The sequence below is a fragment of the Myotis yumanensis genome, unplaced genomic scaffold, assembly GCF_028538775.1.
Source record: "Myotis yumanensis isolate MYYU_CA2020_CCGP unplaced genomic scaffold, mMyoYum1.0.hap1 SCAF_18, whole genome shotgun sequence".
In the NCBI taxonomy this organism is placed as follows: Eukaryota; Metazoa; Chordata; class Mammalia; order Chiroptera; family Vespertilionidae; genus Myotis; species Myotis yumanensis.
In genome coordinates, this window is record NW_027223769.1 from 14,834,496 (window position 1) to 14,948,237 (window position 113,742).

Below are 113,742 nucleotides of genomic sequence, written 5' to 3' on the forward strand. Positions count from 1 at the left end.
TAGCAACTGAGGCCTGGAGAAGAGAGTCCCATAGCTAGGGGGCAGCAGCACTGGTTCAAACTCTGCTCTTACTACTGTAACAAAACCATTTGGAGCCAAGAAGGAATAGCCTTTGAAGCATGTAAGCCCAAGGAGAATAAACAAGGCTGGAGAAGCTGAAGGGCTCCCTCTCTGTGCTCCCCACTCAGTCACATAGTGTGGCCCTACTGTGTGCCAGCACACAGGAGGAGCCTGTCCCCCTGCTGCATGAAGACATTGGAACCAGCTCATTCATCACTCATACCTTTGCCACTCCCATTGAATCACTCGCACCAGCCCCTGTACTATGCAGTGGTGAGCAGGCTCAGATAAGACCCCTCTGGGATCTCAGGGCCTGGGGTGCCCGGATGGGTCAGAGCTTACAGGGGAATACAGATGGGGAACGACTAGGGCAGGGATGAGGGACGGAGATGCCTCGGTGACTGGTGGGGCGTGTGTCACATGGATTCAGAAAGCTGGAAACTCTTGCCTAAGATTTTGGTGCAGCTCAAATGCAGATAAAGAACAATGTAGACATCCTCTGTTACCTTTTTTCATTTCTTCTACTTTTCTTCTCTCAGTTTTTGAAACATCATTCTCAGCTTGACATTCAATCATTCAATACTTGTTAAGCACCTATGTACTGGGCTCTGTTCCAAGCCATCGATGTATCCAGGGGTGAACCAACTTGTTCGAGAACCACAGTCCTCACTTTGACAAAGGGCAAACCTTGGACTATTAACAGATGCCTCTCAGGTACCCAGCCTCATATGCAGCATCCTGTCCCCCACAACAATCCTCTGAGGCTGCAATCATCAGGAAACTGGGCACAGAGGGTGTAAGTAACTTTCCCCAGGCCACACAGCTCCCAAGTGGAGGAACCGGGATTTGAACTCACACTCCTGCCCACTGAACTGCCACCACCTTGTGTACCATTAAGCTTCGGGTACAGCCCGGCCCGTGTGGCTCAATGGTTGAGCATCAATCAGGAGGTCATTGTTCGATATGCCTGGGATTTGGGCTCAATCCCCAGTAGGGGGCATGCAGGAGGCAGCTGATCACTCATCATTGATATTTCTATCTCTCCCTCTCCTTTCCTCTCTGAAATTAATAAAAATCTATTTTTAAAAAATTAAAGCAATTCTTTATAAAACAAGCAAACACATGTCTTGGGTACAGGGGAATGGAATAAACTGGGTCTCCGGGCCAGCAGAGGGGAAGGAAAGCTTCACAGGATCTAATTTCTCATGGGCACACCATTGGCAGGGTGGGGGTGGGGGTGGGGTGGGGTTAATACTGAAATATTCACACTCTAACTCGGACCTCCACCTCCTTAATGATGCTTTTTATGGCAACTCTGCCGGCTCCTTGCTGACCCAGGATAGTTCTGCAGACACTCTTCCCACTGGCAGAGCTGCAAGCTGAGGGCACTAAACAATGTCGTTCCCCAACCAGGCTCCCAACTCCCCTCTGGCCTGGCAGCCACTGCTCCAGCACCCTGCGCACCACAGAACCTTCCAGACCCCCACCCTCTTCTCTCCCTCCGTTTCTTCTTGCCTCTCCCTCTGTGGTCTTCTCCTCAGCTGCCTCGCTGCTTCTGTCTACCCCACTGAGCCTCCCTGGCCTGGCATCTGGCTATGCCCACCCCTGCCTGCTGACTTCAGCAAGCACATACTGTGCCAGGCGCTGTCCTGGGGGCTTCACCGGCAGCGGCCTGTGAACCTCTCACCACCCAGTGAGGGAAGTGGCTATTGTTGGCCTTGTTTTATACATGGGGAAACTGGGGCTCAGGCAGATGAAGATACTTGCCCAGCGTCACTTGGCTACTGAGAGATGGGGTTGGGACTCCACCGCAGGCAGTCCAAGCCCAGTGCCCATGACCTTGACCTCTAGACCAGGTGGCCTGAAGGGATTAGGGAGTCTGGGTTTGCTGTAGTGTGAACCCATTGGGCATTTCTGAGATATTTCGTATCTCTCTTTAATAGCCCAGTTGGGCTAGCATTTCTCAAATGGGATGTTATGGTTATTACTGCTGTGTAACAAATTATTCCTAAACATAGTGGCTTCAAACAACCGCTCTACTTTGCTGATAATTTTGTAGGTCAGGAATTTGGGACAGTTGGATGGTTCTTCCTTGGGGGTCTCTCTCGAGGTTGGAGTCAGATGTTGGCTGGGCTGCAGACATCCGAAGGCTGGACTGAGCTGGGCCTCCGAGCTGGTTCACCCATGTGGTGGGGTGCGTGGCCTTTTATGACCTGTCATTGGAAATCATCAAGTGTCACTCTGCCATAACCTTGGTCAAAGCACAGAGTCAGCCTCGGGTCAAAGGAGAGAGGACATAAAGCACACCCCTCAACAGGTAGAGATCAAAGAATTTGTAGACAAGATACGTAAAAACACACAGCTCAGTGCCTGGCACGGAGCACTCAATAAAAGACAATTCACCCTTCATAGGGGGCCAAGTTAGTCCAGTGGAAGGAGCACTGTGTTTGCGTCTAGACAGATGAGTTTGAATCCTAACTCCACCAGCCACCAGCTGTTCAAGTGACCTGACCTCTCTGAGTGACAATTGCCTCCCAGACGGGATCACCCTCGGGGCAGACTGAGTCCGTAGCTTGCTGGTTGCTGCCATTGTCTGGAACCAGTCGGGCTGGGTTCCGATCCTGGCTTCTCCACTTCCAAGCTGTTGGCCTTGTGTTCGGCTCCCCATCAGTAAAAGGGCAATGGCCTCTTTCTCCCCTGGGGCTGTTATTAAAATATTAAATGGTTTATATACAGAACATAATTAGAAAAATTAGGATAATACCTGCACATAGCAAGTATTAGTTAATATCGTTGTTAATAGAGCTAACAGAATAAAGAGACAGAAAAGTTTAACTTTAATCAACTTTTCCATCACTGTGTAACCTTAGCTTTCCAAAAATCCACAGTTGACTTGGAATAAGATGGTGTGTCATGGGCAACATCGGCTCCTGGGAGGTCCTGGATGGGAAGGGACCAAGATGCACCCAAGGATCTTCATGGGAAGGGACTGGCCACTGACATCCTTGGAAATCCCAGCAAAGGGATCTCCCTGTTTGCTTCCCAGGCAGGAATGAAGTCATGGAGAGTTTGAGACGAAGGAAAAGGTCCTTCTGAAAACCGTAACGAAGCCCAACCTGAATAAAGGAACATGTGGGCCTGGTCATGACCTCCTAGAGAGGTTCCACCCCTCTGCCAACGGCTCTCTCGAAACCAAGGTGGACTGACGGCAGGACCACACAGGTCGAGAGTGCAGAATGGGGCGGGGGGGGGGGGGGGGGGCGGGGCTGCACAGGTGCTCTGAAGGTTTAATCATTTGAAGCAAAGATCAAGGTCTTTCTTTCCAATTTCACTGTGGGTGTCACGGGGCTGGTGTCACTTTCATACCCTTGATCAAATCACAGGGTCTGCCTGGGGGCAGCGGGGAAGATGGCACCAACCTCTTCCTCGCCACTTGTTTTCCCCGGAGGCTCTTGAGCTGGACATCGAGAGCCGTGGCCGGGGAGTGCCAGCTTCTTGTTTGTTCCTGACCCGCCCATTCAGCAGCTGCAGCCTCGATTCGGCTTCAAAGACCGTGAAGACTCTGAGCCAAGGAGACATGGGGCATCGTTCTGTGATGAGCATGGCTTAGGAAGAGGAACCACAAGGAAAAGAAAGATGGTGGCACCTCTGCACGGACCGACGCCCGTCGTGTGATCCTCTGGGGTCTCAGGGGGAAGGGTTTGCCTGACTTGTTGGAAGGTACCGATGGGCTAAAGTTGTGAGTAACAAAAACACGCTCAGGTTAGTGCAAGCAGAGGAGGGAGCTTCTGGGTAGGATGCTGGGTTATTGTGGAATCCAAGGGCAATCAAGACCCTCAAAGAACTAAAATTACAAGAATAAAATAAAATAAAACAGAAAAGAACTCGCGTTAGTCCTGGAAGGGAGCCGGGCATCCTGGCAGGACCATGTATTTCCCCCTCAGTATAGGGGTCCCTTCCTTCTCCCCCCGCAGCCAGGCCTCACCTATTCCCCGTGGACATGACCCTCCCACCAGCATGGGGGTTCACGGGGGCCAGCGCAGGCTGCGCCCAGCCATATCCCGGTTCTAACTTCCTAACAAGAGACGCTAATTGGCCCCGTGAGGAGAGATGTCTACCCCTGGTCAGTCAAATGAGACCAAGAGGACACAGCCAGGCGACAGGAATGTGATGGCGAGGCGCTGCACATTGCAGACACACCCAAAGGCCAGATGGATGGGGATGATCCACCGCAAAGAATCTGTAGGAACAGCCGGCAAAAGGCCCAGGAGTCGGGGGGACAGTAGCTTACGGTAAAGCTGACGCAGACTTCATCGTGTCCCATGCATGTCCCTAGGAGCCCCACCCATGTCCATGCACAAACCTGACTTCCACACCTACATCTGTGGAGGCTGCCCCTCAGCTGTCAGAACCTACCTAGCCCACAAGCTTGGCGTCCCCAAAGTGCCTAGGGCATCAGCTAACAATGGCTAACAGAGTTGAGGATCTAAATATCTCAGCTGAGAAGCTTCAGAAAAATTCTCCAATCTGCCACATGGTAGCTGCCTTACTGATGCTCTGTTTATCAGCTTCCTTCTCTCCCTGTCTCACTAACCCACCTCTTTCCTCTATTTCTTGCACCTCTCAGATACACCGCCTGCCCTCAAAACCTCAGGATAGCGCCTGCTTCTGGAAACCAAAACTGAGACAAGGACCCTAAAGTTTGGGGATCGGGTCCCAGGCATCACTCTATCCTCCTGGGATACCTGTGCATTCATTCATTCATCTATCCATAGAATATGTATTGAGCATATACTTCATGCCATGGCACATGTGGACAAGTATAGGAGAAAAACAGTAAAGAACTGACAAGGCCTAAACAGCCATATAAAGCAAGGAAGGCTTTTTACAAGAAGAGTTTGGTAAGCTCGGGCTTAGCTGTGGAATTATTTAACTATATAAAAAATATGACTCATGTAGGAAAAGTGGACACCAAATCCCAGAATATGATGGGCACCCTCTTAAAGTTTGAGAGAGGTGGTTTGGGACAAGTTAAAGAAACTCTTCATCCAACAGTGAATAGTAAATGTGCCCAACTCGAGTTATCCCATAAGAAATAATACAAGCAGAAAATGTCAATAGGTTTTTAAAAATAAATGAATGCTGGAGTTCACTTTTGATTCTACTTGATGACATTTACTGAGGCCGTTCTTTGGACCAGGCTTTCTGGAAAAAAAAGAGATGAATAAGGCAGACATGAGACAAGCCTTTTAATGGCGGGACCCTGAGTGAACGATCAATGCAGCCCTCTGTGCTGAGTGCAATAGCAGAGGCATCAGATGGTTCCAAGGAGCCCAGGAGAGGGGCGGTGTCAGCACCGAGGGGTGCACTGCGGCGTCACAGACGTGAGCAGGGCCAGTGCATTAACCGGGACTCCTTTGTTGCTTGTTACAGAAACATAACTAGGACAGACTACAGAAGAAAGAGGCAATGTGTCGGCTTCTATAAGTGGGAAGTCAGGAGAGGAACTTCGGCACACCTGGGTCCAGGACCTCAAGGAGATGGCCACACCTTCTTCTGGCCCCTCCCCTGACTTCCTGGCTCCTCTCTGGGTTCTGCCTGGCTCCCTCCTGGTACTCCTCCAACAGAGGAGGTTGCCAATGATAGCCACAATTCAACCCTGCCCAGCTCTGTGACTCAGCAGGCTGGCACCTCCCAGCTGGCTACATATCCTATATAATAAAAGCCTAACGTGCAAATCAACCAAACGGGTGGAGCGACTGGTGGAACGACCGGTCGCTATGATGCACACTGACCACCAGGGGGCAGACGCTCAATGCAGGAGCTGCCCCCAGCCCGCAGGTGAGAGCCCCCCGATTGCCCCACTGGTCATCCCACAGAGGGAGGCAACTGGTAGCGGCGGTAGGGGGCAGGGCCAGCAAGGGTGGCAACAAGCTGGCTAAGGTGGGTGCCAGCCGGGGCCCCCTAATTGCCCTGCTGGTTGCCCCATAGATTGGCCCTGATCTCCAGCCAGGCCTAGGGACCCTACCCATTCATGAATTTCATGCACTGGGCCTCTAGTTGAGAAATAAAACCCCAGAGAAAGACCTGATTGGCCTGGCCCAGGCCACATGCCCACTCTGGCAGATGCCTTCATGCCCGTCCTGGTCCTCTAACCATGATGGCTGGGTACACAGCAGCCTGACTCCCAGCTGCCAGCATATGTGTTCCTTGGCCTCAGAGCTTATTCTAAGCACAGGACTTTGGGGCAGGCCAAAAGCAACATGGAATTACACCCCGCAGAGCAGCACCCACAGATAACAAGAACTGCAGTACAGATACCCCAACCTCCTCACCTCTCAGGCGAGACAACACTGGCTCCCAGAGCCCCAGGGGATTACACTGCAGGGATCACAGTGGTAGCTGGGCAACAGCCATACATTATTAAGTTCTTCCTGTCCCGTCTCACTTACCCTCCTCCTGGTATTTCTGGGGTCATCCTGTCTCAGAGTCTGTTTGGGGGGAACCCAAAGCAAGACCCCCAGCCATGCCAGCTGCCTGTGGCGGGGAAGGGACCTCAGCGTGGGCTAACCTGGCGCACCCACCAGGCAGGGCACCAAGAGTCTGTGACAGGAGTGGGTGGAAAGGGGGCCGGGCAGAGAGACAGCCATGACAGATGGGTCTAGATGGGCGATCAGGAGACATGTCGGGGCTCTCTCGGCGGAGGGCAGCGAATGCAAAGACCGGAAGCCGGCGTGAGCAGGCAGGGACCGTCATGGGCAGGTGAGAGCCTTAAGCAATGCAGACTTCAACCTGGAGGGAGAGAGTTGGGAGCCCTCAAAAGGCAAGCCTCCCGAATTGTGGGCATCCATGGGGGTGGCGGGGGCAGCCTGAGTGGGGAGCTGGAATGTTTCGGGAAGAGCTCCTGGCACCAAAGAGGACGGTCAGCCACAGCCCCCAGAACAGCTCCCTTCCTCTCGGCACCGGTGAGCCCTGAGCACACAGGCGGGAACTAGGAACCCCAAGTTCACCGTCTATTGAGCGACAGGAATCTTGCATTACAGCCTCATGCCAATGCTGTGAGGTGGGACCTACTGCATCCCCATCACACCAGGAAGTCAGGCTCACACGCATGTTACCCAGGATCGCTCCGTGTGAGCCCCGGAGGCTCCAAACCCTGTGATTGAAACAACATTGTGATTTGTTTATTAAATGTTAATAGGTCCGATGCAGGTCTGTCCCCCCCCCCCCTCTCTCTGAACCAATCCGAGTCCTGAATTCCAACTGTGAGCTTTCCTCTTGTGAGGGATACCTGCCGAGGCGAAGGGGTGGCCAGGAGGGCCTCCTGTTGAATTCTTCGGTTAGCAAGTACTGGAACATCCAGGGAGCCTGTTGTCACAGGACTTGGGATGGAAATGCTTTTATGGCTTTGAAGTATAAACACTTATCCTGGAACGCTGGCAAATCCTTCCTCCTCAGCCAAGGGAAAGTTTATAAAAAGCGATGCCAATCATCAACACCTGGTGTGACACAGTTGTGCCCGCCCTGGGACAATAATGCCTGCTTCCCAAGTCTCCATCTCAGTGCTGGGTCCCTTTTGCCACGAAAATCCCCAGCAGTGGCACCGATTGCTCAATGATCTCCTTTCCTAAAACAGAAAGATTCTTACATTCTAATAGTTGTCACTCAGCTACAAGGCTATACTTCCCAGCCTGCTTGTAGCTTCTCCTGTCCATTGAGGAACATTTCAGCTTAAGAGTTGTGTCTGACTTCAAGGAAGTCTCCCTATAGGATGGGGGAGATTCACCTTTCATTGTTCTCCTTCTTCCTTCCGACCTGGAATATGGGTCTGATGGCTGGAGAGCAGCAGCCATCTTGACCATGAGGTACCTTGGGAGCAGAAACCATAAATGTTGACCCCTCAGTCCATGACAGAGTAGGTCTCTACATCAGTCCCACTACCTAGATCAGACTTCTAATGCATAAAAGAGAAATGAAGTTCTATTCCTGTTTCAGTGGGAAGGAGGGGTAGGGTCTTTGTTCTTCATAGTAGCTAATCCTGACAACATCTTCAGCTTAAAAGTGAAAAGAGATCTGATGTTAGATTTTAAATGTTTTGTTATTGCCCAGCCAGCGTGGCTCAATGGTTGAGTGTTGACCTATGAACCAGGAGGTCACAGTTCAATTGTCAGTCATAGCACATGACCAGGTTGCGGGCTCTATCCCCAGTGTGGGGCATGCAGGAGACAGCCAATTATGATTCTCTCTCATGACTGATATTTCTCTCTCTCCTTCATTTCTCTCTGAAATCCATAAAAATATTTAAAAATAAAAAAATTTTAATTAAAATAAATAAATAAATAAATAATAAAATGTTTGTTATTGTTTCTTAGTTTTTTTTGTTTTGTTTTTTTCTCCTTTGAATCATCCATCTGGCACCTCTTCCTTTGGGGAGAAAGTGATAAAATGGAAGTGTGATCATATCTTTAAAAACTTGGGAGACTCCGCCCTGGCCAGTGTGGCTCAGTTGGTTGAACATCATCTCATGCACCAAAAGCTCACCAGTTCGATTCCCGATCAGGGCACATGCCTGGGTTGCAGGCTTGATCCCAGTAGGGGGTGTGCAAGAGGCAGCTGATAGATGTTTCTCTCTCCCTCTCCCTTTCTCTCTGAAAAAATCAATTTTAAAAAATGGGGAGATTCCATTTAAGTTTCACAAGAAATTCCTTGCTCACACTGGGGATTCCTTAGAAAATTCAGCTCTTTTGGCAAATGCTTTCTCCCTGGGTGACAATCGGCCTTTTCCAGGGAGGCCAGGCCCTGGGTTTCACGCCCAGGGTGTGGTGTTTCCAGGAGATTCTAAACCTTTCTGTCAGCCTGGGGGAGGAGAGGACTGGCAGAATGGAAACTGGTCTCCCCAGCGAGGGTGTCACAGCACCCCACCCCTCCTGCTGGAGAGAGGCCCTCACACAGCTCCTCATGGCACTGAGCTCCCAGATCCCCTGTTGGGCCTTGAATGCAAGCCCCATCACTACTTGGCCTGAGGCCTTGGACAAATGCCTTGACTCTGCCCCTCGGTCTCTTCCTCTGTAAAATGGGAATAATAACACTTTTAGTGCTATTGTAGTAGACGAGTTCACTGTTGAGAATTCTTAGCATCATCCCTACCATCTTTGTTCTCCAACTTCTCACCCCTCCTGTTTCTATCAATACTGTCCCTGACAAGCATTACACCCAGGAACACTCTCCCCAGTCACTCCCACCCCAGAAAGCAATCAAACAGGTACAGCTTGTGCTCATAGTTTGAAAAGCAGGGTAAATGCGAGCATTAGTGTCCTGGGACTGCTGGAACCAATGACCACAAACTGGGGGCCGAACATAACAGAAATGTGTTCTCTCCAGGACCCTCTGGAGTCTGTAGGAGAGGATCCTTGCTGCCTCTTCCAGCTTCTTATCTGCTCCTGTAAGTTACATTATGTTTTGTTACATTACGTTACGCTATGTTACGTTATGTGGCATAACTTACATAACTGTATTCTCTAGTGACAGGGACACAGTCATATTGGATTAGTATGACCTCATCTTAACTTATTCCACCCACAGTCCCTATTTCTAAGTAAGGACACATGCAGAGGTTCCAGGTGGACGTGAATTTTGGGAAGATACTATTCTCTTGACTTTGAACTGCATGGCCAAGAATATGGTGGAAGTGACTCTGGGCTAGTCCTTAAGAAACTGGCAGCTTCCACTTCTTCCTCTTGGGACACTTGCTCTTGGAAGCCCACCACCATGCTGTGAGGAAGCCCAAGCTGCCATGTGGAGAGAGCCAACAGCCAGCACTAACTTGCAGTGATGAGAGTACGCCATCCGGAATGGGTCCTCCAGACCCCCTGCTAATGTGAGCGGAAATCATTGCTGTTTTGCTAAGCCACTAAATTTGGGGGTGGGGGGGGGTTCTTGTGTAGCAACAGGTAACAGGAATAGGAACGATCTATCGGTTCCTTGTTTTTGCGTCAGTGCTGGGCACACAGCAGGCGCTCACCAAGAGTTTGCTGACTGCCACAGAGTCACTTCTGACTCCCAAGAAACTGCTCAACAATGGCAACAACAAACGTCCCGAACACCCAAAGATCTGTAAACAGAACATGCCAGGACTCTGCCTTCCCTGTTGAGTAACCAAGATAAACCGAGATGTTTGTTTTCAAACAATAGGGTGGCCTCCGTGTTCCTGCGAAATAGGCAATATTGGTGCCTGAGGGAAGACAGGCCTCTCAGAGTCATCGGCAGGCTCTGGCTGGGTGAGTAAGTGCATTCGTGAGACCTGTCCCTGTGCAAGTCCTAGTGGGTGCTTTGACCCGGGGACAACTGCGAGAATGATCTCATCTGGTGTGCACATCCTCCTGATTGTTGTCTTCACTGCATGACTGCGGTCTGTTGCTCACTGGGTCCTGCTTTCAACTCGAGCCAAAGCTGAACATGTCTCTTCAGAGGAGAACTGACAACGTGATAGATCATGACGCTGATGGCTCCCTGCGACTCCTGCCTCCGTGTCCCGGCCCTTTTGCAAGTGACTTTGCCCTCGTCTTGTCAAGAGGTAGAGACTATTCCTCCGCCCCCTGGTGCCTGGGTTGGCATGTGAGTTGCTTTGGCCAATAGACTGTGGCGGAAGTGATGGGGTGTCTGTTCCAAGCTTGGGACTCAAGAGGTTGGCAGTTTCTGCTCTCGCTCTCAGACCCCGAGAGGAGATGCCATGGAGAAGCTGAGTCTAGCCCAGTGGAGGAGGAGAGGACCCATGGAGGCAAACCATGGCGTCTGAGCGGACAGCCACACCAACAGCCGGCGTGAGCGGGCAGCCCAGCACCCTCGGCCCCAGTGAAGCTGTCAGCCACCCGCATGCAGCTCATGGGTGAGCCCTGGCGAGACCACGGAGGGCCAGCCGGACTGCCGCCCCAGAGACCAAGATAATAAGACTGTCACTGTTTGAAGCCCCTACAACTTGGGATGTTTGTTACACAGCAAAGGCTAATGAACAGATCTTGTCATGTAACGATAAACTTTGTCAGGGAGAGAAAGCCATACATTTCCCTCCAAACAGCTAACTGTCCAGTGAAAAACCCTGAGAACACTCTGTACTCCTGTCATGGACTGAATGGTGTCCCCCAAACTCCTGTGTTGAAGTTCTAACCCCCAGCACCTCAGAATATGACCATGTTTGGGGATAGGTCTTTAAAAAGGTGATTAAGGCCCATGGGTTCATGAGTTTTCGTTCTAATCCAATAGACTTACAGATGAGGACACAGACATGCACGGAGGGGAGACCCTGTGAGAACAGAGGGACAAGACGGATACCCACAGGCCGAGGGGAGAGGCCCCAGAGGCCCAGCCCTGCGGACATTTGACCTTGGACTTGTCATCTCTAGAACAGTAAGGAAAACCTCCTGATTGAGCCCGGCAGCCTGTGAACTTTATGGCAGCTTCCTAGAGGCTCTGCCTGAGGCTGCCTCCACCTTCTCACACCTGTGAGTGGAGCTCTGCACTGACCTTAGCTCAAGCCCTGCTCTGTCACCTCAGGAGGAACCGTTTCCTTCCCCCAAGGGCCAAGGTGGGCCTCCAGCCGTGAGCCCACCTGAGCTCCTGGCGCGCACTCAGCATCTTTAAAGACCTTACAATATGCCGAGCCCATGGAGTCTTCCCGCCAATCCTCACGCTTTCTGCGGGGGTATGTGTTATTATTGTCCCCCTCTCACTGGTGGGGAAACTGAGGCCCAGAGAGGCTGCCCAACCTCCCCATGGGCACACAGCTAGGCCCCCTCCCACGTCGCAGCCTCCCGCAGCTCAGGTCCTCCCGGCTGACTAATTCCTGGAACTTGGCTTGGACGGGAGTTTCCTAGGGCTGCGGTAAGAAAGGACCACAAACGGGGAGGCTTCGCACAGCGGAAAGATGTGCTCTCACAGCCTGGAGGCCGGAAGTCCAAGATCAGGGGTCAGCAGGGCCTTGCTCCACCCCTACCCCCCCACCCCCCACCCCCCGAAGGTCCTAGAAAAGAACTGGCCCCGTGCTGGTCTCTCAGTTTCCGGTGGTTGCGGCATCGATGGCATTGGGTCATGTCACTTCAATCCCTGCCTATCTTTACTTGACTAGCTTCCTGTGTGTGTGTGAGCAAATTTCCCTCTTCTTACAGAGATACCGGTGGCTAGATTAGGACCCACCCCAGGCCAGTATGATATCAACTGGATTACATCTACCAAGACCCTATTTCCAAATAAGGTCACATCCCGAGGGTCCAGGCGGACATGGATTTGGGGGTGGGAGGGGCACTACTCCGCCCTCTATACACTGTAAAAAGGGACTTTGCTAGTGTGATTAGGGTACGGATCCTGAAATGAGATCACCCTGAACTATCCCGTGGGTCCATGTGATCACAAGGGTTCTTATAACAGGGAGGCAGGGAGGCCGAGCCAGGGAGCGGTGATGACAGAGCGGAGGCTGGAGTGATGCACGTTGAAGGTGCAGGAAGGGCCATGCGCCAACCAATGGAGGCGGCCTCCAGAAGCTGACAAAAGCCGAGAATACATTCTCTCCTGGAGCCTATAAGGTTGTGGTCACTTGTTACAGCAGCCACAGGACACGAACACGGATGCATGATCAGTTGTCTCTGCAGAAGGGTGGGGGTCTGAGGGGCTGCAGAGCTGGGCTGCAGGCTCCTGCGCTGCCCTCCAAGGGGAAACCGCTGTGAATCAGCCAGAATGCACGGACGCTTCCAGGCAGCGCTGCTCGCAGACCACACAGCATCGGCAGGGCCCTGACTCATCTGGCTCCGCGAGGCGTTCCTTACAGCCGTTTTACCAGAAGCCCCGGTTCATCCTGATTAATTTTCGAGCAATCAAGCAACATGTTCCAGATGCACAAACTGGACAGTAGCCAGTCTCACCCTCTGCGTGGTCTGGGGTCCACACGTGGCCCTCGGTGGGTACTTCAGCCCGAGCGGCCGCACGGCATCGCCAATGCTCTCAGAGCCTCAGTGTCCTGGTGGGCAGCGCTGTCCTGCCGCCATCGGGGCAGCCCAGGGACGCTGCAGGAGCTCTGACAGGCTACACTTGAAAGTGGCCAAGGCCCACGCATCCTGTGTCTCCCCAAGCTGTCCTCCTGCGGGCGTTTCTCATTTCCCTGGACAGCAGTTACCTTTACACCCACAGCGACTCAGGGATGTGTATCTGTTTTCTGTAACAGGGCGGTTGGGAGATGTGTGGGGAGCAGTACGTCATCTAAACTTGACAAGAAGCAGTGTCTCCGTTTCTCACTTGACATCATCTCTGTTCATTTGAAAAGCTTCAGGTCACTAGTCCACCGATGTGCCATCTGGAGCCTCTCACAGCTGTGTCCCCTCCACTGTCCCCCTCCTCAGATGCCACATGGTGGGAAGGAAAGTGTAGGGTCTCTGTGGTTTTGCTGGGAGCGGGGAGCGCACCCCACCCCCAGATCCCTTTACAAGACACAGGAGCCTAACTTGGTTTCCTGGGGCTGCCGTAACAAATGACCACAAACTGGGGTCTTAGGACAACAGGAATTGATCTTCTCCCAGTTGTAGAGACCTGAAGTCCAAAGTCAAGGTGTCAGCAGGGCCACACTCCCTCCCAAGGGTCTCGGGGGAATCCTCCTGCCCCTTCTAGGTCCTGGTGGCCTCCGTCCTCAATGGCCTTCTCCTCTTCCTACAAGGACACTTTTCATTGCACTTAGAACTCACCCAGGGAAACCAAGAGCGTTCGTCCTGAGATCTGCTACTGAGTCACATGTGCCGAATGTCACAGTCACAGGTTCTGGGGTCAGGACTTGGAAAGATCATTGTAGTGGCCCCATCCACCCTATATCGACTTGGGCTCACTCCGGTCACTCTCTCCCATCCAGGCCACACCAGCGCCTGGGCTTCCGTGCCATCCACGTTGGAGCTGGGCCACCATGCATGGGGTCCCCTCCACATCACACTGCGGGGTGGCTCTCAGCCCTTCTGCCTTCAGCCTTCTGCTCCCTCCCTCAACTCCAGGATTCAGATGCAGGGGGCAGCTCAGGATGTGTTGCACCCTCCGCTCTCCCCACACACACCGACGCACCCCCCTCCGCCCCCCCGCCGCGCGCGTGCGCACACACACACACACACACACACACACACCTCTTTAATCTCCATCTCTCGCCTCACCTGTCTGGGTGGAAGGATTTCCCGCCTTCTTGTGCTGCGAGGGTGCCCCGTTCATGAAGCACGGACTTTTATGTCCCCTCTGGCTGATAATCAGCCTGAAGGTCAAGTACCACAGGCCTGACTCTTGATGCATAAGTAAGAGCTAACGGAGTCTAGAGAGCCCTTTTGAGTCTGGACTGTCATCTCAATAAGAACTCTGAAAGCTAAACTCCAACTCCTTTTTTGCTTAGCTCTTGCCAAGCATTCCTAGTCCCCCAAGGCAGATAAAGGAAAAGGTCACATACACCAAAGTGCAAGAGGAAAGCACATACATGTGTTGTAAAAACTCAGTCCTCTTCCATTGACTAACTGCCCACACTGACCCAGCCTCGCCAGCAGGAGGCTTCAGAGGGGCTCATATTTATTTACTTATTTATTTATTTTTAATTCTCACCCAAGGATATTTTTGCCACCAACCTCTAGAGAGAGTGGAAAGGAGAAGAGGGGAGGAGAGGGAAAACATCTACATTAGAGAGAAACATTGATTGGTTGCCTCTTGCACATGCTGGGGAACCTGCAACTGAGGTACATGCCCTTGACTGGGAATCGAACCCACGATCCTTTGGTGCACAGAACACTGCTCCAACCTCCGAGCCAAACCAATCAGGGCTTGAGACATTTTTAAATCAACCTTTAAATCACTTGGTGAACTTTATTTATTTAATTTATTTTTTTAATGTTTTTATTGATTTTTAGAAAGAGAGGGAGACGGATAGAGAGATAGAAACATCAATGAGAGAGAAACACCAGCGATTGGCTGCCTCCTGCATGTCTCCGACTAGGATCAAGCTCACCACCCAGGCATGTGCCCTGACAGGGAATCAAACTGGTGACCTCTTGGTTCATGGGTCGATGCTTAACCACTGAGCCACACTGCTGGGGTCCAATCCCAGCGGGTCCAGGGGTCCCCAAAGGTGTGGATGGAGTCGGCGAAGAAGGAATGACACGAAGACAGCCTTTAGTTGATCAGCAGCCTAGCCAGGATCTCTAGCCAGGATCTGGTCAGGACCTCCAGCTAAGTTCTGGTTAGGATCTCCAGCCAGGTTCTGTGTACAGGTTCTCTTGCTAGGTTCTCCAGCCAGGTTCGGTCACCAGGTTCTCTAGCCAAGTTCTCCAGCCAGGTTCTATCCAGGTTCTCCTGCCATGTTCTGTCTAGGTTCTCTAGCCAAGTTCTGTAACCAGGTTCTGTCTCTAGGTTCTTCAGCCAGGTTCTGTGTCTAGATTCTAGCCAGGATCTCCAGTCAGGTTCTGTCGCCAGGTTCTAGTCAGGTTCTCTTGCCATGTTTTCTTGCTAGGTTCTGTCTCTAGGTTCTTCAGCCAGGTTCTCTCACTAGGTTCTGATTCTAGGTTCTGTCTCTGGGTTCTTCTTCTGTCTCTAGGTTCTGTATAGGATCTCCAGCCAAGTCCTGTCTCTAGGTTCTGTCTGTAGGTTCTGTGTCTAGGTTCTGTCTAGGATCTCCAGCCAAGTCCTATCTCTAGGTTCTGAGTCCTGTTGTCTTGTTACATCTGTATTTATACTAGCTGATTCCAATCCTATCAATCTCTATTCCAAAGGTTAGGGCGTTTCTTATCTCCATTCCAGGGAGTAAAGATTATGTAGCTTAAGCGTGATTAACTACCCACCTGGCACTTAGTTAAGGGGTTTTATCTCCTCCCTAACTTCAGGGAAAAATCCCCACCTGGGGAAACAACCTTTCTCGGAGAGGTGACCTTGGCCAAAACATATAGCGCTAAGGGGAGCAAACACATTAAGAACAGTATGCTATATATGCCACGTCGCTTGAAACACATGCTGTGCAGATGTTTCTTCCCTGCAGCGACTGTGTCAAGCAGCAAGGATGGACTAGCTCCCGGCACCACACTGGCCAGGCAATCTACGATAAAGTACACCAGCCTCATAAGCTGCGACAAACATCTACACCAACTCAACCACAATCACTTTATAGAATGTTTCTACCACCTCATACCCCGCCCCGGTCTACCCCCACTCCTCCCTCCCTTCCCATACACCACCACCCCTGCTTTGCCTTGCCAGTTCTAGAATGTCCCCTTAATGGAATCATACGGCATGCTAAGAGTTGCTCTTGACCCGTCCCTTCCCCCACAGGAGAGCACATTCAAGCCTCCAACTCATCAAGCTTCACCAATGAGGAAATACTTCAAAAGAAATAAAAATGCTTTGACTTGTATGTTAAAATAATACCTATTTCAATAGGTTGTTGTGAGATTCATATGTAATTAGGTGTCTTAAGTGCATACTTACTTTAAAACCTATAAATGATAGTCACTATTGTGCCTACTCTCTGTTCTCCACTTTGCAGCCAGATGCTCACCTAAAAATGCAAGCCTGACCAAGACACCTCATCAGCTTCATTACTGACTGCTTCCTGAGATCAGCACCCTCTACTGCCCCCAACTCCCTGCTGCCACCCACCTTATGTGTCAGCCTCACTGCCCTCTGAGCTCACAAGGGCCTTTTGTGCCCCTGGGCCTTTGCATATGCACTACCCACCTCTATATGGAAAACTCCACCCTCCTTTCAAGATCCAGCACAAATGCTGCCTCCTCCAAGAAGGTGTGGTTGGCAGGTCACAATTGCTTATATCTCCGTCTTCCTTAACAGCATCTTTTGCTTTTTTGCATTTATCATGCAAATTACACATAGTTTCTCGAGGCCTTTTGGCCAAGATCAAGTGTATCATGCAAATTACTTTATTCACTTGTCCAAATGGAAGAGGTAAATTGAATTATTGGCCCACAATTCTTCAATGTGCTAGAAGAACGTTCTACGAGGCTTCCCATGGCCTCAAAGAGTACTTCCTACCTCTTGACTTTGGTCATGTGACTGGCTTTGACCAATGGGCCTCTGCCATGGCCAACTCACCCTTAGAGGACTGGGCACAGAATGAAGATGTGGGGAGAAGAATTGAATCCAACCTGCAGCTTGGAGGCCAGCCCAGCTGAACCTGGCATAGAACAGATAACACCACCCCTCTCACCTCCAGCTGATTTGCAGACACAGGAGCCAGTTATCTGTGGTTTGTTACTCAGCATCACTGTGGCAATAGCTAACTGTTACAATGGCTTCATCACCTCATCTTATGACAAGCATCTATAAGCAGGAACCATGTCTCACTTCCTCTGTCTCCCCAGGGCTGATAGCTGAAGGGAAAGATGTTTCAGAACATCTTGTGCAATAACGTACTGTTCGCTTCAGCCATGGGGAAGAGAAGAGAGAAATAGAAGTCCAAGCATGATGGGCTTCTTTGGGACAGCTTAGGGGTTCAGAGCATGGGTTCTGACCGCTGGACAGCCCCGCCTGAATTCCAGAAGCTTCCTTGAAGGCCTGAGCCTCAGTTTCATCACCTGTAAAGTGGGGCTAATAATAATGTGAACCTCACAGAGTTGTTGGGAGGAGTGAATGAACTAATGGAGGTAAAGCTCTGGGTATAGTGCCTTGCACATTGCTAGCCTTCCCCATCCCTACCCACCCACCCCCCACCCCCGAAAAAAAAATACTACCTAAAATTGATCTATTGGAGAGATGCAAGCTAACCCAAGAACTGTACTTAACACAGATAAGAACTGAAAATACTAGTTAAAGGGAGGTGTCCTTTGGCTCGGGAAGTTTTAGAGCATGAAATATGCAGCTCCAGAGAGAAAGGCTTAGCATGAGGGAGGGAAGGAGAGCCATAGGAAAGGGGAGTGGAGGTGACCCTGTCATTCCAGATGGCTGGGCTTTCAGCCATTACCTCACTTCTCCCACATTTCTAGAACTCTCCACGTCACTGCTGTGATGATTCGAGTCATGGACAACACAACTGTGAACTTAGGGGATTAAATGCACTGGGCTTCCGGTGTGGGTCTCCTCTGTTGCCTTCTGGTAAACAGAGGCAGAGTCATATGCATTGTTATCCTCGACCTTTTCCTCAACCAGTCATCTTGTGATTGCTCTCATTACTTTACGAAAAAACCTCTACTTTCTATACATCCCCAAGGAAATTTTCACTTTTTAAATACCTGCAAGCAAATAAAAAAGATAAATTGGAATCAGAATAAGGCAGGAATCAGCATAAGAAGCTGGGAAAACTCCTTGACAAGTGGAATGAGGAAAACTGAGACAGATAGTTAAACAGCTGAGCAATTTACAGCCAGAGAAATCGCAAGGTCTTATCTTCCCTAAGTAACCAAGGACACTTAGGAGAATAGCTTACACATTCCAGTCCATGCTGGGGCAGACCCGTCTCAGTTCCGGTCCCTCTTTGGTGACACTCTCTGGAGTCTCCCTAGAGCTGCATATTTCATGCTCTAAAACGTTCCTTACTACAAATACATATATTATGTAGCCCTGGATTACAGTCTAAACTGACCAGAGAATGGCCCTGACCCTATATGCTCATTTTGATGAATCAGCACATCATCTGGAAAGGACACATCTGAAAAGCTGATGAATATTCTAGAGATCCTCCCCTGAGACTCCTCTAGAATTCCTGCCTTTAGAAACAGATAAAAACCCTAGAGACTAAGGCACGGCACCTCCCCCTCCCACCCACCCCCCCTTCTTTCCTCAGGCATGTATCTTTGCTTTCTTTCTCCTAAATTCTAAAGGTTCCCAGGGGACTTGTAATCAGGGGAGCAGCAGGCAGCAGCAGGTTGTCCCAAGTTTACCCCCTGAACCTGTCTCCAAAGGCCCTCCTTTTGCCGCTGTAACTTGTTTCCTGAGTCCACACAGCCCAGCTGGCACTTCTGCCTCTGTGACTTTCCTTCTTAAAGGGCCAATGCAGCCTCACCTAGGCTCACTCCTGTTGCTACGATCTTGCCTCTTCGATCTTAATCCACCCCTTGGTTTCACTGCCCCAGCTTTAATAAACGTACTCTCAAAATCACCTGGACTTTTATCGTGAAATCTTTCCTGCACAAAGTCAAGAACACACACATTCCAGACCATACCAGGCCAGACCTGCCTCAATCCCAGTCCCTTCCCACTGACAATACAAGCTGTTCGTTAACCTAAAAGGGGACAACAAAGAAGAGATAAGAAAAATTAAAAACAAACAGCAAAGATTCTAGGTTTTAACCCAGCTATATTGATATTGATATTAAACATAAATGGCCTAAACATGCCTATTCAAATGCAGAGATTGTCAGATAGCATAAAAAAGCAAGGCTCAACTATCTTAGATGTAAAGATATAAATAAGTTAAAAGTAAAGGGATGAAAAAATGTATACCATTCAACACATACTAATCAAAAGAAAGCTGTAGTGGTGACATTAGTACCAGACAAAGTAAACTTCAGAACAAGAACTATTTCCAGGGATAAAGAGGAACTTATCCTAATGATAAAAAGACTAAGCTTAAAACATATTGCTGTGTTGGGGGAGGAAAAAGGATAGGGGCATATCCACAATGGACACAGTAACAATTTTAGAGACTTATGACCAAAGCTGTAATGATATGAAAAACAAAATTATATAGCATTAGATTATAATCCAAAAAGTATAGTGGAACTCTCTGCACTATCTTTGAATTTTTCTATAAAATCTAAAATCATTCCAAGTTAAAGACTTATTAAAATCAATCAATATAATTCATAGCCACTGACTAAAGAAGAAAAGCCAGATGATCACTTCAATAGATTGAGCATTTGACAAAATTCAACATTCAAGCATGATTAAAAAAACTCGCAGTAAACCAGAAATAGAAGGAAACTGCCTCAACATAATAAAGGGCAGACTTACGAAAGTCTACATTTAACATCACAATTAACAGTAAAAGTCTCAATGTTTCCACTTAATATCTGGAAACAGATTAGGATGTCCACTTTGCCACTACTATGCAACATTGTAATGGAGATGCTAGCTAGTGTAATAAGGCAAGAAAAAGAAGTAAAAGCCATCCAAATTGGAAAAGGAAAAATAGGACTCTATTTGCAGACAACATGAGCGCCTATGTAAAAAATTCTATGGAAGCTACAAAAAGGCCATAGAACTAATAAGTAAGTGTAGCAAGATTGCAAGATACAAGATCAAATACAAAAATCAATTGTGTTTCTATACATTAAAAAATAAAAATTTTAAATACCATTTACAATAGTATACAAAATATGAAATACATTGGCTTTAATCTGACAGGAGATGAGCAAAACCTATACATTAAAAACTACAAATGTTGCCGAAACCGGTTTGGCTCAGTGGATAGAGCGTCGGCCTGCGGACTGAAAGGTCCCGGGTTCGATTCCGGTCAAGGGCATGTACCTGGGTTGCGGGCACATTCCCAGTAGGAGATGTGCAGGAGGCAGCTGGTCGATGTTTCTCTCTCATCGATGTTTCTAACTTTCTATCTCTCTCCCTTCCTCTCTGTAAAAAATCAATAAAATATATTAAAAAAAAAAAAAAAACTACAAATGTTGCTGAAAGAAATTGCAGACCTAAATAAATGGAGAAATACATTGTATTCATGAACCATAATTTGAGTATTTCTTCAAATTAAGTGCAGTCTCAATCAAAATCCCAGCAATCTTTTTGTTTGTTAGAAATTAACAAGCAGGTCCTAAAATACATATGAAAATACAAAGAATATAAAACAGACAAAACAACTTTGAAAAAGAACAAAGTTAGATTTACATTCCTGTTCAAGATTGTTATTAGAAAACAAAGCAAAATCATGTGTTACTGGTATCAAGAGAGACAAATATGTCAATAAAACAGAATAGAGAGTCTAGAAATAAACCCACACATATATGGCCAATTGTTCCTGCAAAGGTGCAAAGGCAAATTCGATGGGAAAAGACAGTATCTTTAACAAAAGGTGGTAGAAAATTGTATATTCTTATGCAAAAAATTACCTTTGTTCTATACTTTGCACCATGTACAAAAATTAACTCAATCACACCATAGACCTAAATGTAAAACTGAAAACTATAAAACTTCTATAAGAAAGCATAGGAGAAACTCTTTGTGACCTCGGGTTAGGCAAGGATTTCTTAGATATAATGTCAAAAGCACAACCCATAAAAGAACAAAATGATAAACTGGATTGTTTAAAGCAAATATTATAACACTGAGTTACTGGGTTTACAATGTGTCTAGAAATGATATATGTGACTACAACAACATTTAGTGTGGGGGGGGAGTAAATGGAAATATATTGTTGCTAGAGTCCTTTATTTTCCTGAAGTAATTTAATATTAACTCTCAGTAGGTTGTGATCAGTTAAAGATGCACATTGCAATCCCTAGAACCACCACTGAAAGGGATGGTGTCTGCCACGGCCCAGGGAAATGCTGAGTAAAAACAGAAGAAAACAGCATCGCATCAGGGTCCAGTCCTGAATCTATAAAAAAAGAGGGAGCCCTGGCCAGTGTGCTCAGTGTGTTCCTCTCACATCGATGTTTCTCTTTCTCTCTCCCTCTCCCTTCCTTTCCTTCTAAAATTCAATTAAAATATTTTTTTAAAAAAAAGAAAGAAGGGAATATAAGAAGAACAAAAAATAAATATGCACAAATGTGAATGATGAGTTGATGGGTTGTTGTTTTTTTCCCCCTACTGTTCTCCGCCCAACAAAAATGTTTAGAATGAGCATGCATTACTTAGGGCAGTGGTTCTCAACCTTCCTAATGCCGCAACCCTTTAATACAGTTCCTCATGTTGTGGTGACCCCCAACCATAAAATTTCGTTGCTACTTCATAACTGTAATGTTGCTACTGTTATGAATCGTAATGTAAATATCTGATATGCAGGATGGTCTTAGGCGACCCCTGTGAAAGGGTTGTTCGACCCCCAAAGGGGTCGCGACCCACAGGTTGGGGACTGCTGCTTAAGGGGGAAATGTGCACAACAAGAACATGGAAGAAATATGAGAGGGAAGAGGAAGGGAAAAGGGGAGGAAGGAAACGCATCTGACGGAGAATCTGTAGAGCAGAGAGAGGAGGCACTGCCCGGCATCTGTAAGCCCCAGCTGTCCCAGCCCCTCGGGCTCTGTCAGAGGTAGGACAGTGGCTGCCAGATGATGTGAAAGAACAGGGCATCCTGTGAACTTGGAGAAGGAACGTACCTGTGAAACAGGGCACACCTATGGCCGAACGGTCTGCCTCATTATGAACTGAGGGTAGACGAGCTATTGCTATCTGCTTATTCACTTCAAACCGCCACCAAACCTACCTCTTGCAGCCATGCGAGCGTGCCAGCAACGACGGGATGACGTGTTTTGGGTGTACACCCACGGCCTGAATGGGGTCCCAGGGGCAGCCCCCTTGTGGCCTGTTTCTGAGATTAATCAAAATGATGGGGAACTGGGGAGATTCCACCTCCTCATAAGCGCTAAGGAAGGGGCAGGAATTCGGACCTCTGAGTCAGCTTTGCTGACCGAGACTGGAACAGGTCAGCGGAAGAGAAGGTCACAAAGTCCCCACGAGTGACGTGTTCTTGCTCCGTCTGTAGAAGGAGCCAATGTTGGCAGGGAAATGGCAGCTCTCTTCACAGAAAGCCGTCTCCGGCTTCCCAGAATTCTTAATCAAAACAGAACACCATAAACGCACAAACCTTTCGAGGGTAACTGCTCTTTGCTAACATTTCCCACCAATAAATTAAAGTCATCTGAGCGAGCGCTGGCTCCTTGGCCACTTGATGAGGTCTCTGTGAGGAGCGCTGGCTGACACTGGCTGACGGGCTGGTTCTCCCTTAGGAAGCTGTGATTGGCAGAAGACTGAGATCCTGACAGCACATCATGGAAAGACAAGCCAGCCTCCTGTGCGTACCTGGAAGGCGTGTCCTGGTTAAAACACACCATGAAATGGGCCTGGGTTCGAATCCTTGTCATAGTACTTCCGTGCTGTGTGGCCTTGGGAAAGTCGCCTCCCTTCTCTGGGCCTCCCTCCTCTCATCTATAAATGAGGATGGTCAGCATGGTCTACCTCTTAGGGCCAAGTAGAGATAAAGGGGGGGATTATGAAGTGCTTAGTAACTGGTGTTTAACGGTCAGTATTTAAGAAACGGCAGCTCTTCTTTTTCATATTCAAATATAGATTCTCAGCTGTGTGTACTTGACCCAAGCACATTTGCTCCCTAGATGAATCACAGTCTTGGCCGGGAGCCAAGACCCTGAGCACCGCACACAGCGCCCTCAGGTCAGCGGGGTTCGTGCACACCCCTGCCCAGTGACATCACAGCAGGGCCTGGGAGGCAGGGGACTCCCAGCTCTGCCACCTTCCCTCCCTGCACCTTGGTTTCTCCATTTGTGACAGGACAGGACTTGACAAGCTCCCTCAGAACCTCTCCACTCTGTCTCCGCTCTCCCAGTGAAGAGCAGAACATTCAGCTCAACGTGTGAAACGTGCGAAACGTGCGAAACGTGGAGTCAGGCTGAGGAACACGTGTGCCCAGAGAAGCTGAAGTCTGGGTGGAGACGTGCATTTTGTGAAGGAAAATGGCTTTCGCAGTTTAAATGTGACTGACTTCCTGGGTCCCTGCAAGCAGGCTGCGCTGGGATCCACACGTCCGCAGCTTCCGGGCTCCCACAGGCTGCCTTATTCAAAATGAACCTGCGCAGGGGTGGGTCCTCACGATGGATAAGCAGGGTCCTTCCTGGCTCTTCCAAGGAAGCAGCTGTGACCCCTGAGGCATGCAGGGCGCACTCTCGGGAACTCTGAGAAGTACAGGGAGGCAGACAGACAGGAAGGAACCAGACTCAAAGTGCCCGCCCCCGGGGCCGTGGTGCTGAGCCCACCATCACCTCCACGTGAACCGCGCACCAAGTGAGGCCAAGCGAGCTCCAACAGAACCCTCTGTCTCTGGGCCAAGCAACACCAAAGGGAGATTCTGATGAGTCAGAGAGGGGATGCCCTCGGTTATTTTTCCTTCCTGCTGTTGTTCCCACTTGCTCCGGGCTGGCCGCAGGTGGAATGCAGGAGGGAGATAGTGAACTTGGCCTTGGGCAGGCACCTGAAACTTCAAAGAGTGGAAGGCTCTTTCTAATCACAAATCTGTGGTCCCAAGATCATGCAGGTCCTAGCTTTTCCCACACTCCGTGCTCTACCACTTGGCCCCGGAGGCAGACAGTGGCAGGAAGAACATGGCAGGGCAGGGCACCAGGGCCCTACCCTCTGTCCACCGAAGGGGGAAGGAGGACATCTGTTAGGGGAGATGGAGAGGGAGAGGCACTCAAGAAAGCGACCCCAAGGAAGTGGTACCCAGACTCCCAGGCTCACACCCCTGAGCTGCACATGCATGAAAGTTTCAAGCGATATTAGAAAATAGTTTTGAACTGAACATGAAAATACCAAGTATCAAAATTGGTGAGATGCAGCTAAAGCCGTGCTTATAGGGACATTTACAGCACTTGAAAAAAAATTGAGAAAAAAATAGGTATTCCCCAATTAAATCTTAACCCACAATCCCACTTTGAGAACCCAGAAAAATAAGAGTAAAATAAATCCAAAGCAAACAGAAGGAAATAATAAAGATGAAGGCAAAAATCAATGACATTGAAAACAGAAAAAAAGAGAAAAATCAATGAAACCAGAATCTGACACTTTGAAAAGAGCAATCCTATTTGACAAACCTCTAGCAAGACTGACAGAGAGAGGACACATCGACCAGTATCCAGAATAAAAAGGTGCTACCCCCAGAGAAGCCCACACAGACATTAAAAAGAGAATGAGCGGACACATTGAACATCTCCGTGAACATAAACTCACAACATAGATGAATTAGAACTATTCCTGAAAAGCCAGATGACCAAAACGCTTCCAAGATGAAAGAGATTATCCGACAGCCCTTTATCTACGAAGGAAATTAAACACATAGTTAAAAACCACCACTCCCCACAAGAAATCCTCAGGCCCAGATGACTTTGCTGGTGAATTCTACCAAACATATAAAGAAGAAATAACACCAATCCTACACAGTGTCTCTCAGAAAATAAAAGAGGAGGGAATACTTACCAATTCATTTTCTGAGGCCAGTATTATTCTGAGACCTAAGCGATGTAAAGATAGTACGAGAAATGTGTACGGACCAGAGCACAGCATAAACCTAGACCGAAAAATCTTCAATGAGTGCTAGCAAATTGAATCCAGCTCTATATAAAAAATATATTACAGCAGGCCTAAATGGAGTTTATCCCAGGAATGCAAGGTTGATGGAGTAGTAAAGAAATCAATCAACGCCACCCACCATTTTAATAGACTGAAGAAAAAAAACAAACACATGATCATATTAATTGGTACAGAAAAACATTTGACAAAAGTTAACATCCATTCATGATAAAAACTCTCAAAAAACTGAGAGTAGAAGCGCCCCGGCCAGGTGGATCAGTTGGTTGGAGCATCTCCCATACACCAAAAGGTTGTGGGTTTGATCCCTGATTGGGGCGTGTGCAGGAGGCAACTGATCCATGCTTCCCTCTCACATCGATGTTTCTCTCAAGACAATAAAAACAGTGAGGATAAAAAACAGTGAGAGAAAAAAAAAAGAGTAGAAGGGAACTTCCTTAATCTGCTGAAGGATATCTATAAAAATTCCATAGCTAGCATTCTACTCAATGGTGCGAGATCAGACACAAGGCAAGTATATACATTCTTACCATTCCAATAACACACTTTATTGAAAGCCAGTGAAACGTTACAAGAAAAGGAATTGAAAGGCCTTAGGACTGAAAAGGAAGAAACAATACTATCCTTCTTTGCAATACATCATTGTCTATGTAGAAAAGCTTAAGGAGCCTATAAAAGAAGCTTATAGAAATAATGAATTTAGCAAGGTCTCGGGATGCAAAAATCAATCATATGTCTTTATACGGGCAATAAACAACTGATAACTGAAAATTTAAAAATAATACTGGTTACAATAGCTCCCCCGAAATGAAATACTACAGGAATAAATCTAACAGAAGGTGCACATGATCTGTGTGTTTTACTTTGCATGCTCAGTAACTAAGCACTCGCCACAGTATTGCTGTACCTGGGCCCTGCTCTCTCCCACTGACCATGAGCTCCACTGGACTTGTCAAAATTCTCACCTCGTCTCGTTTTTTATCTCCCTGCAACTACAAGAAAAACCTGGCCCCGAGTCAATGCTCAAGAACGGTCTAACAAATGAATAAATGCACTTGAAATGGACCCAAGATCTGATTCTGGTAAAGATTAATAGCAGACTTGGGGCAAGTACTTCTGCGAAGCAGGGAGAGGGAGACAAGGCTGTTTTGTGATGGTGGAGACAGACTGGCCAGAGCAGCGTGATTGGTGATAAATCCTCAGCACAGAGAGGTCTCTTTCGCTATTTACAGCAGTAAGAGCAGGCTGAGAAGGTCCTATGGACATGCTTATTAAGTATCAATTAGGATTCAGGCTGGAACCACTCAGGGTTTGGAAAAATGTTTTCAGATTATTTTCCAAGTGTTTGATGAAACCCCAAAGACATTTTTCCCAGGCATACTTTCCCAGAAGTTGGAAACCGTACATATTTAAAAGAGAATTTAATCCTTAGGTTTAGGATCTGAGTGATGAACTCATTGCGATGGAATGGCGCACGGTGCCACGGCGGCCTGCGCTCTCTGTATTTTAAAAGCGGAATTAGATACTTGCATTTCGGGTGCATGCAACTGAATCTCACATTCTCAAACCAGTACTTGAATTCCAAGAGGGAGCAGACTTGGCAGGCGTGTCCCTCAATTATTGGAATCAAGATAAGCCCTTCCTTGACTTGCAACAGGACCAAACTGCGGGCCTTGGAGACCCCAGGACCCTTGGTGGGGGTGGGAGGGGCTCCAGCAGCTCCCTGGGCTGGCGATACCAAGCAGGGGAGACTAAAGGGAGAAAATATTTCTAAATGTAGAAGATTAAAAAAATGCCCGTTGTAGAAAAATTGGAATATACAAATGGGAAGATTGGAAAGAAAGAGAAAAAACAAGCTACAGAGACAACCCCTGGTGATGCTTTGGCTGAGGGTATCTGCTCTCAGTTCTTCTGTCCTGGGCTTTGGGAATTGGCTTCAGGGTGGCAAATGTGTGACTGACATGAAAGGGGGAGCTGCGAAATGAATCGGCAGTTGGCCCCTCAGGTAAAGCTTCAGGCCCTGGGTAACCCTCCTGTTGGGCAGCAGGTGAGGAGTAGCAAGCCAGGGGCGGGACTTGGAGACCAGGATCAGGATTCCTGCCAGATGCACCTGTCACTCACACATACTTCCTTCAGAAAATGTGGGCGCCAATTTCTGCACATCTCACAGAGGTTGTAAAAATGGGGGCAAATTAGGGGAGAGAGGGTGTTGGATAAAACGTGGTGACTGCAAACTACTAGCTAAGCTTCTGTTTCCTGATCTATAAATGGGACCAACCCCGCCCCACTCCTAAGATTCTGGCGAGGATTAGGAAGATATTGTTGTGCAAAGACACAATGTTACCTGCCTGGCAGTTAGTAAATGGTCATCATCGTTCCAAACTATGAAAGGTGGAGCTGTGAGATTAATCAGCTGTTGAGATTTATCATTTTGAAAATAATTTATTAGTGGATACACTGCTATTAACACTGGCAAACTCTGGCTATATCTCTGTGAACTTGAATCCCCTTTTTGTGAATTTCAATACCAAGTGACTTGGAGGACATCAAAAGGACTGCATTCATCCTGACCAGGCCCCGTGGCTGGTATCCCCTCCCTGGCTGGGGGGAGTGGAAACCGGTACAGCTACTTTGGAAAACTGTGTGACAGAGTCTACTGATGTGCACCCAAGAGACACGGGGCACACGTGCGCCGAAGACAAGCGGGAGAACCTTCATAGCTTTACTCATCGCAGCCCCAACTGGGAACGACAGGGCCCATCAACAATATGATGCATCCATACACTGCAGTCTATCAATATAATGGAGTGTGCTCGGCAATGAAAAAGAACCAACTACTGGGACAAATCGCCGCGTGGGTGGGCTTCAGAGAAATAACTCTGCATGAGAGATATAAAGAGCGCATACTGGATGGTGCCATTTACACGAAGTTCCAAATAGTCAAAACGATCTATGGCAGCGGATCTCAACCAGCTGTGATTTTGTCTCCCAGGAGACATCGGGCAATGCATGGAGTCATTTTTGATGGTCACACCTGGGCAGGGAATGATACCAGCGTCCAGTGGGTCGAGGTCAGGGATGCTGCTGACATCCTACAATTCAGGGAACAGCCCCCCACACATGGAACGATTGGCCCCAGATGTCCACAGTGCCAAGAGTGAGAAACTGATGCATAATAGACGCCAAGTACTGGCCACCCTTAGGGACGGGGGTAGTGACAGGGAGGGAGCTCGGGGGCCGGGGTGCTGGAAATGCTTTATACATTTAGATGGATAAATATGCAAAACCCATGGAGCTAATCTGTACGATCTGTGCACTTCCCGTATGTAAGTTATACCTACACCCCTGGACCCAAACCCAGCCCGGCGCTCCAGCACAGTCAGGACTCCTGGGTAAGTGTTTTACATCATCGTCCTCGCCGCGGCTCCCACTTAAGTAGGACGAGACATTTTAGTCAATGTATCACTTTTACTCAAGGGAAATTAAAGGGTTTGGTTTTCGGGTATTCCAAGTCAAATATGAACCATATGAAGGTGCAGACTCATGGTAGCCGCTTCGTTTTTTTCACAGTATTTTCCAAACCACGGCTGTCGCAGCGAAAGCGAGAGCACACAGCATCTGGAGATCACGGCCCCGCCCACCCCAGGTTTTATTGCTCTGGCACCTCAACTCCGAGAACTCATCATTTCCATGAAAAGGAGGCAGGACCTGGCCCACTCCTTCTTGCTCAATCAACCGCAAACTTGTTGGGGGGGGAGGGGGTGCCAGCATTGCTGGGTGTCCAAAGACCAGTGGGTACCCTGCTCAGTGGGCCAGGAGGTCAGCTGGCTTGTGCTCAAGTTCTGAGCCACAACTTAATTCCATCCAGGACTGCGTCGAAGTGATGCTCTGGCCAGACCCTGCCACTACCTTGCTGTGGCTCTGGCTCCAGGAAGGGTGAGCTCTGAGGCTTTGAGTCAAGCCATGAAGACTGTCCGCCTATTTATTCTATTTTTTACAGTGATTCTTATTTTCCCTTTGAGTCGAATTATATACTGTCGCCATTAGGACTAGCAGGACCGAAACACTGAAATAGATTTGGTTTCAGAAGAACAAGGCTCACAAGTCAGCGTGCATGTGGGTTCACAGTGCAAGCGTCAAGCACTGGGGACTTACCCCGAGAAGTAAGCGCCCCGCAGCCTGTGAGCGTCGCGCAGGCCGAGCAGACGGACAACTCCAAATTCCCAAAACGAATTTCTAAAACGCAAACCATACAGAAGTAACAGACCTTCAGAACTGCAGGGTCAACACTGTTTCAGGAGAGATAGAACTCCCGGAGAGATTAGGGCAGCGGTTCTCAACCTGTGGGTCGCGACCCCTTTGGGGGTCGAACGACCCTTTCACAGGGGCCACCTAAGACCATCCTGCAGATCAGATATTTACATTACGGTTCGTAACAGTAGCAACATTACAGTTATGAAGTAGCAACGAAAATAATTTTATGGTTGGGTCACATGAGGAACTGTATTTAAAGGTTGAGAACCACTGGATTAGGGGTTAGTGTTAGCAATGTTGTTCAGTGGCTGGTGGTGACCAAGGCCAGCCTGGTGCTCCGAAGCCCCGTCACGGTTTGTGCTGTGTCCCTGGGAGGACCAGGCTAGACCACAGCGTTCCCCTGGGCACGTCCTGCCCTTCCTCCTCCATCTCCTTTACTTCCCACAGCCTCACCCCTCCTGTGCTCTTAACTGGCGGTTAGAGAATTGAAGCATCGCGTCGTTTGCTGTATTTATTAAATTAAGTGCCAGCTTTCTTCTCAGTTGTATTGCGAGTGAGTGGAAGTTTTATCTTTCTGTTTCTTTGAAAACAAATCTTAGGCTGCTCCAGATCTTGGGTTGGATGCAGCCTTGGGCTGGGCCTGTCTTGGATGGGTTTGTTTGTCCTGCGCCCGGGTGGCTTTTAGTTTTTAATAGAAGTCCCATTATAGCTGTGAAGAGTCGTCACCGGAAAACGCAGCCGCCCCGGATTGTGCAGCTGAATCAAAGGAAGACAGTGGGAGGAGTGGACTTTCCTCTGGGTAGTCAGGACCGCTCCCTGTGGCAGTCCTGCCGGGTCACCCACCACCCAGACACACCTGTTTTTTAGTGGAAATTCAGCCAGTAGCAAGCATCTCTCTACCCTGGTGGCCCTGACCAGGCAAGAGACAAAGCCCAGCTGTCTGAATGGAACAGAAACATCCAGGACTACCAAGATAACAGGAAGTCAAATGAGGGGACGGGCAAGCAAGGTCAAAGGTCAAGGCACGAAAAAAATTCAAAAGGTGAGTTGTCAGAAACAAGGCCCCAGCCCCAGGCCGGGGGATGGCACCAAAGGATCCATCGGTTTCCAGGGCTCACCGAGCCCTAGCACTGTGCTGCTGACAGATCACACCCATTCTCCAGCCTAATCCTGTCCGATCAGGTGGGGCAGTGCCACCTCCACCCTTTTATGGACTCTGGGCCACCTCCCCAAGGTCACGTGGCTGATCACTGCAGAGGAGTTTGGAAGACAGGCTGTGTGGCTCCTGCACCCAGTTCGTAATCATTTCATCACATGGTTGTTTTTGTTCAGTGCTACAAGCATTGGGAGTTCACCCAGATTTCCCCCTTCGGTTTCTCTGCAATACCCACCAGCCCGTCTGCCATTCCAGTTTCCTCCCAAGGACCAGGAGCTGAAAGGGGCAAGCAGGCAGGCACCACAGGGATGCAGGCTGAGCACCTGGCACAGCAGGGTCAGGGCTCCGAGCAGAATGAAGCCGGCACCATTCCCAGCTGCACACGGAACAAAGTACCCATGGCGCTGCGAGGGCCAGTGCCTGTAAGGAGCTCAGAAGTGGGCCTGGTCTGTAGGAAGCCCTGCTTTTTTCATTTTAAACATTTTTAATTGTTTTTTTAGAGAGAGGGAGAGAGAGAAAAACATCAATGGGATAGAAACATCGGTTGCTTCCTACACACACCACAACTGGGACTCAAACCTGCAACCTGGGTATGTGCTCTGACCGGGAATCGAACCTACAACCTTTTGGTGCACGAGATGACACCCAACCAACTGAGCCACACCCGCCAGGGCTGTAGGAAGCCCTAGGTCAGTGATGGCGAACCTATGACACGCGTGTCAGAGGTGATACGTGAACTCATTTTTTTGGTTGATTTTTCTTTGTTAAATGGCATTTAAGTATATAAAATAAATATCAAAAATATAAGTCTTTGTTTTACTATGGTTGCAAATATCAAAAAATTTCTATATGTGACACGGCACCAGAGTTAAGTTAGGGTTTTTCAAAATGCTGACACGCCGAGCTCAAAAGGTTCGCCATCACTGCCCTAGGTCTTAGCCACTGTGAACATCTTAAAAAGAATACAAGCAGGCGCACCCCAAGGGTGGCCACAGAGGACTGACTGCTGTGAGTCGCTGGTGCCAACACACATGGACATGCTCCAGGTCGCGAGCCCGGGGTAGAGGACTCCATTGGAGCCTGCGCTTCTCTTGCTGGGAGGGAGGGCCCTGCAGTGCAAGGAGCACTTGAAACCACAGGACACAGGGGATGTCTTCCTAGAAAGTCAGTGCTACTCATGGCAAAGTTAATGAACACCTTTCCAAAAACAGACTAAGGTTCATGTCACTGCATCACCCCCAGGAGGACCCAAGCGAGGGTATTTGCTGGAACGTGGGAGGCACAGGAGCACCACTTCAGGCTGCCTGCGATAAAAAAGGGCAGGACGCAAATCTAGCCCTAAGGTTGCAGAAGCTGCCTGAGCAGCAATAAATAAGAGGTTGCTTGAGCAAAGGAGACAGACTTATCAACAGCACCAAGAGTCCAGAGCCGGCCCCGCTGACAGAATGGAAAAGGAACGAGGATGAAGAACCAATCCTCACATCAGGAAGTAAGTCCACATCTTACAAGAGACTTCCAATCATTTTTTCAAAGCAGAGCAATGCTTTTTTCTTAAGTCACACAGAGCCCTAGCCAGTTTGGCTCAGTGGATAGAGCATCAGCCTGCGGACCAAAGGGTCCAGGGTTCGATTCCGGTCAGGGGCAAGTACCTCAGTTGCAGGCTCCTCCCTGGCCTGGGCCCTGGTGGGGGCTCGTGCAGGAGGCAACCAATCAATGAATGTGTTTCTCTGTCTTTACTGCTCTCTTCCACTCTCTCTAAAAAAAAAAAAAAAAAAAAATCAATGGAAAATATCCTCAGGTGAGGATTAAAAAAAAAGAAATGTTCATTTTAAATCACATAGAGCAGCAGTTCTCAACCTGTAGGTCGAGACCCCTTTGGCAGTCGAACGACCCTTTCACAGGGGTCACCGAAGACCATCCTGCATATCAGATATTTACATTACAATTCGTAACAGTAGCAACATTACAGTTATGAAGTAGCAACGAAAATAATTTTATGGTTGGGTCACAACATGAGGAACTGTATTTAAAGGGCCAGAAGGTTGAGAACCACTCACATAGAGAATCCCAAAATACTCAAAAGGCATGTGAAGAATTTGCTTTCTTTGAAGGACAGATGGGAAACCCAAGGTCAGGATCACCAGACCCAACCCGGTAATCTCAGGACCACCAACACTTTGAAAACCATGCAGATGGCCCACAACAGAAAACAGAAAACACACTCCGGATGGGTTTAGATGTAAAAAAAAAAAAATCACACACACACAAAACAACAACAACAAAAAACTTCTATTAAAAACCACACAAATCAGAAACTTAGGGGTGAGGCTTATCCGGCTCCCAAATGCGCAAAGCCTGCCCAGGGACTCTCCCGATGCACAGACACGCCTCCAGCGGTTCCTCTGGCAGAATACGTGACGCTGCCTCAACATTTCACTTGTTAGAAAACAAACAATACTTTCCCAATGAATGAGAAGTAAGACTTCAGTGGGAGTCTATTATAAAATGGAGCTTACAAGAAAATGAAAATATTTTAGACGACATCAGTGTGAAATCCGAGTCAAAACCAAAATAATTCCCTCGAACCACAGCAGCCAGGATTGCGTTGTTTCCTTTAATCAAATACGGTGACTTAAAAGCTTACTTCCCGTGTCTCAGAGGAAAGACCACTTGACCAAATGCTGAGCAAATCTGTACTTAGTCAATTATACCTAATTACCATCAGTGAGTGTACAGCGGGAGACATGACCAAATGTGTGAAGCGAAATGCAAGTACTAGTGAGAAGTAAACTCACAATTAAATCCCATTAAGGGAACACACACTTGCTAACTAAAACAATATACCCTTTCATGTAAAGGGGGTGGGGAGGGAAGGAAAGAGAAAGACCGGAAAAGGGGACCAAGCATTTGTTCACTGCTTCATTTGTTCATTCCTGAAAAGAACAAACATTATTACAAGGTGCAGCTAGGGGCTAGGAAGTGAATTTCATTTTCAAGCAAATAAATTTTCCTCCAAAAGATAGAAATAAGATGGGAATGGTCAGACCAGAAGATGAGTAACAACACTTAAAAACACACAACCAATGATTACTGATTCCTGCACGTTAGCTGGGAGCTGTACAAGATCAAACTCACTGGTTTAATCGGTCAATTCAAAGCAACTGACTTACATGGCAATCTGTTTTGTAACCAGTCGGCCTGGTCAAGTACAAGCAGCCAGTGAGAGCTTAGGAAATTTCCACTAAGTAAAAGACATAAATGGTGCAATTGCTGATTACAAAGTTCCTGCTCATGTTGCCCACACATTAGATCATGATGAGGTGACTACACTGAAAACAAAAGCACAATGCTGCTCTGAGCCCCTCCGGCAGCTGAACTACGGGTTATTCAAATAGGACAGTGAAATGACTGCCATTTCCCCCCTTGGTTTTTAGACAGAATGAAGGGACCGAAGGAGGGGGAGAGGGAGAGAAACATTGATGTGAGACATGGAAGGATTGTCTCTGTATGTGCCTTGACCAGTGCCAGGGATCACGCCTGCATCCCAGGTACATGCCCTTGACCAGGAATCAAACCTGTGACCCTTTGGTCCGAGGGCTGACACTCTCACCACTGACTGAGCCGCACGGGCCAGGGCATGACTGCCATTTTTAATTCTGAGTGGAACCCAGAGTAGCTCACGCACTTTCCTGGTTATTGGGCAAACAATACACCAACCAGTTAAACCTCATCACATTCTTCCCTGTAAGAGAACTTCCAAGTCTTGTAATAAATGACATATTAAAGAAAAATCTCTCTATAATATACTTCTGACGATAACTCAGCATTCACATTAGTTTAAGGACTATCTATAAGGACGTATCAAATGCTAATGAAGGAAAGTAACTAAATTTATATCCACACACCAAGGTTAATGGGCAAAGTTCTACATGTAAATGACCTAAAGTCAGAGAAACTCTATGAGATTTGCAAAAACCCTACACATTGCAGCACAAAATACTAAACATTGAGTTCAAAATCTTAAGAACCAGTAACATGGATAAGCCCACCATTCTCTCGGGACCCTAGGAAGTGCTGGATTTACTAGCATGATCTGATTCTCTATCCGAGAGCCAATCATTCACTCCAGGGACCAGATGCAGATAATTCTTAATCCCAGGCCAGCATCTCCTTGCTATGTATTTTGTCCCTTCCTGAGTTATGTGCTTCTGTCTGCAGCTGGGTGTGCTGATCCAGCTTAAGCAAAACTGGGAGGCTACATCTGTCTAAATACATGGGAGTTGTTAGGTGGTATGCAGGGTCTCTTTCAAACAAAGCTAGCTTTCACCTCTCAAACCCAGCATCCTCACATGCAGGTAACGGTGGAGCCCTTTGCAGGCTACCACACGGCTGAATTTAAAAGCCGGGGCATACCAGTGGGGAAAGCACCTCAAGAGTGGATCAGCCCTAGCTAGTTTGGCTCAGTGGATAGAACGTCGGCCTGCGGACTGGAAAGTCCCAGGTTCGATTCCAGTCAAAGGCAAATGCCCAGGTTGTGGGCTCAATTCCACCATGGGGGACATGAAGGAGGCAGCCGATCAATGATTCTCTCTTATCATTGATGTTTCTATCTCTCTCTCCCTCACCCTTCCTCTCTGAAATCAATAAAAATATACTAAAAAAAAAAAAAAGAAAGAAAGAAAAAAGAAAGAAATGAGTTTGTGGATTCAGTTGGAACTCCGGAAGTGGATATTAAAAATGTCCACAATAAAATTGGAGTTAAAAAAAAAAAGAGTGGATCAGTGTCACTGCACAGCACATGTTGACCGACACCGAATGTCCCACTGGACTTAGTTCATCTCGACCACTTTTGAGAGACCTGAGACCTTTCCAAGGAAGTTTCTCAATACCTCAGTCATTTCCAACATATCTTGGGCTTGACACAATATATACCTTAGCAATTTAAAAATTATGTAGATAGCCCTACTTGAGGGAAAACTTCTCATCTAAACACACAGGATATATTTTGAGACTTGGAAGCAGGTTGTGTAGCAATAACAGCCGTCTTTGGCCTCTTATTCGACTCCTGTGACAGGCATTCGGGCCAGAGGCCCTGTTCTTGAGGGCGTCAGTCTCATAACTTTACATCTGAGGAGCCACGTTATCCTGCTGGGAGAGGATGGCCAGCACCATCGGTGGAGGCTGAGTGCCTGCTCAGGACAGATCAGCGTTCCCAACAGGAGAGACCGGATGACAGCATGACATCCTGGCTCACAGCATGACAACCCTGAACTCAACGAAGTGCTTCAGAAATGGGTTTCATTTCATCTTCAGCTGGGTTATTGCTGGTGTGGGTTGCTTCCCCCAAAGTTAATTGGGCTTCCAAACACTTGCACATATTTTTAATGAGAGGCTAATTGTTACAGGACTTGTAAGTTGGCCGAGTGAATCGGAGTAGGGTCACAACAGGGTGAGTAGGCCGCGTGGCCAGTGATAGGACTGTAAGCTCTGAACGTGGGAGGTGCACAGGGAACACCAGGTGGCAGGAGGAAGAGATGGGAAACAGGCTCAGACCATGTACAACTGCTTGTCTGGAGATCCAAGGACATTTCTATGACTTGTTTGCATGGAGCGAAAGCGCGGCACTAGTGGCACAAGAGCCGCGGGGGTGGCCTGGGTGTGGCCATCCCTCCTCTCCACCTCTTCGGTCTAGGAAGGCTTCCTTTCCACGATGCGAGGGTGGCATCCGGTGTTAAGATGCCCCAGTGGCATACAAAAGATGCTAGGCCCATCAAAACCCACCACTTTGGTGATGCTGATAATGCAGGGGACGGGGGGAGGAGACACAGATTGGGGGGGGGGGGGGGAGGGGTTAGACACGGCACAGAAACAACTGAGGGAAACTTCACCTCCCCTTTTCTGCTATTGGAAGATTCGATCCCATTTACCCATCCAGTTCTCCCTTGGGAAACATTAACCAAGCATAGACTGAGTCTTGGCGCAGCTCTCTCACACACGTCAGCTGATCCAAGAGCCTGCATCCCAGTCGCTGGAAAAGGCACTCAGTCAAAGAAACACCAAGCACAGTGTTAGACCAACTTAGTGATTTTTATTGATGGGCGACAACTTGATATCCTAGGCATCACTAAACTGTGTACAGCTGGAGACGCGGCATTAGAGAAGAGCAGGCAGCAAAAGTAAACAGAGTGGACTTGAGATCAATCTTCATTATTTTGCCCATATTTCATTATGTGTACACAGAAGCATGAATGCAATTTGAAATCTTTTCATGGCAATAAAGTTACAATCACCCATCTATGTGACTAACACCTTAACTCCAAATATTTGATCTGTAATGTGTAAGTAAGCAGTTTCTCGTCACACAATTATTAAAATGTGTTGGTTTTTTTTCCTATTAGAAACCAGCAACTCATTTTTTTGTGTTTATTTCTTTTGAAGAACTATTTCTTCTCCAATAACCGGCTCATTTTTATCATTTATCAAAAACTAAAGGGTGGGGGAAGAAAGTGTGATGGATTAAAAAATTCATTTTTTAAGGAAAGATAAAATTCATTTTCACAAATTTACAAGTGTCGTTGCTGGTGCAGAATTCATCCTACTAAGCAATCAGACTGGAAATCAAATGCAAGTTCCCGTCCAACTCAGGAATCAGCATTATTTCAAAATTATGGATTTTTGTGTATTTTCTTAAATCAAGCGACAGTCTGTTTCAACCAAGTGATTTGATTTGGAAGTTAGAAGACACCATAAACTATGTTGTGCACAAACCCAAGGCATCTCCTTTTCATTCTAGCCCATTTTTGCAAAAGGGAGGAAGAGTTTCTCTCTAAAGAGCCACTAAAGAGAGGAAAGAAGTCAGTGAGAGTTGGTGTTCTACAAGCAGGTGTCGGCACACACAGCGCACAGGCGGTTATAGCAGGTCCACTCGGCGGTAATAGAGGAGGTAGGCTGTGCGGTCTGCAGCGGGCTTCACCACCTGGTATTGGTTAATCACCTTGACCATCTGGTCATCGATGCGCAGCCAGCCATTCAGACCAATCTGGAAGACATCCGTAGTGTAGTGACCACCCGTCGCACTGCTGCCATGATGGTAGACCACTGGAAGAGAGGGCCCGGTGGGGGACCCAGTGAGACAAGCACTGCACACCAACAGCATAAACACACCCACCAAAAATCAGACTACCTCCAAAAATCTGTCTTGTGAGACACTTACCAAAATAGGTGGGAGAGAGAGAACTTAATGACACAAGGCAGTTTATTCAAACAAAAAGACCTTAAACAATTTACAATAAAAAGATATACACGTACATCTTAACATCTTTTAAATGTTCAATACGTCACAAACAATAAAACAAATCCTGATAAAGTAGGGTTGTTCCATTTGTCAGCCCTTTAGGCAAGGTTATCGGCCAGCTGAATATTTATTTTTAAATATATTTTATTGATTTTTTACAGAGAGGAAGGGAGAGGGATAGAGAGTTAGAAACATCAATGAGAGAGAAACATTGATCAGCTGCCTCTTGCACACTCCCCACTGAGGATGTGCCCGCAACCAAGGTACATGCCCTTGACCGGAATCGAACCTGGGACCCTTGAGTCCGCAGGCCAACGCTCTATCCACTGAGCCAAACCGGTTAGGGCATCGGCCAGCTGAATATTTAATACTTTAGAGAGAATGCTGGAAATTAGAACATGAAAGACACCCCCAGAGAGCCACAGTATAAAGTAATCAACATCTGAAAACACACCCAGAGGCCTACAAAAAGTTCATGCCCTTGATCTAGCCAAGACCACTTTGAGACTGTTCTAAAAGAGAGTATCTGAATCTTAGACACAGATTTTATAACAATGAAAAAATGGAAAAACCTAAATACCCAGTAGAAGGAATTAGTGAATTATATTACAACTAGAGGCCCGGTGCACGAAATTCGTGAACTGGGGGAGGGGGGAGTCCTCAGCCTGGCCTGCTCCTCTCACAGTCTGGGAGCCCTCAGGGGATGTCTGACTACTGTGGAGGCGGCAGAGGCTCCTGCCACCACCCACAGCCGTGAGCCCAGCTTCTGACTGAGCAGTGCTCCTCCTATGGGAGCGCACTTACCAAGGGGCAGCTCCTGCGTTGAGCATCTGGCCCCTGGTGGTCAGTGCACATCATAGTGACTGGTTGTTCCACCATTTGGTCAATTTGCATGTTAGCCTTTTATTATATAGGATGAGCGGAATTTTCATGGAACTGATTGTGATATAGGAATATGCAATATTACATGAAAAAATGAGAATTCTAAGTTTCTATGAAGTATCTTCCATGATGACTCACAGCACCCACCTCACCGAAGGCAATACAAAAGGAAGGATGACAAAGAAGCTAGAAAACGCTAATAAAGACAGCCAGAAAAGCAAACACAACTGTTGCAAATAACTATCAAAAGAGATATAAAGCTTCCAAGGCACAAGAGACTCAGGCTATAGAAGAGAAAGAATGGGAAAAAAGGCCTAGAAGACAAGCTGGAACCACAGGGAGCTCCAGGCTCCCGGTTCTGGGACAGGGCTGTCCAGCACCCCCCTCACCCACCCCAGAGGGGGTTTCCTGTGCCTGAGAAGCATGTGAGCTCAGGCCACCTTCTCATGCACACCTGACAGTGCCATACGAAGAGTTTGGGACCCCTAACCCAGCTGGGTGACTCCGTGTCACAGCCACTCCAAGCACCATGTACCACAGGTACCACACGGCAGCAGGAAAAGGTCACATTCTCAAAGTGCCAGGCTGGTGGCCTAAACCTACTCCTCTGTCTCAGAGACAGAAACAATCATGTCAAACAAGGTCTTATGTTGGGCTCAGTTTAGAGCCAAGAGGGTATTCTGTCAAATTCCAAGCACCAAATTTCAGGTAAAATACACATTTTCAAATAATTTCCTGACTTAAAAATTCCATAGCAATACCAATAGTGAAATCTACTCTTTATGTTAAGTGGCATTATGGCAAAATTGTGCCTGAGTAGAAACCCTTTTATCATTGCTTTAATAGGGAATTAGTGTACAAATTTACTTACCTGCAAATAGTCTATAGGTTCTGTGGCATTTAAAATTCTTATTTTTAACTCCTGGAGAAAGCAGCTCTGAAAAACAAAATATCAATAGCTCCGATCTATAAAAGCACTTACAGAGTCTCAGAGTAACAGAAGCAAAGACTAACAAGTCTCCACTCACAGAACTACCTGGTGTACCAGGGAAACAAAACTCCATCCTTTATTTGCATAAAAAGTGGCCCACGAAGAAATTAGCTGTGCAGTGTAGTAAAAGACATAATCAGCAACCAACCCATCAAAGAAATATGAGCAATATGCTGAAACTATTAAGCTCATGCTAGGAACCCCTTAAAAGCAGATGTTCTAAAAAGTGAGGGGGGATGGGTTGCCCACTTAAAGGCAAAAACAAAACAAAACAAAACCAAAACAGACCTGGAAAACCCAGGCAGCAAAATATTTTACATGGGAGTCAGGCCACAAAACTTCAATTACACAACAGTATATGGCTTCTCCACAGAGATTCCAACTACCAGCTGGTGCAGGCCAGGTCTCTTGCCTTAAAGCACCCAGTTCCCCTTTACAGAAGCGCCACTCAGATGCTGGGAAGAGTTCACCTGGAGATTACTGGCTCCTTCTCTATTTCTCAACTCTGTCATTTCTCTTTCTAGAAAGCATCTGAGGTGACAGCTGATATAAAAATACATGTAACAAGAAACGCCATGCAAATAAAATCTGTAGGAAACCACACAAGTCAGTCCATCTAGGTGGTTAATTTGGGGGTGAGGGAAGGAGCAAGAGTGGGTCAGAGGACGCCTGTTGGACTGTTGGCTGTTTCCTGAAAGCCATGCAGATTGGGACGATGACCCAGTATGTGATTCTCAGCTGGAGTTTCTTCCCTGTTCTGGTCCTCAGATGGGATCAGAAAAACATGCTGCCTAGGAATGAAGCAGCTCACTATGAGAGCAGGGGAGGGCCATAAACTGGCACAAGAGTCCAAATTTTCAGCCACAGGAAGAAATGGAACATCCCTGGGGTAGTAGAAGCCGATCATAAGCATAAGGCTGCCCCCCACCAGTTCCTGAGTCATCTGGCCCAAAATACAGGGCAAGTGGGTGCTGTGCTGTGGGGAGGGAGGAGAGGGAGGGAAGGTGACAGGGACCCGGGGCTCTACCCGACCCAGAGATGCCATCCTCTTTCCTGTTTTTCAGACACTCTGATTATTTTGAGAATCACCTCTAACTTGTGTTGCTCCTGATCAAGCTTCATTATCAGAAAACATTTTTCACCAATTCTGAAGCTTTAAAGGAAAGCTGCTTCAAACTGTACTTGTAGCAAGACAACCTGAACTTGGTGCTTTTGCCAGAATGTGCCGCTGCTGCTAAGCCCAGGTTACCTGATGGAGACTCGTGGCAACACACAAACCTAAAAGGTATGTTACTGCAACCGGGTCAGAGAAACCCCCAGAATAGGGAACATTCCCAATTCACTAAAAAAAGCCCTTTTAACCAGGCTGATGCACACAGTTGTTAATATGTAGTATAAGAAAAATTGTTTTGTACCATTAATCTATAAATTGATACTCATTTTGATGGATAAAACCTATTTTTTCTAATCTAGTAAGATTATATTTTATTTTTGCCTTTATTTTTAAAAAGCCATTTTAATGAGAATTTGGAAAAAGTTCTATTAAAAGTCAAGAAATTCCTTCATCTTGACCTTTTTTCAGAAATGCTCATGTGTCAAATGCCCACTGGTGTCCAGGAGTACTGTCATCATAAACACTGTTGCCTTACATATTTCTCACCTTTACTAATTTCCAAGTCCACAGGATATTCAATATTTTTTATGAGCTTCTGACATCCGCCAGTCTTCTCGTAAACAAATCGTTTCAGGTGCAGCACGAGGACAGGAGGAAGCTTTTCCAGGGTCACCCTCCGGCTAATCTCGACCTGGGACACAAAGCACACAGGTCCAGCGGCCATCTGACTCCAGGCAGCAGAAGCCACGCCCCTTCCACTCAAAGACCTCCAAGGGCCGACTCCTTACAGTACATGGCAAAGCTTCTGGACATTTCCGGGGTTGTGAGATCTTTTCAACACCTTAGAAAGCTACTGGTGTCCTTCTTAGAAAAATGCGTATATCTTTGTAAACACCACTGCAGAGGATCCCTTGGGTGCCTGAGCCCATCTGTGAACTCACGTTAACAATCTTTGCTCTGTGGCACTAATGACAAATTGGCATCACCATAAAAAAAGCTAACTTAGTGGTACCTTGAATTATATATTTAATAGCTTGTTTTTTAATAACTCTCATAGTGTTGATAAAACTGAGGCTGATGTGTTCCTTGAATTGGATGCTTTAACCCTAAAACTACTTATTCTAACCCTTTCATAGCTTCTAATAAATGCTTTTTATTAAATGCAACTTAATATATACTTTCACAGGTCTAATGAATGCTTATTAAAATGCACCTTCACAAACAATACTTCATTCCTTTATTGTTCTCTATACTTATAAACTCTTTAAGAACAGATAACATGCCCACTAGTGTCTCTGTATCTAACAGAATCTGTGACTGAATGAAAATCTGTGACTGAATGAAAAGCGTGACCACAGCTCAACAGTTGAAACTAGGAATGATGGCTCTGGATTCCTCACCTGAGAACTGGGAGAGCTGGGTTGAAGTGTCTCTGGGATGCTTCTCAGTGTGGTGACCTGTCATTTTTACCTTAACCTTTTGTGCACCATAAGCGTCTATAGATGCAATTAAATTCAAAATATCATGGCATGCCCTAGCTGGTTTTGCTCAGTGGGTAGAGCGTTGGCCTGTGGACTGAAGGGTCCCAGGTTTGATTCCGATCAAGGGCACATGCCCAAGTTGTGGGGCTCGATCCCCAGTAGGGGGCGTGCAGGAGGCAGCCAATCGGTGATTCTCTCTCATCACTGATGTTTCTATCTCCCTCTCCCTTCCTCTCTGAAATCAATAAAAATATATTAAAATAAAAAAATTTTAAATCGTGGCGTGTGGGGATGTTTTCCATTTTGGACACATGGCAGTTAACTGGTTAAACCTCAAGCGGTTCACTAGGTGGTTAATCTGAAATTCTTAAATGTGTTTTTGGGTTTCCAGACAAATGGAGGCACACTTTCTTGTCATTCAACAAAAGCAGACCCTAATCACATTTTCCCATGGACCATCATCCTGTGTCTCCGTCCCCCCTTCCCTCACACTGCCCCACACACAGACATTTGATCTAAAAGTATAATAAAATTAAACTTGGGCTTCGCCAGAGTGGCTGAGTTGGTTGAGTGTCATCCCATGGACCAAAAAGTCACCAGTTCAATTCATGGTCAGGGCACATGCCCAGGTTGCGGTTCAATCCCCAGTGGCAGCATACAGGAGGCAGCCGACTGATGTCATCGATGTTTCTCTTCCTCTCCCTTTCCCTTCCTCTCTCTCTCTCTCTCTCTCAAATCAATAAAAACATTATTTTTTTAAAAACCAACTTGATATTTTAAAAAGTTTAAAAAACCACATTCCAGAAATTGTGTTATTTGCTCTTTACAGATATCACAAGTAGTCCAAAATGTTCCTTCCTCAAATATCTGCTTTTCTGAGTGTTCTCTTATCTGATAACCACACACCATCATGACCATGGAGCTAGAACAGCTAGAATTGTTCTTTTTAACCTTCAAGGCTCTGCCAAAACATCAGTTCTTTCTTGAATCCTTCCTCTCAGCCTGCTACCCAGAACAAATCATCTTTCCTTAACACTCTCTGACAATAGGCCAATAACCACCTCTATCTCAATCCATACCTCCCATTCCACCTCCTCCCCGAACTCCAAGTTTAATTGCAGCAGAAGCAACAGAGGGAATAGATACATCACAAAGGGCTTTCCCGATAGCCCAGGGACAGCCTCCGCAGCAGGACGAGTAGGCAGACCTGCACAGCTGGCTCAAAGATGAGCACAGGAAGAGTGGCCCAGTGGCCAGGACAGTGCATCCACCCCTGGAGTCACAGCTGCCAGGGAACAAGCTGTGGACAGTCCCCACAACCAAGTTCACATTCCTGCCACACAAAGCAACCTCCCTGAAACAAGTACCCCCTAGCTTTCTCTTCCACTAAGTCCCACCACTAGAATCGGCTTAGCTTATTCACAAAGCCAACTGCCAAGATTCTGACACTGGCTTCCACCACTTTTAATTTTAAACAAAACTGCCCAGGAGAAGGAATCAGAAAATATGGTAGAGGATTAGGCATAGTTTCTGCAAATCCCCCAAGAGCTGGCTTCACCAATCAATGCAGGAGACCCCAGATGCACTGAAGTCCCCAGAGGAACACATCCTACTTCTGTTCTTCACTCAGGTCACGAGTCGCAAGGCAAGGGTATGTCCACCTTGGCTATGCAAGGAGCTGGCACGTTTTCTACACTGGGATGTCATTCTTCACCTTGCAGTCACTACACACTATTATTTCAATCAAGCTACACAGGAATACTACAAACTGTTCAAAAAAGCACTGCCCACCACTAGCCTGCACTCATTTCCCAACACATGTGTATGAATTCACTGCCACAATTTAGGACAATAATGGAGAAGACATTCTCAACTGAAGAGCTGGAAACAGGCATAAACTGGCACATCTGGACAGCCAGGAACTAGGAAGCTCTCAAAGAGCAGAATCTACCCATCTCTCCAGATTGAGCTGACAGGTGAACCACACTAAGCCACAATCTGTGTCTCCACTCCTGGAGGCTGAAAGGCTTTTATCTTTTCCAGATCAAATCAAAGGGCAACAGGCACTAGAACAATGACTTCCTCTACTTCAATGTCCTGGAAGATCTACAATCAAATTCAAAACACATGTGCTATGAATCTCTTTTATGTCCTGACTAATCTCATGAAACTGTGCTCTACGATATCAGGAATGTAAACAAGCCATCAGCCTCTGATAGGGGTAGCAATGACTTTGTGGTACCATGATTAGATAGCCAGAAAATTAAATACAACTCGGGATAAATAATCTGCAAGACCGTTACCTTGTGCTACATGACTCAGAGCTAAAGGAGATTGTTAGGATCATCTGTTTCAACCATTTCATCTAAAAATGTGAAAAATCTCAGTCCAAAAAAGTTAAGCAACTGATTTAAGAGGCTGAACTCAAATCCACCTGTCCTCATTCCTAATTCTGGGTTCTTTCCACCATACTCGAGTGCCTCGGTAGACAGGTTCAGGATCAACTGTGAATATACCTCTTGTTTGGTTTTTGTGGTATAACCTTGGACAGATTCTCTTGCCACCAAGCTTTCCAATGCATCCTGGACGGTACGGATCTTGTCAGACTGGATATCCAACTGCAACGTGAAAAATGGCTGCAAGGTGGCAGATTCTTTTGAACTCTGCTGGTAAACCACAGACCTAAGAATTGAAAACAAAAACAAAAAACTTAAGAGACCACTCCTTCCCACTTTCTCTTAAGATTATCCAACAGGAGAAGAGGAATAAACACTGAAAATAAGATTATTCAATATCACCTTCAGAAGACCAGAGAGAACAGAAAAGCCAAAAATATACTGAATTTGAAAATAATTCTGGCCCTAGTCGGTTTGGCTCAGAGAATAGAGCGTCAGCCCATGGACTAAAAGGTGCCTGGTTCGATTCTGGTCAAGGGCACCTCCTAGGTGCCGCTTGATCCCCAGCCCTGGTCGGGTGTATGCGGGAGGCAACCAATCAATGTGTCACTCTCACATCGATGTTTCTCTCCCCCTCCATTCCACTCTCTCTTAAAATCAATGAAAAAATATCCTCGGGTGAGGATTAACAACAAAAAAATAACAATTCTGCTGACTGCCACCTCCTAACTATTTCTAGCAACTAAATCCAACAGTTGACAATTTCCTATTCAAGGGCTCTGAAGAAAACATATTTCACCTTCAAACTCCTTCACCTCCTCTCCACATTTTATATAATACACCAGTTAATAAATGTGACTATCTAGCACGGCCTCAAAATGCTGACACATTTTATTTTCTCAAAGTATCACAGCCTGCTCTAATAAAAGAGAGGAAACCTCAAGGTAAACAGAATATTTTTAATGGCATTTTCCCCTATAAAAATGACTTACAAAGAAGAAGAGCAGGGTGCGTATAATAAAAAACAAGTTAACATTCCAGGAAACAGGGCTACCTCCCTCAAGAAGAAGGCTGCCAATTCAACCTTGTTTTCTTAGCTGGTTTTTCATTTCATTTTTCTTTTTCTAAGTTTTTCTGAGTAAAAATGGTGTGTTGGACCCATCTGTCACTTAGCCTCAGCAAGGAAACATTCCAAGAGTTCAACAAGGGATTCTATTTCTGCAGCCTGAGTGACCTAGTTTATAGACGGAATAAAATGGGTGTGGCTAGATATTCAGACTTCTTAGAGCAGATGCATGAAGAGTGAGCTGAAAGCTTTTCTGCTTAGGGTTTGATTTTCATACGCTGCTTTCCCAACACAGTCTGAGGAAGCATGTCCACACTCCTGCCCTCCCTTGGTTCCGAAGAGGAGTAGTGGGAAAACCACTAATTAAAGTTAGGGAAGAAATCAAGAAGTGGTCTCTTGGTTCAAAGGGCCTAGAGTTTATCAAAAGCATCCTGGGGGAAAAGGGTGGAGAAAGATTCTTTCTGAGGGGATGTATGGAAAACTTTCAAAAATAAAGATTTAAAAAACAAACAAACAAAAGAAGATTCTTTCTGTGGAAACTGAAAAGCCACCAGAACAGGGTGAATTTTAGAAGAAAACCTTTCAACTTGTTTGAATAGAGAATCATACTTAACGATGGCTGCTATGCATCCTAAAAAAAAGTTCCTAAATTATAAGCAGCAATTCCTTTTCTTTCCTTTGCCATTTTTCAAAAAGACATATCAATAACCAATTTCAACACAAAGAACCCAGAGGCTGAGGCGAGTGACCATGGCAGAGCCATTCAGGCTAAGCCAGACATGCCGCAAAGTGGATTCTGGCTTTTCCCATGATTCATTCTCCGACAAATTTGGGAGCTTGGGTATGTTGGCCATCGATGGCACTGTAATTCTGATACTACACCTGGGCAAAAATATGATGCTCTGTCCACACGTCACCCTCTCTCCTATCCCTAAGTGAGTGCCCTAAGAATGCTAACATCAGGCTGCTGGTCTAATGGAGAGCCCAGGTCACACTCGGCCTCTTCTCACTGCTGTTCACAGACCTGGACCCCTGCTCTCTTCTCCCAACAAGGCCCAACCCAAGGAGCCGTATCTGGCAAAAACAAGTTACAGCGGCAGCGATCAGAGGTTGGGCATTCCCCAGAGCGCACCTAACCACAGGCTGACACGGGAGAGACTCCAGAACAGAAAGGGGCCCTGGAAGTAATTCGCGGCAAAGGGCACAGCAGTGACTTGTTCAAGGTCACATGGCACGACTGGCTACGAAATCCAGTCCTCCAGCATCACTGACTAGCTTGTGAGGAGTCAGTGCACCTTTTCTGAGGTTTTCATTAGTCTGCTGAAAGGTATTCAATCTAAGTTGTTCTAGAGCAGGGAGAGATTGAACTAACCCTTGATGCCTGGAAAGGGTGTTATTTCTTGTGGATACACAGCATTTGGGACAACGAAAGGCTAAGAGTCTCACTAAAACACCACCCTGGTAGGCTCCGCTGTGAGGCCTTCGGGGAGGAAATGTGCTATAATGAGGTCCTTTCAGACCGGATGAGTAAATCTCCCTGTACGTACGAGTCGTATGGAATTCAACATCACATCAGTACTGAGTGGCTGATGTATGTAAATAAAAGCCTTTTAGGGGGATTTGGTGAATGCATGTAAAGCAGCTGGTTTAGGGAACTGGGGCACAGGAGGTGCCAGGTATTCCAGACGAGGTCACATGTCCTCCTTTATGTAGAAGTAGCTCTCCTATTCCCTTAACTTTTAACTCACTTGGTCCAGTGCCTACAATTCCTCCAATCAGATACATAATTTCTTCTCTTCCCTTCCAACCTAACTGTGAAGAGCTGGGCTGAGGGAATGTAAATGTTGATGGAGGGGAGTCAGGAGTGGGGGGTAAGGGGGGGGACAGACAGGTCCATGGGGTACAGCACCCTCTGCCAAAAGGCCACAATGGGTAGGGTGAAAGCAGTGGTGCCTGGCAGGAGAAGTATTAGCAGTCCAAGAGGAGAGTACACAGAAGTGTAGAAGGAAACCAGCAAGTCAAAATGTCTTAGGACAAGTCTTACACCTCCCCGCTTTAGCAAAATCTCCAAACCTTGAAAAAGGCAAATACTAAAATATTCCAGAAAAACATGAACCTGATGTGTCCCCCAAAAATGCCAGTGATTGGGGTCTGAACGAAGTCCGCCTGGCGAGTGACTGAAGTCTTATTTCTGGGGCCCACTTGCTCCCATTCGTCCTCACTTCCTTCACCTGGTTCTTCCTGCTCTTCCTCATTAACTGAGTAGCTTTTGGGTCCATTGGAAATAGGAAATTCTGGAAAACAGACAGTCTGCTTAGGATACTCTTCACAAGAACAGCAAAAACATTAAAATAAAAAAAGTTCTACAGACATCACCTACACAGATTTGTCATTTGTAGTCTTAAGAACAAAATCAGGGTGTGTTCTACATCAAGACTCTATCCAGTGGTTCTCAACCTTCCTAATGCCGCGACCCTATAATACAGCTCCTCATGTTGTGGTGACCCCCAACCATAAAATTATTTTCGTTGCTACTTCATAACTGTAATTTTGCTACTGTTGTGAATCGTAATGTAAATATCTGACATGCAGGATGTATTTTCATTGTTCGCGACCCACAGGTTGAGAACCGCTGCTCTACACCAAGAACAAACACAACAGCCCAGGCAGTGTGCTGAGTGGTTGAGGGTGGACCTATGCACCAGGTGGTCACAGTTCGATTCCCAAACATGGGCATATACCTGGGATGCAGGTTCAATCCCCAGCCCCGGTTGGAGTGCATACAGGAAGCAACTAATCCATGTATCTTTCTGTCTCTCCCCCGACTCCTTCCTCCCACTCTCTCTCTAAAAATCAACGGAAAAAACTATTCTTGGGTGAGAATTAAAAATAAAATAAAATAAATAATTCTTAAGAAAATGTTCTCACACATTTTTGTAGCAAATACATCATAACCTACTATCATTATTTGGTGAGAGAAGTTTCTTTAGGTTCAACATTTCCTCATGAAGTCCATTTAGAATAAAGCCCAAGTATTCCTCGGCATCTTCTTGTCGACCCTGAAAAGGGCAAATGTGACCACATTAATTCCAACTGATTACTATGATCACTATCTAAGACCTGCAGGGAATGTAATTACCTGCATATTCAAACTATGCTTCCTCTTAAATTTTCAACACATTCTCATGTAAAGTATTCCCCCCGAAACATGTGAGTTTTTCTTTGGACAGCTGAGATGGGGGAGGGGAAGATGGAGGAAAGGAGAGACAGATTAAACAGTTATCCTAAGTGATGGAACTAATGGGTGTTTTTTTATTATGCTTTTCTGTATTTATGAAATTTTCTACAATAAATATGGAATCGCCTTTATAAGAAAAGTTATTTAAAAGTTGGTGTTTTGTTAAATGAAATAGAAGAACAAGAACTAGTTGTCCAGGGTCACCTCCCTACACAAGCCCAGGACTCTCATTTACACTGGGAGTCATGAAATTAGCAGCCCCAAATGCCTCCTTTGGACCTGAATGGCAGTGCAGGGCAGGGATTAAGGAGCTGAAGCTAAAGCCGTGCTCTGCCATGTATAAGTTGTGTGACCTTAAGCAATGACTTCATTCTTCTCAAGCATAACAAGGAGAGAATAATCATACTTTCCTCACAGGGCTAAGTAAGTTAATATACGGAAGAACTTACAACAGTACTTGGTGCACAGTACATGATACGTGAGTTGGCTCTGATTATGATTATCACCAACCTCTTTAAATTAATCCAAGCAACTGACTCCATAACAAGCCTAAATCTACTGAACACACCCACCAATCACAGCACTTACACAGAGGGCAAGCCCTGAATAAGCAATAGTTAAGGCACAAAATGGAGTAAAAGGCAACACTCCAGTGGCTACGTTAGAGGAGTCCCAAACCTTTTCAGACAGGCTCGACTTGATGACTGTCAGGAGTCTATAAATATATGTGGGTTCAAAGGCAGCTCCAGGGCGGATATCCCTCACGATTTTATCCCCAAGAGCTGCAATGGAAACAGAACATAGATTTTCATAACAAAAAGGAAGCCTAAAAATGACAAAAAGCAAAATCATCAAAACTCCCTCCCACACCCACCCAATGCTGAAAATAGCGTAGGTATAGTAACATCTATTTTTAAAAATTTTTTCTTCCCAATAAGACTGAATTTATCAAATTCAGTCATCCGACTCCAAGCTCCCAATATGTAATACATCAGAAGAGCTCATTTTACTCACCTTGTCTGGGTTTTGGAGGTACTGGCATATTAGTAAACTCATTCATTAGCCGAACACTAAACATGAGGGGGGAAAATGTTAGAAGTACATTATTTTATAAGAAATGCTCTTATTAAAAAGCCTTGATGGCTAAGTAGAATATTAGTTAGTATGAAGATAGCAAATTTTAGGCAACCAATGCTATAACAGCTAGTGAGTTCTTAAATCTTTTCTATATAAGTTTTTGGTATATTTTAAGTGATGAGCTGGTAAACACTAACATTTATTTCACAGACTCTAAAGAAAACAGATAAACAATGCTCTAATTCCATTTCTGGTTAACTTCCATACAATATCATGAATACTAATTTTTTTTAAATAGCATAGAGCTCATTTGCAGGAAATCAAAAACTTTGCTAAACTATTTGAATTCTAATAATCAGAGGGGAAAAAACTCACTCCCCTTCAATAGATTTTTAAGCACCTTACTTACAAGCTGTCTATCATGGGTGTTGAAGTACAAGGTCTTTGCACTTTTGAATACAGAGGAATGAACTTCATCAGGTGATACATCGGAGGGCAAGCAACCAGTGCCTGCAGGGTCTAAATATTGGCAGTAAGGACGTGTAAAGGAAATGAAACAGACACCAAATTTCCAAAAGGCACATCAAGCACAAGAGCACATAAAACTAAATAAGCCAAGGACACTAAACAACTTAGATGTGTAAACACAAAAGGGAATAAACCAAATCTTCACGGGGTAACGGCCTTTGATACCCACTTAAGGGCTTACTCTGCAATCAGCAGTTTACATACAAGAACTTGGCTCAACCAAGATAAATCAATGAAAACAAAATTTCCATTTGTAAATGGTCACTCTGCCCTAGTATTTGGGACAACTCTACTAAGAATAAAACTTGCCTGATTCTGTCATTACCAGATCAACAAATCTTTCTGGAGCATGAGGAATAACACTGTTTTGAAGCAAGGTAGGCAAACTAAGGAACCACGTTTCTGGATTCAAAATTTAGGGTAGATGCCCCATCGAGGCTGAGGATGAGAAAACTGTAGTAAGTCGGCCTTGGGACAGCATCTAAGAAGGATACAGCATTAATGTAGCACCAGTTTCCTTTGTTGATCAGTCCACGGGGTTGCAATGAAACTGGTTTATGTATTAGGGTTACATTCTCCAGTAACTCTGAAAGAGTAAAGAAGCATATTTAAGAAGTTAATGACATCTAGTGAGGAACACTGAAGTAAATTCTTATGCTCTATCTGGGAGAGTGTTCAAAACCCCTCCAATAACGCACATATCCAAAGAAAAGGCATACAGGATTAAAGTTTCACTCCATTCAACATCATGTACATTACTTAATGATTAAAATTTTTAAAAAGATTTCTCCCAAACACCAACTTTTGTCTTCTTGTGGGAATATAACTAGGAAGCATGAGAACTATTTTAATAAGAAACAAATGTCAGTATTAGAGGATTTTAAAAAGACAGGCTTTTTCTCTTAAAGACGAGTTAGGCCTGCCTTGGTAACAGCGTGGTCTTGGAGACCCTGGTTATAAAGGGGTTTCCGTGCAGAGCCTGAGTCTCCTTCATGTCTGAATGAATCACCAGCAACTACTCCAGCACACAACACATCACAGTGGGTGTTCAATTACTGTTTTGGGGGGACTACCATCTTCTACTAACTGAATTGTATTTTTCATTAGAAGTCGAGTTTAGGGACTGTTTTGTACACGGGAATTCCCTTATTCCATTTAGAAACAAGCTTCTTATCCTCGGATTTCACCCATGGACATCACTCTGCTTCACAGATGGCTGTAAATGCCATCCTTATACAATGCTGTAATGATTTTTAAAATTAAATGCTTTAAATGTTATTTTTTTCAGAAATTTCCTATGAAACTTGTAACAGTGACAGCTACAATTTATGGACATTGTCTACACTTAGCAAGTGCTTTACAATTTACATATGTTAACTGGCTGTACTTAATCCTTATTAATCCAGGAGTACCACCACTATCCCCTTTCACCAATAAGGAAATTGAGGCCCTGAAAGGTTAAGTAGTTGCCTGTGCTCACACAGGAGCAAGGTAACACATCCAGCACCTGAAATGCATAGTCTGTGTCTGGCCAGACCACACAGCCTCCCTTTACTTTTACATTGTGCACTAGGAAAGAAGCACAGGTGACCATACATTTAATGGCAGCATCCCTCCAAGGCACTGCTCAAACAAAAGAAGCCTTTTCTAAAACACAGTTGGACTGGCTGGTCCAGACTTAAGCATTAAATGAAGGAACTAATTTGCAAAATTCTAACGTCAACACACTCCCTCCATCCCTCCTGTGAGAGTAAATGCCCTCTTTCCTCTAACTGAGGAAGCACAGGGAATAATTTTCCCTTTTATAAAAAGGAAAGCATTACAGGCTCAAGAGAACCCAATGGAATCTGTTCAATTAGACTAAGCTTGCAAAACTCTTCTCACCTCTCTTACTACAGGGAACAGTACTGTGCCTTCTATGAGTAATGGATCATATACAGAATTGAACCAGGGGCCTCCATGTGATAACACCCAGCAGAGACAGTAGCCGTCATGTGGCAGACACTGTGCTGTTTTATCTGTATTATTCATAATCATCTTAACCCTATCAAGCAAACAGCAGTATCACTCCCATTTTACAGATGAGAAAACTGAGGTTGAGGGGTCAGGTAATTGGTGTAGGTCACATAACTGAACTGACACATGAACCTGGGTCTACCTGACTCCAGAGGCTGGGCTCTTTCTTCTCAGGAGACAACGGGTTCCACTTTAAAATCTTTTTACTCTAAGGTTTCAGATACTAACTTTTCTCCACGGGTTAAGATCTACTTACAACGGATTTTTACATCTTATCTTAGAGCCATATTATCACAACAGTCGTAATTTCCAATGTGTGCCCAGAATGCAAATTACTTAATATAAACACTACAAAAACCCCTGCATTTTCAAATAAGCATCAATCCCAAATGAACATCCAGCATGACACCTATAAATCTTTGTCATGGTATTTTTCTATCTAGAACCAATTAAGTTTTTACAGAACTGTAAGACTCAAAATCAACTGCCTAACCCGGGACCTCTGTTAAACGACATGCTGCCCTTTGCAGAGCCCTGTCTGGGCACCAACTGCTGGAAGCACAGAGATGGAGAGGTGGAAACGGCTGAGCGGCCCTGCTGCAGGAGAGCTTGCAGCCAGGGAGGAAGGGACATCACAGGGCAGGCGAAGCTGAAAGGGGTCAGTGGAGGAGATGCTCAGCCCACCCCAAGGACTGGATAAACCCTGAGGCAGCCAGGGCTAAGGACAACAAATGGCAGCTGATACCAGAAGCACGCCCCCAGCTGGGGTAATACAGCCTTCTACCCACAGAAGAAATACAACAGGATGAGTAGATGACTTTTTGTTCTGTGCTGTGATGAGATAATGAGTTTACTTTTTAGAGGTGCTGAGAAGAGGTATTCAGATACACCAGTAAATAGTACACTTACAATCACAGACCAGCAAGTACATCTCTATACTTAACATACACACAGGCCCCTGCAGCTTGGGCTGGAAGTGTGCACTCTGACAACACATGCAGCAAGAGAAGCAGCACCATGTCTACGCGACAGGCCAGGAGAGCCCTTAACAGTGATCCAGAAGGACAGGGAATTTGAACTAGTAGTGGGGGCAGAAGCAGGTTTCAGGGTCTCAAGGGCATAGGAGGCGAAGTCTTCTAGGGTGAGGGTTTGGGGTGAAGGTCCAAGAGGTAGGTGGAGAAGGGGCTTGATGACATTAATTCCTGTTCAATGCAGACACTGGGGGAAAATGGAAAGAAAATGGCCAGGGACAGGTATGAAAGATCTAAAACTTCCCTTCCATGTCAACTGTTATAATAGACTCAAAACACAAAATAATCAATATATTTATAGATAATCAAAAGTACTCTAAATTCATATCTTGTTAAACAAAAAAATCATTTATGACAAGGCTAACTCCCCTCTGAAAAAGGAACCAGGTACAAAAACATCAAGAACTGCTCTCAGCTCCACTGAAAAGCCATCTCCTCTTATGTTCTTAACTAAGCCACACACCCAGAATAATCTGCACCCCTGGAGAATGAGACATTCAAACCCTATGGAATTAAGAGAACAGATCCAATTTAGAATTGACTACTAGCTGACTTCTTTCCAACACTCAGCTGGGAAACAGCATGTATTGGTTGGATAGAAATCTTTAGTTTCTAATCAACCCTCCCCTTGAACTGATGCCAACTTCTGCCCATTACTTTTGGTTTGTGTATTTTAAGAAGCAGGCAGGTAAAAAAGCCATTTCACTGTTGATCTTCCACAATATGAAATTCAAGTCTCTTAGCATCACCTAGTGGTTTCTTCAATAACTGCAAGTAACAGAACATTCCAAGTAGACAGCTATATATATAAAAGTCTAAGTGACCATTCGACCAATTGCTATGACGCGCACTGACCACCAGAGGACAGATGCTCCGACCAGTAGGTTAGCTTGCTGCTGGGGTCCAGCCGAATGGGACTGGGCAAGATGGGCCGGGCACTCCCTGGGACCCTCCCGCAGCCCCTCCCCAGCCCCAATTGTGCACCGGTGGGGTCCTTTGGCCCGGCCTGGCCTGGCCTGCACCCTCTCGCAATCCGGGACCCCTTGGGGGATGTCGGAGAGCCAGTTTCAGCCCAATCCACGCAGGCCAGGCCAAGGGACCCCACCAGTGCACGGGCCTCTAGTCTATATAAATATATATAAAAGCCTAAGCGACAGTTCTACTGTTCGCTATAATGTACACTGACCACGAGGGGGCAGACGCTCAACGCACAGGCATGGAAACATGGAACAGACTGATGAATCTCAGAGGAAAGGGAGGTGGGGAGGGGGGGTGGTGGAAAGAGATTAACCAAAAATCTTATATGCATACTAGAGGCCCGGTGCACAGATTCGTGCACCAGTGGGATCCCTCAGCCTGGCCTGTGGGGATTGGGCCGAAACCGGCTCTCCGACATCCCCCGAGGGGTTCCCGATTGTGAGACGGCTCATACCAGGCCAAGGGACACCAACAGTGCACGAATCTGTGCACCAGGCCTCTATTATATATCTATAAAATTAAATAGGCAAAAACTCTGAAACAATGTAGAACCACAGGATTCATTAGTAAATGTACAAAACTAGTTTATTCTTAAGTCTTTAGCATTCTTTAAAAGAGCCTTCTGGTACAATATTCATAAATGTAGATTAACAAGTCTTTACAGACTTAGGAAATAGAAACACTAAACAATCTAGAGTTTCCTTAATGATTAAGCTGTTATTCTAGAAAAATTTTCTCTACTGTGGCAAGTCTTCCATAAGCTAAAATACATAACCATTCTGTTATTACTATCTTCCAAAGATCCTAAACACTACTCTCAAAGTAAGATTGGCTAACAACTGGAAACAGTCTTCCTTGAAGGCATCTAAGTTACACACTGTATCTCCCTAGCAACAGACACTATCAGTGGCTACCTTGTATCAGGGGGGTGTAGCTCCTTCCCTAAATAGGCAGCTCTTTATAGACAACACTTCACACTGCTAAGTACTCATCCGAGTCTTCCCCGTCTTGGGTAACAGGACTTCATGGCCTGTCATTAACCTGATAGTGTCATCCCTATTGGCTACATCAAGTCTCCTCCTCATCTTTTGCAAATGATTCCTTCTCTTTCTGCTAATAAGAGCTGCCACCTGTTCCTTTCCTACCTTATTCTGTAGACAACTCTCAAGGCAAGGCCAACTGTTACTCACTGACCTAGATAGTGAATGGCATACTGTAAGTACATATCAGACCAGGAATGGGGAAACTTTTTCCTGCCAAGGGTCACTTGGATACTTATCACATCATGAATGGGCCATACAAAACTTAAAAATCAGCCTGCTATATTTGGTCAAACATTTAATTAACTCACCCCTAATGCCTTGGCAGGGCCAAGCCAGATTTCACGGGCCTTATATGACCCACGGATTGGACGTTCTCCACCCCTGTATTAGACAGTAGCATGGGATGAATTAACCATCTGGAGACTGAAGTTATTGGTAATGGTAAGTGGCTGCATTCCAACTGGACAGAAATGATCCAGTAAACTTTAAAGGTCATTCTATCACATAGTTCAGAAAGCCCCCAGGAGCACCCCTGGGGAAAACCAGGCAAAGGCAAGGGCAAGGGTCCAGGAAGACAAACCAGACACTTGGGTTCACACCCTGGCTCTGCCACTTCATTCATTTCACACTCTGGAGCTGGATGTTCCTCACCTGTAACAGACTGTACCATTATCAGACATGGGGGAAGCTACTGTGTGATAATGTAACACAAGTACAGAAAACTCCTAGCAGGGTTGTCAGCTCATTACAGACACTACATAATCCTTGTTAGAAAACTAGAGGCCCAGTGCATGACATCTGTGTACTGGGAGCCGGGGGTTGGGGGGGGGGGGGGCGCGGAAACGGGGGGTTCCCTCAGCCTGGCCTGCACCCTCTTGCAGTCCAGGACCTTTGCGGGGAGCAGGCCTAAGTCAGCAGGCAGACATCCCTGGGGCGGGGGGGGGGGGGGGGGGGGTCCTTAGCGCTGCTGCAGAGGCAGGAGGCTCCCACCACCACTGCTGCGCTAGCCAGCCAGAAGCTGGGCTCGCTGCTCCTTAGCACTGCCTCAGAGACGGGAGAGGCTCTCACCACTGTGAGCCTGGCTTCTAGCTGAGCCTCCCGGACCCCCACCCTCGTGGGAGCACAATGACCAACAGGGGCAGCTCCTGCGTTGAGCTAGTGCACGTCATAGTGACCGGTCATTTTGCTGTTCAGTTGATTTGCATATTAGGGTTTTTTTATACAGGATAAAGCACTAATAGAGTGGTTCTCAACCTTCCTAATGCCACGACCCTTGAATACAGTTCCTCATGTTGTGGTGACCCCCAACTATAAAATTATTTTCGTTGCTACTTCATAATTGTAATTTTGCTACTGTTATGAATCGTAATGTAAATATCTGATATGCTATATGTGTTTTCCGATGGTCATGACCCACAGGTTGAGAACCGCTGCACTAATATTAATTTATGGAAAAGTTTTAGTGTACAATTGTCAGTACTCCAAGAAGAAATGTTAGCTTAAATTCCTTAAAATTATGTTCTGCCAACATATAATAATAAAGTTCCATTTCAAAAAGATTGCAATATTGTAAAAAATTACAATTTTCTTACTGACTAGGATTTTCTTTTAAGACCAAATATCCAAATAATTTAAAGGTTCATCTTTGTAACATACTGTACATTCTATCACAATTTGCCCCAAATAATTTCAATAACCCCAAACAGAGACAGACACTAACTTCTGATGAAGTTTGTCGGTGCACTTCTCCTCTTCTCCCTCCTAGTAAAATAGCACAGATGCAAGACCATTCTAATTCCTGTCATCACCCGTCACTATTATTGAATCCTGTTAAAATGAATGAATCGTATTTCTATAATTCAAAAGTCAATTATTCATGACTTGCAGACAAGCCAGTATAAATGCTTTTAATTTTTTCATAACTCATGGCTCTATTTAAGTTCCTTTTCTAACAATATCACCATTTCTTTCACTATTTCATTCCTAGCCTAAAGTCCAATAAGCACTATAATTATAAAAGTAAAAAGTATCAAATCCATGCCCTGACTGGTTTGGCTCAGTGGATAGAGCGTCGACCTGCGGACTGAAGGGTTCCAGGTTCGATTCTGGTCAAAGGCATGTACCTTGGTTGCAGGCATATCCCCAGTAGGGGGTGTGCAGGAGGCAGCTGATTGACGTGTCTCTCTCATCGATGTTTCTAACTCTCTATCCCTCTCTCTTTCTCTGTAAAAAATCAATAAAATATATTTTTTAAAAATCAAATCCAGAAAGGACAGTCATAAAGGAGAGAAGGCAAAGTTATTTCCTGAAACTAAAACTTTAAATCTGACATGTGGTCCCAAGTCAGCACTCTTAGTAAGCTATTTTCCCTTCTTTTTAGGGCAAATAATCACAAGTTTTTTGTAATGCCAAACTTTTCCCTTCTTTTCAATCAGACCCATTCAGAGAGTACCTTTCCTAAATGGCTTCCCCAGCCCACCTTTCCCCCAGCAGTGAGTGGGCCTCCCCAGAACAATGATACTGGAATGGAACAAATGCCAGAAGGACTCCATATCACAGAGATGAGAAATTGAAACTGATGTCTTCACTTCTGTAATAGCTCAAACACTAAATGGCTGGATTAAAGTTCAACTTTGTGAAATCTGGCATACAGAAAAAATGAGTGATTAATACCGTTTCTTGTATTTTACAAGACATATATAGGAGTTTGCATGTTGCAACATACCATTTAAATGAAATTATTTATAAACTCAGTGGCAATTCTAGCACTGTAAAATTTTAAGTCAATATAAGCTATGATTATTCCTGTACACATTTTACACATCAAATTTTGTTTGCCTAAAATCAGGATTTAGAAGTCATACTACCATTTATAATTCATGAAAACGCAAGGTGCAGAACTTTCATTGAGTCTTTCACTCAATAACTGGTGCCATAATTGACATTCTGATATGCAGACTTATTTTTCTGTCATCTTCCTAATCGTCCAGAACATTATCCAAGAGTTCCTCTTTTCCTCATTACATCACTATGGAAGAACATGTGCTATCTTGGTTATCTCATCATGTGGAGGACAACAACGCAACCCAAATGTACCACTGATTACAGATCGGCTTATGTTTTTATTTAGTGGAGGGGCTCTAAGTTTAGTTCTATAACACAAAGACACAGCATAAATATCAGTGAGGACATATATATATATCGAATCAGATGGACTGAACTCTCAACTCACAAGGGTGGATTCCTGCCAACAGGTGCTGTACCTCTTTTTAGCTTAGGGCAGTGGTCAGCAAACCGTGGCTCGCGAGCCACATGCGGCTCTTTGGCCCCTTGAGTGTGGCTCTTCCTAAGCCTTAGGAGTACCCTAATTAAGTTAATAACAATGTACCTACCTATATAGTTTAAGTTTAAAAAAATTAGCTCTCAAAAGAAATTTCAATCGTACTGTTGATATTTGGCTCTGTTGACTAATGAGTTTGCCGACCACTGGCTTAGGGCATGCTGCATTATCGCTACTTTGGAGAATTTGAAGAGAAAATGCAAACTATTTGAGAAATCATTCCTCAAAGGGGAGGGGGTGAATATAAATATGATTTACAAACCACAAAAACAAAGATCAATAAAAGGCTAAATTTTTGTTTATATTTCAATAAAATATGGACACAAATTCATTTTCCTGAGCAGATTCAACCTGTAATAATTTTCTTGCTCTCTCCATTACTGGCATTTCAGTTGAAGTGTTCTTCCCTCCCATCTCCTTGTTAAATAGAGTTTATGTTTAAGAAACAGCCAATGGAACAAAATGCTCACAAATAATCTACACTGTGAAGATGGCCCTGCCACCAAGAAGTGGAAAGCAGAACCAATTAATGTAATGGTTAAACAGTTTATGAATAATCAAGAGCTGGTTGTATTCCACTTTAAAAATCCTTATATATGATCTGTATTCTTTACAGTTCACTTGTCATCTCACTTGTGATTATACAAAAGTTAGTTGAACAGAGACTTAATGACAGGGCTGATGATCCAGAAATGTGAACATCCAAAATAAATGAACCTGAGATAAAAAAAAAAAATTGGCTGTGGATATTGATATTATCCTAAGAATTCAAAAAACAGTTGACAATGTCTGAACTGTTCTCTTCTCCCTCTTTCCTAAAAGCTACTAAGTATAATGATAAACATAAAAATTACTCTCTCAGTAGAACCAGCTAGATGCTAATGTAGAGCAAATGCTATGATAACCAAAATTAACAGATATTTTAATGGAGCCAGAATTTCAATCAAATGCTGCTTAAAATAAGTGGGTCTACACTTAAAGGCATGCCCATTTAAGGACAATTTGTGATAGTGAATCTAACATGGCAAATTGAATGCATTTTTTATCACTTTTATAAAGTAAATCTGTAAGGAGGAGACTATGACAAAGGGAAAAATATTCCAAATAATACCATTTTACCTAAGCTCTATATAATTCCAAGTGTTATTTAATGTGACTACTACCACTGCATTATCTTACAGAAAGTAATACTGAGAACTGTCAGCAAACCACGTTCTGTATTTCTAAGGCTCAATAAACAGGCTCAAAAGAATAAAGTATTTTAAAAGGAACTAAACTTTTGCTCAGATAATTAACTCATCTTTGTAACTGGCCTAATCAAAATAGGATTAAGAAAATAAATGAGGGGAAGTCCTTCGAGACTTGCCCGCCTGGTCCCCCAATATTGCAAAATTATCTCGTGTCTTTTTCTCTCATTTGTTGTGCGGCTCCTCTTTAAGATTCCGAACCCTACTCCACGCAGAATGTGGAGGGAGTGTTATTCGACATCTGGCGCCCGACGGGTAATGTGAAAGTGCAGGCTTCGCTGGAGGGAAAAAAGGAAATTTTCACCGAAAAGGTGTGGAAAACTCACCGAAAAAAGGTGAGGGGAATTTTACCGCATGCAATGCCCAGGATCAACTACGGAAGCCCGGGTCTAGGGTTCCAATTGTCTACAGCTGTTATCTGAGCTCTCTGTTCAAGCTGAGATCATGAAAAGCTGGAACCATGGATCTGTCTCTTGCCCAATGGCTTAAGCTGGGCCCTCTCTGGAGAAGAAACCTGGGTTCCCTATGATCAATGCCGGGGCCCCGCCAGCAGGCGAGGGGATTCAAAGGCAGTTGCTGGGCATGGAGGTCAGAGGGACATAGGCCACCAAGGAGACAGAACTGAACCTCACATCACCCTATTTGGCCCAGAGATGGCTGGTAGTCAACGACGGAGAACAGCTACAAGACCATGTGGATTCCTGTAACAACGGATCCCAGAAAGCCAGCCACAAAGACAGAAGAGACAGTTCAGGGATGGAGATGGTGAAGACGCCTTGCCATGCTAGCAGTCAGCAGCTGTGCTTTGCTGCAGGGTGTCCAGGACCAGACCAGAAAGGACCGGACCTGCATTTTCCACCATCCAGAACCAACATTTCATTGCTGGCATGTACACATGAACTGTCGGACATTGAAACTTGGACTCAGAACTGTTGGACATTGAAATTGGGACTTGTTCATATATTTCTAGTTTACAGATACTTGATTTTTTAAAGAAAAAATAAGGGGGAGATGCCGGAGTCCATTCATTGTCTTCACTAGCTGAGTTTAGACAGAGACCCCCAAAAGCTAGTAACCTTTGAAGTCCTAGCAAAGGTCAGAACTGTGCACCAGAACCCAGTTAATCTAGGAACCACCCAGTTAATTTAGGTAATAATAGTTGAAGCATCATCCCCACCTTAGTTAACTTAATTCCTTACTTATGTAGATCCTTGTTGATTATTGTTGATCAGATACTCTGCCTATTCCTGGAAATCATCTATTGATGAGCTAATCAGATACTTTGTCTATTCCTGGAAATTGTCTGCCGATCTTTGTCATTGAAACCTCCTTACGCTAAGGGCTACTCCAGATCAATAAAAGATTGGAGCAGCCTGAGCATGGGTGGAAGTCCTTCGGGACTTGCCCGCCTGGTCCCCCAATATTGCAAAATTAAAAAAAAAAAAGAAAGAAAATAAATGAGGGGGAGACACACCACATTAATTCAAAAATAATTACTTGGATTGTAGCAATGCTCTCCCCTAATACAAGTAGCTAAGAGCTCCTACATTCACAGTATTTTACAAAGCAGGTTAACATTAGATTTAGCAGGTTAAGTAGACTTTAACACACGTAGAACAAAGCAAACTATGTATCAAACCACATTTAAAGTTTTATGACTATAATGTTTTAAAACATTTGAAATGAAGCTTTTCTTTCTTATTGTAATTAAAGATTGAGAAAATTCCCCAGGAATGAGAGGTTTTCCTTTGTGAAGTAATTTTTAGGAACAAAAGTATAACTACAATGACTTCAAGACTTTCAACTTAGAATACACATTTTTAAAAGCATCCCACCATGCATTTATCATTATAGGTTAAAATAGCTTTTAACTTAATCTATACAAACTTATACTGCCTTATCCTGTTAACAGCATTGCCTTGCAATGAATACATTCTAAAAGTTATAATAAAAAGAGAAATCACCTGGCTTTTAAAAATAGATATAAAGTCCAAAATGATGACTGGCCTATCAATTATCTCCTCTTTTTAAGGGAACTGCAGACACCAAGAGTATTCAAAATAATGTATTTTGTATAAGGAATAAAATGCTCACTTAAAAAAAAAGTATTGCTTGCTGTCATCTTACTGCCATCGAAAGGATGTTTTATATTTGATAGAATTGTGACCATTCATAAAAGGGTATACATTTTAGAGCTTGCTACTGCATTCCTTCTCATTCCTGGTAATGCTGTCAGGTGCTCCAAAATGTTAAATCAGAAGATATCACAGGAAGCCTCAATAAGACAGCTTATTTTAACTCGGCTAATAGGGTAAGAACTCATTAGAATAGGCTACTAAACATGGTATGATGAAACCTGATGAAATAGCTCTGGCTTTCTAGATACATATAAACATGCATGCTCCTCTGTATTTATGACTTCCTACTTTAACTTAAAAAGTTGCAAATTATGCTGCTTTACATTTTTATTGTGAATTGGTTCTACTTTTGAGCCTTAGCACTTCAAAATAAAACCTTAACTTTGAGTCAAACTGTTAGGTTTTTTTTGTGTGTCAAGAGCTAACTTCAATGTGTTAAAACAAAGTAAAATCCATTAACTCAATCCAAAACAGGCACTAAAAAGAAAAACTCCAAATGCTTTCTTATATCTTAAAAAATATAGAAACAATGCAAAGTGAGTCCAAATCAGGAATTATACCAAAGGTGTACAATAGGTGTAACAGATAGGACAAGTCACAATGGAGCAGAAGTACTTGATCAAAGGACAAGAAATGGAAATGTCATTTGACAATAGAAAAGGACTGGTAACAGAGATTTTTTCAAATAACATAAAGCTATGACAACCCCCTCTCGTTTTGGTTATATATTATTTTGCTTTTAGATAACATGTAAGGCACAGGCATTCTTCAAAAACTATTAACAAATAGGTAATCTACTATTGCTCTGGGTAACAATCTATCACCACAGTTTATAAGCCCAGACCGTCTCAAACTTCTCACTCAACAGGCGGTAAGATCTGCTCCCCTCTTCACTTTCGACCTGTATCTTTTGAACTATACCTGCAATCTTTATGGCTACAGGATCCTCTGAAACTGGAACAAGCCCTTCCTTGATTTCAGCCTGCTTTTCAGAGACCAGGGGAGATGTGGCAGGAAGGGAATACTTAGTTTCCACAGAAGCCACAGGCGAGGAGGAAGAGGACTTAGAATCATGGAAAAGACTGGCCCATGACTTAGGCTGACTGACAGGAGTGGTGCCTGCCACAGAGGCCAGGGTCTCGGTGGGAGGGGAAGTGCTCTCGGCCTTAGCTGGGTCCGAGTCCATGCTTTCGACAGTGTGCAACTCCATCCCATTGGCAGCTGAGCCCTCACCCAAGGATTCAAGTATTTGTCCATTAGTAACGCCAAGGTTTTCAGTAGTATCAGTCCCAACATAAGGGTGAGCCACAGCTGTCCTCAACAGGCTGTCCCTGTCAGCCTCTGCAGGAAGACAGGACTGTTCAAAGTTAGGCCCCTGGCAGCCCTCAGGTGGCCCTGCAGTCCTAGCATTGCTGTCCAGGGCTCTAGGGAAAGAACCTCCAGGCACAGTGCCACTGACGAAGTCTGTGGAGTCCTGAGGGCTGCTACAAGTCCTGGGTGTTCCCAACAAAGGCATATCGCCCATCAACTCTACATCCTCTGTGCATATGTGGTTCAGGATTGTTAGACTGGCATGGCCATTGACCATGGGGGAAATATTGCCCTCGCTGCCATCTTTCAAGTAACTATAATATCCAGGTGGACGTTTTTTCTTCTTTTTACGCTCCCTTTGTCCAAGACCACCCGAGGTTCCATCGTTTTCCAAAACTTCCGCTTCTGCGTTGGAACTGCCATCCAGATCAAGGGCAGAGCCTGGGTATTGGCAGTCAATGGAGCTGTAGTTGGCTTCTTTATCTATGTCATCAGGGGTCTTTTTGGAAGTTGTGCAACTAAGAATAAATTCAGGAGCCTGAGGGTTCAATGTGCTTGAAATACTGTAGTTGGGAGTTCGCTGCAAAGTGTCATTGGATTCAATTACTTCATTAACACCAAACTCAATTCTCTGATACTCTTGTCCTATTTAGAAAGAAAACAGTCAGTAAACATCCTATTAGTTAAGAATACAGCTATACAAACTATAAAAATATCAATTATTTTCTCTTTAAAAACTGAAACACTAAAGTCTTCTTCTAATGAACAAAGTTGACATTTTATTTCTCTGCTGAATAAATAATTTGCTAAAGTAATAACTATAAGATTATATTTAAGTTAGGGATATAAAAAACAGCTTGAATTTATCTTCTACTCTCAGGGTAGCTAATGGAGACTTCCAAAAGGTAGAAATTAAAATTATAATATAAAGCAAATAAGATTTCGCCTGTCTAAAAACACCCCTCAATGAAATCTGACTCAACTAGCTTTCATTATGCCGAGAGTAAGGTATAAGCTTTTTAGACAATAAAAAGAAAATCACGCCGAGCCAGAGTTGCTCAGTTGGCTCAGCATCATCCTGGGCACCAAAAGGTCGTCAGCTCGATTCCCGTTCAGGGAACATACCTGAGTTGCAGGTTCAATCCCCAGGGAAGGCAACTGATCAATGTTTCTCTTTCACATCGATACCCTTCCCCCTTCCCCTCCGGGCATGTCCTCAGGTGAGAATTTAAAAAAACAAGTAAATAAAAGGAAATTACAACGACAAACTTAGAGACTTAAAATCATTGCTATATATATGGCTTCTCTAGTTAGTGTAAGTTGATAATTCAAAAAGCATAAACTATACCAAGAATTCATCCTCTACATAAAGGTATATTTCCAAAGCACTTTTTAAAATTATCCATCTCCTGATCTCCCCCACTGATAATCTTAATTGAAGTCTGAAAATAGACTTGCATGAATGCACATTATTTGTCCACTAAATAAATTCACATTGGATTAAGTCCATGAGTGGTGAGGGTAGCTCCAAAATTACCAAAAGATAAAAATCAGGCCATGAACTTTTAAAAATCTCTTTGGAGCCTTTCAATACTTCTTCCCAGCTAACATCCTAGATATTCCATCCATTCTAAGATGTGCGTTTTTTCATAGTTCTTATCTCTGAAATTAGGTTTAGAATCAATTGTGTCTTTTAACAGACACCAAGCATCAATGTAAGCTTATAACTGATAAAATAAAGTTATAAATAAATTTTGCAGTTAAGAAAAGAGCCCATGCCCTATAATTCATTTTTAGTGTATAACTGAAAATTTCTCCAAGTCTAGCGTAATAGGCCAACTTTTTTCAAGGCATTTATTTCAAGGGAAAAAAAATTATAAAGAATTATGTTCCATTACAGAGTACTAAATATATTGGAAGTCTTTTTATAGAAGGCTTAAAAACAGTCCCAGAGAGAAGCCAGTTGTGTGCAAGTAAGTGTGGGGCAGGGCCTAGTCTGCTAATTCTTCATTTGTTTTAACAAAACACCCCTTCCTTGGGGTTGGGATGGGGGGCTGAGCGGGGAGGGGGAGGCTGCACAACAACAAAAAGTTCCTGAAAGATGAACTTACACTAACCGTAAGTTTACATATAAAGCCACCAATGAGAGAGAGAGAGAGAGAGAGAGAGAGAGAGAGAGAGAGAGAGAAAGGAACATTGATCAGTTGCCCACTGTACATGCTCTGGCTGTGGATGGAACCCACAACCTAGGTATGTGCCCTGACTGGGAACCAAGCCCACAGCCACAACCTTTGAGTATACAGGACGATGCTCCAGCCGAGCCCCCTGACCAGGGCAACAGTTCCTTTTCTTACCCAGGAATTCACGGCATGGACACACATGTACACTGCACTGCAAGGCAGAGAGGTTAGCACAAAGCCCTGTCAAACTGAAAGACTGGTAGAAGTCCTGCAAACTAATTCTCTGAACAACCCTGTCAATATAATGGGTACATGGGAACTCAATGCTCAGGTCAGACATGCTGTGGGTTTGTTGGGAGAAGGAAACCCAGCTCAAAGAAAACAATTACATCTTCACATGGTGTTTCTCCAAGTCTGCTCACTGCAGCACTCGCAGTGAAGCCTCCAATCTCTAGCCTATGCCATTGCAAAGATGGTGGGGGCACTAAATGAACTAGAGAGAAAGGTTTAATACAAAAGGAAAATAATGAAACAGCCCTAACCGGTTTGGCTCAGCGGACAGAGCATCGGCCTGCGGACTCAAGGGTCCCAGGTTCGGTTCCGGTCAAGGGCATGTACCTCGGTTGTGGGCACATCCCCAGTGGGGAATGTGCAAGAGGCAGCTGGTCAATGTTTCTCTCTCATCGATGTTTCTAACTCTCTATCCCTCTCCCTTCCTCTCTGTAAATAAAAATATATATTTAAAAATAAGAAAAGAATGAAACAATTTAAAGCACTAAGTAAACATCTGCAGCATGCTCACTATGTGCAAAGTACATAAACACAGAGAAATCCAACTGACACAGATAAAAACACTGCTGCAGAAGCTGGGCAGCAAGGCAAGGAAGGGCCTTTGGGTCCCTCTAGCTTCATTTATTTTATTCTCAACCTAAGCCATCATTAGAACTGCTCTTTCCCTTAAGGTTTCCTGTAACATTGTTTCTTATAAAATTGCTGATAATTTTAGATATAAACACTTTCTGGTTTTACTATAAAGAGTTTAGGTAGGCTTTTCAATGTTTACATTTAAACCTAAATTATAATTAAAACCCCTTTCACAGGTCTGATCATGTTAACAAAACAGGGAACCAAAGAAAAGGCCTAGCTTTCAGCTTCTCCAAAGCCAGCCATGGCCTTTGACGTGAACCAAACTCAAAAATGGTCTAGACAAATTTGAACTGTGCGGTGGTAGCCTGCAATACGGGCCCTGCTGTTATTTGAACACCAGGCACTTAATACAAAATCGCTGCATCTCAGCAAGCACCATCTTCAGAAAGAAGCTCATTGTCTATGACAGAAATCAAAAACAAGTAACAAGTCAGAAGGTAAAGGGGCTACCTAAATTCCCAAGAACATTCGGGACAAACAGGGTCATAAATGTAAAACTGCGGGAACAGATTCAAACTGCCACTGAGCCATGCCAAGAGCACATGCTCAGAGATTTGCCAGCTCGGGGCCCAGCAGCCTCTGCACCCAGACTGAAAGAACTCTGACAAAAAGCAATGGCTATGATGAATTGATAATGGAAAAAAAGAACTGAACAACTACTTCCTTAACTAGTGAATGTCTGACACAATGAAGCATAGAATAAACTTAAATACACTAGTCAAAGTGGTTCAGTGATTAAATCTACTACAGTTTACAGCCAAAACATCAAGCTATAAGGGCATGTTTATTCAAAAAGCATGAACAGCCCTGGCTGGTTTGGTTCAGTGCACAGAGTGTGGCCTGGGGACTAAAAGGTCCCGGGTTCGATTCCGGTCAAGCGCACATGCCTGGGTTGTGGGCTCGATCCTCAGTTGGGGGCATGCAGGAGGCAACCAATCAATGATTCTCTCTCATCATTGATGTTTCTATCTCTCTCTCCCTCTCCTTTCCTCTCTGAAATCAATTTAAAAAATTTGTTTTTTTTTTAAAAAAAGCATGAACAAAGAGGAAAACACTGTTTCCAGGTGACCTGCCCCCCCAGCACATATGGCCAGAATCGACATCAGGGAAATAAAGAACAAGCTTACCATCAGGTAGTTCATCTGCAGCCTGTGTGCCACACAGAACTGATCCATTGTATGGAGGAAGCTGCATGGGGAATCAGAAAAATTTTAATTCAACAAAATGTTAAAACCCAACACATGCTACTTCATTAAAGGACTTCATTAAAACTCTTTATCCATGTAACTTTTCATGACATTTTTACCAAATACACATGGAAAGACAGTAAAAGTGAATCATCTTCATTTAAGAAAAAGATATCATAGAAATACTTTAAAATATGTTATTAAATAGATCCAAAAATGAAGCAAAAAAACCAAAACTACAATTGACAAGTAAATCAGTTTCAATAAAATGTTTATGCGATATCCTTTGTTTCACAGGATGCTGATGACTGCCCATAAACACAAAGCCACCTATCTTTGTCCACTGGTAAAGATGACTTAGTGACCGTCAGCACTTTGTGTTCACTATCACTACATGTCAGCACACCCAGGCCTGTTGGTAGGGGATAGAGAAAGCCCCCCTGGGAAAGAACAGCCTGGGAACTGTGGCTTCCTTTTTAATATAATGCTTTAAATGACCAAATTAATAGCTAGAAATCACATTCCTTGTTTGGAAAAGATCAAGCAAAATGGCAAGTGTCTACAGAAAGGTATTATAAATACATCAAATTTTTCTTCTTCCCAGCTATTCCATAATATCTAAGAGCTGAAAATGTTTCAAATGTGTATGCTTGAGATAAGAAAGTTAGATGGGAAGGGAAGTAGAAAAATAATTATTACCTGAAGGCAGAACAAAATAACAAATAACACAATGCTTCTCAAACTCTGCTTGCTGCAGCACTGCCAATACAATGGCCCCCGCCTGCGTGGGGTCCCAGAGCCTGCAACACTCAGGGGCGCTCAGGTGGATCCCCATGCCCACTACTGCTGAGAACTACTGCTTAAGTGGCTTCCTCAACCGATTTCTCCAAATAACTCTTAGGAAGTCAAGTCAATAAGAGATAAAAGCTTATCGCTCCAAGTAACTGAGTAAGTTCTCTCCCCAGAGAATTAATGACAAATAAGAAGCTGAGAAAATGTGGAGTTATTCAAAAGCAAATGATGGCTTTCAGGATTTAAGAGCTGCACATATTTCCACCATGCGGGGGCACCCCAGTAATCTTCACACTGACACAAAAGGAGAAAGCATTCTGTACCCAGAGATGTGCTACACCGGCTTTGCACCTGAAGTGCAAAGACCATTCCTTCCACACACCATTCAAACACTCGCACCAAGTGCTCTAGCATTTACCGCTGGCGCGAACATAAGGAGCAGAAAGGTGCATTTGAAGAAGCCACAAATGGGAGTCATGTTCCTCTGCAGCCACAAAAGAAGTTTAGCAGAATCCCAGACACAGAATGCCTTCCCTTTTTCTATCAACAACACTGGGGTGCCCCCTGGTGATAGAAATCGATACAATTTTAAGTCACTAGAAGTTGTGTGTGTGTTTTTTAATGCCCCTGTATTTCAAAATCTAGTTAAGTGGTAGAAGCAGAATTTGAAAAGATATCACCCAGCAGACTCCAGGGCAATACTGCCATTTTCTGTTAGTGTGTTTAAAACACTTACTTTGATATACTAATCTGGTTAAGAATGTAATTATGGGAGTTACTGAATGCTGGAATGAGTTCCGACCCAGAAAAATGTGTGGTCTTTTTTTACACTAGAGCAGTGGTTCTCAACCTTCCTAATGCCTCGATCCTTTAATACAGTTCCTCATGTTGTCGTGACCCCCCCAACCATAAAATTATTTTCGTTGCTACTTCATAACTGTAATTTTGCTACTGTTATGAATCCTAATGTAAATATCTGATATGCAGGATGGATTTTCATTGTTACAAATTGAACATAATTAAAGCATAGTGATTAATCACAAAAACAATATGTAATTATATATGTGTTTTCCGATGGTCTTAGGAGACCCCTGTGAAAGGGTTGTTCAACCCCCAAAGGGGTCGCGACCCACAGGTTGAGAACCGCTGCACATAGGACCTTTAATTTCAACGAAACCTCCTCCACTCATAAGAAGTCCTTCAGTCTTTGGTAATTGGGTATAATAAATATACAGCAGAATAGCCCTGGCCAGTTTGGCTCAGTGGATAGAGCATTGGCCTGCAGACTGAAGGGTCCCAAATTCGATTCTGGTCAAGGGCACATGCCCAGGTTCTGGGCTCAATCTCCAGTGGGGGGGTGTGCAGGAGGCAGCCAATCAATGATTCTCTCTCATCATTGATGTTTCTATCTCTCTCTCCTTCTCTGAAATAAAAACATATTTTTAAAAAATACACAGCAGAATAAACTGTAATAATTGTTTGCTTAAAGTTCCCTCTTTAAACAGCTATTTATAAGAAGCAAAATATAAAAACCAAAGCAAAAACATAAAATCTTACACACAAAAGTACACTGAGCAATGTAAAAACCAAGTCTAGTTATATTAGATACAGTCAAATCACCTTAGTCTGTAAAAGTGCTATCAGTCTTGTGAAGACAGGACTTGGGACCTTTGATAAGGTAATGTTTTAAAATCTTTTTGGTGCTGCCACCATTTGTTCTGCTGCCTAAAAGACCCTCACAAACCCTAACTCTCTCCTATGAAATATTAAGACACCAAACCACGGAGAATAATTGACCTGATTCTAACATCCCACTCCCACACATGTACATGTGCTGTGCACCTATAGCCTACCTAACGCTATCACGGGCTCGTTATCAGTAGCTGGTTGAAGTCTATGTGTTGTCTCTAATGATGAGAGTCTGGGAAGTTTCAAGAATTAGCATTCTCTCCCTATTTTGTACACCAATAACATGATTATGACTGGGGTTTATAATATAGTCATTCATAAGCTGACTGTACTTTTATTTTTAAATAACCCTGGCTTCTAAACTAGAACACAGCTTTAGAAAAGGTATTTTCACCAATGGACATGGACAATAGGGGGCTGGGAGCATGAGTGTGCGGCGGGGGTGGGGGTGGGGGGGGGGGAGATTGGGGGTTAATGGGGGGATGAGGACACATTTGTAATACCTTAATAAAAAATAAAATAAAATCTATAATACTAAGAAGATGATGTTAAAAAAATTAAAAAAATAAAAATTTTATATAGGCATGCCTCATTTTATTGCACTTCATTTTACAAATACTCTTCGCAGATATTGTGAAGAAAGCACATCAACATTGAGGCAAGACCCTCCACCAGCAAAATGATTATTACCCACTGAAGTCTCAGGTAATGGTTAGTGGTTTTTAACAGTAAAGTATTTTTAATTAAGGTATATACTTTGTTTTTTTTTTTAGACAATACCACTGCACATTTAACATACTACTGTAAGCTTTTATATGCACTGGGAAACCCAAAATTCGTGTGACTCGTTTTTTACTACAATATTCACTTTGTTGCAGTGAACTGAAAGGGAACCTGCAATATCTCCAGGGTATATGGCTTTAAGATCACTCAGCTAAATTTGTTTCTTCTGATTCTTTTAAACGGCAGTACTGACCACCCTATCATGTCAGTGGCAAGATTTCCAACAGCAAAGAGACAAAATCTCTCAGCTGAGAGGAATGATGCTTTTGTAGAAAGAATGTTTGTATATTTTAACATTTATATTTTTATTTATTTTATTTAATAATTAATTTATTTAATTTAATAATTAAATTAAAATTTTATTTTTATTTATTTTATTTTTTATAAAATTGTTTTTATATTTCACATTAGAGGCCCGGTGCAAAAATTCATGCACATTGAAAAGAAATTAATTTAAAAAAATATTTTAATATTGCTATTCACACTTTCTCTAAAATACAAGTGTCAACCAAATTCACGATCGACAATGACAGATGGAAACACATGCTTGCGATTGGTGCCAGCAAGAGCTTTATAGGTAGATAAACTTGCTTAATTAGACCTGCTTTCTGATTTAGCTAAACTTTTTCCAGCCCAGTGAAGCACCCCAACTTCTCTTTCAGGTAATTGTCAGCAACACAGCAGTGAATATCAACACAAAGCACATCATTATTGTAGATCACACAGAGAGAATAAAGGGTGAAATATTTAACTGCAGCAGTGTTTGACTGTATTCTGTGCAGTGAGAAAACCTGAAGTCATTTTCAAGTTCCACCATTTCTTACTTCTTTTCAGTTGGGTCAAGTTTCTAAAGTTTCTAAATCTCCATTTTCCAGCTGATGAAAAGAAAACAGGATTCCACCGAGTCTCCTATCTACGTACTGCAGGACTTCTGTGAGGATCAAATGAGATGAGGCAGGTGAAAACACTGCAGACATTGGGTTAAAGCAGTGGTTCTCAACCTTCTGGCCCTTTAAATACAGTTCCTCATGTTCTGACCCCCAACCATAAAATTATTTTCGTTTCTACTTCATAACTGTAAGTTTGCTACTGTTATGAATCGTAATATAAATATCTGATATGCAGGATGGTCTTGGGCTACCCCTGTGAAAGGGCCGTTCGACCCCCAAAGGGGTCGCGACCCACAGGTTGAGAACCGCTGGGTTAAAGTGTAAAATGTTTGCACCTAGCTATAAAGCAAGCCGTGTTCCTGGGCTGGAGAAAATGCAAGGAGGCTAGTCGCTAGGGAGAGGAAGCTGGACGTTGCTATGTGATGTCATTACCTGGCGCCCACAGCAACTATTTCCGGGCTGTGCTGTGGGCCGCATTTTGTGCCATGGGGTCTTGGCAGCAAAGGCTGCGATTTGGTGGGGTGTCGGTCCAGGGTGGTGGTGGGGCCTGTGTCCCACTTGGGGGAAGCCAAGTGTTGCTTTGTGGGCACCAGGTTCGCAGTGCCGTTTCTTTGTAAATGGCCAGTGTACATCACGGCAGCTCCTCCATTGAGCGTCTGTTCCCTGGTGGTCAGTGAGTGTCATAGCAACTAGCAGACGGTCAGAGGGACACTTAGTATATTAGCCTTTTATATATAGACTAGAGGCCCGGTACACAAAAATTTGTGCACTCAGAGAGGAGGGGGGTCCCTCAGCCTGGCCTGTGCCCTCTTGCAGTCTGGGATCGCTCGGGAGATAATGACCTACTGGCTTAGGCCTGCTCCCGAGTGGCAGAGGGCAGGCCCAATCCCTAGGTACAGCCCCTGGTCGGGCTCAGAGCAGGGCCGACTGGGGAGTTGGGGCGCCGCCGCCTGTCACACTCAAGGCAGGGTCGATAGGGAGGTTGCGGCGCCACCCCGTCACACACAGAGCAGGGCCGATCAGGGGGTTGGGGTGCTGCGCCCTGTCACACACAGAGCATGGCCCATCAGGGGGTTTGGAGCTCCCCCCTGTCACGCACAGAGTAGGGCCGATAGGGGAGTTGGGGCACCACCCCTTGTCACACACAGAGCAGGGTGGATCAGGGGGTTGGGCGCCGCCCTCTATCACCCACAGAGCAGGGCCAATCAGGGGGTTGGGGCACTGCCTCTGTCACACTCAGGGCAGGGCCGATGGGCAGGTTGTGGCTCTACCCCGTCACACACAGAGCAGGGCCCATGGGACGGGGGGGGGGGTGGGGGGGGGGGGGAGGGAGGGTTGGGACGCGGCACCCTGTCACACACAGAGCAAGGCTGATCAGGGGGTTGGGGCGCCACACCCTGTCACACACAGAGCCACAGGGCGATCAGGGGGTTGGGAGCTCCCCCCTATCAGGCACAGAGTAGGGCTGATCAGGGGTTTGGGGCGCCTTCCCCTGTCATGATCAGAGCAGGGTGGATAGGAAGGTTGTGGCCCCGCCCCCTGTCACACACAGAGCCGCAGGGCGATCAGGGGGTTTGGTCACTGCCCCCTGTCATGCTGATCCCGGTGCTGCGAGGCCTCGCGGCTCCGCTGATCCTGGTGCTGGGAGGCATATTACCCTTTTACTATATAGGATAGAGGCCTGGTGCACGGGTGGGGGCCGGCTGGTTTGCCCTGAATCGTGTCCTGGATCAGAGTGGGGGTCCCACTTGGGTGCCTGGCCAGCCTGGGTGAGGGGATGATGGCTGTTTGCATCTGGTCACACCCCCTTCAGGGTGGGGGTCCCCACTGGGGTGCCTGGCCAGTCTGGGTGAGGGGCTGAGGGCCGTTTTCAGGTTGGTGAGTGACTGAAGCTCCCAACCTGTCCTTTTTTTCTTTTCTTTTTTATTCTTGGCCAGCTTTAGCTCTGAGGCTTGGCTCCAGCTGAGGCCTCGGCTGCTGCAAGCAGGGATCTGGTTTGTTTGGGTTCTATAATCGAAACACTGTTTCAACTCCAGCTCTGAGATCCGGCTGGCTGAAAGCAGGTTTCTGGGGTTTTGTTTAGCTTCTATATTTGTAACAATGTTTCAAACTGCAAGCTCAGAGGCCAGCAGCGGCAAGCAGGGTTGCAGTGGCAGGCAGGGAACGTTAGCTTCCTCCGTCACTGAAGCAAGCAAGCCTCCTGTTCGCTTCAAGCTGGCTGGCTGCCGGCCACCATCTTGGTTGGCAATTAATTTGCATATCGCCCTGATTAGCCAATGGGAAGGGTAGCAGAGGTACGGCTAATTACCATGTTTCTCTATTATTAGGTCAGATTACTCGAATTTTGAGTTCTTGGTCCAAGAAAAGAAAAAAGTTCCTAATAGTCAAAAAAATATATGAGGAACAGGGCTGGATTCTAATTTATGTCACCTGGTAAGAACAGTACAGATGAGAGGTGCAATTTTACCTACAAAGTAAAAGGCCAAACAAAGGATTATGCAGAAGTGAGATAACATTACTCACACACCCACTGATCCAACCATGCACCCCCACATTGAACAGTCCATGTCCTATATTACTATCATACAAGCCACCAAATTTTAATATTTATATACTGAGGATAATAACTCAGCCCAATCATGTTAGTTAGCCTGTATTTCCCTTTTACCGTTTATTGGACATTTGATTTTGACAGACAGCACTTGTTATATACCCTACCCCCATACACAATGCATGCTCAAAAGAAAGAAACAAAAAAAAACAAAGACCCCCCCACATACGCCCAGACACACTATGATTTTTTACTGTAATTCATTTAAATGAGACATGCCGGGAGCCGGTCCATCCTTGCTGCTTGACACAGTCGCTGCAGAGAAGAAACATCTGCACAGCGTATGTTTCGGGGGACCTGGCGTATGTGGCATACTGTTCTTGATATGTTTGCTCCCCTTAGCGCTATGTGTTTTAACCAAGGTCATCTCTCCGAGAAAGATTGTTTCCCCAGGTAGGGATTTTTCCCTGAAGTTAGGGAGGAGATAAAACCCCTCAACTAAGTGCCAGGTGGGTAGTTAATCATGCTTAAGCTACATAATCTTTACTCCCTGGAATGGAGATAAGAAACACCCTAACCTTTGGAATAGAAGTTGATAGGATTAAAATCAACTGGTATAAATACAGATGTAACAAGACAACAAGACACAGAACCTAGAAACAGAACCTAGCGAGAGAACCTGGCAGAAGAACCTAGAGACAGGACTTGGCTGGAGATCCTACACAGAACCTTGAGACAGAACCTAGGGAGAGAACACGGCAAAAGATCCTAGATAGAACCTGGCAAGAGAACCTGACTAGAACCTGGCAACAGAACCTGGCTGAGGAACCCAACTATGATGATCACCTGAATGCTGCCTCCGTGTCCTTCCTTCTTCGCCAACTCCGTCCACACCTTTGGGGACCCCTGTATCCGCTGGGGTTGGACCCCAACAGAGACACAGACATTACTTTTGCAAATAAAAAGTCTGACAGCCTGGCCAGTTGGTTGGGCATCATCCTGTGCACCAGGAGGTTGCTGGGTTCGATTCCCAGTCAAGGGCACATGCCTGGGCTGAGGGCTTGATTCCCAGTAGGGGCTTGCAGGAAGCAGCTGGTCCACATTGCGCTCTCACATTGATGTTCTCCCCTGCCTCCCTCGCACCTGTCCCCTTCTTCCTCCTCCTCCCCCATCCCTTCCTCTCTCTAAAAAACAGTAAACTATTATTTAAAAAAAAAAAAAAAAAAAGGCTGGCGTAACTTTACCACCGGCATCCTTATATCCACTAACATTTATTACACACTAGGTATCACGTCATACATTAATGATTTTCCAACATTTCTCTGAAGTAAATAAGCATTCTCCCGTTTTAATTTTTTTTTTTTTTTTTTAAAGGGAAGAATGAGATGGAGGAAACTGCCCAAGGCCACTGAGTCTGTTTAAGTAGTGGAGTGAGAAAGGAACCCAGCTCTTCAGACTTGAAATATGGTATATTTTCCACTTTCATATCACCATGAAAACCCAAGTTTTTAATCCAACACTTACTTGCAAACAGACATTCACAAACCCAACACATATGCACACACCTGAGAAAAGCTTTCATAAAGTACAGAAATTGGGCTTTATTGTTTTTTAAAACCTTAATTGCAAAGAGCACTGTTAGACTGTGGCAAGCACCAGCATATTTTACTGTGATTCAAGACAGAAATTATTTAAAACTTGAATCACTGTAGAGTATATAGAGTAGAACCTCAATTAACACTAATGCTTAGGGAATATAGGATCTGATTATGTTTTTCTTAGTTAACTATTTTCTTATCAGAAAATACTAAACTTCAACCCTTAAATTCTACAAAATTCTAAAATGTAAAGATACATTGTATACTTTTAGGAAATAAAATATATAATTTAGCTTTCACTATATTGTATCTTTATGTTCCTTAAAACCGTAACTGTTAACATCAATGAATACAAGAAATAGAGATGGCAGTGAAACTATATGCATTTCTAAAATGAAAACTGATGTTTTACTTTCTTCCTTTTTTCTAAAATGAAAGAGAAAACAACAGATCTTTCTTACATCTCTAAGCTTAATATAATACTTTCAATGTGTTCTCATTTAATCCCACCGCCGTAACTCTAAAATTTTTTTAGAATCCAAGAAGCCAAGGTGAAGAGGTCATGTGTAAGTGGTCCAGCCAGACCCCAACCCTGGCCTTTTGACTCATATTCTAAGGAACTAGCTTCTCCTGCCCCATTTTATCAAATAAAGCAACACCATACATAAATATTTAATATGCGTGCAAATATACAACTATGTATATTTACTAAATGACCTAAAATTAAGGGATCTAAAAGGCTAGTTAGGTTTCATTAAAAGTTCACCAAGATTTTACTTGATATACTGTATACTTACTTCTCCTTAGGTGTTCCTTTTCAATGCAATTTCAATAGGTTGTGTGTGTGTGTTTCAATCCTCACCCAAGGATATTATTCCATTGATTTTTAGAGAGAGTGGAAGAGAGAGGGAAAGACAGAGAAACATCAATGTGAGAGAAACACATCGATTGGTTGCCTCTTGCACGAGCCCCAACCAGGGCCATGGCTAGGGAGGAACCTGCAACCAAGGTACATGCCCCCTTGACCAGAATCGAACCTAGGACCCTTCCGTCTGCAGACCAATGCTCTATCCACTAAGCCAAACCGCCTAGGGCTCAACAGTTTTTATAATTAAAAAATAAGCCCTAACTGTTTGGCTCAGTGGAGAGAGCCTCGGCCTGCGGACTGAACGGTCCCAGGTTCAATTCTGGTCAAGGGCATGTACCTTGGTTGCAGGCACATCCCCAGTATGGGGAGTGCAGGAGGCAGCTGGTCGATGTTTCTCTCTCATCAGTGTTTCTAACTCTATATCCCTCTCCCTTCTTCTCTGTAAAAAAAAAAAAAAAAAAAATGAATAAAATATGTTTTTTAAAAATAATAATAATCTGGAAAAATATTCCCAGGAAGTTTTTACTAAACTAAAACAGAAACCATTAATCACATAAAAGGAGACCTGAATAAGTAGAGAAATATACTACAATCATGCTTAGGAAAATTATCATAAAAATGTTAATTCTCCTACAAATTCATCCACAATTTTAATGCAATTCCAATTGAAATTTCAATAGGATTTTTCATGGAACTGGAGGTGCTGATCATAAATTCCTAAGCAAGAGTTAAGAATGAAGGAAAGCCAAAATAACTTGTAAGTATAAGAAGAAGGTGTGTGCCCTGCTGGAAGATTGAGAAGGTTCAGCAATTAAAGCATGGTATTGAGACAGAGCAAAGGGCCAACAGAACAGGGGACCCAGAATCAACCTAGCATATATGGAGATGTGACTTGACAGGGTGGTACTACACCTAAGGGCTGAGTTCTACGTAATGGTGCTGAGACCACTTCTATTGCCATAGCGGAGGGGTTATTAGGTTCCCCACCTCACACACATACAAAAATCAATGCCTCAATTTAAGTTGTATTACATGCTAAAGTAAAAACAAAACCTTAACACTTTTAGAAGAAAACAAATGTCTTTAACTTAAGAAAAAAATTTCTTTAAAGGTATTTATTTGAAAACCTAAAATCTACAACCCATGAGGAAAAAAGTCAATATATTAGGCATTAAAGTGAAAAGTGTACTCTCTTTACCCAGAAAAAAAAGTGAATCATATATGAAGTTTAAAAGCCCTCATGCTAGGAGAGATACCTGTAACATGCAGAACCAAGATTATTAACCCTGTAAGTCAATAAGAAAAAGAAAAACACTTGATAAAAAATACAGACAAGAGATAGAGATCGTGTAATTCACAGAAGTGGAAATGTATCACCACAGACATGAAAATAATAAAATAGTGCTCAACTATTTGTAATCTGGAAAATGTAAATTAAAACAATAACAATCTGCTGAAACCGGTTTGGCTCAGTGGGTAGAGCATCCACCTGCGGACTGAAAGGTCCCGGGTTCGATTCCGGTCAAGGGCATGTACCTGGGTTTCGGGCACATCCCCAGTGGGAGATGTGCAGGAGGCAGCTGATCGATGTTTCCCTCTCATTGATGTTTCTAACTCTCTCTCTCCCTTCCTCTCTGTAAAAAATCAATAAAATATATTTTAAAAAAAAAAACAATGACAATCTATTTATAATTCATCAAATTAAAATATATTAAAAAATCTTAAGTATGTCTACACTGAGAATTAGGCAAGATTTTTTTTTTTGCTTTTAAATGAGATAGAGAAAAGTCTCATGCACTGCTGATGTTAAAACCACTTAGAGCCGAAACTGGTTTGGCTCAGTGGATAGCGCGTCGGCCTGCGGACTGAAGGGTCCCGGGTTCTATTCCGGTCAGGGGCATGTACCTGGGTTGCGGGCACATCCCCGGTGGGGGGTGTGCAGGAGGCAGCTGATCGATGTCTCTCATCGATGTTTCTAACTGTCTATCTCTCTCCCTTCCTCTCTGTGAAAAATCAATAAAATATATTTTTAAAAAAACAAACAAAAAAAAACCACTTAGAGCCCTGGCCAGCATGCTCAGTGGTTAGTGTCAGCCCACACACCAAAGAGTCACAGGTTCGATTCCTGGTCAAGGCCACATACCTGGGTTTCAGGTTCATCCCCAGCCTCGGTCGGAGCCCATGTGACAAGCAACCAATCAATGTATCTCTCTCACACTGATGTTTCTCTCTCTCTCTCTACCCTACCCTGCTCCCTTCTACTCTCTGAAAATCAATGGGGAAAAAAAATCCTCAAGTGAGGATTAAAAAAAAAACCTAAAAACCACTTAGCAGATAAGCAGTCCCTAGTAAAACTAAAGATGTTTATCACTTGCACAACCCAGCAGTGTCATTCCTAGAATATATCCTGGAGTAACTCAGAGGAGCAAGATAAGACATTTCAAATATGCTTAATGCAACATTTTTGTAATAGTGGGAAGAGCTAAAGACCTCAATGGTCCTCAACAAGAACTGTGATGTGTTCAATTAATGGTATTTGGCAATTAAAATCAAAGAACAAAAACAAAATGCATTGGCTTAAAATAAACAAACTATAAAATGATGAATACAGTATGAGACATTTATGTGACATTTCATATAAAACAATACAGCCGAAACCGGTTTGGCTCAGTGGATAGAGCGTCGGCCTGCGGACTGGGGGGTCCCGGGTTCGATTCCGGTCAAGGGCATGTACCTGGGTTGCGGGCACGTCCCCAGTGGGGGATGTGCAGGAGGCAGCTGATCGATGTCTCTCTCATCGATGTTTCTAACTCTCTATCTCTCTCCCTTCCTCTCTGTAAAAAATCAATAAAATAAAAAAAAATAAAATTAAAAAAAAAAAAAACAATACAATGCACTATCTTTTGATAATACACACATGTAATAAATGATAAAAATCACAGTCAGAAAACAATACTTACCAATTTCAGCAGAGTTGTAATTTCTGGGAATGGGGGAATGAGATGAAAGAGGGGTGTAATGGAAGTTTCAACCATATCTGTAATGTTTTGCTATTTATAAATATAGTTAAATGTTAATGCAGGGTGTCCCAAAAAAATGGATACACACTTTAACACCTGATTCTATTACATTTTTAAAATGAAATTTATTTTAATAAACACTGCCTTTATAATTATTCAAAGTGTGTATCCATTTTTCTGATTGGTGGGTTCAGGCGTTTTTCATATTAGTTTCTGCACTTTACTGTACCCTGGAATTCCTTATCAAAAAGCATAAATTAAAAAAGCAAAACTAAAACATAACCATTAACTACACCTACACATATAATCAATAAAACAAAGTTTTGTCTTACCTCAACTGAAGAGCGAGGAGTCACAAAGAATTGATTGAATTCATCAGGGCTAAAATCTCCAAAAATATACTGAAGGAAAAGAGAGAAAGAAAGGGAGAGAGAGTCATTGATCACATAAACTATACAAATTATGTACTTTCAGAAAAAACCACCATATATTAAAACAATTCTATGATATATTCAGGCTAAAATGCCCAAGATCCTTCCTTCATTAAATCAAAGGTCTATAAAGTGAGATTTCTAGGTGTCCTATTTTCCAATTACAAACAAGAAAATACTACTTAGCCTTTTCTACAAAACTATCAAAGAAAACTCTGAAATTGTTAAAGCTTATTTTGAAACAGGTCAGCTTTATACACCAAACTCGTAAGCAGAGCCCTGCTTGCAAGACAATTTTTTGATTCACAAACATTTCCAGTTGTTCCATTTACCTTTCTGCTGACTCATGTTACTACTTCCATTTCAGTTTTTTCTACCATACATACTAAAGAAAAACAGAAAATATGGTTCAAATGGGAAGATAGGAAAATCCAAAAAAAGGAAAATACTAATGATCTTAATGATTTTTAAAAATATGTATGCAATTTTTATCTTTAAAAATCCACTGACACCTGATGCACAGATAAACATATTACAGTGGGGCCTTGACTTACGAGTGTCCCGACTAACAAGTTTTTTGAGATACCAGCTATCTCTCAGGCCAATTTTTTGCATTGAGTTGACAGAGTAATTTGAGTTAACGAGCTCCTTAACAAGCTTGGTCTCTGAATGAATTAAACTCGTAAGTCAAGGCCCCACTGTACTTGACAGACACAAACCTAGTTGTGTACACTCACTGCATAAAATTCTAAACGTGACTTTCTGGGGGTGAAAAAAATGGTTTAAAAAGAATAAAAAAAGAAAAGAAACACACACACAGAAAAAAAATGGTTAAACTGCATTGAAGCAAATTTAACAAGTGTGTGGCAATTCATATTCTCCCTGGAGCTCTAAGAAATAAGTCACTGACAAGAATAAATGTGACTAGATTTCTACAACAGATAATCACTCATTGATTACTCATTCATTTAATTGGAAACTAACACCTACTAAGTGCTATGCACCATGATTAGTACTAGAAATAAAAAAGATAAAACAGAGTTGTGGTTCCTCTGCTATAATAAAGCTGACAGTCTAGTAACTTGCATGGAAATTTACAAGCATGTGATTCAAAAATAACCAGTAACCAAGTATTATATGAATGGATATTACCCATTATTGTTATAAATGTGAATAAACAACTCTCACAGCCTATTGATAAGAATGCATTGATATTCTGGGGGGAAACATTTCTGGATGGCTCTCTTCTAGTAGCTACCAAAACCGTAAACATATATTTAAAAAAACAAAAACATCTTGCCCTAGCCGACTTGGCTCAGTGGCTAGAGCATCAGCCTGCAGACTGAGGGGTCCCAGGTTTGATTCCGGCCAAGGGCACATGCGTGGGTTGCGGTCTCGATCCCCAGTAGGGGGCGTGCAGGAGGCAGCCGATCAATGATTCTCTCGTCATTGATGTTTCCATCTCTCTCTCCTTCTCCCTTCCTCTCTGAAATCAATAAAGAAATATATTTACAACAAAACAAAAAAACACCTTGACATAATAATTTACATATACATACAAAAGTCCACAAAGAAACTGCATTGAAAGTGATGCTCTTCCTTTCTAACCTGGACCCAGCAGGATAGCTCCCACAAAGGGTGGTGAGAAGAAGGGCCATTCTGCCATCAATGAGGGAGTGACCAGAGAATACACCACCAGCATTCACAAGCACATCCAGGGAGTGGGTCAAGAAGCATGACCTTTGGTCACTCAAACGATCCAGAAATTTGCCATGAAAACTGTCAAGGGAAACCTTTATCGCTTTATTTATGTAAGCGTGAAACATTCTCCTTCCTTTAGAGAATTTTTTAAAGTTGATTTTTAGAAGGAAATATTGTTTGGGTAAAAAAAAAAAGAAAGATGAAAATGATTCTGTGTCTGAGTTTACAGGATTTATAATCAGTGAGGAAGAAAATGCCACTGACCACATGAATTAGTTTGTCCTGTAAGAGCAGAGTGAGTTAAAACATAGGACAATTAAGTTTGCATGGGAAACTAAACAGTAGGAACAAAGAAGTACATTTCCAAAGCTTGGTGCAGGGCTTAGCACATACAGATAGATGCTCAATAAATGGGTGCTGTGAGGACGAAACAAAAGAAAATGCCTGGCCGAAACCGGTTTGGCTCAGTGGATAGAGCGTCGGCCTGCGGACTGAAAGGTCCCAGGTTCGATTCCGGTCAAGGGCATGTACCTGGGTTGCGGGCACATCCCCAGTAGGAGATGTGCAGCTGATCGATGTTTCTCTCTCATCGATGTTTCCAACTCTCTATCTCTCTCCCTTCCTCTCTGTAAAAAATCAATAAAATATATTTTTAAAAAAAAAAGAAAAAGAAAATGCCTGAAGTTCCTCTGGTGGTCACACCACATTACAGAAATGTCATTAAGAACTCTACTCTTCTAATAGCTGTATCAAATGAAGCAAGTCAAAATTAGAAATTGCTCTAGGTTTTAAGCAATTCCTACCAGACGTAGGTGAATAATGTGAAAGGGCGAGGGCTAGGCCCTCCACCTTGCCCCAGGGTAAGGGCTACGTCCTCCATCTTACCTTGGCCACGTGCTTGGCAAGGACCTTCTTCCCAGAAGTCTAAGACTCTGCTAGCCACACCCAGGAACAAGACATCGACTTGCGCCTGGCCAATCGGCAGAGCACAGTCCTTTCTCCTCCCCTTACTCCAACCCCCCCTTTAAAACCCATCTCTAGGCGGGGTTCTTTCTCTCAGCCACTTGGCTTGTCATTGTGTTGGTGAGTCTGGTGGATGGGAGCTCAAGCTAGCTTGAAATACAGATTCTTATGCTTTTGTATCAGATTGGCTGGCTCCCTGATGTGGTTTCTTGGGGATCTTGAAATCTGGGCATAACATTTGGGGGCTCGTCCAGGATTCCCAAGACCATGTAGGGACCCCCCCCAATTCGTAGAGTCTGCTTGGCCGCGGTAAGTGTCTGTGTGTTGTGTATTCTGTTCTCTGTGATATCTCTAAGGGACTTGTCCTGTATCTGGAGGAATGGCTTCTAGATGGTACTCACCATCAAAACTCGGACTGGCTAAAGGTTCGAATCTGGCCTATCTTTTAAAAAAGGTAGAAGAGAAGCATTCCTAGGCAGTTTTCTACTGCCTCTGTTCAGGGACTTGTTCTTTATCTGTCCTGTGTGAGCTCACTTCTGGAATCTGTGCCTGAGGGGTCCAGGCGGACGCGCCGTGAACAACCACAGGCGGGGGAGAGTTAGAAGACGTTCTGCTCCCCACGAGGAATGTGCATTCTCATCAGGAATCTGAGACGAGGCGGGTCGCTCCCACCGGTTTGGCATAACGCCATTGTCTTGTTGCTTCCATGGAGTTGGAAGGCTGTATTTTCGGGCCCATTTAGTTTTCTGTGTTTATATGTTTCTTTCTGTGAACTTACTGGACAGACGTTATGGAATGGACTCAGACTGCTCCTTTGGGTATTGTGATTTATCATTTCAAGAAAATTGCGGGAGGCTTTAGAGCTCCCTCAGGAATTGGGAAGGTGTTAGAAATTGAATGGATTGTTTAAACTCTGAATGAATGTCTGGTGAAAATAGTGTAGAGGCAGGGATCACTGTGCCTCGGGCCGCAGGAACCCCTTGCTGCGCAGTTGGGACACCAGGCGCCCGGGGGGGCAGGTGTGCAGGAGCGCAGCACTCGGCGAGCGCAGCCCTCGCCCCGGAGCCCGGCCGCGCCGCGGGCCAAGGCGGCTTGGCGGTGGCGGCGGGCCGGCGTTGGCACCCGGGCTTGTGGCGAGCGAGTGGAGCCCGGTGGAGCGCGGGGAGCCGAGGCTGGCGCATCTCTCGCAGGAGGCGACAGCGGCAGCGACTCTGGATGGGAGCCGGGCCCTTCACGTGGAGATCGCCCCAGCTAGATCATAGAAGTTAAATGTAAAAGTTTTAAAATGCATCCGGGATTTCTGTGCACATGTAAAGGGAAAAGGCCAGTTTAAAAACGAGTGCGCATAGTTTTGAGCTGAACTTGACCTTTTGCTGTGTACAGAATAAAAACCAGAGACTGTTTTGGCCTTAAAAATGGTGGAGATGAACCTGACAAAGAAATGTTCGGATTGAATTGGGAAAAATTGTGTTATTGTGGTAACTAAATGCCTTTGCTTATTGGTACAGCCACCATTTTGGGCTGCATGACTTGGCAGCCGCCATGTTGGCCGCATGGTTTGCCGCTCCCCTGGGGGCCGCCATCTTGAAACAGCAAAGGACCCGCCCTCTGATTTAGTCAGGGGTGGAGCATTAAGGCGGAGTTTTATGGGGCTGCAAGCGTGCTTGCTTCACGGATTTATTTTTAAGCTAATCTCTTAAATCTAGAAAACCCTGCTTTCCTTAAACTAAGGACAATTAAAGGTTATGTAATTAAGGCTAAAAGTTTTAACTAACTGAAAAGCATGGCTTTGGTGTGATGGGAGGAAAGAAATGTTGAATGGATGGCAGGCCAGTGAGCTGGGACTGGTCACTGGTGGTGGATTATAAGAAGGGCTGGACGAGGCCTAACTTCTCCTTCCTTGGTACCCCTAAAACATCAGAGGGTACTTCTGGCCTTGGTTTTCTTGGTTTCTGGTTTTGGATTTGTTTATTCGTTTATGATGAAAACCATTTCTATCTGAATGAGACATAGGTCAAGAATCCTGTCCTGGGATGTGGGAAAGGCCCCCACATCTGTTCCTGTCAGGCCCCCATCAGGGGACTTGGGCGATGTTCCTGTTATCAGCTCAAGAGCCCAAGACTGTAAAGATACTTGTTCACTTAAAAGGTGTAAGTATAAATGTGTATTTGATGTTTGTAAACACCTCTGTCTGTTTGCTGGGAACTTTGATTTGTTATGTGACATTCTGTGCTGGGTTGGGACTTTGGAATTCTGGGGTAAATTTAAAAGGTATTTGTGGCTTTTCTAGTCTGATTGGGAAATTTAAGGGTGGGGCTCACAGTTCCTCAAGGCAAAGATTTAATGGGCCCTCCCCCCTGCCTGTGCTGAATTAGATAATATAGGCCAGTGTCATTTGGCTTACTGATTAAAGGAAGACAATGGGCCTTGGAATCTGTAAAGATGGGTGGGAATGAAGCTGGTCAAATGTACTGAAAGGGTTTGAGACCTGTTGCTGCTAGCAAAGGAGGGGCTGATCCCCCTCCTAGCGCACTCCCTTGAAAGAGGCCTGGTTGCTGCTCTGCCACAAAGGGAACTGGTAGAAAGGCAAGGAAGCAGAGTGCTGTAACTAATAAACAGGGTTCCTAACCTTAAAGCTGACTTTCTTGCTGCAAGAACTGTCTCTTTCCTTGAGAGGGCTCCAGAGGGTGCACGAGGACATTTGGCTGCGCCTCCGCGCCATCTACGAGACAGGCCCAACCCCAACTCCTCATCAGCGCAGACCAGGAGATTGTGTCTATGTCAGAAGACACCACCAGGAGCCACGGTGGAAGAGTCCCTACACTGTGGTGCTGACAACCCTCACCGCTCTCAAGGTAGACGGCATCGCGACCTGGGTCCACCACACTCACGTCCGGTCAGCAGACCCATCCATGATCCGGAAAGACTTCGTCACCAAATGGAGCGTCGATCGAGATCAACGCAACCTGCTACGGCGTGCTCGACCTGCCTGATGCTGGTAACATTGCTCTCGATCACTCCTGCTACGGGAGCCCCCACAATACTGTGTAATAGACTTAGATGATGCCTGCATCTTCATGGACATGGCTCCAAAAAGACAAGGACAATTCATAGGAAGATCAGGAATAGACTTTAGTATCACATGTTTAGTATGTTTCATTCTATTGATATGTTATATTGACCTTTGATTCTTTTGCAGGTTTGAATGTATGTTGGCTGTCCTGGAAGGGAACTATGTGGGGTGACCCCCAAAAGTAAAGGGTGACTAGCTGCCAAGAGGGCAGGTGCCCAACTGGGCAGGGAACGGTGCCCATCAGGTTTTGGTCTCTGTTGAGAGACAGCTAACAGTTGGCAGCCTGTGTACTGCTTGCAGGCCTTTGTGACCATGCTCATGACAGGGGTAGTCTAAAAAAAGCCTGTTTAGAATAGAAGGTCTAAGGCATGGTTATGCATAGAAAGAAAGTTTAATGCCAACAATTACTGTTTTGTTAAAAAGAATTGGCAAGGAAAGTCAGAAAATCTTAGAGTAGATCAGTATGTCTTTCTTCTTATGTAATTCCTCCGAAATTTGGCAATGCTAACATGGCAATACATTTCTTTGCATAGATTCAATAAGACCAGTTCCTAATAGTGGTTTTATTAATGGAAAACTTTGACTGGAGTATCATGTTTTAAAGAGCCCTGTCTGAGCTCTAAAGACTTGAAGCCAGTAAGAATGCCACGAAGAAAGCCTGGTATCCTGCTTGGAAGCCCTGAAGATGGCTGGCGCTGGAGTGTCAGGCCAATGCCCTACCATCACTGGCGGTTGGTAAGAGTAGAAGGGGAGCAGTAAGGATGCCTCTGCGTCCCTGCGGAACCCCCACACACTCTGGGCCGCAACAAGTAGGAGGGCTACTGAGATGGGCCTTAAAGCCTGGAGCGTGGGCTCAGGTGGAGTTGCTACAGGTGAGGGATTCACCTAACACAGCAGATACTGCAGGCGGGCCTGATGGCAGCTGGGTGGCGTGGCTTCCTAGCCCTATGGGGCACATTAAGATTCAACCATGAGATTCCAGCAAAGGTAGTCAGTTACCATTCTTGTTGTGTTTATGCAAACATCAGGACAGTAGATAAATTAATCTTGATTTGGCTTTTTGATAGCCATGGAGGAATTTTAAGAAGAAAAATCCTATTTCAATAGAAGTTGTTAAAGCTAAAATGGTTTCTTCCCCTTCCACCAGACCATTTGTTAAGATATGCCCAGTACGGGCCTCTAGCAACGTGGGATAGAAATGCAGTCCGTCTCATGATTGAGCCGGAAGTTCCAAGACAAAGGGGGGAATGAAAGGGCGAGGGCTAGGCCCTCCACCTTGCCCCAGGGTAAGGGCCAGGTCCTCCATCTTACCTTGGCCACGTGCTTGGAAAGGACCTTCTTCCCAGAAGTCTAAGACTCTGCTAGCCACACCCAGGAACAAGACATCGACTTGCGCCTGGCCAATCGGCAGAGCACAGTCCTTTCTCCTCCCCTTACTCCAACCCCCCCTTTAAAACCCATCTCTAGGCGGGGTTCTTTCTCTCAGCCACTTGGCTTGTCATTGTGTCGGTGAGTCTGGTGGATGGGAGCTCAAGCTAGCTTGAAATACAGATTCTTATGCTTTTGCATCGGATTGGCTGGCTCCCTGATATGGTTTCTTGGGGATCTTGAAATCTGGGCATAACAAATGGAGTCATGAAAGCTACATCAAGTGCTCCTTTCCCAGCTGCCATGACGCCCACAGGAAAGGAGAACACACCACTAGGCCGTCCAACCTCTCCATGCCCCTTAAGAAAGCGAGCCTGCGAGGCAGAGTGGCTCGCCCCCGCCCGCCAAGGAAGAAAGCTCCCTTTTCCCTCATGTCCAACTGACCCCAGTGCTGGAGTCCATTCATTGTATTCACTAGCTGAGTTTAGACAGAGACCCCCAAAAGCTAGTAACCTTTGAAGTCCTAGCAAAGGTCAGAACTGTGCACCAGAACCCAGTTAATCTAGGAACCACCCAGTTAATTTAGGTAATAATAGTTGAAGCATCATCCCCACCTTAGTTCACTTAATTCCTTAGATAGTTACGTAGATCCTTGTTGATTATTGTTGATCAGATACTCTGCCTATTCCTGGAAATCTATCTATTGATGAGCTAATCAGATACTCTGCCTATTCCTGGAAATTGTCTGCTGATCTGTGTGTCACTGAAACCTCCTTACCCTAAGGGCTACTCCAGATTAATAAAAGATTGGAGCAGCCTGAGCATGGGTGGAAGTCGTTCTGGACTTGCCCGCCTGGTCCCCCAATATTGCAAAATCATCTGTGTCTTTTTCTCTCATTTGTTGCCCGGCTCCTCTTCCAGACCCGAACCCTGAACCACGCAGGACGTGGAGGGAAACACTTACGACACCCCAGCTCAGGCTTTCAGAACTCCCACTGTTCTCATGTCTTATTATTTTCTCATCCTTTCTAGGAGGACATGAAAAATACATATATAAGAAATACTTGAGGAAAAGGGGCATGTCCATAACACAGTTAGGATGGAAACAAGACACCTCCCTGGTGCACAGCCCCTGGGTGTAGCTGCGCTGGACAAGCCAACCTGTCAGAGGGCCTGGTCTATAAACCCTGGGGAAAGGGCTGGGCAAAGCTGAAAATACCAGTGCTTGTGCTAAAGGAAAAGCAAAGATTTTCCGCCCAAGGAAAATGGAGGAGAGATGTTTGCTGTTTCACCGCATTTCTCCACAGAGCTAAGGTCCACAGGAAACACCAATTTCTGCAAAGCAGAAATGGAGGACTACCACTACATCATGGCACCAGGAGGCACTGCAGTACAGAACATTGAGTCTTCAATCAAGCTTCCAAAATTTCACCTCCAGAAGTGTGAATGCACGTGCAGGGTGCTACCCAACCAATGTTCTCTGCTTTCCAAAACTCACGAAAATAGGCGATCAGCCTCTGAGGTAAACATTAAGATGCAAAGGCAGTGATCAATACACACTTTGCTGCATGTGCATCGTACTTCACAGGTTCCAAGGCAGTCAGGCAACTTCAGGAACAACTCCCATGTATAGATCCAAAGTCAAGCCTCACAGGGTGAAAGGACAGAACCAAGTCACAAATAAAAGGAAGCCTAGGAGAAATACAGTCTTCTCCCTGGTTTCCCGACCCAAGGAAAGTGAATTTGGGATATGAGAAATATTAAGAATAAACTGTTTTGAGTAATAAATGCCTTAATTTCACCTCTAAAATGAGGGGATGCTGGTCTAGACAACCTCCAAAGTCCTTCCCAGTTCCAGAGGATCTCCTGGATCTAACAAAGACTAAGACAGTGATGGCGAACCCTTTGAGCTCGGCGTGTCAGCATTTTGAAAAACCCTAACTTAACTCTGGTGCCGTGTCACATATAGAAATTTTTTGATATTTGCAACCATAGTAAAACAAAGACTTATATTTTTGACATTTATTTTATATATTTAAATGCCATTTAACAAAGAAAAAGCAACCAAAAAAATGAGTTCGCGTGTCAGAGGTGTCAGAGGTTCGCCATCACTGGACTAAGAGAAACACTGGTTTAGAAATATTCTCAGGCTAATATAGGCTACTCAAAGAATCACATGTTGTATGATTCCATTCATATAAAATGTCCAGAGAAGGCAAATCCCTAGATACAAAAAGTAGATTGTGGTTGCCAAGGGCTGAGGGCATCTGGGGATGATATTGTTTAAACAGTCAAAGCACAGCAGGAATTTTGTTGATTTAACAATGTGTATTGAGCACCAACTATCCACAGTGAACTGTGCTAGATTATGAGAATAAACTTTGAATTAGACAAACACAGGGTTCAGGACACAGTGACATTTAGTTTTGTAACAGTGCAAGTATACTGCAAGTTGCAATGAGTGTTACAAATGGCAGAGAGAGAGAGGGAGGGAGGGAAGGAGGGAGGAAGGGAAGAAAAAAGAGGGAGGCAGAGAAAGGATTATTCCTCAACCAACTGGGTTGTAGCAGAATTCTGCTTTACTTTCTTGGGCTGAGGAATCCCGAAATGGATAAATTTTGTAATAAAGTCACACCCATAGACAGCAACCCTCCGTAGGATTCAAATGTCAAAGTACTACAATTTAGGGTCTAGTTTCACATGGTTTGTGTATTTTACTCTATTAAAGTCCTATCAGAAGATATCCTCTCACCCTCCAAAGTAGGATTTTTAATAGGTTGGCTTTAATATACTCTAAGTCAGTGGTTCTCAACCTTCTGGCCCTTTAAATACAGTTCCTCATGTTGCGACCCAACCATAAAATTATTTTCGTTGCTACTTCATAACTGTAATGTTGCTACTGTTATGAATCGTAATGTAAATATCTGATATGCAGGATGGTCTTAGGTGACCCCTGTGAAAGGGTCGTTCGACCGTCAAAGGGGTCGCGACCCACAGGTTGAGAACCGCTGCGCTAAAGTGCTTTCATGGAGATTCTGGGCTAAAACTTGTTTTTAGACTGCATTTCCAAATTGGAGAACCTGATTCATTTAACAAAAAGCCAATTTACCAACTTTCCAGTCCCATGGCTGAATTAGTTATATTACACAATGGCAGTTAAATTTTAACTTTTGCTAAACTAGTACTAAACAGCAAGATAATAGAAACAACCCTCATTATTCAATAACTTGCTATATAGACTTTTTATCACATGGAACACAGCTAATAAATTAGGGAAGATTCCACCTATTTTCACAACCATTACAAACACCTGAGTGCTAATCAGATTAAGGGGGAAGAGGAGGGACTGGAGGAGGGGAGGGGAGGGAAGAAAAACGACGGAGAGCAAGAGGAAGGGCGGAGAGGCAAACAACTCGGCATAGACCAGAGCGCCAGCGCGAGCGAGGGCAGAGGGCCAGAACAGTAGGGATGGCGGAGCCACGCAGAGTAGCGTTTATTAGCCTGTCACCGGCGAGGCGTGGCGAGCCCGAGTACCCTCGCGAGCTCCCCCGGCTGGAGCCGCAGCCGCTACCTCACCACGAGCCGGTCAGGGCGGAGCAGTCAGTCCCGTGGGAGGCTGCCCCTCGGTCGGACGCGCAGCCCCGGGCGCGGGAGAAGCCGCTCCCCCAGCGCGAGGGCAGCCGCCCGGAGCAGCCCATGGCGCTGCAGCGCGAGCCCCCGCGGCTTGGGCCGCCGCTCCCTCAGCTTCCCTTGCAGCCTCGCCCGCCGTTGGCGGCGGCTTCCGGGCCGAAGCCGCCACCGAGGGAGACGGTGCGCCTGGAGCTGGTGCTCAAGGACCCGACCGACGAGAGCTGCATGGAGTTCAGTTACCCGGAGCTGCTCCTGTGCGGAGAACAACGGAAGAAGCCCATTCACACAGAAGACCCATTTAATGATGAGCATAAAGAGAGGCAAGAAGTGGAAATGTTGGCTAAGAAGTTTGAAATGAAAAAAGGTGGGAAACGCCGTAAACACCGGAAGGATCGCTGCAAGATGTAATCGATATAGGTTTTGGCTATGATGAGACAGATCCATTTATTGATAACTCAGAGGCTTATGATGAATTAGTTCCTGCTTCTCTAACAACAAAATATGGAGGATTTTATATCAACATTGGCACTCTACAGTTTCTCCAAGCTTCAGATACTGAAGAAGATATTACAGATGACCAAAAGCACAAACCACCCAAAATTCCTAAAATAAAAGAAGACAGCATTGAGATAAAAAAGCGGAAAGAGGAAGGAGAAAAGGATAAGAAGCCAAGGAAAAAAGTACCCCAACAACTGGGAGTTGTAGCTCTGAATTCACACAAGTCTGAAAAAAAGAAGAAACGTTACAAAGATTCTCTTTCTCTAGCTGCCATGATACGAAAATTTCAGAAAGAGAAGGATGCATTAGAGAAGGAGTCTAACCCTAAAGTCTCAGTGAACTTAATGAGCGCCTCTTTGAATAAACCCCCCTCCGCTGCTGTAACATTGGGAAATGATGTCTCAGACTTAGACATGAACAATGCTGATCCGGACCTTCCCATTTTTGTTAGCACAAATGAACATGAACTGTTTCAGGAAGCTGAAAGTGCCCTAAAGATACTAGATGATACTGACTTTGACAGATTATTGGATGCTACTTCTGATGGTAGCCCCCTCTCTGAGTCAGAAGGAGAGAATGGAAACACCACCCAGCCAACCTACGCCTCTAACGTTATGCCCAAGGTGGTACCTATACTCCCAGAGGGTTTACCTGTCCTTCTTGAAAAACGTATTGAAGACCTCCGTGTAGCTGCCAAACTTTTTGATGAAGAAGGAAGGAAAAAATTCTTTACACAGGATATGCATAATATTCTACTGGACATTGAGTTACAGCTGCAGGAACTAGGCCCTGTCATTCGTAGTGGTGTCTACGCCCATCTTGAAGCGTTTGTGCCATGCAATAAAGAAACACTGATAAAGGGTCTAAAGAAGCTACATCTTGATGTCCAGGATGATCGTTTAAGAGAACCTCTGCAAAAACTGAAACTGGCTGTTAGCAATGTCATGCCTCAACAGCTATTTAAATACCAGGAGGACTGTCAGGCTTGTAGTCAAGCTAAGTGTGCCAAGTTGCAAACAGATGAAGAACAAGAAAAAAATGGATTCGAGGAAGATGATGATAAGAAACCAGGGAAACGTGTCATAGGACCAAGAAAGAAATTCCACTGGGATGACACCATTAGAACTTTGTTATGTAACCTTGTTGAGATCAAATTGGGATGCTATGAGTTGGAGCCAAATAAAAGCCAGTCTGCTGAGGATTATCTTAAATCCTTTATGGAGACAGAGGTGAAACCATTGTGGCCTAAGGGCTGGATGCAAGCAAGAATGCTTTTTAAGGAAAGCCGGAGTGTACATAATCATCTTACTTTTCCCCAGGCAAAGAAAAAGATGATTCCTACACCTAAACCCAAAGTAAAGGAGTGTAATCCAAAAAAGGACCAGAAAACTCCTGCATACTTGGTGGCTTCAATTGGTGGTCCTTCAAGTTCTGTCACATCTGCCATGGCCTCCGCCAGCTCTAGCTCTACTCCAGCCCAGGAGACGATCTGCCTTGATGACTCACTAGATGAAGACCTTTCTTTCCACCCACCTGCACTGGATCTTGTTTCTGAAGCTTTAGCTGTTATCAACAATGGGAACAAGGGCCCTCCTGCTGGCTCAAGGATAAGCATGCCAACTGCAAAACCTCATCCAGGACTGAGAGAAGAAAAATTAGCAAGTATAATAAGTAAGCTGCCACTGGCTACTCCCAAAAAACTAGATTCTGCTCAGACACATTCATCTAGTCTTATTGCTGGTCACACCGGGCCAGTACCAAAGAAACCCCAGGATTTAGCTCATACTGGCATCTCTTCAGGCCTTATTGCTGGTTCTTCAATTCAGAACCCTAAAGTTTCCTTAGAACCTTTGCCAGCCAGGCTACCTCGACAAGGACTACAGAGGTCAAGCCAGATTCATGCTTCTTCCTCTTCACAGATCCATGTCTCCTCTTCCTCCCAAGCCCAAGTTGCTGCCTCCTCTCACGCTCTGGGAACATCAGAGGCCCAAGATGCTTCTTCGTTAACACAAGTAACAAAGGTGCACCAGCATTCAGCTGTCCAACAAAATTATGTGTCTCCACTGCAAGCAACCATTAGTAAATCACAGAGCAACCCAGTGGTGAAATTAAGTAATAATCCCCAGCTTTCCTGTTCATCCCCACTTATTAAGACTTCAGATAAGTCACTTATGTACCGCCTTCCCTTACCTACTCCCTCACCTGGAAATGGTTCTCAAGGGTCCCACTCCCTGGTTTCTAGGACAGTACCTAGACCCTACTTCCAGTAAATACTTAGCTAAGGCTATGGTGTCACAAAATCTCCACGCAGGGTTTCAAATCTCCCTTCTCAATGGCTGCATCCCAAAACTTGCCGCATCTCCCAAACCTGCGACATCCCCTAAACCTTTGCCCTCAACAAAGCCTTCTGCCTCCCCCAAGCCCTTTCTGTCAGCTAAGCCTTCAGTATCAACTAAACTTATTTCTAAATCCAACCCAACTCCCAAGTCTACTGTATCCTCCAGTTCTTCCAGTCCAAGTGCACTAGTAGCCCAGAGTAGCCACTCCAGCAGTAACAACCCAGTCCATAAACAACCCAGTGGAATAAATATCAGCAGACAGTCTCCCACCTTGAATTTATTGCCCTCTAATCGCACTTCAGACCTTCCGTCTACAAAAAATCTTCAGGCCTCATCAAAGCTACTACTTGCCCTGACCGGTTTGGCTCAGTGGATGGAGCGTCGGCCTGCAGACTGAAGGATCCCAGGTTCGATTCCAGTCAAGGGCATGTACCTTAGTTGCGGGCACATCCCCAGTAGGGAGCGTGCAGGAGGCAGCTGATCGATGTTTCTCTCTCATCGATGTTTCTAACTCTCTATCCCTCTCCCTTCCTCTCTGTAAAAAAAATCAATAAAATATTTTTAAAAATCAATAAAATATAGTTTTTTTAAAAAGCATCCATTTACTTAATAAAAGTTTAAAAAAAAAAAAAGCTACCAAACTCATCATCCACTGGAACTGTTGGGAAGAATAGCTTGAGTGGAATTGCAGTGAATGCACCTGCCAGCAGAGGTAGCAACCTTAACTCAAGCAGAGCTAATAGAACTAGTCTATCTGGGGGAACAAGAAGTAGAACACAGGGTGCTACTAAACCATTGTCTACTCCACATAGACCATCCTCTGCCTCAGGGTCTTTAGTGGTAACAGCCAGTGTGCAGGTATGTATGTTATATATATTAATGGGGTAAAATGTATTAGTGTATAACCTTTCCATATCTAATCTAATAAAAGAGAAACATGGTAATTAGCGTACGACCGCTACCCTTTTCATTGGCTAATCATGGCAATATGCAAATTAACTTCCAACTAAGGTGGCAGTTAATTTGCATATGTAGGCACAATGCAGGGAGGCGAAAGGGAAAGCAGGAAAGAAGCCCCCTGCCACTGACAGTGATCGGAAACCCAGGGGGGAGCTAAGAGCTGGGGGGCAGGGCCAGAGATAGCGGGAAGTAGGGGTGGAACCAGCGATGGGAGCTGGGCACGGGCGAAGCTGGCAGTCCTGGGAGCTAGGGGTCCCTTGCCTGGGCCTAAAACGGAGCCCGCGATCGCAGGGCTGCTGCGGCTGCGGGTCCCCACTGCCCAGGCCGGACGCCTCAGCCAGAAGCGTCTGGCCTGGGCAGGGGCAGAACCCGCACGATTGCGGCGCCGCTGCCACCTTTGCCCTGCCACCAGTGGGTGATCCGAGAAGCCTGGGGGGTGGGGCAGGGAAGCGGACACAGAGAGCGATGCAGAAGCTGGATGTAGGGGCAGGGAAATGGCTGCTGCCAGCTTCCCGGCTTCCCTGCCCTGCACCCGGCTTCTGCAATCAGTGACCCCAGAAGCCCAGTGCAAAGGTGATCACAGAAGCCAGATGCAAGGGCAGGGAAGCAGCCGCTCCCAGCGTATCCGGCCGTGGCTTCCCTGCCCCCGACCCAGCTTCTGCAATCCGTGACCACAGAAGCTGGGTGCGGGTCAGGGAAGAGTCCGCCGCCAGCATCCCCAGCCGCAGCTTCCCTGCCTAGCACCCGGCTTCTGCGATCCGCGATCCATGACCACAGAAAATGGGTGCGCCAGCTTCGCTGGCCAAGGCTTCCCTGCCCTGCACCCGGCTTCTGCGATGGGTGACCACAGAAGCCCAGTGCAGGGGCAATCACAGAAGCCAGGTGCATGGGCAGGGAAGTGGCCTCAGCCAGCTTAACTGGCTGGGGCTTCCCTGCCCCACACCCGGCTTCTGCAATTGGTGATGCCTATTTCTGCATGACACTTAACTGACTACCCTCCCTTGAAGCACAGAAGAAGAAGAAGCCCCCAGAAGAAGCCGCCCACCTTTGGTCCTGGCGCCAGCGCCTGGGGCTAGCTGCAGCCCAGGAGATGGACAAGCTACTGGCCAGAGGTTCCAGGCTGCAGCCACCCGGAGAAGCTACCAGCCCTGTGGTCCAGGGCGCCAACGCCTGTGGCCAGGGAAACAGGTTCCCTCTTCTCCTACTGAAGTCAATATTCCCCTTCTGAATTTCTCTCCTGTGCTGCAACCCAACTCTACTTTTTATCGGAAGGATACGGAACAGAGAGAGCAGAGTTAAAAGCTTACATTTTTAAGCCGGTAAGGTTGGTACTTAAACATATAAGTGGAAAACTAGAGTCCTTAAGGTAACAAAGGCTACACCCCATAACAAAGAAACAGAATTTCTGGAGGATGAGGCCCAGAAATCAGGATTTTATAAAAATTCCCAGGTGATTCTAATGTGCAGCCAAAGTTGAGAACCACTTACCTAAACTATTGTGTGTATTTGTATTTTGCTCCATGCTATCACTGTAAGGGTGCCTGCCTTTAAGCCTCTGTGCCTTCATCACTCAATTACCACCTCAGATCATTGGCACCTGGCTCAGCCTTGATAATTGCCTGAATCCCCTGACCACGTACTCAAACCCCACACTGCACACATGGACAACTACTGCCAACAACACTGAATCAAAACTCTAGTGTGTCATTAAACAGAGTGTTACATGGGCAAAACTTGTAAATGCATCTGTTTTACAGGATTTCTCACTTAATGAAATATACTGGAACCAAGCCAACAAAAGCTTGGCTAATAAGGCCACCTGCTAGGAAGGTGCATCACTAAATCAGAGCTTCTACATAAATGATTTTCTTCTGATTTGTTGGCCCTTGCCAATGGTCTCTTCAAATACTTCTGAAAATCTAGAGCTGCCTAACAAGAAGTATTTATAGTAGTTGGTACATATACCCTTCTCCTTCCAATCTTGAGGAAGTACCGAATGTTCCCCTTAATGAGTTGCTTTGGTTGTTAATGAAAACCAGTTACTTAGAAGCAGTAAAAAATGCAAAATTACTATCTGCTTAAAATAAAGAATGCACAATGGATGCTGATAGCTAAGGATTTGCCATGTCACACTGAGGAAGCAGTATTTCAAAGATTTTTTTACTGATTTTTAGAGAGGGAGGAGAAACATATATGTGAGAGCAAATCATTGATTGGCTGCCTCCTGCACTCCCCCTACCTGGGATCGAACCCCAACTCTGGGCATATGCCGACCTGGAATCAAAACGACTTTTCAGTGCACGGGACAATGCCCAACCAACTGAACCACACCAGCCAGGGCAGGAAGTAGTGTTTTAAATTAATACAAATTATTCTTCTATATTACTTAGCAAAATATAACTCCAGCTGTGCCTCCAAAATAATTAATGAATTAAAGATATTTATCGTTGTTTACTATTGTGCTTTAATTAGCTCTGAGAAAAAAATCAACTCACAATTAGAAACAAAAATGAATCCATACACCTGAAACTAATACAAAATAATACTGAATGTAAACTGTAACTGAAAAAAAAATTAAAATGAAAGAAAATAATTTTTAAAAACCTAGTGGATTAATGATGACATTGGCTGGGATATCTACAGTGATAAAGGTGGCAAATATAAAAAATAACAGGCAAGTCAACTGAAAAGTTCTCTGTCCAAGCTCATCACTGACACACAGTTAGGCTCTCTACCTGAAGGCTGACATCTCCTTGGCTCTCAAATTTAGGGGATAAGGGCATCTGTTCTTGCCATGTCAACAAAGGATCACTGCCATGGCCTACCAAGTGGGCATGGGAAAAATATGGTGAAAACATCTCATTTGCATCAATAACTGTCCTATGATCTCAGAACTACATTTTTTTAAAAACAGCCCAAATAATGAAACAAAACAGAGAGAAATATCTGATATACAGGTCAGGCACCTGGATTGAAGAAACTACATAACAGAGATACAGAGAGCCATAAAAAACCTTAAAGAAAGCTAGAGGTCACCCATTATTATTGCAGAAATTATCATCAATCTGAAATACTTTAATAGCAGCCCACCTCTTCTTAATCATGGATCTGTATGCTGTGGTCCTGTTCTTCATTGCCAGAACCAGAAACAACAAAACAAACCCACATGCAGCCCTGAACATACTGAATGACAACCAGGTGTGCTCTTTATTGCCTTCAACCGGTCCCTCTGTAAATTAACTTATCCATTTGACACACAATTAAGGCAAGATGCTATGCTAGGTAGTGAAGGCACTGGAGAACCAGAACACACATATTCAAAAAAACCTTCCTGAGCCCATCAGATCACCCTCAGGGCCCCTGAACTCCTACTTAAGGGCACCGGCCAAAGCTCTAGTTAGATGACCATCTGTCCGGTGTTACCTTCACCAAGCAGGGCCATGTCTTCTTTTCACCACCCTGAACACAGAGCCCAATACAGGCTCAGCAGGCTGCAGGCCTCCTCGAATGGCCAACTGACCATAGGAGAAAAGATGAAGCACCTACAGAACCAAGGTCCAAAGGGCCCTCAAAGCCACATATATGGGATTCCTTTCCTTTTTTCATAGAGAAGCGATAAACTAATTAAAAGAGCTAACTCAAATCTATCACCCAATAAGAAATCAATGGCAAAGAAACAAAAGGTACTTTAACTTTCTGTCAACCTTAAAAAAAAAAAAAACTCATTTGGCCCGCTGGTGTGACTCAGTGGTTGAGCATCGACCTATGAACCAGGAGGTCACGGTTCGATTCCCGGTCAGGGCACATGCCTGGGTTTCGGGCTCGATCCCCAGTGTGGGACTTGCAGGAGGCAGCCAAGCAATTATTCTCTCTCATCATTGATGTTTCTATCTCTCCCTCTCCCTTCCTCTCTAAAATCAATAAAAATATTTTTTTAAAAAACTTGTTTGTTCAACATGTACCTTGGGATGTGAGGTAAACTGTTTCCAAACTCAGCCCTGGTAACTCTGTGTCCAAGTCTAGTCATTGCTAGAATACTGCTACAGCATCATTGTGTCAAATTCAAGTTATATTCAGCTAAGCTTCCAGCCAATACTGAAGAGCATATTAAGATTTTTTTTTCTCTTACCTTTCTCACTAAACAGAACTCTAGTCACAGATGAAAAATAAAGTTTATGCTCCTGGCACTTACCTCGCAGTGTAGTCGTTGCATGGAAAAGCCAAGAGTTCTATAAGAACCAAGAGCAGCCCAGCCAGCATGGCTCAGTGGTTGAGCATGGACCTATGAACTAGGGGGTCACAGTTCGATTCCCAGTCAGGGCACATACTTGAGTTGCAGGGTTGATCCCCAGTAGCAGGGTGTGCAGGAGGCAGCCAATCAATGATTCCCTCATCATAGATGCTATTTCTTTCTTTCTCCCTCTCCCTCTCTGAAATCAGTAAAAATATTTTTTAAAAAAAAGAACCAAGAGCAATTATTTTTTTAGCACCAGTTTGTGAAAAACTGGAAGCAAAAATTTCTTAAACTGATAAATCCATGACCAGTAACCAATAAAGCAGCAAGAACTTCTGAAGGCAAACTGGCTGGCTGTGTACACACATCCCCAAAGAGATTTTGACCCCAACCCATCTTCAGAGTGAATTAGAAAGTGAGTTCCGACTCTCTGGGACATCGGCCAGTCACAGTTAAACTGAGCTGTGGTGGAGTCTGTGCTGTTCCCATACTGTCACCTCTCAGAGTGTTTCATGATATGGGGCACAGCAGTCATCTGCAAAGCACCTGGAGCTTTGGGGAACATTTTCACACTTACGTATTTTTTTGTAATTGTGTTTTACAACTTACAAACCCCAACAAACACTCCAGCATACAGCAAGAGCTGAAAAAATGTTTGATGAGAAGGAATTAATCAGTTAATGAACTTCAACAAAACTGAAATCTCATTGTGAAGATCCAATGTGGTGGATTTTCAAAACTTTCAGGTTTTTCAGCTATTTCTATTTCCACAATTCATACCACTCAATGCTAAAATTAGATAATGTCACCTCTCAGAGTGTTACAACCTGTATTTTTGGTTGTTGTTCACACCTAGCCTAGATTGGAGAAATTAACGAATTTTTGTTCAAAATATGATTTAGTTAATCCCATTCATGAAAAAGTGGTCAACAGATTAAGTGGAAAAAGATGTACACAAAACCATATGGAGCCCTAGCCGGTATTCTAAGTGGTTAGAGCGTCGGCCCTTGCACCAAAGGGTCACTGGTTTGATTTCCAGTCAAAGTCATGTACCTGGGTTGTAGGTTCGATCCCTGACCCCAGTTGGGGTGCATGCTTGAGGCAACTGATTGATGTGTCCGTCTGTCTCTCTCTTTCTGTCTCTCTCTCCTCCATCCTCCCTCTCTAAAAATCAATGGAAAAATACCTCAACAACAACAACAAAAACCATATGGAGTCCCTGAAACTTGAGTGTGGCTAAGATAACATGCAGAAGTCACCCAAAACACAGTTTTGGGGCCTGGTCACAGGGACCCCTAATTAGCATGTCTGGATGATGATCACAGTGCCAGGTGATTATTTTGGGAGAAGAACATGACCAAGGATCATAACTTAAATACTATTATATGTCTAAAATTTACTACAAAAAGTATCCAAGGAAAGCATTTCAAAATACAGGGTGGGCAAAAGGTTTACAGTTGTGAGTAATGAAACAGTTTACTCTTGTATTATTCATTTATTAATTATCATATTACTCTTATTATTGTGACATTCCTTTGAGTTAATAAAGCTACTGTAATAATCATAACCTGCATGACTTTTTCCATATGAACTGTAAACCTATTTTTTTTTTTACCCACACCTGTTTGTATTAACAGTAGTTATCTCAGAGTCATGGGATATAATGGGTGATACGTTTTTCATGCTTTCTTATTTTCTAGGAGCATTAAAAGAAAAAAGCTTATTTTTAAAGGTACCTCCCCCAAAAAAGTAAAGTGAATCATGTCCCCAAATGACTTTCCCTAGAGACTCTGCCCAATTATCACTGATGACACTGAAGGGCTATTTTCCTGACATTAATCTGCCTCACATGTCCCCAACAGAATGCCCTATATTTTTCTCCTTGAAGTTTGGGGGTTTGAGATGCCTGAGGTGCTGAGGTGAACAGAGGAAAGCCCAAAGAGTGATAGCCCTGACAACCCACAAGTCCCCTGTGCAATCATCTTAATCAGCAATGCTAACACAGAATGGAACTACCTACCCCAGTGGTTCTCAACCTTGGCTGCATATTAGAATCACCTAGGAATCTTTTTAAAATCCTGATTTCTAGGCCTCATCCTCCAGAAATTCTGTTTCTTTGTTATGGGGTGGGGCCACAACATTAGTAACAAAAAAACAGAATTTCTGGAGGATGAGGCCCAGAAATCAGGATTTTAAAAAGATTCCCGGTGATTCTAATGTGCAGCCAAGGTTGAGAACCACTGACCTACCCATTTCCTACAACCTGTGGTTTTATTCCTAAAACCTGTTTTCCACAGACACCTACCTGCTTACAAGATCAAACACAGTCTTTGGCTTGGACTACCAAGGTCCTTCACCTCTCCTCTGATTCCTGTCCCATCACTCCACCCTATACTTCTGTCAGCCATAATTCTTTATTGGGTTCCCAAACATGCCACAGGCTTTGAGGCTATTCCTCTGCATGTTCTCTCCTACATGCCCTTGTCCTCATGCTTCTCTCTCTAAATGTCACCTTTCTAGAAGAAACCATCTTCCCAGCTTCTCCTGACACTATTACACTCTTCTTTTTTCAAACCATCTTACACCCAATTGTCTCTTAGATTGTGCCATTTCTATCTACTACAACCTCCCTAGACAAAAGTCCAAGAATCCTCCTACTGATCTTACTGCCACTGTGACCCTGCTAGTCTATTCTATATAGGGCAGTGAGAGTGTAAGCCAAAATACAATCTGATTTTGAGATTCTGTGATCAAATGCTGTATCATGTGAATAGGTGCCTCCAGTAATTTTAAAAATAAGATTTGCTCCAGAAAGTTCAATTCAATGACTATCTGCTTAGAACAGACTGTATGTATTATGAACAATAGAACAATGACCCAATAAATGCCCTAACAGAAAAAAAGCATAGAAATATATATCAAACTGAAGATTAGGGATGAGAGGAAGAGATTGACTTATATTTTTTAACTTACATACTTCTATCTTGTTTGCATGTTTTAGAACTAGCATGTCTTAATAAGAACTTATATCAGAATGCATCCCATGCAGTATGTAGTAATTAACAATTATTAACATACTAGAGGCCCAGTGCACTGGGAGGGGTCCCCATCCTGGCCTGTGCCCTGTCACAGTGTGGGAGCCCCGCAATCGATCACCCCAAAGAGGTAGGCCCCACCCACCCATCCGGGGCTCCAGGGCTCCTCGATGGATTGCCCCAAAGAGGTAGGCCGGAGCCGGGGTCCTGCCTCTGCACCGCAGGGAGCCGGGAAACCCAGGGTCCCCAGGCAGGCCTCACCTCATGGAGCCAGAGGACTGTGCACACAGTCATCTTGTGATGGCGTGAGGGCATCATGGCATGATAACCACTTAGGGTTTTATTAGTAAGGATTAGTAACAGTAATTGTAACATATTCCATCTTTAAACATTTAAATATTTTTTAATATATTTTTATTGATTTCAGGGAGGAAGGGAGAGAGAAAGAGAGATAGAAATACCAATGGCGAGAGAGAATCATTGATTGGCTGCCTCCTGCACACCCCCTACTGGGGATCGAGCCCACAACCCGGGCACGTGCCCTTGACTGGAATCAATCCTGGGACCTTTCAGTCAGTAGGCCAACACTCTGTCCACTGAGCCAAACCAGCTAGGGCTAAATCTTTATTTCATTCATTTGTCCATCATAAATTTTCATTGAGGAATTACTATGGTAAGTCATAATATGAAATGTTATCCTTTTATCAATCTCTTCTAGAAAAACAACCTGATAAAGTAAAACAGGCAAAGAATTTAGAAGTTCAAAGGCCTGCTTTTAAGTCCTTGATTACTCACTTAAAAGCCATGTCACAGCCTCCCTGAGTCTCACTTTACTTGTGTAAAATGGTAATAACAATATGTTACATAGTTGCTGCAAGGATCAAACCAGCCATGGCACTTTATAAACCATGCAGTTTATACACTGCACAACATTCTCGACATGTCAATTACTGAATGCTTAGTGTTTTATAATAAACATGTTCTTCTTTGTCCAATTATCAGATCAACCCAGAAGGTCAACCCCAGGTCTCAAATAAATGTACATATCTTGGCAGCCATTTAATGGGAATTTCTACTTAAATATCAATATTTAAGAGAAATTGTCTGTGTGTGTGTGTGTGTGTGTGTGTGTTCACCACATTGGGCAAGCATCTCCCCAAACTCGAGAATTAAATGTCATTTTCAAATTCTCTTCTATTCCTCCAAACCTTCCACATCTCTTATCAAAAAGACTGGCTCAGTCAGCATGGCTCAGTGGTTGAGCTTCAACCCATGAACCAGGTTATTCCCAGTCAGGGCATATGCCCCGGTTATAGACTAGATCCCCAGTAGGGGGCATGTAGGAGGCAGGCAATCAATGATTCTCTCAATAATGATGTTTCTATCTCTATCCCTTTCTCTTCCTCTCTGAAATCAATAAAAATTAAATTAAAATAATTTGGTATTTTCAGAAAGAATAGGGAGTATACATTTTAATGAGTTAAGATGAAAGTCTCTTAAGAGAGGCACTGCACCCTAGCCAGTTTGGCTCAGTGGATAGAATGTCAGCCTGCGGACTGAAGGGTCCTGGGTTCGATTCCAGTCAAGGGTACATGCTCGGGTTGTGGGCTCGATCCCCAGTGTTGGGTGTGCAGGAGGCAGCCAATCAATGATTCTCTTTCATCACTGATGTTTCTCTCTCTCTCTCCCTCTCCCTTCCTCTCTGAAATCAATAAAAATATATTTTTTAAAAAGAGAGAGAGGCATTGCTGCCTCCTCTAATGTTATAAACTGTCTACAATAAGAGAAACACACACACAAAAAAAACCCACTAGTAATCCTCCTGAAAGTTATCAGAACACCAAATAAATTCACAAGTTAATTGGTCCTGACTAAATTTAAATGAATATAATAAAAATAAATATACACTGCACAGAGAACACTATGACACTACCATGTTTATGTGAAAAAAATGAATGCAGATTGTAACACCTCGTTAGACCAAAGGCAAATCAAAATTTTCAATGCAGAACCATATATTAAATGTTCTTGGGCAGTTCTAGTTCACAAGGTCCATGGCTTGCAAAATGTAATTTATACTGATATCCAGCTTTACTCAATATATTAAACACAAAAATGAACATTTTTGACACATATTCACAATGGTAAACTTCTATTTTTGTCAACAGTGAGAAGACTAAAGTTGAGAAGATGGTCCAAAAAGCTATCCCCACCACTTGCAATCAGTGGATCTCAGCTAAGGACTATATAGCTCAGGTGGGGGTCGGGGGCTATAATACTCATGGGACTCCCATCCACAACAACAAAGGCAGTCTTTTTTTTTTTTAAGACATACTTTATTTTCATTATTTTTCATCCTTACCTGAGGATATGTTTAGAGCAGCGGTTGCCAACCTTTCGGACCTCGCGGACCACCGGTTGTCGACCACTGCTCCAAAGGTTTCCTTAAACCAGTGGTCACCAACCTTTCGGACCTCACAGACTACCGGTTGGTGACCGCTGGTTTAGAGAGAGAGACAGAGAGAAACATCGATATGAGAGAGTGACAATGACTGGTTACTTTCCGGAAGTGCCCCAACTAGGGATTGAACCTGCAACCCAGGAATGTGCCCTGACAGCAATTGAACCAGAAACCTTTCGGTGCACAGAACAACAACTGAGCCACTCTGGCCAGGCAACAGGTGCAGTCTTAATTTGTGTTTTTTGGGGGTTGGGGCCGGCAGGCCAACTCCCCCACCCCTCCACAGCCGCCACCACCACCACCACCACCCCCACCCCCCGTCCCCGCCCCCGATGGGCCCCCACCACCCCACCGGCCCACGGCCCTTCCCCCTAGCCAGCTCCACTCCCAATCTCCCCCTACATCAATCAGGGGTGGGGCTGGCCGGCCAACCTCCTACGGCCCCTCCCTGCAGCCTGAGGGCCCTGACCTCCTGAGTCCCCTCTCAACAGGCCCAGCCCCGATCCGCCCAGTTGGGACTGGGGCTGCCGGACCCCACCCATGCACAAATTTGTGCACTGGGCCTCTAGTTTCTTCATAAAGACTAAACAAAAATCCACCACCATCAAATATGGGGGGAAGGCAGGGACTAAATGTAATATCAAGAAGACAGAATAGCGGGGACCCCAGCCTGCCTATTAGGATGAACTTTCGTTTCTAACACATTTCTAATACTTGAGTAAGAGAGTGCAGGCTTAGGAAGTGGCCCTCGAGCTGACAGCAGAAAAATAAATTGAGAATTGATCTAAAGAATGGTAACCAATAAAGCTGCAGAGACAAAGTGGGATGGGCCTGAAAATCAGACTAATCATCATGTGTAGACTCTTGGTGGCAGGCACTGGGCTAACACTATACATGCTTTAGTTCTCCGCATGGCCTCTCTCTCTCTCAGTCCCTAACCACACTTCTACCTCAATACCTCACCTACCCTATTCACAGGAGAGGACAACCGCAGCATGGCAAGCTTCAAGACAGAGAGCAGAATGGAGTTAACTGGCTGACAGCTTCTGGTTTCTCAGGTCTTCTACTGAAAATGGGGTATGGCCGAGGAGCCTTCAAATAGAAAGTAGCCAGCTCGTGGAAAGTCTACATTCTGAAGCCTCCACATCTAGGTTTATGATAGATTCTACAATGTTTGGATCTTGAAACAAATACTATGAACATACCCCTTGGGCTACCTTTATTACCAGTATAATTACAGAAATTCTTAATCCAGCCAATGGACAGAAATGGGCATAGAAAGACTTTTGGGGAGAGCAGTTCAATAAACAGGAAAATCGCAGTCTAAGCACATGTAACGTCTACACTGCTGAAGTAGCACTAAAGTGACAAATGACAGTAATCCAATGGCCTAAGGCCAGTAAATTCCATTGCAAATAGATTTATCTGTTTGGTGCCACAGTGATTTTTGTATGTGCGGCAGTTAATAGAAATATAATAGTCTAATTACCAATTCAAAAGCAAACTCTTCCTATTTTTCATACTTGGCATATTAGAAAGAAATGTCCTCAGCAACCACCTTTAATGTGCCACTTGAAAAACCAGATCCATTAGCAAGTACTTACATGTCTGAAATCTGCAAAAACGCTAAAACAAACAAAAATAACCTTGATGTAACTACTTCAAGTAGAGAGATACAACTTTTCTCAAGTACTTGAATACTCTCTTCTGAGCCAAGAAAGCACAAAGTAAATGTGTCACTAGGCTTGGCAGTAAATAACCATTAAGCTTTGTAATCATTTTCTCCTTTAAGTTTTCCTATGTGAACACTATTAAATCATGCCAGTTCCACATTTTTTTAAAAAATCTCTGGAATATATATCCTAACTTTTGCTCTAGAGGAGTTCAGAACGAGGCAGATCCACTTATTTATTATTCACTATAATTTCAGTACACTCTGGTCCCAACAATATGGGCTCCAGAGCATGAGGGCGGGGCCCTGGATACCATTCATCTGCCTGCTGTTCTGTGGAAACCACTGAGGCAACAACCATCAACTCACAAACTTTAAATAGCATAACTAGTCTTAGGATATGTTTCAATATTTTGCTGCCAGTATGCAAAGGAAAAAGGTATCTCCAAGTATCCTGTATATAAATAATTTTATATACTTTAGTTGCTCCTATGTAAGACTCCAATAAAAATGCATTTTGAGAATTATTAATACAGTTGTCAGATATAAAGATATTCATCAATATATAGGGTGTCCCAAAAAAATGTACACACACTTACTTCTATAGATTCTTTTAAATTTTGAAAATGAACTATATGTTAATAAACACTGACTTTATAATCATTTTTGGGGGGACACCCTGTAGTAACACTCTGCCATATGCTGTAAAACTGGATCCAAAATATTCCATAGTGTAAAATGTGGGGGCCCCACTATTTCAAGGCAATGAAAAGACTGAGGTGAGCCTGCTGCAGATGACCAAGACAGCAGTAGCCGCATGCTATCTAATAGGGTATAGGAAGCATTATTGTGGGGATGTCATTATAAATGACCTCAATGATCACAAAAATTTGTTCTGGTTTAAGGCAGAACTAATTTGTTCAAATTAATTATCCCAAATAATTTAATCAGTTCCCTCTGAACAATATTCATAAATTAGAGAGGTACTTATATTTCAATTGTCAAAGTTCATCACTTGTATTTGTTAAAATACTGAAAGCTAAAAATATATATATATAGAAAGCTATTGGGATCAGAAATGTTTCCAAGTTTTGCACTGTTTCATGTCAACTCAGGAAACAGAATTCGATCAACAGAATGAAAATAAGACAAAATATATATAAAGTTTTAAAACTCTAACCTTAATCCAATTTTAAAACAGGACCCTTACTCCCTTCCCTGCCGGTGTGGCTCTAAGGTTGAGCACCGACCTATGAACCAGGAGGTTCAATTCCCAGTCAGGGCACATGCCAGGGTTCTGGGCTCCATCCCCAGTGGCGGGGCATGCAGGAGGCAGCCAATCAATGATTCTTTCACACCACTGATGTTTCTCTCTCTCTCTCCCACTCCTTCCCTCTCTGAAATCAATAAAAATATTTTTTTAAAGATAAAATAAACAGCACCCTTACTGTTAATTTGTGGTTGTTATTCCCAATAGTAAACAAGCAATATGCATATCATAGTGCTTAGCTCAGGGTAAGCGTTCAATGTTTGTTGAATTAATGAATGAAAGGCCTTTAAGGCTGAAGGACCTTTAGGACAGCAGGTAACTGAGTAAAATTTATTAAAATGCTCAACCTGACTCAAGCAGGATCCAATAATTAAATCTCGTCACCTATAACTTCATTTCTTGTTTTCATTACTGTACTTTAAAAGAGAGAAATCATACTATTTCCTTTGCTAAACTCTCCATGTTAGAACTTAATATCATTTAAACCATACTTTAAAAGAATAACCCCAAAGTGCTGCTAGCATTTATGTTCAGCTAACTTTTGCCACTCCAATTTTATAAAGATGTATATAGGCCATATTGTTGTATAAAACATAAATACAGTACTAGAACAATGAATGAAAACAAAATTACAATTAGGTTCACATATTATCACTCTGAATTAACATTTCAATTTTGCATTGTGATCAGTGCCTATAATAATGGAAGTGAATTGTGCCTGAACATGCTTTTTTCATTTCAAAATCACTATGAATATTCTTTCTTTAAAATATAGTTTTGTTTTATTGATTTCAGAGACAGAAAGGAAGAGGGAGAGATAGTAACATAGATGACAGAGAAACATCCATCGCCCTAACCAGGAATCAAAACACGGCAACTTTTGGGTGCTCAACGACACCCAACCAACTGAGCCACACCAGCCGACACCATGAATGTTCTATTACACATCAGTTCACAATAACCCTTGAACCTGTCCATACTTACTATAGTAAGCTATTTACATGCATATTTTAAGTTGAGAAAAAAGCAAATACCAAATCTCTTAAAATCTTTTAATTACACATTTGTAAAAATTGTCCAACTACTAAGTCCCTTTTTTGTACAAAGTATGATACTAAATACTAAAGAGTAGATGTACATGTGAACAAAAAGTTTAAAGGAGAAACTTCTAGTGCAAACTAACTACAGTACCAATAATCTAACGAAATTGCAACACTCTGTAGATTTAATTTTTATTTTTTTAAAGATATTTTATTAATTTTTTACAGAGAGGACAGGAGAGGGATAGAGAGTTAGAAACATCGATGAGAAACATCGATCAGCTGGCTCCTGCACACCCCCTACTGGGGATGTGACCGCAACCAAGGTACATGCCCCCGACCAGAATCGAACCTAGGACCCTTCAGTCCGCAGGCCGACGCTCTCTCCATTGAGCCAAACCGGTTAGGGCTGTATATTTATTTTTCAAAAGGTTTTCACGTTTTAAGTTCCACAACACGCATTAATTGCAACAGTTATTAAAATCGACTTCATTTCCAAAAAGGCAACAAAAACCAATACTTTAAAAGGGTCAGTTAGAATTTACCGGCCACCGGTTTACCGAAGAGCTACTTTGTTTCATTCCCCCGTATTTAATACAAAAGCACATTGAGGCGGCATAAAAGTGCAATAACTTCTAGGGATTCGATGTTAACAAATCAGCAGTCTACAGCAAACTTGACAAATAATAACACATGTCGATTTTTTATACAGAGTATCTGTCATTGCCCTAACCGGTTTGGGTCATGGGGAAGGGAGGAGTGTGACTCGAACTCAACTCTACACATACATCTCCCTAAAATCGAAAGGTGCATTTTACTTTCTTTCCTCTATGGGATTATTATAAACATCCCCTAACTTTAGATACTGTTGTGACAGGGTGCATAGTGTCAGGCAGGCTGACATGGATTCGTGCAAAAGATGTCACTCGCGAGTAAAAGTACAGTCCTGGCGACTTATTTTTAGTTTTCTTTGCAACAGGAACCTAAGGATGCTCCCTTAATGACCTGAGTCTACAAACGAGTAACCCAGCAAGCCAAGCCCCCCGTGGGGTCAATCGAGCTGAGAAAGCAACCACTGGAGACGGGGAGAAACAGGGCACCCCCAAATCTGCTCAGCAGTGCTTGGAGCTCTGACCCCCAATGGGCCTGCCGAAGCCCCCAGGCTGCCTCTCCGGGTGACAAGGGCCCCATTTCCACAGTCGGCGCGGTCCAGCCAGGGAGGTTTAACCACTTCGCGCCCCCTCCCCGCCCTCTTCCAGCGGGCCCGTGCGCCCCCTTCCCGCGGCTCCCTACGGGCGGGGGACGGCGGGCTCCGGCGCGGGGCGGACCGCGGCAGCGGGCGGCCGAGGCACGATGACTGCGGGAGGCTCGGGGCCTAGTCCCAGGCAGCGTGTCCCGGCGCCCTCCCCCACTCCCACACGCCTCGCTCCGGGCCAGGGTGCGGGCGCTCGCCCGCCGCCCGTCCCGCTGCCCGTCCGCCGCGTCTCGGGGCCCCTTCCAGCCGAGGGCGCGGGCCGGCAGCTACCTGTGGGCTGCGGAGGGCCATGGCGGCCCGTTTCAATGAGCCTGGTCGCTCGCCCGACTCCTCACGCTGCTTCCCCCGCCGCCGCCATCTTCTCGCCCGCACATAGGCACTCGCATCGGCCGCCGCGCCTGCGCACTGGAGGCGCACCGCGGGGCGCGGGGAGGCCGGGCGCGCCGGGCGCGTGCTGCGCCTGCGCGGCGGACAGGTGGGCGTGCGCGGCGGGAGCTGGCCCCGGGTGGACTCTGAGCCCGCGCCTGTGGGGCGGATGCGGCTCTTCCTGGAGCTGAACGGGAGCCACCGGAGCCCCGGTGCAGGGCGGGAGGGGAAAAGCGCAGGCGAAGGAGTAAAAACACCAAAGCACCAGGGTGGTCCCGGCTTCTCACCTGGTGGGAGGCTGTCGAGGTGATTGATGGGCGGGACTCGGGACGTCCGGTGCTCGGGAGCCGCAGACCCAGCCCCAGAGTCTCCCTGAGCCAGGGTCTCCGGAGAGAGCGCTGAAGACCCAGAGGAGTCCTCTGGTGTATGGAGATCACGTTTCCGTCCATTCATTCACTTACTCACTTTTCATTCATTCCACAGATCCTGACAGTCTACTCTGTCATGCCTTTTACTTGACAATTGGAGGATACTGAAAAGCAAACAAGCAAACAAGCAAACGCCCTTGAGGCCTTGCAAAGAGGAAGCACACTCGGTGCTACCCATTGCACACATACCGCTGTAGGTGTATCCAGGCAGCCCAGCTTTGGGGTCATTGGTTCAAGCAACGGTGAGCCCCCTTTCTGACTAGGCGGTTTACCATCTGCTTTGGCCCCTTTTCTAGCCGAGCGAGGTCAGGCAAGCCACTTCTCTTTCCTAAGCCTTTGGTTTCCTCCGCTATGAATGAGACTAATAAAATGTCATAAGATTTCTGCGAAGATCAAATTAGATGAGTGTGCGTACACTGGCTAAAAGAGCCAGCCCTCAATGAAAATTAGCTCCTGTGATTGTTATTCATAACCATTAGCAACAAACATGTATAGAGTCTACTACTGCCAGACCCAGTGCTGCGAGATCAACAGATCGAGACCTACATTCCATAAGGCATGTAGCCTGGTCTTTTAAAAAAAAAAAAAATGGGATGCCATGAAAAATATGTCAGGAGAGAGACTGTTCTGACATAAAGAGCAGAAAAAAACATAATCAAATAAAATGATATGTGAGCCCTGGCTGCGTAGCTCAGTTGGTTAGAGCATTGTCCTGATATGCCAACGTTGAGTTTAATCCCCCATCAGGGCACATACATGAATCAGCCAATGAATGCATAAATGAGTGGAACAACAGATCGATGTTTTTCTCTAAAATCAATCTTTAAAAAAATCAAATGCAGTGTGTGAATCTTGAATGGACTCTGTTATTTTGTTTTTGTTTTGTTTTTTTAGCTAGTAAATTTTTTTTGACAATTGTAGAAATTTGAATATGGCTTGGATATAGATAATTTTAGTGAATTATTGGTAATTTTCATAGTGTAATAAGTATATTGTGTTCATGTAAGAGAATGTTCTCATTGTTAGGCTATGCATCTGAAGAATTTAGGGGTGAATGTCATAGTACCTATGAGTTGTTATTTTTAATGGCTCAACAAAAAAAATCATGTAAACACAAATATACATAGAGAGAAAGCAAATAATGCAAAATGTTAACAATTGTTGAATCTAAGTGGTACTATCAACTTTGCTGTATGTTTGAAATTTTTATAACAAAAAGCTGGGGAGATGGAATATAATATTGTATCCATGTTGTGGTTACAACCCCAGAAACATTATGTTTGTACATGGATAAACACTGGAAGAGATCTGAAAACCAGTGACTTCTGATAGTTTGTATCTGATTTTTGTCAAAATGGTACTTGAACAAAAAATACAAATTACAATAAATAAGACACAGTTCAAACTTTTAAATCACTCACAGAGATATTAACACATAATTTCAATACAAGGAGAGAAATGATTTGTGACAGCAGAAGCAGAAGGGAGAGAGAGGAAAAAGGAAAGATGGAGTGGGAGGAGGAGAGGGAGAGGTAGGAGATGGAGAGAGAGGGGTAGGTGTTGAAGAGAGAGAGAGAGAAAGATAAATGCTCTGCTGCTGGCTTTGAAGATGGAGGGAGGGGCATGAGCCAAGGAATGCAGGCAGCCTCCAGAAGCTAGAAAAGGCAATGAAAAAGATTTTCTCCTAGAGCTTGCCGAAGGAATATAATGATCTTGGAGCCTACAAATCTGTAAAGTAAATAATTTGCCTTGGTTTTAGCCAGGAAATTTGTGCTTGTTGTTACAGCAGCCATAGGAAATTAATACAGGGGTTAATACCACCTACTTTGCAAGCATGTTGCCAGGAGGAAATGAAGTTATAGGGCTAGCACATGGAATATTGTGCCTGCCAAATGATAACAGAGTTTTATTACTGTTATGGGTTGGCTCAACGAGATAGACCACCGACTCAGAATTTAAATTTGAAAGCCGTTTATTAAGCTGGCCAGCTGACCACAGCCCGTACCTTCCCCCTCTGGGAAGCCTCACGGCATGTGGCAAAGAGCAAGTGTGCATTATGATTTTTATAGCAAAACAGTGTTACCTTAGAAATTCACAGAAAGTTCATAAGCACAAAAGGGGGGGTAAACAGAGTCACACCTGACTGGTCTAAGACAATCTAGCAATTTTTCTTCCATGTTTCCTAACCCTGCAACCCCCCTTCATACGTCAGTCCCTCCTCCCAGCACATACACAATCCTCATATCCTGGCAACACAATCCTTCTCCATACGTCAGTCCCCCCTCCCAGCACATTCTGTAACATTCTGTAACCCTTCCATGGCGCAGTCCCTCACCCTAGCACATTACCATTTTCAACAAATGGTAAGAGAGTATTTATTATATCCCAGGGAAGGTGTAAGATTTCCCCAAACAGGTAATATTTGAGCTAAGTCTTGATGAGTATGTCTTTTTCAGAAGGGATCCATATTTCACCATCTGAATTAATGGGCACATGATCCGATAAGCAGGCGTTAATTCCTGGCCCCAAGGGGACAGGATATTTCAATTAGGCCGATCCTACCTGGAAAATTCTTTTCTGGAACTCTGATAGCATAGAGCAGTGGTTCTCAACCTTCCTGATGCTG

General features: G+C 44.6%; 2 protein-coding genes across 2 annotated transcripts; one reads left to right on the forward strand and one right to left on the reverse strand.

The window, feature by feature from the left end:
* Positions 1–36,804: 36,804 nt before the first annotated feature.
* Positions 36,805–110,706, reverse strand: USP10 (ubiquitin specific peptidase 10). Its single transcript, XM_070397917.1, has 14 exons — positions 110,593–110,706; positions 80,725–80,793; positions 68,142–68,202; positions 63,518–64,552; positions 51,298–51,389; positions 50,685–50,794; positions 50,213–50,268; positions 49,877–49,980; positions 48,920–49,019; positions 48,077–48,254; positions 45,015–45,180; positions 41,564–41,708; positions 39,784–39,849; positions 36,805–37,834 (listed from the first exon to the last, which is right to left on the reverse strand). The coding sequence occupies exons 1-14, from the start codon at positions 110,611–110,613 to the stop codon at positions 37,647–37,649; spliced, it is 2,391 nt and encodes a 796-aa protein (XP_070254018.1). The 5' UTR covers positions 110,614–110,706; the 3' UTR covers positions 36,805–37,646.
* Positions 91,397–96,431, forward strand: LOC138997274 (ubinuclein-2-like). The gene is given in 7 exon segments (XM_070398887.1): positions 91,397–91,952; positions 91,955–94,307; positions 94,309–94,354; positions 94,356–94,395; positions 94,398–94,744; positions 95,029–95,253; positions 96,363–96,431. Coding segments are annotated over 7 exon segments (3,636 nt in total).
* Positions 110,707–113,742: the final 3,036 nt, after the last annotated feature.

Coding starts and splice junctions, on each gene's coding strand:
- USP10 (XM_070397917.1), bottom strand. CDS start 110,613: ATGGCCCTCCGCAGCCCACAG. Junction 49,981..50,212: donor ACCTCCAAAACCCAGACAAG/GTGAGTAAAATG, acceptor TTTCCATTGCAG/CTCTTGGGGATAAAATCGTG. Junction 45,181..48,076: donor ATTTTTGGGGGACACATCAG/GTTCATGTTTTT, acceptor TTCAATTCTTAG/GTCTGTGGTTTACCAGCAGA.